This window comes from Lucilia sericata, unplaced genomic scaffold (genome assembly GCF_015586225.1).
Source record: "Lucilia sericata isolate MDLA Ls3-8-SP2 unplaced genomic scaffold, ASM1558622v1 Contig000153F_arrow, whole genome shotgun sequence".
Taxonomy (NCBI): Eukaryota; Metazoa; Arthropoda; class Insecta; order Diptera; family Calliphoridae; genus Lucilia; species Lucilia sericata.
The window spans coordinates 352,554-470,000 of NW_023994184.1; the positions used below are offsets into that span (position 1 = coordinate 352,554).

Below are 117,447 nucleotides of genomic sequence, written 5' to 3' on the forward strand. Positions count from 1 at the left end.
TTAATAAAAACTATAAGAAACTACATTATTATTTTTTCGCGGTTGGTTAAAACGTTCACGCACCAAATGTCTGTCCGTCTGTTTAAAATAAAATAAGTTTTTTGAAGTCTCCATATGTCTTCGGAATCCAAAGCTTAGATAATTAATTTAAACATGCTTTTAAGAATTTAGTTGTAACCAGTAAAATCGGTCCTTAAGGATCGGAGATATGGTCAAAACAAATATGATCAACAAATAATTTTTTATGTACTCGTGGTGGTATACCAAAAATTTCGCCAAATTAGTTATTCCCTAATGTACATATGTAATTGTTCTTTCATATCACATTTTCCAATATTTGTTCTAGTAAATTCTGCCGGGCGAAGGCGTTCTTATCGCGCATGTGTCACAAAACAGCTTCTTATCTTTCCTGCACCATTTAAGCAACAGCTGGGTTATAAAAATTCTTCTAGAAAATTATATGGGTCAAATGTAAACAAAATAGAAAAAATCTTTAAACTAATTTATAAAAAAATATAAAAAATTGTTCGACAAACGGCTGATAATAATAATTAATTAATAATTTTCAATAATATTTAAAAATATTGAATTTGAAAATTTTCCAAAAAGTTGGCAAAATAGCTTTTTAAAAAAATTCAAAAACTTAATTTTTGCCGGAAAATCTTTTTTTTTTATTTTTTGTAATAAAAGATAAATATTTTTCCTTGCGTAAACTATTATTTTTTATTTTAAGATGTATGTGGTAAAAAATTAAGGGGGTTATTTTGTAAATCCCTTCCCCTAACGTCACTTAATTTTTCATATAAATTGTTTTTGTATTTTCAAAAATTTGTATGAAAATATTTTCAACGCAAGGTGAACTGTTTTACAAAATAGGGGGGTAAGATTTCTTTGAAGAAAAATATTAATTTTTTGTAAAACTATTTAGTTTCATTCTAAATAAATTTCTTAGTCTGGCATCTCTTAACTATTTTAGGTGTTTCTGTATAACAATTTTAGTTGTTGTTTTTTATTTAAAAGAACTTGTTTTTTAAGGGTTGCAAATAAATAATTAAAAAAAGACAAATTTTACATAATAGAGGAAAAAGGGATGGAAAAACTATTGTTTTTGTATACGTTTCCAGAATCTTCTTTTATATAGCAGATTTTTTTAATTAACTGTAGGTTAAAAAAGTTTTAATTAAAATGCCATTTATGTAAATAAAATTAGGCTTTATAATTAATGTAGGAGGTTACTGTATCTTTTAAAGAAAGATTCCAAAAATAGAATACCTATATATATTTCGTTTATATCGTAGGTTCCCAATATTAATATTATTATTTAGTGCCGGTTTTCTCCAAATTAAAAGTTTCCTGTGAGAACTTTTGATTTTGGAGAAACTTTCGATTTTGTTTGTGAGAGAAAAGGATGGTTGATATTTCTTTCTCTTATTCTCTCTCATATACAAAATCAAAAGTTTCACAAAAAAATTTGCCTGTGTGAACCGGCACTTTGTTCGTTCTAGTAACATCTGCCGGCCCAAAACATTATTCACCCCTATTCTGATCGAATTTGGATTCCAACAAAAAACGAAGTCGTAAGAAAAAGAAGAAGCAATTCTATTTTATTTCAATGCTTTACGATGTGTGTATTCTTTATTGCGACGTAAATGTTTTTGTAAGTTGTTATTTTAGTGACGGAGCTTCGAATCGAAATGCAGAATACCAAAGTTGCCAAACAAAGAAAATTTCAATTCGAATCGAAATACAGAGAGAAAAAGAAACAAACATACTCTCCTGGTACCAAATTGACACCAAATTTTCAATAACATCCGTTGTCAAAGTGTACGTATGTGTGTACGTACGACAACACTATGCAATGTTGACAACGCAACGTTGTAGAAATCTAAATCAACGGATGTTTTTGTAAATTTGGTGTCAATTTGTATACATATTTCTTTTTGCCTCTGTGTTAAGACACACACACAAACCAAGTAAAAAAAAAACACTCGGAAATAGAGTAATATCGTCACCCTATCCCACATTTTTAAAATTTTACAGTAGAAGCAGGAACTATTCGAATTGAAAAGTATATGTATATGATGTGTCTCAAATATGACATAAAACGTTTTTTTAATTTAATGTTCGATTCAGATTCAACGCAGCTTAAAATATTAAAATTATCTTTCTCTTTTTCTCTACTAATGTTTAAAAATACATAATTCTAATTATTAATTAATTATGTACATATATTAATTATTTCTCACACATCATCTCACACATAGGCGCAATTTTTTACATGACAATTTTTTCAGACGACTGTCTGGTCATGAATGATTTTTTCGACTTTTTTTTACAAAGTCGACTTTCGACATTTTCATACACGACTTTTTTGGACAAAAAGTGAAGCCTCTTTCAAGCGACATGGCCACACATGCACATCAAATTTGTTCACTCAAACGGTAAGTTTTTTGATTGTGTTAGTAAAAAAACTTATACCGCATATATACATGTGAGTTTTTTCACTAACACAATTAAAAAACTTACCGTTTGAGTCAACAAATTTGATGCGTGGCCATGTCGCTTTAACTGAAAAATTTTAGTCTGGCATCTCTTAAAAAAATATTTTAGTTGTTCAGTATAACAGTTTTAGTTTTTTGTTCCTCTGTCTGTCTCTTTCTTTTTAAATTTTATGTCGTTTACATTTTAAATAAATAGGTAAAACGAGTTTTTTTTCTTAAAAAAGATTTTTTGTGGTGAAAATAAAAATAAATGGTGGTGAGTAAAAATGGCGGTGAATAAAAATCGTGGTGAATAAAATCCATGGTGAATTATATTTTTCACCACGAATTCCATTATGTCAAATTTTTCAAGGTTCATCATTGATTTTTTTGCAATCCTAAAAGTATGCTGTATGGTTTCTTTTCATCCTAAAAGCTTGCTGCTGTTTTTGTTAGTTCCATAATAAAAAAGCATTGCCAACATAAAAGTTCATGAACTGAATCTTTTCTGGCAAGTCCTATATGTGTATATAGTCATTTGTATAACAGTCTTCTTTAGTAAAGTCACAAACACAAAAACACTTTTGATTCGATTTGTCTGTCTGTCAGCCTGTTGTTTGTGTAACCCATCAACATTTTCTGGAATTTCGGTAATGAGTAGTAGTTATTTTCTGACTGACTGAAATTTTGAATGAGGATGGAATTTTGACAGTGGATGTAATGTTCTTGGTTATGTAGATCCTCTAAGGAGGGATTTTTAGAAATTTATACATTTGGGTGTTAAAGAGAGAAAACTGTATTTTTGGTGCTTTTTTTTAACACATAAGAAAACTTTTTCGATTTATTGACGTATTCTTATTATATATATCTACTAGCATACCCTGGATGCTTCGCTACCCTAACCAAAATTAATTACATACAAAATTTTGTTTACTTTTATAGAAAATTAATATTGTTAAATTTTTTTTTAATAATATACAATTAAAAAATATAATTTGATGAATAAAAAAGTACCAAAAGTCCTTTTCAGTAGATTCTCATTCACTAAGGTCCCTACATTTTAAATTTTATATTTCTATGTTCAATATCGTAAAAATATCAAATAGTGCCATCGGAAAAACGAAAAAGTACAAAAATCTCTCTCAATAAATTCTCATATAATTTTGTGTTCCACTTAACCATTATAGAGAATCCAAAAGGTACCATTTGTAGAATGGAAAAGTACCAAAGAGTTCCCACTTACAGAATATTACTCAGTCAAGACCATGTATGTTAAAATTTATGTTCCTAGGTTGAATATTTTAGAAAATTCAAATAGTACCATTTATGAGATAAAAAGTACTAAAAAGTTCTCTCTTAAAGAATCTTATTCAATGAGGACCGTTTATGTTTAATAATAATGTGTTTTGAATTCATATTATAGAACATACAGAATATCATTTGAAGAAAGAAAGAAAAAGTACCAAAAGTGGAATAAATTCTACCTTAGTGGAAAGTACTAATTAAAATATTACAATTTTTCCCCTTTTCGCTTAGAAATATACTTTTTTGAGTATTAAGTTTACAAAATGTTCCGTATTTAAATCTCTATATCACAGATAAAACTCAAACGATTCAAACCTGCATTCATTTGTTCCAGAAAAATTATGCTTTCAAAAAGTACCAAACAATTTACTCGAATTTACTCCTATATAGGCCTTAGTACTCGAATTCCAAAATATTATACCAATAGCTTATTTTGTATGAGTAAATAAACTACTTTTTCAAATTTTATAAAAATTCTCTCAATGAGTTTGAATAAGTACCAAAAATACCGTTTTCTCCCTTTTACACCCATAAAGAACTGAATTTTAAAAAAGTACGAAACAAGTGTCTCCTAATTTTGGGAGATATATTCAAAATATTTACAAACATTTTATTTTGTTTATTAGTTAAAAAGTTATAAAGGGCCAAAAAAGGTACCAAAATCACCTTTGTTACATATTTTCACCCCTTAAAAGTACGAATTTCATAAAAGTACCAGACACCCATCTGCTTATTTTAAGAGTAGATATAGGTGCATTTAAAATTTTTCTTGTATCAACAATATTAGGTAAGATAATTAAGAAAACCAGTTTTACACGTTTTTTTCCCCTTTTTTACCTCTAAATGTACAAATTTCCTAAAATCCCTCCTTAGTGGATCTACATAACCAAAAACACATCTACTGTTAAAATTTCATGATTCTAGGTTCAGCCGTTAATATGTTTCTAAAAATTTCAAAATTTAGAGCTGATTACACGAAAACATACATAAATTTTTCAACTAAGAGAACCTAAAACAATTAAATAATAGAACATTTTAACAACAATTAAATGTAGAGTATTTTCCTCAGTGTACAATTGCATGTATAATACAATGAGGTATTTGAACTTTTGGCCGCATTTTAACTTTTACATACATACACACTCAACACACATTTCAACTAAGAGAATCCAAAACAATTAAATAATAAAAAAATACATCAAACTCGCTCTCTTAAATAACAAGGATATAAATAAAATGAAGGAAAAGAGAAAGTGTTTCGTTGTGATTTAAATACCAAAAAAAATCTCTGATTACACAGACAAAACCCAACAAAAAATGAAAAAAGGAAACAATAAAGTGTTACGAGCCAAAATGTTTTAACAGCAGCAACAACTACAAGAACAACAACAACAATAACAGCTAACAAATGTTTATGAATATTTCTACAAAATAATAACAATATACTGGCGCTTTGGGTATTTTGGTGTGTCTGCGAAAGTGTTCTTGTGTGAGTAAATGTGTGTAGGTCTTATTACAGGAAACATACATTAGGCTTTTATTTCGCAAAAGGATGTAAGACAATCTTGTCACAAGATTTAAGGGAAATGACTGGAAATTAAAAGCACAATTACAATTTGCCAAAGCTAAATCCTCACTCAAACAAGACTTGAAAACAAACTATTGTTAATGAGCAAACCACGAGCACGAGCAATGCCAATGAATGAAATTAAAAAAAGACACAATGATAAAATGGGTGGAAAAAAATTGGGCAATAATGATGATGGGTTTAGATTTAATTGCAATGCCTTTATGATGGATTTCTGGGAGATAATTGAAATATATGTAAATGAAATGTTTTAAACAAAAGCAGGATTAAGACATTAGGATTTTGGCGAGAATATAAAAAAGTAATATTATTTTAGTTAGAATAAAACAAACATAGATATTAAGAGAAGATAGTGACGAAAAAGAAACTTATATAAAATAAAGTTCTTAACGGTTTTAAAAAATCCTAGAAAATATTTTTTCAAAATGACTATATACGAGCATATAGTCTGGACTATAGCTAAGCCCATAGTCTGAGCTATAGGCCAGTCTATAGTCCAAACTAAAGACTTGTATATAATCTAAACTATAGACCAGTCCATAGTCCGACCTATAGAGCAGTCTAAACTCTGAACTCTAGACCAGTCTATATTCTGAACTATTGATCAGTCCATAGTCTGAACTGTAGATCAGTCTATAGTCTGAACTGTAGACCAGTCTATAGTCTGAACTACAGATCAGTATATATTCTGAACTATAGATCAGTCTATATTCTGAACTATAGATCAGTCTATAGTCTGAATTGTAGACCTGTCTACAGACTATTGACCAATAAACCAGTCTATAATCTGGACTACAGACCAGTCTGGAGTATAAACCCGTCTATAGTCTGGACAGTAGACCAGTCTAGAGTCTGGAGTATATAGTCTGAACTATAAAATAATCAATAGTCTGAACTGTAGATCAGTCTTTAGTCTATATTATAGACAGTCTATAGTCTAATCTGTAGAGCAGTCTATAGTCTGGACTATAGAGCAGTCTATAGTCTGGACTATAGTTTAGACAATAGAGCAGTCTATAGTCACCAGTCTCTAGTCTGGGCTATTGACCAATCTATAGTCTGGACTATAGACCAATCTATAGTCTGTCTATAGATCAATCTGTAGTCTGGACTATAGACCTGTCTATAGTCTATCTATCGACCTGTCTATAGTCTGTCTATAGACCTGTCTATAGTCTGTCTATAGACCAATCAATTGTCTCGACTGTAGACCAGTCTATAGTCTAAATTATAGAGCAGTCTATAGTCTGGACTATAGGCCAGTCAATAGTCTGGACTATAGACCAGTCAATAGTCTCGACTGTAGACTAGTCTATAGTCTAGAATATAGACTATAGACCAGTCTGTAGTCTGTCTATAGATCAATCTATAGTCTGGACTATAAACCAGTCTATAGTCTATCTATAGACTTGTCTATAGTCTGTTTATAGACCAATCTATAGTCTGTCTATAGACCAATCAATAGTCTCGACTGTAGACCAGTCTATAGTCTAAATTATAGAGCAGTCTATAGTCTGGACTATAAACCAGTCTATAGTCTGGACTATAAACCAGTCTATAGCCTGGGCAATAGACCAGTCTATATTTTGAACAGGTTTGTTCACCACTTTCAGGCCAGCATATAGTTTGGTCTATGGACCTACGTATATAGGATTTTTAGTTTAACTCAAATTAGTTTTAATAATCCTATGTTTAAAACCCAGTTAAATTCACCAGTGTTTGATTTCTAATCCGTTTATCTTTGATAGAATTCGCCCCTTTACTTATTTGTTTATAATAATTTTCCAAAACATTAATCTGTCTATATACCCTCTCAAATCTGCAAAAAAATAAATTTTGTTTATGCTGAAGAGTCAATTGTCATTATATAATTCAGTTTTATTATATAATGCATAATTTGAGTAGATATTGTTGTTTATTTTCCAACAAAGTTTTTATAGTAAAGAGAAGACGAGGGACGTCTAGGACAACGACGATGATGATGTTGTTGATAAGGAAATGTTCATTGTTTCAGTTACTTTGAAGGCCTCCAGTAAAATGTTGTTTTTGTTGTTTTACTATCTTGTGCTTGTTCTTCTTCTACACCAACTACAAAACCAAAGTTTATTTAATACACCAGCCGACTTTGTTTGTTTTTTTTTGTTTGTTTCTTGCTCAATGTTTGTATGAATGAATGAATGAGCTGTGTGTGTGTGATTTTGCGAGTTTTTTTTCATAAATATAAGGAGCAAGGACAACAGTCGTGGTCGTGTTAATTCGTACAATTCCTATTTTCATAACAAACACACACTTGTACACTCGTTTACTTGTGCAGTTGGAACACCTTGCGGCCCCCTGAGAAAAACATACTCACACACACAAATCTAGAGAGCGAATTTTTGTTTACAGTATTGAATGCAAAAATACTTAAAAGAGAGTGTATAATTGAATGTTGTATAGAACTATAAAAGAGAGTAAAAACGAAGGACCTACATTTTCAATTATAGAATAGATATGGTGAGTACTAAATATTTGAACGAATGTACAAAATGAGGATATATTAAGGGATTTTTTTTGGTAATAGTGCCAATTATAACGTTTTTGGTTTGTTCTTAGTTGGTCAAACACATTATTTTCATTATTAATGCACGAATTTAAACTCAAACCCCTTTTCAACAATAGAGAATAATACGAATTGTAAAAAGTATATTTTCTGAACTTATTTCCAAACCTGATTCTGAAATATGAATCTTAACGAAAATGTTTTATATAATGAAGTTTGATCTCAGTTTTAAGGTAAAATTTTTCACACTGAGTTTAAAATTAAATGTTTATATAAAACACATTCCGCTTACCTGGTTCCAGAAAACCATCGTTAAATACCGGAAACTTGTTTCAGAAAATTAACGTTTAATACCTTCATCCCTTAGAAGAAATTTGGTTGGTGAATCTAGTATTAATACAATATATTCTAGACAATCGAACGCACAAAGGGCTCTGCGGGTCTCTGTTCTTCATTTAGAACCTTATAGTTATAGATAATATCATCGATAAGAAAGGTTAGCTTCTATTGCATGAGATTGGGGGGACTAAGGACCATGAAATTGTTAAATGAAAGTCATCGGATATTGGTAGCAGAGAATTGATAATCGACATTACATAGTCGAAGTCCTCAAAGTTTTAATTAAAAATTTGAATTCCTTATTGAAAGTTGAAGAGGGAATTAAGATATATAAATGGTAATTTCGATGCGGCATTCAAACTGAACTTTGAAACATTGATCGAAAGATTTTGAATTACGAAATTCAATATCGAACAAATGTTCAAAGTTTTGGCTTTACTTTAAGAAATTAATATTTTTTTAAATCGGTGATACTGGAAACTTCTATCAGAAAATCAACGTTTAATACCTTCAACTTCTCTTGCATGAAGGTCTTATAGCCTTTTGAAGAAATTTGGTTGGTGAAATCGACTATTAATACAATATGTTCTAGAGAATCGAAAGCACAAAGTCGCTGTGATTAGGGCTCTGAGGGTCTCTGTTCTTTATTTAGAATCTTCTAGTTATCGGGTACATATTTGATAATATCACCGATAAGAAAGATTAGCTTCTATTACATAAGGTTGAGGGGCTTTAAATTGGATTAAGAACCATCAATTGTTAAACGAAAGTCTTCGGATATTGGTAACAGAGAATTGATAATCGACATTACGACATATAGATCGAAATTTCGATGCGGCGGTCATTGTGATGTTGATACACGAATACGAGGATCCTCAGCATATGCTCAAATCATCACCGATAAACATCCTCGAAATCTATGCGAATTTTATGAAGGGATAGGACTAGGACTCTCTTGTCTTTTAGTAAGAACTTGATTAGGCTTCTCACGGGTATAACTACTGCGCACTGTATGATTGAACATATGTCGGAACGTATGGGCTACCCACGTTATAGCGACTGTAGATCTTGTTTGGATGAGGAAGAAGAGGAATCGGTACAATACCTTCTATGTGACTACCCAGCCTTACAAATGCACAGACCACTCTGTCCCAGAGATGCGTCACTTGTAAATATGATCGGCTAGTTCTCACGGAGAGGCAGGAACCACATAGTCAACCAAATTAAGGGAATTAAGGGAAACTATTCTCCTTTATCTATAAACTCTCAACATAAGGGAATGGTTATTCTACGGGTATCACAATGGGCCACAAGGCTTCCGATTGAAGTCGCTAACTAGCGAGCAACCCACATAACCTAACGTTATGAAAATGTCAAATCTTATATTAAGTTTAGAAGTCGAACAACAATATATCCAGCGAAATTTCGATCAAGGCCGATATTCGGTCATGTTGCAGAGTATAGCCTCTGGTACACGATATCAAAATGTACTAAACTTGATTCGAAAACATCAACTCCTACTTAAATGAAAGTTTAAGGTTGTTATAGAATGCCGGAACTTGTCTCATTTATTAAAAATTAGATGGTATATAGAAGATGTTTGACTTGGAAGGTAGATTGATGATCTCTAATGGCCATGTTGGTCTCTATTCAAATGATGCAAGGACAAATTTACAGTTTGATGCGGTACAATCGATTTGTACTTCTTACAAAAATTAAGTTTTAACCGCTTATGATTTTAGTATCCTCCACAGAAATGGCATAAACTGATCACTAAAACTTTTTGGTGAGGTTCCTTAAGTTGCAGACCATTGCTTAAACACAACTTGATCTTCATAAATGTGAGGAATTGGATCTCTTAAATCCAAAACAATGGAAATTGGATCTCTTTGAAGTTCCAAAATTTTTTCAAATTTTAATGCAATTTTTTAAGTATTTTGTTCAACTTACCAAAAGTACCTTTCAAAAAAAGTACCAAATCCTTCATCCCTGCTGCAAACCCACACACATTTGACACACATACATACATTTTATTAAGTAGAGTAGAGTAACGTGCATTAGCCTTAAACAAAAGCAATTTAACATTTGCTCCAGTATTGCTTGGCACGCGGAACTGTTCAGTACGTTTTTATTAACAAAAACTGGTCAATGGTATTGAATAAAATAAAAAAAATATATAAAAGTGAAGGCAATATAATGTAACGGTTATTTTTGATTTGAATTTTCTTAAAAAAAAAAAAAATTAAAAAACTAATAAAGTAATAAAATATTAAAAACTTAAAATAAAACTGTTATAAAAATTAAAACTTAAAAAATTAAGCATAAAAGCGTTTTTTGAGATATAAAAATTTAAAATTCTTTTAAAATTTAAACCTCAATAAAAAACTAAATAAAAATACCCATAATAAAAACCAAGGGGTTAAACATTTTAAATTGACTCTTAAAATGAGCACACAAGTTTTTTTTTATATAAAATTCTTAATTTTTTATAGCAATTTTCTAGCAGCAAAAACTACAACAACAACTACTTACTATTGCAAAAAAAAAAGTTATAAAAAGAAATCATAATAATTGTTGTCGTACATGTCACGAGATGTCATAAAAGTTTAAGATTTTTTCACTTCATCAACACACACTCACTCACAAAGCCAAAGGCAGACGTGCAAATTATATCGTGTTACACCATTTTCAATTTTGGGTTCAATTTCGATATGATTTTCTATATTTTTTTTTGCATTTTGTGGAAAATGATTTTTTTTCTTACGGTTAATTTAAATTCTGTAAACGTAAAAGGATGTTGATGTTTTTTTCCTATTTTGCTTTTAATTGATTCAATTGTGTTGCATTTGTTGCTGTGGTTGTGGGTCACACATTCACTTGATTGTGGTTTCACTAAGGATACATTCATATAAATATGAATACTAAATATGTATTTTGAAATTTTGTTAATTAAAATGTTGCATTAAGAATTATTTATATTTGTTAATAATAAATACAATTTATAGGTACATACGTGCTGTTAATTAATTTAGTTTATTTTTGAAATGTTTCGTTTAAATAAGAGAGTGCAACAAATTTATTGGTAGCAAAGGAGCAGAAGTTTTTAAGTGGGTTAAGCTAAATCTATGCCACCTCTCTAAGTGCTTTTAATAATAAGCTGTTGAGGAAATTATTATGGATTATATCGTGTTTTTTTGTGATTTTAAATGAATTCCTAAGAAAATTATTACGTGAAGTTTTAAATTGACATTGGTAAGTCACAAAAGGGAAATTAACCTTTTATATGGTATATCAAAATTCTTTGAAAAGGTTGTTCATTAGTTCATGAACTATTACTAAACTATAGCCTCATGTTTTAAAATTACAAAATTGTTTTTAAAAATATAAAAATAGGTTAATTCTAACAAATTCTTAACCGATGGACCAAAATATACTTTTCTCAGAACTTATCCATCAAATCAGTTTTTCGAGATATCGTGTCATAAAAAAACTCTTTTTTGACCATATTTGAGACGTTATATCAATGCGAAGTCTGCTTTATATATATCTGTTGGTTTTAAAATAATCCGTTATATCTTCTTCTTTTTCGTGATATCTTAACCTAAATTTTATAAAAAGGTTTCTATAATAGTGCCTCAAAAATGGTTAAAAAATTGGGGCTTTGAAACTTTATGACACAATATCTTGAAAACCTGATGTGATGGATAAATTCACAATCCGAATTCGGAATCAGAAAGAAGTTACCAGTAAGTTCTTTTATACACATACACACATTTGTATTAATAAAAAATATACTCTATTCGGTTCACAAATGTATTTTTGGGGATTTAAAAGAAAGACCGCAGACCGGCCAAAGCCAAAGAAATGTAAATCTACTCGAAAAAACTTTAGCTTCGAAAGAGCTTAATTTTCTTAAAATATCTCCAATAGTTCATGAGATATCGAATTATGCATAAATACATATTTCTAAAACACTGTGCAATAGTACAGACAGTTTTCAAGCCTCTTTTACGATCTGTACTTTCTCTCATAGATTACAAGAAGTTGTTTAGTTCTCTCCGATATCAATGATTTAAAAAAAAAAAAATAGTCCAAATGAGAGAGATAAATTTTGAAGGGATTGAGTGGCTTCTTACAATCTTTAAGAGATGAAATATCTCAGCACAAGTTGCCTCTTTGATCTGAATTATCCAGAAGTTGTGCTATGGATTAACTGATCTAATCAAATTTGTTAGTTTGACTCCATAACCATGTGATTAATAAAATCAATCGATTTGGGTGGAAAACTTTTAAAAGTTAAAGTTACAAGGATCCATTTAGGAAACTCCCTAAATTTCGAGAATCCCATGCAAATACGCTCTATTAGATGTTACAGAAAATCTACGGATTAATTCGATAAAATAAGTTTTGTTAAGGCATCGTTGGTTTTATCCCTGGCCGAACTTGAGAGACCTCCAACGCTCCTAAATATCTTACAAAGGTCACACAGTGGGCAATTATTATACATGGTCCTTCGTATTACGTACAAACTGCTTTGCTAAAGACTTACAACTATGTATGTATATTTACTTAGCTGATCAGCAATAGTAACAAGACAATTTACTTATTGTACTTTTCTCCGATCTTAGGAAATATCTAAGCTATTTACTGCCTGAATTCTTTGTACTTACCAATCTCGCTTACAAGTAGGGAGTAAGGTAAGTACATACAACGATCACCTACAAATAAGGAGTATATATGTGTATATCCACTGCGTCAAATATTTAAAAGAAAAAAGTATTAGTCATTATAAGACTCCTTTAAAGTAATGCATGCTGTATGTAGTAGTCATTGAATAGTAAGTTTTTAAGTAAGTACAAGTCATAAACATGTTTTTGCTGAGCGAATATCAAGTGATATATTGGAAACCTGGTTTTCTCAAGAGCTTTTTAACATAAGAAATTAATTTATCTTTCCCTGAAAAGATTTCTTTTGTTTTGGAAAATAAATAATTACTTTTTAAACTTTACATATATTTTCCACCTCAATCTCAGCAGCAACTCTTTAACTCCAAAAAAACCCTTTAAACGACTTTTTTAAACTTTTTCTAGATATGGTTTAAAAAGATAAAAACTTTTTCCTCATTAAACATCTTAAGACCCTAAAAATAATAACATAATTTTCCGGAAAAAGATTTGTATACATTAATTACACTTAAAATGGTGTAATCGTCAGTTGGAGATAAAGTTTTTGCAAAGAGTTTTTCTTGCCACATATGAAGTAACAACAGTTAAATTGTTGAAGTATTGTTGCTAATTCCGTTTATTTGTATATGTATTTATTTATAAATATATGCGTTTATAGTATAAGGGTTGTGTTGTCATTTGTATTAAGGAAAATTTTTTTATTCCAGCTTGTGTCTGATTTATACTGGTTAATGTGCCACTTGGTGCCTAAAAGTCTGATTGTTCATATGACTGACACGCACTATTTTACTGAAGGAATACTTAAGCACACTCACTGGTACACACACACACACACACACACACACATAAGTAGAACACTTATGAATGTGTAGTTTTAAACATTCATATTTTGTATCCTGGTGCCCCTATTTAAAAAGAAGTGTCATAGCAACCAAATAGATAGAAGACAGCCAGGCATCCAGTCAAACTGTCAACCAGACTCTTATCTTGTCAGTTTCTCTTTTTTCTGGCTGGTTGAATCACAGTGTTTGTTTTAACTTTTTTTTGCACACTTTTTTATTGTAACAAAAGGATGAGGAAACAACACACATACACACTCAGAGGCAGACAGTTGTAAGGATGTTTGAAAGTATTTCTTTTTATGAATTGTGTTAAAAGTCATATTTCCTTTTTTGCACTTGATTCATTCTATTATTATGTTTATTAACACTACTAGTAGTAAGTAGTTGTACAAATATGTTTACATATGCTTTTTTTGTTTTATTATATATTTTTTTGTATTAATGTTTGAATTTATGATCGAATGTGTGTGTGTGTGTAGGAGCAAAGTTGAAAAAAATAGAAACAATTTCATAAAGTTTTTTTATTGTACATTTTTTAATACCATTTGAATGATGATGCTTTTTCTTCGTTGAGTTGACTTCTGACAGAAATTGTTTTGAAATTTCAAAGATTTAAAATCCCCAAAAAGAAACAAATACGAATGTACGGTCGGTCAGATTTATTCATATAATACGCTACACTATTTGTCTATATTGTGAAAACATAAGTCCCAACTAGTCTATAGTCTAGTCTATAGTCTAGTCTATAGTCTAGTCTATAGTCTAGTCTATAGTCTAGTCTATAGTCTAGTCTATAGTCTAGTCTATAGTCTAGTCTATAGTCTAGTCTATAGTCTAGTCTATAGTCTAGTCTATAGTCTAGTCTATAGTCTAGTCTATAGTCTAGTCTATAGTCTAGTCTATAGTCTAGTCTATAGTCTAGTCTATAGTCTAGTCTATAGTCTAGTCTATAGTCTAGTCTATAGTCTAGTCTATAGTCTAGTCTATAGTCTAGTCTATAGTCTAGTCTATAGTCTAGTCTATAGTCTAGTCTATAGTCTAGTCTATAGTCTAGTCTATAGTCTAGTCTATAGTCTAGTCTATAGTCTAGTCTATAGTCTAGTCTATAGTCTAGTCTATAGTCTAGTCTATAGTCTAGTCTATAGTCTAGTCTATAGTCTAGTCTATAGTCTAGTCTATAGTCTAGTCTATAGTCTAGTCTATAGTCTTGTCTATAGTCTAGTCTATAGTCTAGTCTATAGTCTAGTCTATAGTCTAGTCTATAGTCTATTCTATAGTCTAGTCTATAGTCTAGTCTATAGTCTAGTCTATAGTCTAGTCTATAGTCTAGTCTATAGTCTATTCTATAGTCTAGTCTATAGTCTAGTCTATAGTCTAGTCTATAGTCTAGTCTATAGTCTAGTCTATAGTCTAGTCTATAGTCTAGTCTATAGTCTAGTCTATAGTCTAGTCTATAGTCTAGTCTATAGTCTAGTCTATAGTTTAGTCTATAGTCTAGTCTATAGTCTAGTCTATAGTCTAGTCTATAGTCTAGTCTATAGTCTAGTCTATAGTCTAGTCTATAGTCTAGTCTATAGTCTAGTCTATAGTCTAGTCTATAGTCTAGTCTATAGTCTAGTCTATAGTCTAGTCTATAGTCTAGTCTATAGTCTAGTCTATAGTCTAGTCTATAGTCTAGTCTATAGTCTAGTCTATAGTCTAGTCTATAGTCTAGTCTATAGTCTAGTCTATAGTCTAGTCTATAGTCTAGTCTATAGTCTAGTCTATAGTCTAGTCTATAGTCTAGTCTATAGTCTAGTCTATAGTCTAGTCTATAGTCTAGTCTAGTCTAGTAGTCTAGTCTCTATAGTCTAGTCTATAGTCTAGTCTATAGTCTAGTCTATAGTCTAGTCTATAGTCTAGTCTATAGTCTAGTCTATAGTCTAGTCTATAGTCTAGTCTATAGTCTAGTCTATAGTCTAGTCTATAGTCTAGTCTATAGTCTAGTCTATAGTCTAGTCTATAGTCTAGTCTATAGTCTAGTCTATAGTCTAGTCTATAGTCTAGTCTATAGTCTAGTCTATAGTCTAGTCTATAGTCTAGTCTATAGTCTAGTCTATAGTCTAGTCTATAGTCTAGTCTATAGTCTAGTCTATAGTCTAGTCTATAGTCTAGTCTATAGTCTAGTCTATAGTCTAGTCTATAGTCTAGTCTATAGTCTAGTCTATAGTCTAGTCTATAGTCTAGTCTATAGTCTAGTCTAGTCTAATCTATAGTCTAGTCTATAGTCTAGTCTATAGTCTAGTCTATAGACCAGTCTAGCCTATAGTCTATAGTTTAGTCAAAAGACTATAGATAATAGTTCAAGACTATAGACAATAGTTCAATTCTGGTCAATATCTAGTCAGTAATCTGGTTAATAGTTTACTTTAGTAGTCTAGTAATAGTTTAGGTTTAGTCAATAATTTAGGCCATATTCTAGATAATAGTCTAGTTAATAGTCTGGTCAATATTCTAGTCAATAGTATTGGCATTATTCTAGTCAATAGTCTGGTCAGTAGTCGAGTGAATAGTCTAGTCGATAGCATAGTAAGTAGTCTAGTCAGTAGTCTAGTGAATAGTACAGATAAAACTCTAATTAATAGTCTAGTCAATAGTGGAGTAATTAGTCTAGACTCTTCTATATATAGAATAGGCAATAGTCTGGTTCAATGTTTAGTAAAATCTGTCATCAATAATCTCTTGTACTTAAAATTTCAATGACGAACATTATCTCAGAAGGCGAGCTTTTTTTAAGCCGATTACTTTAAGGTGGTAGAATGGCCAAAGACCATAGACGTCTAATACCTTCTCCATTAAAGTGGTTTATGAGGGGTTAATATAAAAATAAACAAAGAATATATAAAAAATAGTTAATTTGACAAATAATACTATTAAAACTTGTTTTATAGTTTTCTTTTTTAGAAAATTCCTGTACACGTACATAAATGCATAAGCTAGTAGTGTTAATAGATGGATGATGGGTCAAAGGTTACAAACTTGAAAAATCCTTTGAATTAAGTTGTTATGGAAAAGAACCGAAAAATGGAAAAAAATAGTGATAAAAAATATCAATGTCATTATACACTACAGTATATGTATAATAGTGTTTTTTGTTGTTTTTGTTTAAATTCTGCACATGTGTTGTTTTTAGTCTATCTGTAGCTGTAAAATTGTAGTAGTATGCAATGAATGTACTAACTATGTTTATATGTATGTATATGTAAAGATATGTATGCAATGACCTTAGCTATAATATGCTATCAAGGTCTTAACGATTCCCTTGTCAACGGACAGACAAGTTAGAGACACCGACACACATACACACACACACACACTATCAGCATATATTATTTGAAAATTATGCTGACATTTCATTAAAAAAAATAGTTGAAAAAGGAAAACTGAAATCGAACAAAAACAAACAACAAAACATATTTTAGTGAAAGGAAATAAAAAGGGAATTTCCACAGTTTTTTTTTCTACTTTAGCAACTCGTTTTCAAAAAAAATTAAACCTTACAAATTTCAAAAGTTTAAAATTCTCTTCAAGCACTCTCGTGTGCGCAAGGTGTGCACTTAGTTAAACAAATATTGACATTAAGTTTGACAAAGCACAACTTGGAACTGCTGGTTTTTGTTTAAAAAAAACGAAATTTAATTGAAAATGAATTTACACCAAAATTCATTGACCATTGTTGACAAAAGTGGCTCCCAGAGGTTGTGGCAATATCAACTTGATGCGAATTATGTTTTTTATTACTTTTATTAGATAAAAAATATCTTTATTGTGATGAATGTTGTGGAGAGATGAGTACAAAAACAAATACGCGTGTTTTTAAGTGCCCTGAGTGAATTTGTCTTAATGTAAAAAATGTAAATTAGAGTTTAGATAAATATTACTCATACTACCCGTGGTTCATTTTTTTAAGTTCATAGCGAATGGGTTGTTTACATTTTAGCTTTAAAAAAAGAAAACATATAATAAAGAAAGAAATATAGAACGGTTTTAAAATTAATCGAAAATCTCAAACATTTACAATTTTAACAAGTCAGAAATTATAGTCGGGCGAGGCCGACCATATAATACCCTACAACTGTTACAAAATTAAAATGTGATTTAGTTTTCATAATAAAGCATTTAAGTTGAATTGTACCTTGCCTCAGATATACTTAAGATATTTATTGTTGAATAAAATTGTGGACATTTAAGTCAAATTCTGAAGGGGGCTTTGTATAGGGGCTATGGTCAATTGAGACCCTATAACTATAAAATTTTTGAGGGTCATCAAGGCTACTATAGAACTTGGTTTTGCAGCTTTTTGTCGAGATACGAGTATATTAAACATAATTATGAACTTAAGAGCCTTATTCGGCGGGTTCAGTTGTATGGGGCCTAGGTGAAATAATGGACCGATGTTAACTATTTTCAAAAGGCTTCGTCTCCGATACCATAGAAGATTGTGTGCCAAATTTCATTGAATTATCTTCAAAATTTCGACCTGCTGTTTGATTACAAGGTTTACAAGCCCTATTCGGAGGTTCAGTTGTATGGGGGCTAGGTGAAATAATGGACCGATCTTAACCATTTTCAATAGGCTTCATCCCTGTGACAATAGAAGATCATATACCAAATTTCATTGAATTATCTTCAAAATTGCTAAATCGACTCAGAAAATGATTCTAAGCCGATTGGTGTACTTTAAGGTGGGTATAGACCCAATATTATTGTGCGTTACAAACATCAGCACAAACCCAATATACCCTCCCCACTAAAGTGGTGTAGGGTATAATTATGAGTTTAGTTTTGGAAGTTTTAAAGGAATTTCGAAATTCCATTTAAAATTGGTTGTAGTTTCATTTAAATGAGTTTAATCGAGTTATTAATATCTAAGGAATATCAGTGATTACTTCAACTTTTCATTCAACCTCAAAATCATTTATAGCTCCTTATAACACCGTCCTATCTTTACAACAATGAAAATCCCGGTCACTGAAAATTTTCCATTAAAAATTGATTTTCATATTAAAAACCTTTTAGTATGTAATTACAATTTACTTAAAATATTAATATTCATGACTTTGAATTTTCTAAAATATTTCTAATTGCCTTCTGCCTTAACCCTTCAAAACTTTAACCAAATTTCTTGAGTGTTAAAAAGTGTTTAAATTTTGTCCACCCTTTTTTCATGAACGTAATAGAAATTCTTTACATTTTTTTGGAATTTTGTAATTGAACTAAAATAAAACAAACATTAATCACATTTTCTTAATACCCATAAGCTTAATGGTTTTTTCTACCTCAAAAATAGTATATGTGTGTGTGTCAAAAACAAATTGTTTTCGTCAATAAATCTTTATTTTTTTTAAAAAAGCTACAAAAGCTGAATTCCTTAAAACATAATAGAATTACATACATCGTACATATAAAAGACGTAATTGATTTTTATAACTTAATGGATGTAAGTAACATTTGATGAAAGTGATAAAAAACCTTAATACATAAGGCGTTGGCGTTTGTTCGCTTGTTACTAACATGTGTAGACAGTTAGAACATAAATAAATAAATAAATGTTAAAACATGTGTTTTATTTTTGGTCACTAAATTTAACTTCAATAACTAAAAAAGCTTTATTTTTTTGTTAATTCCTTAAACAAAAACATTTATTTTTAAGCATTTTTCCTTGTTGCTCAGTCGACTGTACTCAATTATTATGATTTCTTTGTAAATAACAAAAATTGCTTATAAATCAGGAAATTATGTTAATGTATTATTTCCTTTTAAAAGATATTAACTTTAAATTTATGTGTAAAAAAATGTGCGAAAATAACAAAAAAACTGAAATAAATTAAAACATACAATAAATATGACAAAACCATAAAAGACACTCACTTTTAATATATATTTTTTTTATCTCCTACACCACTTATAATAATTCAAAAATAATGGTCCTTCCCATTTCCCACTTCCCACATTTAATCTTGTCCGTTCTAGTTTATTGACTAGACTACTGATAAGACAAGACTGAGTCTTGGCAAGACTAATGGACAATATTACACAGATCGACAAATTTTTAACTCAGAGATCAAAGTATAATTTTCTAAAGGATTATTGGGATTCGAGATATCAAGTCCAATCTTTTAGAAATGTATAACTTGGTCTCAGGCTGTTGACCAGACTATTGACTAGACTACTGACCGGACTATTACTAAGACTGTTGACTAGACTATTGACTAGACTACTGACTAAACTATTAATTAGACTATAGGCTGGACTATTAAATAGACTGTTGACTAAATTATTAACTAGGCTATTGACCAGAATATTGACTGGACCATTGGCAAGACTATTTACCATACTATTGGCTGGACTATTGATAAGGCTAATGACTATACTAGTGACAAGACTATTTACAAGACCATTTATTTACTATATTATTAACTAGGCTATAGACTAGACTATTGGCTGAACTATTGACAAGACTATTGACTAAACTGTTGACATGGCTATTGACCAGACTATTGACTATACTATTGACTATACTATTGACAAGAATATTGACTAGACCATTGGCTATACTAGTTACTATACAATTGTCTAGACTATTTACTAGGCTATTGACTAGTATATTGGTTGGACTATTGACTAGACTGTTGGCAAAGCTATGGACCAGACTAATTGCTAGACTATTTACAAAACTATTGACTGGACTATTGACCAGACTATTGACTAGACTGTTGACAAGACTGTTGACTAGACTGTTGACTACACTGTTGGCAAGGCTATTGACCAGACTATTTACAAAACTATTGACTAGAAAATTGACCAGAATTTTCACTAGACTATTGACTGGACTATTGACAAGGCTATTGTTAGGCTATAAGCCAGAATATTAACTATAATATTGACAAGACTTTTGACTAGGCTATTGAGTATATGGTTATTCATCCATGACTTAAAAAATTACACACAGTGTTATTGACTAGACTATCGAAATGACTATAGACTAAACTATTAACTATACTATGAACTAGACTATTGTCTGGACTATTGACAAGAATATTGACTAGACCATTGGTAAGAATATTGTCCAGATTATCGACAAGACTATTTACAGAACTATTGCCTAGACAATTGACCAGAATTTTGCCTAGACTTGATAGACTTGACTATTGTCTAGACTGTTGACAAGGCTATTGACTAGGCTATTGACGAAACTATTGACTAGCTTGTTGACAATGCTATTGACTATACTATTGAAAAGACTATTAACTAGACTGTTGGCAAGGTTATTGACCAGACTATTTACAAAACTATTGACTAGACAATTGACCAGAATTTTCGCTAAGACTATTGACTAGACTATTGACAAGAATATTGACAAAAATATTGACTAAACTGTTGACAAGGCTATTGACTAGGCTATTGACCATTAAATATAATATTGACAAGACTTTTGGTAGGCTATTGAGTATTGAGACTATGGACTAAACTATTAAATATACTATGAACTAGACTATTGTCTGGACTATTGACAATAATTTTGACTACACCATTGGCAAGACTACTGACCAGACTATTGACAAGAGGACTTACAAAACTATTGACTAGACAATTGACCAGAATTTTGACTAGACTATTGACTAGACTATTTGCTAGACTATAGACTATAATATTGACAAGACTATTGACCAGACTATTGACTATGCTATTGAAAATACTACTGACTAGTCTATTGGTAAGACTATTGACCAGACTATTGACAAGACTATTTACTAAACTATTGACTGGAAAATTTACCAGAATTTTGACTAGACTATTGACTAGATTATTGGCTAGACTATGGACCGGACTATTGACTAGACTGTTGACAAGGCTATTGACTAGGCTATTGACCAGACTATTGACTATAATATTGACCAGACTATTGCCTAGACTATTGACTAAACCATGGATTTAACTACTGATTAGGCTATTAATTGGACAAGGTTATTGACCTGACTATTAACTAGACTATTATCTAGACTACTGACTGTACTATTGTCTAGGGCATTGATGTATATCAAGCTGGTGTAGGGCATTACGTGTTCCTGACTTTATTTTAAAATATTATTTTTTCATATTTTTTAAGCAAAACAGCTTTTTCGCAGAAGTACTTGAAAATACTTAAAAATAGATAAATAAATCAATAACTTTTTAATAAATACTTAAAATAATTTTAAGATAAAATAATTTTATACCAAAAGAAATAAGAAATATTATTAATAGTAATAAAACACAAAGAATCTTGACAAAAAAGAAAATGTTCTAAATAAATTTCAAGTTAAGAAACACTTTTGAAAACTAATAAAATAAAAACCAAAAAAGAAAAACCTAAGAGATGGTAGCTTCTCATATAAAAAGAAAACATCTGCATAAAAGTGAAAAACCCCTAAAAGACTATTATGATGCAGTGCCAGTGTCACAGCCAGCAGTGTCAGCAGAAGCAGTTAAACAATTGAAAACAATGGATTATGCTGAAGCAATTTTGGATTATAATTTTACTAAAGTAAGCGATAACGTAGAAGACAGTGGAAGTGGTATTAATAACAAAAGCAGCAACAACAACAACAGCAACATTAACATAATGGATAATTTTAGTCATAATCTATTCGAGTTGCAACCTTTTTTAGCCAACAGCAATGGCAATCTCATTAATGCGGTCAATGATTATGGCAATTCTACTGTATCAGTGGATATATATGATACAGTTTTTAGTCCCACTGCTTACTTAACGGATGCTACCACAGCTGCCGCTGCAGCAGCTGTTACAGCAGCCAATAATAATCGAGGTCTTTTAATGGATACACTTTTGGGTTCCGTTATGACCACAGCCACTGCCACCGTTACATTGTCTCCAACAACAACATCATCATTATCGGCTTCAGCGTTAACAACTTCAGTGTCAGCATCTTTTGCAACTGCATCGTCGCCCTCATCATCCTCCGCCACTGTTTTGAGTGGTTTACAGGAGAATTTCTATGAAACCACCGTTGTTGCTGTGAACAGCATGAAGACATCATCATCGACTGCGAACAATGAATCGGCCTATTGGGAATTGGAAACGGCTGATTTTGATTTTCTCTACAGACACTCGTTGGTAATGACCATTGTCTATTGTATTGCTTACGTGATTGTATTCCTGGTCGGTCTGGTGGGCAATAGTTTTGTTATTGCTGTTGTTCTGCGCATGAGAAACATGCGAACTGTTACCAATTACTTCATTGTCAATTTAGCCATTGCTGATATCTTGGTAATAGTTTTCTGTTTGCCAGCAACATTGATGAGCAATATTTTTGTGCGTAAGTATTAAATGTTGTTGGTAGTTTTTCTATTACAATTATTGTTTTTGTTTTTGTTTTCGTTTTTTGTTTTTATTAATCAATTATTATATTTATTGCATAATTAAAGTGGACAGCAAAGAAATAACTAAAAAGACAAAAATACTTTTGTAGACATGAAACTATTTTTGGTTAAAGTGCTGGCGATAAGAACTTTAGTTGTAATTTCAGTAGATGGTAGATTAAAGAAAATTAATTGAATTGGAAATAATGTAGAAATATTTTATTAGACAAAATGTGTAAATGTCTATAGCAGTGAAGGGCATAAAGAGAAAGTGTTACACTTATAAAAAAGAAAACCGACTTTACCCCTATTCCTTTAATCGCATAATAAAGTCGAATCTGTTTATTAATTTTGTTTAAATTAGTTTGTAACTATTTGCTCTCGGCTCCTGCTTGTTATGTTGGCCGACCATTGATCTGTTTTCATACTTTGGATATGTGTTTATGCCTATTTGTCTCACCACATTTATAAAATTGTGTAATTTTTTTTTTACTATTTGAAATATTTTTGTTTAGTTTCTAAGCCGAAAAAACCAAAAAAACTTTTTGTGGTTTCGTTTTTAATTAAGCAATAGACATAAAAATGTTCGAAAGTCCATTTTATTTAAATAATTAGTTTATTAAATAATGTTTGATTGTAAATATAAAACATTTGGTTTTCTTTTTTATCTAATAGGACTATAAAAGTTCCACATTTGTCTAAGGGGAATATTTTTTATTTTTAGCCAAAGTTTTACATAAAGACTTATTAAATTTAAATGTGTATAAAATTTTAATTAAATGTAAATTTAATTCCCTCCAATAAATGTCATTTGTAATAAAAATGAACCAATTTTTAATTAAAAATATCCCAACTTTCAAAGAAGGAAAGAAAATGAATAAAATTTACTATATTAAAAGGGTTTAAATTTTTTATAGGTTTGATTGAAATTTGAATCCACCCTCATAAGCCTAATAATATGCAATTAAATCTTAGTACAAGTGGATGTCAAGGTAGACTGTAGAATGCTCATTAGAGGAGTCCAAAAATAATGATTTTGATTACTGGTGTAAAATTTTAGTCAAATCGGATAACGGGAATCCTTGTCGGAAATCGACCTCTATTGCTGATATTCTTTACAGTTTCCCTTTCCTTAATATATTCTTATAAATATTATTCAACTCTCCATCTTAACGTATCTGAGATATTTCTTTATGTTATGTTTCTTTATGCAAAATTTAAGTACACAAGGGATGTTAGATCGTCTCTAATACAGGTTCGAAATTTCACTAAAATTTTAAATATTACAAGAAATTCGAAATTAAACTAAAAATCAAAATTTTTTAGTTACATTTTACTAGAAAAAAAAGAAATTTCGAATTTTCACTAGAAATTCGAAATTAAATAGAAAATCGAAATTTCATTAGAAATTCGAAATTTCACTAGAAATTCCAAAATTTCAGTAGTAATTCGAATTTTCCCTAGAAATTCGAAATTTCACTAGAATTTCGAAATTTCACTAGAAATTTGAAATTTCACTAGAAATTCGAAATTTCACTAGAAATTCGAAATTTCACTAGAAATTCGAAATATCACTATAATTCAAAATATTCCTAGAAATTCGAAATTTTACTAAAAATTCGAAATTCCAAAATTTCACTAGTAATTCGAATTTTTCATACAAATTCGAAATTTCACTATAAATTCGAATTTTCACTAGATATTCGAAATTTCACTAGAAATTCGAAACTTCACTAGAAATTCAAAATATTCACTAGAAATACCAAGATTTTACTAGTAATTCGAATTTTCCCTACAAATTCGAAATTTTATTAGAATTTAGAAATTTCACTAAAAATTCGAAATTTCACTAGAAACTCCGAAATTTCACTAGTAATTCGAATTTTCCTTACAAATTTTACTAGAATTTCGAAATTTCACTAGAAATTCCCAATTTTACTAGAAATTCTCAATTTCACTAGAAATTCCCAATTTCACTAGAAATTCCCAATTTCACTAGAAATTCGGAATTTCACTAGTAATTCGAATTTTCACTAGAAATTCGAAAATTTACTATAAATTCGAAATTTCACTATAAATTCTAAATTTCACTAGAAATTCTAAATTTCACTAGAAATTCGAAATTTCACAAAAAAACTCGAAATTTCACTAGAAATTCAAAATATTCACTAGAAAATCCAAAATTTCACTAGTAATTCAAATTTTCCCTACAAATTCGAAATTTTCCCTACAAATTCGAAATTTTCCCTACAAATTCGAAATTTCACTAGATTTTAGAAATTTCGCTAGAAATTCAAAATTTTCACTAGAATTTCCAAAATTTCACTAGTAATTCAAATTTTCCCTACAAATTCAAAATTTCACTAGATTTTCGAAATTTCACTAGATTTTCGAAATTTCACTAGAAATTCGAAATTTTACTAGAAATTCGAAATTTTACTAGAGATTCGAAATTTCACTAGAAATTCAAAATTTTACTATAAATTCAAAATTTCACTAGAAATTCGAAATTTTATTAGAAATTCAAAATATTCACAAGAAATTCCAAAATTTCACTAATAATTCGAATTTTTCCTACAAATTCGAAATTTCACTCGAATTTTGAAAATCCACTAGAACTTTGTAATTTAAATAAAAATTCGAAGTTTCAGTAATTCAACATTTTACAAGAAATTCTATATTTAATTAATTATAAATTTCACTATAAATTCGAAATTTTACTAGAAGTTTAAATTTTACTAGAAATTCGAAATTTCACTAGAAATTCGAAAATCAAAATTTGAAAGAAAAATTCATAAATTCATGCATTCTGTCGAAACTTTAAAATTTCACTATAAATTCGACTTTCACATTCCATTAGACATTTATATCTTCAGTAAGTGAGATGGTTCGCATTTAAAAAAATGTAGGTCAAGCGTATATACATTAAAAACTTCTATGAAAAACTGTATACCCACTGAAATCACATTGATATCAGTGATTATAAATCAAAACTGTCTAGAACATTATTTTTAAAGAAAATTTGCTTAATAAACCTTTGCAGTAAGGTCTTCTGAGGTCTGCTTTTTTGTCTACTTTTTACAACATATTTTTAAACTCATTATAAATATTTAATATCTTAAGAAGGACCATGTAAATATAGACACAGACTGATAGAAAGACAGTAAGCAAATTAAATAAAACTTTTAAGAATTGTTAAAAGTGTAAATGACAGATGTCAATTGCGAGTGCTTGGCATTAGGCCTACAAAGCATAAAGGCTATTTATCAAATAATTGGCAGATTTTGTGACAAACAAATTTCATTTTCTTTTCATGATTATTATGAAAATGCACAAAATACTCAAAATCAGCAAATAAAATTTGGTCGAAAATAATCAATTGGCAGGCATTTGTATTTTGTTTAGAATAACATTTGCAAATGGCAGCATTAACTTTTAAACTCACATTATGTTTTCTTTATTTGTTAAAAAAAATATTCGAACCCAACATAAATACAAATACATACATACATATTTATTTAACTTTTACTGAAGAGTCGTTCAACTTAAACCAAAAACTAGCAAACAAAAAGTGTAATAAAAATAAAAGCAAAAGGATAAAAGGGGAAATAGTACGAATAGCCATACGAAAACAAATATTCAAATCTAATGGTTTTCATTTAAATAAATATTATTATGAATCAGAAAAGGATCTTAAGAGCGTTACACACCATAAAAATTCAATTTTGTTAACATAATCCCTTTAAATTAAGCTGGATAACAAGAGCTGTTAGAAGAAGAAAAAAAAAACACAACAACATTTGCTCCATTATAATAAAGGCCTAAAAAAAGGACATTTCACATCATACCCCAACAGAAAACTGATAATAATGTCATTTTGTTGTTGTTAATGAAATTCCTCAATGGTTTTCCTTTTTACTATAAACGAAAAATAATAGTCAAATAAAACAGGGAGGAAGTAGCGTAGGAAAAGGGAAAGGAAGACACACTAAGAAGCTAAAACTTACACAAAAATAAACGTTTTGTGGCAGGACCAACAACAACAACAATAACAACAAAAAAGTAACATGTCTACACAAATTATTTAAAAGTATTTGTTTGTATACAATGACACTTTTTTCTTTCTTTTAATTTCATTCATTCAAACAAAACAAACAAAAACACTCTCACTAACAAGCCCACACTCACACTCTCTTACACATTAACATCCCACAGTGGTATAGGAAAAAAAAAAGAGGGAAATAATTCGGTAACTTCTAAACGGTTAATCCGATTTTAATGAAATTTGGTGTGCACAAAGAGGAGGTGTTGTCGAGTTTAGGTTTTGAATTTGGACCTTATAGGCCAACCAGGGGCCCGGCGGGGGGTCATCAAATTAGGACACCTCGGCTATGTTAAATTTTTAAAACGATCCTATTTCTTCATTTGAGTTCCGATTTAAAAAAAATTTCGTATATAGAATCTCCTCATCGAGCACTATAAAAAATGTCGTCGTAGCAGTAAATTATCTCTTATAGTTTAGGAGATATTCGCATTTGAATATTAAAATTTTAAAATTTTTACCGTCCTTACTTTAGTTTTTTTGATAATAGCAGGTCCAAATATTTCCGATTTTCGCCATTTTTTTTTATTTGCTTAACAACAAGTTTATATACCAAGCAGTGAAAGAATTATGTAAAAATCATGACTGAGTCCAAAGTTATAGGCATTTAAATTTAAAAAATTAAAAAAAGGCGATTTTTTGTCATTTTTTTGGGAAAAAAGTATCTTTTTCTTTTTAAGTTATCTAAAAAGTTTCTAAGAAGATGTATATAGAATTTATACTTTTTGGAAAGCTGACTTTACATAAAATACGATAAATGAAACAAAACCTAAAAATTTTTGATACCGAGGGGACCAGGTCCATCCAAAAAAACCCTATTTTTTATGGAAAATTAAATTTTGAGCAAAAATTCTCAAATCGCATAGTCGATATCAAATTATAGTGACCTGTTTTATATGACCCAATAAGTTCTTAATCATTTTGTAACGGGTTTCGATAACCCCGCCCCTGGTATGGATATAATAGGCAAAAAACCAAAAAATCCCATTTTTGGGATTTTTTAAAACTTTTTTGGGAATTCCGGGATTTCTAATAAGAAAATTCAAAATTTTTATTTAATTTTGGATTTTGAGTAAAAAAATCTACCTAACTGTAAAATTTCATCAAAAAATATTCATAAATAAAATTTTTATTGCAATTTGAAAAATTTGTATCTTCGCAAAAACTGAATAAAAAACATTTTTTAATTTTTTTTAAAAAAAGTATTCCGCGAATTTTTTAATTTTCAAAAATTATATACAGTTTTGAAAAATAGACAAAATTACCTTTCCATTGATATATAACATGCCTACCTAATGTTTTTTAAGTGACAAATTAATTAGGGAAAACTCAACATCTTTTAGAAAATTTACCTAGCACTATTATTTTCATCCATATATGTAACAAATTTAAGAGTTAACCTTATGGATGAAAATAATAGTGCTAGGCAAATTTTCTAAAAGATGTTGAGTTTTCCCTAATTAATTTGTCACTTAAAAAACATTAGGTAGGCATGTTATATATCAATGGAAAGGTAATTTTGTCTATTTTTCAAAACTGTATATAATTTTTGAAAATTAAAAAATTCGCGGAATACTTTTTTTAAAAAAAATTAAAAAATGTTTTTTATTCAGTTTTTGCGAAGATACAAATTTTTCAAATTGCAATAAAAATTTTATTTATGAATATTTTTTGATGAAATTTTACAGTTAGGTAGATTTTTTTACTCAAAATCCAAAATTAAATAAAAATTTCGAATTTTCTTATTAAAAATCCCGGAATTCCCAAAAAAGTTTTAAAAAATCCCAAAAATGGGATTTTTTGGTTTTTTGCCTATTATATCCATACCAGGGGCGGGGACTTATTGAACTTATTGGGTCATATAAAACAGGTCACTATAATTTGATATCGACTATGCGATTTGAGAATTTTTGCTCAAAATTTAATTTTCCATAAAAAATAGGGTTTTTTTGGATGGACCTGGTCCCCTCGGTATCAAAAATTTTTAGGTTTTGTTTCATTTATCGTATTTTATGTAAAGTCAGCTTTCCAAAAAGTATAAATTCTATATACATCTTCTTAGAAACTTTTTAGATAACTTAAAAAGAAAAAGATACTTTTTTCCCAAAAAAATGACAAAAAATCGCCTTTTTTTAATTTTTTAAATTTAAATGCCTATAACTTTGGACTCAGTCATGATTTTTACATAATTCTTTCACTGCTTGGTATATAAACTTGTTGTTAAGCAAATAAAAAAAAATGGCGAAAATCGGAAATATTTGGACCTGCTATTATCAAAAAAACTAAAGTAAGGACGGTAAAAATTTTAAAATTTTAATATTCAAATGCGAATATCTCCTAAACTATAAGAGATAATTTACTGCTACGACGACATTTTTTATAGTGCTCGATGAGGAGATTCTATATACGAAATTTTTTTTAAATCGGAACTCAAATGAAGAAATAGGATCGTTTTAAAAATTTAACATAGCCGAGGTGTCCTAATTTGAGGACCCCCCGCCGGGCCCCTGGTTGGCCTATAAGGTCCAAATTCAAAACCTAAACTCGACAACACCTCCTCTTTGTGCATACCAAATTTCATTAAAATCGGATTAACCGTTTAGAAGTTACCGAATTATTTCCCTCTTTTTTTTTTTCCTATACCACTGTGCATCCTGTTTCCTTTTATTATTACATAGTTTCTCATTACTGCTACAGCTGTTGTTGTTGTTGTCATTATTTTGTTACATTAAATCCTGAGTCATTGACAATTAAATTGTTTTGCCTACAAAAAATATAAAAATAAACGAAACAAAAAAAGAAAGTAATTTTATTTTGTTATTTTTAACATTGCACTCACTCGCATTCTGTGTAGGGGGCTTTAAGTTATCGCAAATAGTGCTTTAAAAAAAGAGAAAATTCAAGAGGAGGTTGAGTAGGCGTGAAGTTTGTGGTATTATAGTTAGTACTTACTAAGTCAGTATAAAAGGGTGGTTTTCTTGCTCTCCCCTCCATTCTTTTCCTTTTAGTATTTCATTAAATATATGGGTTGTAGTGCTGAAAGCTTTTGTATGCTATTCTTTAGTAAATTTTTCTTTTATTTGTTTATCTTGTATTTTATATGTATGCAGTATGCTCATACTCTCATTTTAATAAATACTCACACACACACTCACATACATATTTTCTTCAGAAATCATAAGGCAAATACTAAAAACATACTGTTATCAGTGATGTCAATTTAGTGACTTTTTGACAGGTTGTAAATTTATTGTTTATTGGAAAGGGAAGTGCTAGAGTTATGAATTGTAACATTTTTTTTATTTAATACCATTTAATATAGTCACATAAATCATGTAGGTTGTATTTTTGGAGTCAAATACCATTGGCTACGTCGAACTTTATGTACCCAATACCATAACATTATATTATGGACTACAAACTGGCTATAAACTGGGCTAAAATCAATACTATAGATTAGTGTGAACTATAGTCCGGATCGTCATCTGGACTATAGTCTAAACGAAATATTACAGTCTGGAATTTAGACAAGACTATTGAAAAGACACAACTTGGATTACAGACAAGACAATAGTCTATCTATAGATTAGACTATAGACAAGACTATGGACAAGACTATAGACAAGACTTTAGACAAGTCAGGACTGTAGACTGGATTGTAGACAAGACTATAGGCTCGACCATAAACAGGACTATTGAATGGGCTGTAGACAAGACTATAGTCTGGACTATAGACAAGACTATAGTCTGGACTATAGACAAGACTATAGTCTGGACTATAGACAAGACTATAGTCTGGACTATAGACAAGACTATAGACAAGACTATAGTCTGGACTATAGACAAGACTATAGTCTGGACTATAGACAAGACTATAGTCTGGACTATAGACAAGACTATAGTCTGGACTATAGACAAGACTATAGTCTGGACTATAGACAAGACTATAGTCTGGACTATAGTCTGGACTATAGACAAAACTATAGTCTGCACTATAGACTATAGTCTTGTCTATAGTCTGGACTATAGTTTAGACTATAGTCTGGACTATAGTCTGGATTATAGTCCAGACTATAGTCTGGAATATAGACAAGACTATAGTCTGGACTATAGACAAGACTATAGTCTGGACTATAGACAAGACTATAGTCTGGACTATAGACAAGACTATAGTCTGGACTATAGACAAGACTATAGTCTGGACTATAGACAAGACTATAGTCTGGACTATAGAAAAGACTATAGTCTGGACTATAGACAAGACTATAGTCTGGACTATAGACAAGCCCATAGACTGCACTAGTTTGAACTATAAATTAAACTAATGACAAGATAAGGTGGAAGTCTGGTTCAGAAACAGGAGAAAGTAATAACATAGTAATAAAAAAGACGTATGATTATTTTTTTTGCATTTAAATAATTCCATGTTACGTATACGACCTGGATTTTATTAAAAAGGTTAGAGCTATTTTTTATATACTGGACTATAGTCCAGAATTATAGTCTTGTCTATAGTCTGGACTATAGACAAGACTATAGTCTGGACTATAGACAAGACTATAGTCTGGACTATAGACAAGACTATAGTCTGGACTATAGACAAGACTATAGTCTGGAATATAGACAAGACTATAGTCTGGACTATAGACAAGACTATAGTCTGGACTATAGACAAGACTATAGTCTGGACTATAGACAAGACTATATTCTGGACTAAAGACGATACTATAATCTGGACTATTGACAAGACTATAGTCTGCACTATAGACAAGACTATTGTCTGGACTATAGACAAGACTATAGTCTGGACTATAGACAAGACTACAGTCTGGACTATAGACAAGATTATAGTCTGGACTATAGACAAGACTATAGTCTGGACTATAGACAAGCCCATAGACTGCACTAGTTTGAACTATAAATTAGACTAATGACAAGATAAGGTGGAAGTCTGGTTCAGAAACAGGAGAAAGTAATAACATAGTAATAAAAAAGACGTATGATTATTTTTTTTTGCATATAAATAATTCCATGTTACGTATACGACCTGGATTTTATTAAAAAGGTTAGAGCTATTTTTTATATACTTATTTTTAAATTTTACTCATTCTTCTTACAAGCTTGTTAATCAAAGTTTTTTAATTCTTTAGCATAATAAACTTTACCTAATATAGTTTAAAATATAAATGACAGTGTTTAATAATTAATTAAAAACTTAATTTATATGTTTAACAAATTGTTTATATAAATAATTTTAACGTTTTTATTTTATTTAACTTGTCACAACTGCTTAAAGTTAATGCAATTTTCTATAAATGAGCAAAAACAAAAAAAACTACTTTAATTCTTACACTCATACATTTATACTCTCATTCACAACTTTTCATTTTTCAACTTTCTACTTCTTTTTCTGCTCCTCTACTTCAAAATTTGTATTTACTTCTTTTCATTTTGGGTTTCTGTAGTATACTCATACAAACGTACAGAAGCACAGACCCATAAATATACCAGAGTACAACAAGCATATGAATGTGTGTGTATGTATCCTTTTCCTTTTTTTTTTGTTAAAAGCAACAAAATAAAATTGCATGTATGGCTGGCTGACTGGCTGTTTATTTGTATGTATGTAAGTGTATTTATGTGGTTGTGTATATGTATCTATACTTAAGTGTAAAGGATCATCGACACAAAACTGACCTAATTTCAATTCTCAGTCAACTTAGGCGCAAGGCTGGCGCATAAGTTGATTGTTGTTGTTACTATACATACTTGTATATGTAGTACACTCTGCTGTTGCTGCTACTGCTATTTGTTGTTATCATTGTTGCTGTTGTTGTTGTTGTCGTTGTTATTTTCATTTTATAGTTGATGTTTGTTACCGTTAAATTGAATATGTATAAATGAATGTGTTTTGTATTTAAGAGTAATAGTATGAGAGAGAGCAAGTGTAAAGTGAATATGAGAGGTTTTTAAGAGGTGAGGTAGGTTGTTGGTTATAGAGCAGAGTTGATTTTTTAGTGGGTCAGTGGGTGAATTTAAAGGTGATTTTATATTAAACTGTAGTTGTATTAAAAAAGAAAAAAAAAACTGGCAAAATAAATACATACACCTATATAAGGCTTTAAAAACATATACATACATATGTAGTATATGAGTATAAGGCAGGGTTGGGAAATAAAATATCAAATGTACTAATCAAACAATAAAAATGTACTTTTTTGAGAACTTAATTGTTATGAGTTTACCACTCCTGTAATACAGTATTAAGTATAGACTAGATAATAGTCTGAACTATAGTCTCGACTTTAGACTGCACTGTAAACTGGACTATTGTTAGCACTATAGACTACTATCTTTGGACTTTACTATAATATGGACTATAAACTAGACAATATTCTAAACTATATTATATTATGAACCGTCAACTAGACTGTAGTCCGGTCTTTAAACTAAAGTGTTGTCAGAATTATAGACTAGATTATAGACTAGACGATTGTCCATAGACTATAATATAAACTAGATTTTTGTCTGGAGTGTAGACTGGACTATAGACTGGTATACTACATAGTCTGGACTATAGACTAGACTATAGACTAGGCTATAACCCGGACTATAGACTAGGCTATAACCTGGATTAAACCATAGACTAGACTATAGTTTGGAATATAGAATATACTATAGTCTGGCCTGTAGACTAGACTCTAGTCTGGACTATAGCCTAGACTCTAGTCTGGACTATAGCCTAGACTCTAGTCTGGACTATAGCCTACACTATAGTCTGGACTATAGATTAGACTATAGTCTGAACTATAGATTAGACTATAGCCTAACTGGACTAGACTAAACCATAGACTAGACTATAGTCTATACTATGGACTAGACTATAGTTTGGACTATAGACAAGAAAAATTCACACACAAATTACCATTTTTAAAATTTAATTTATTTAAAATGGTTTTTATATATTTCCATAAACAATATTGATTAAAAGTTAACAAATTTTATTCACAAAACTTTAGCATCTATTTCAAATCATTGGTTTTGAATCTTTTGTAATTTGAATAGATAAAAAATTCATCATTTCATCATATTTTCCTAAAAAAGTTAACAAGTTTTTTTTTTTTGCCAAAGTCAAGGTTAAATAAGAATATTTTCAAATTCCAACTTTTCTAAACTAATAATAATAAACATAAAAGTAATATGTGTAATTTTCAGTTATCAGCAAACATTTCATAAATAAAATTACCAACAAAAAAAGTACTAAAATGCCTTAAATGTACAATTTTTCATACTCAATTTGTCAGTTCTGACTGAATGGGACTAATGAAACTTGTTGTGTGTATTACAGTCGTACTCGTACCAGTAGATGACTACATTTTGTATGTAGGTTTTTTAAATATTTATTTATTTAAAAATGTATGTAGCACAATTTCTGTTTTGGTTTTGGGGTGGTGCTGCTTCTAGTGGTGTTCTAGTATTGCCTAGATTTTCTTATTTAATGTGTTTGCATTTTTATTCTGTTTGTATACGGTTTATTTGGGTTTTCTTGTTTTTCTGTATAGGTGTAGGTTAGTTATTTTTGCATATTATTTTATTATTCTTTTATTATGTTTCTAAGCAGGTGATTCTTTTATTATGTATGTAGGTATATTTTTAGAGTGTTGTTTATTTCTTTATATTTTTGGTATGCAAAATTAAACAAGAACAACTGAAATAAAATGCCTTTGTGTATTTTTCTTATTCAACGCACGCATTCATTATCGTTAATGTAATATTTAAGTATGAAAGAAATCTAAACCATTAAATTTTACCCCTGCCCCTTACAGACTCTCACACAAACAGACACACACACGAAATGATTTTATGCTTTTTATACAAAAATGTTATTTCTCTTCCTTCGACGCCTACAAACAAATACATAAATAAAAAGTATTCGTACAAGTATTTGCAATTTGTTTTATTTTTATTGTCATTTGTTCGTTCGTTCCTTTGCCAGCCTTCCAAACTGCTGCTGCCTGTTGTCGACGACCCTCTTCACATATTTATTTCCAATACATGCCATTAATATCTAAGTGTATTATTATTTAAATGTCTGTATATGTTTGTAATAGTGTTCGAGTATGAGCCTGTATATGTGTGTCATTTTTAAGGTTACATTAGGTAAGAACGAATGGCAGGAACCAAAGGTATTTTGATTTGATTTGTGTGCATTGATTGTTGACTGGGGAAGTATAACCAATTGAAAAACACTCAAAATGTTGTTGGAAAAAGACTATGACTAGACTATGACTAGACTATGACTAGACTATGACTAGACTATGACTAGACTATGACTAGACTATGACTAGACTATGACTAGACTATGACTAGACTATGACTAGACTATGACTAGACTATGACTAGACTATGACTAGACTATGACTAGACTATGACTAGACTATGACTAGACTATGACTAGACTATGACTAGACTATGACTAGACTATGACTAGACTATGACTAGACTATGACTAGACTATGACTAGACTATGACTAGACTATGACTAGACTATGACTAGACTATGACTAGACTATGACTAGACTATGACTAGACTATGACTAGACTATGACTAGACTATGACTAGACTATGAGTAGACTATGACTAAACTATGAGTAGACTATGACTAGACTATGACTAGACTATGACTAGACTATGACTAGACTATAGACTATGACTAGACTATGACTAGACTATGACTAGACTATGACTAGACTATGACTAGACTATGACTAGACTATGACTAGACTATGACTACACTATGACTACACTATGACTACGACTATGACTACACTATGACTAGACTATGACTAGACTATGACTAGACTATGACTAGACTATGACTAGACTATGACTAGACTATGACTAGACTATGACTAGACTATGACTAGACTATGACTAGACTATGACTAGACTATGACTAGACTATGACTAGACTATGACTAGACTATGACTAGACTATGACTAGACTATGACTAGACTATGACTAGACTATGACTAGACTATGACTAGACTATGACTAGACTATGACTAGACTATGACTAGACTATGACTAGACTATGACTAGACTATGACTAGACTATGACTAGACTATGACTAGACTATGACTAGACTATGACTAGACTATGACTAGACTATGACTATGACTAGACTATGACTAGACTATGACTAGACTATGACTACACTATGACTACACTATGACTACACTATGACTACACTATGACTACACTATGACTACACTATGACTACACTATGACTACACTATGACTACACTATGACTACACTATGACTACACTATGACTACACTATGACTACACTATGACTTCACTATGACTACACTATGACTACACTATGACTACACTATGACTACACTATGACTACACTATGACTAGACTATGACTAGACTATGACTAGACTATGACTAGACTATGACTACACTATGACTACACTATGACTACACTATGACTACACTATGACTACACTATGACTAGACTATGACTAGACTATGACTAGACTATGACTACACTATGACTAGACTATGACTAGACTATGACTAGACTATGACTAGACTATGACTACACTATGACTACACTATGACTACACTATGACTAGACTATGACTAGACTATACTAGACTATGACTACACTATGACTACACTATGACTACACTATGACTACACTATGACTACACTATGACTACACTATGACTAGACTATAGACTTGACTATGACTACACTATGACTACACTTTGACTACACTATGACTACACTATGACTACACTATGACTACACTATGACTACACTATGACTACACTATGACTACACTATGACTACACTATGACTACACTATGACTAGACTATTACTACACTATGCCAAGATTTGAGTTCTTTTTTCTTCTTCTTTTTCAAACTTAAACTACAATTTTAATTTAAATATAAGAACATTTTTTACTAATTATATTAAAATTTGACCAAAGCAATATTTTATGTAGTTATAACGAACAAAATTCATAAATTTCTAAAGTTGTAACAAAGTAAAACTATTTCTATTCATATTTAAATTTTTATGAAAATATCCTTTTTTTGTGTTCCTTATTAACTTTTTATTTTTACATTTTTTTACATTTACATTTTTTTCATTAAAATTTCCTTTTTTAAATCTCGCTGTAAAAATCATAAAATACTACAATTTCTGGTTATTACATGAAAACCTACTGGAGAAAAAAAAACGTAATTTGTTGTCATTTAAAGTATTGAACTTTCCCCGGTTTGTACTTACAAATCGTTAAAAATTGTATTCGTTTAACTTTTGGGTTGAGCTAAACATAAGTTTTGTTTCATTGTTGTTGATGTCGTTGCTTTGCTGCTGTTGTTGTTGCTGTTACAATTTGACTTTTGTTGTAGCAACTTGTATAAAGTGCAAACGTGATGGCAAACTTTTTAAACATCATAATGATGTTGTTACTCAATCATGACAACATTGATGATGATGATAATGATGATTGAAATAAAAGTGTATTTAAGTTTAGTTTTTTGTTTGTGTTGTTTTGTGTTATTAAATTTGGTTTTTGTTATATGTTGGCATTTTATAATACAACTCGTACGTTTAGAACAACAACTTGTTCATATGTAGAAAATATTATCTAAGAAATATACAGACACATCGATACATAGTTTAAATAGAAAGACAGACAGACAGGCTGATAGACATTTGTATACATACACATAGATACTTTTGTACTTATTTGCACATTGATAGACTTTTGCAAACATTTTTATATACATACAAGACTATGAATGTACATACATATGTAAATGTGTGAATATATACCTTTATGTAGATATGCATGTGTTTGTATATATAACAATAAAATATATAGACAAACACAAAAAAAGAAATATGCAAGCGAAGCACACCTTCAGCCTTAAAGTGCATCGGAAGGTTGTTTGTTGTACTCAAGGCTATTTGCGGCTGGATGGATAAAAGTTGACCTAAATATTTTGCTCAACGACCTAATCATCAGGGTTACCAACACACCGTACTTATAAATACTTGCACACACAAACAATCACACACCCATACGGATATGCACTACTCACAGATACACTTCAACATACCAACATACAACACTTTTACACGTATGAGAGTGCAATTCCATACATTCAGTGAAAAAATTCTCTATTAAATATTTGAAATAAAAAAAAGTTTGTTTTAAATTTTTGCGTACACCTTTTTTTTAACATAATTTAGTTTTGCAAATTTGTTTTGTTGTTTCGTTTAACGATTTTATCTATAGCACCTTGTTTTTTGTTTGTTTGAAATAAATATTAAAAAATTATTGATTTTCACTTTTCACTGAAACATTCAGCATATGAATCAATCAGCAGTTTTAAGGAAATAATAATTGTTTAATATATTTGGTGGTAGTTGTCATATTTAAAATCTGGGGTTTTATTAATGTTTTCTTTTAAGATTTCCCTACTGTTTTACTTCTTTACGCAAGGAAATTTAAAAATCTCTTTTTCCCACAAATTATCGGGAAATAATTTTTTTTTAAATATATTTGGGAAATTTTTCAAAATACACCTGGGCCTCCAACGAACATATTATGCGCCTCTTTACCAGTGTCTCTGGTGGGAATCGAACCCATGACCTCAGGTCTGTCATACTAGAATACTAAACTAAAATATAAAATTTTTAACATTTCTTTGAAAACCCCAAAGCAGAACAGAATTTTTTGAAAATTTTTTCTTCAAAAAGAAAAGTGAGACTTAATTCTGAAAATTACTTCAACTTAAGAAACTTCTTAAAAAATACCTTTAATTTCAAGTTTTAATTTTAATAATCTGCAATGAAGAGGAAAATTAAGTCTTACTATCATTATTTTAATTTATTAACTAAAATCAAGAAAAAAGCTATAATAATTCACTTTTGTATTTATATTTAAAAACCACTGAAACTGTCAAAAATTTAAAAATATGTACATAAATTTTGTCATGCTATAACTTCTAGTCATTCATCAAATTTATTTGACAAACATTAAGCTGCCCCCAGATAACCATTTGCTAGTGAAAGCTAAAACCCCAACTCTTCTAATAAACTGCCAAAGAATAAAAATGCATACGAATAAATAAATAAAAAAAATAATAAAACAAATTATTCAAAAGTTACTTTAACTTTTGACCTTTCCACTTGTGGTCAACGTGGCTTTATTGTGGTAATTTATTTTATTATTTTTGTATCTTAATACTTGTACAATCAGCTATCTATGTATGGCAATCCATTCATCCATTGTACCAGCCCCATCCATATTGATTGACATTTTGACAGATCTGTGGTTTCGTTTTTTACGACGAAATTATTCCAGTATTATTTATAGTGTTTTACTGTTAACAAATCATTAAAATTTTTATTAAAACAACAAATATTTCATGAAGTTAGCAACCAACAACGAAAGAATTGACAAAAATCTTTAATAAAAACGCGTGTGCCTTTTAAGCAAATGTCCTTAAGCCGTTTGCAAAAAAAAAAAAAAAAAAAAAATCTAAAGGAAACCACACACATGTCATGTTATTCTAATAGAAACAAATAATAAAAATAAAATCAAGTTAATAATATTTGTATTTTTTATTATTTTTTATCATTATTATCATTGTCATCCTCATTATGACAATTATGCGTCTTATATGCAGATCACGTAATTATGTTTATTTAATACGTTTCCCAAACATTCATCCATATATTATCACTCTGGGAAAAACTTTCATCGAACCTTATCAACAGTCAAACGGTTGAGCATATACATAGATACTATAATCTTATGCTAGACTTTGTAAACATATTTTGTGAATTTAGTGAACAGGAAAAGAAAAATCATAAAATCAAATAAAATACAAATATTTATACGACTATTTAGCTACAAATACAAGAAATAATAAATACGTGGCTCTTTTTTATGGCTCATAAATTAAACAAATTATATCGTTATAAATGTTTCTAATAAATTGAATTCTAGATAAACAGGCTCACACTCTTTCGCAGTTATTTATTATGAATCTTAACATAAAATCGTCTACATAAATATTTGTTATAAATGGTTATTTAAGGATCCTATTAAGTGTTTTGAAATGGAAGATTTTTAACAGGATATTGTTTGTTGAATGTGATAGAAAAGAGAATATTAAACCATCAATTAATTAGGGAATTTCTAGGGAAATATTGAACAATTATTATGCAGATATGTTCATTGAAATGATTAATGGCCTAATTAAAAAGTAGATACTATAAAGACTCTTATGTACGATTGACTGGAGAAGTTTTAGTCGACTCTATAGTGGACTCTATAGTTTAATATAGACTAAGCTAGTCATAGTCTAGTCATAGTCTAGTCATAGTCTAATCATAGTCTAGTCATAGTCTAGTCATAGTCTAGTCATAGTCTAGTCATAGTCTAGTCATAGTCTAGTCATAGTCTAGTCATAGTCTAGTCATAGTCTAGTCATAGTCTAGTCATAGTCTAGTCATAGTCTAGTCATAGTCTAGTCATAGTCTAGTCCTTAGTCTAGTCATAGTCTAGTCATAGTCTAGTCATAGTCTAGTCATAGTCTAGTCATAGTCTAGTCATAGTCTAGTCATAGTCTAGTCATAGTCTAGTCATAGTCTAGTCATAGTCTAGCCTAGTCATAGTCTAGTCATAGTCTAGTCATAGTCTAGTCATAGTCTAGTCATAGTCTAGTCATAGTCTAGTCATAGTCTAGTCATAGTCTAGTCATAGTCTAGTCTAGTCATAGTCTAGTCATAGTCTAGTCATAGTCTAGTCATAGTCTAGTCATAGTCTAGTCATAGTCTAGTCATAGTCTAGTCATAGTCTAGTCATAGTCTAGTCATAGTCTAGTCATAGTCTAGTCATAGTCTAGTCATAGTCTAGTCATAGTCTAGTCATAGTCTAGTCATAGTCTAGTCATAGTCTAGTCATAGTCTAGTCATAGTCTAGTCATAGTCTAGTCATAGTCTAGTCATAGTCTAGTCATAGTCTAGTCATAGTCTAGTCATAGTCTAGTCATAGTCTAGTCATAGTCTAGTCATAGTCTAGTCATAGTCTAGTCATAGTCTAGTCATAGTCTAGTCATAGTCTAGTCATAGTCTAGTCATAGTCTAGTCATAGTCTAGTCATAGTCTAGTCATAGTCTAGTCATAGTCTAGTCATAGTCTAGTCATAGTCTAGTCATAGTCTAGTCATAGTCTAGGCATAGTCTAGTCATAGTATAGTCAAAGTCTAGTCGACTTTAGAAGTACTCTACAGATTATCTTTTCTTTATGGAGTCAATTATAAGGCCAATATTGCCTACTGTTGAACCGACTATATAGTCGACTTTAGAGTCAATTTTAAAATTTAGTGTACATACTATATATTTGGCTATAGAGTCGACTATTTATTCATCTTTAATCTGAGGACCTACCCTACTCAAAAATCAATAGAATCAGAGTTCAGTGATTCTTATTTTGAATTTAGAAACTATTGAGCTAAAGACAATATGTTAAACACAGATCAGACTAGTTTTTCATTTCACCTACCCTCTGTGCACCCACCACATACATACATAAATATACATACATTGATAATCTATAGCGGCCATTTTTCAACAGACAAAGTTTCTCAATCAATATAAAAGCAGCACCCATAAATCAAAATAAGTAACAAATTAATGTTGGCTTAATGGTTAAACTAATTTTTAACCGCATGTGGTCTAAAGAAAAACGAAAATCTAATGAAACATTTCATTACACTTACATAATTAATACCTACTAATTACTAACGTGTAAATTTACTAATTAAAGTTGATTAGCACGAAAGTTGAAATAATAACAGTTTAGTTAAAAAAATCAACTACATAATCTTAATTTAAGTTAATTAAATAGTATTTAAATATCTAATTTAAACATACAACACTTGACCTTAATTTATTTTTACAAAACGGAAATGTCAATTTAATAGTTAAAATTGATTTTCAGTAAATATATTCTAGTATTTACTTTCCTTTTTTTAAGTTTTTAATAAATTTGTTTAAATTTTATTTCTAGTTGGTTTGTTGAAAATTTATTGTACATAGTATTTAAATTCGTCATTAATTAATTTCACGGTTTATCTTTTAAAATTTGTTACCATCGAAAAAACAAACAGTTGAAAGTAAAGTTTTTGCAAAATTTTAAATTAAAATAAATAAACATCCACATCAAAACTCTTGTTCTTCTTCAAAGTTTGAAGTATTCAAATAAATACTCTCTCATCATTTAAAAATGTCATGAGACATGAGAGTAATAACTTTTGAAAAGGATTACAAGCAAAATGCTCGTATAAAACATAAATGAAAAATGTATTAAAAACAGCACTATATCCCTACAAACATTTTCTATTGCGGAAGTTACCCGTGTGAAACTTCCAAACGTGCTAAAAGCTCGCCAGCGATGTTGCGGAAGTATAAGAATTCTTGTCACCAGTCGGGAAGAACTGATGCCGAGCTGGGGAACGTCTAATAGTAACTTGGAAGATACTTCTGGAAGACCCGCAGAAGAAACTTCTAGATGACTCTTGGAAGTAAGGTATTGCCAAAGACTCTTCTAGATGTGACTAGGAAGTCACTTCTTGAAGTGACTACCTAGTATCCTCTAGAAGATGAGTTTTCTCTTCTTCTAGAAGAAGAGTATTCTCTTCTTCTTGAAGAAGAGTATTCTCTTCTTCTTGAAGATGAGTATTCTCTTCTTCTAGAAGATGAGTATTCTCGTCTTCTAGAAGATGAGTTTTCTCTTCTTCTATTTGTATACTCACCAAAATAAAATCTATAAAAATAAATCTAAATAAAATGAAATTTTATAGTTTTTATTGAATTAATTGAAATTAAAATAGTAGAAAAAATAACAGATTTAACAACTAATCTAAAAAAAGTAATATATGTACATTAGACCGACTCACAAAAAATGGTGCTTGAGTTACCCCCCTCATAATATTCGCTGTTATGTAATATGATGTTACCCAAAATATTTTCGGTTAAGTGTTGTCCATTCGTGAGCTGGACAGTTTTAAAGAAAATATCGTATGGGAACACGATTCTTCATGTTAAATTCAATATTTTATCCAGCTTCAAAAAATCTTTGTTATGTTTTATAATGGTTCCCAAAATATTTCTAGTCTATCGGTGGCCGTTCGTGAGCTGAACCGGTTACAAAAAAGTCCCTTTTTAGTTATTTTGTTTTAAATTATACAGCATTTCTTAAACAATATATACAGTATGTGGTATCATTTGAAAGGTTTTTTGAAGCCAAGTCTAGTGGTGCGCAAAATTTGCAAAATTGTGCATATATTTAATTTTTCTTAGTAAAAACCTAACAATTTTAAATATTTTGGAATATGACAATTATAAGCAAACGGTTATTTATGATTAATACATCATTGGACGCGACTTTAAAATACCTTTTAAACGATACCCCGTATTGGATATTTTGTTTCAAAACAAACAAAAATTTAAAAAAAATAATTCCAAAATACCTTTTTTTAATTTGGTTCAGTGGTCACTTAAAATATTTTGGGAATCATCATAAAACAAAGCAAGGTAAATTTTGGGAGGGGTAACAAAAACACGTTTTTGCTTTCCATACAGAGGGAGTCGGTCTAATGTACATATGTATCAAAAATTTAGAATTATTACCTTATAATAAGATAATTTTCAGGGAGTCTGTATTAATATTCCAACTGCTGACTGGTATACTCCCAAAAATTGTAAAACGTTGGACTCTAAAATATTTTTGTAGTTCTTCATCAATTTTATGATTAATCCATCAAATTGTAAGAGTTATATTATTGAACGCATTAATCCTTCAACGAAATAAACCAAAATAATGTTATAATTAATATTGAATATACATACTTTTGTATTTATTGAAATTACCAGTTATACTTTAGGAAGCAATAAAAATAGGATTCTCTCATGTCCAATACATTTACCACCAAAGTTTAAACGGTCAGATCCATTTTTTACATTTTCTGCAAATAATCGACATTTTTAGTAGAACCACGTGATGAAATAAGACATTTATAACTTACCAGATCCCTTTTTTATATTTTAATTCAGTTAGAAGTATTTTAATATTAGCTACTGCTTTCTAAAAAATAAAATAATTAAAAATTAATTAATTTATTTATTTATTGTTTTGAATCAATAAAAACATTACCTTTCATGAACATTTTTTCAATAACTTGGAATTAAACCGTCTATAAAGATCTGAAGTCATGGATTATTTTTTAAATTATTTACAGTCACTAACGATAGAAACACCTTAACGACCCTAAACGGGATATTGCTTTTGACATTTTTTGTTTGCTCTCTTCTAATACTTAGGTTCAATATCTTGGGAACAGCATGCTAAATATTAAGAATATTAGTATCTTATGATAGGTCATAGAAAGACCTGGTGTTAATAACTAAAAAAGTACCTATAATTAGAATAATTAAATCCAAAGCTATATGGAAATTAATAAAATTGTATTTATTTAAAAAAGGTGGGTTTAAAACTATCTGATTTCAATATTAAATATCTTATATGGGCAATTTCGTGTCGAGTGACCCAAGTCAAAAAATAATTTATGTATAAAACAGTAGTATTAATTTCAATATAGTGATTCCAGACCTAAACGCGCAAATAGTTTTAAAAATATTGAAAGTTAAGATTTAACTCAAATAAATCTAAATATGTTAAAAATGCAATGTTCATCAAATGAAAGCCGAAATGTACAACTTGAAAAAGTCTTTAAATGCTTATACCTCCTAAACGAATTAAGAGAGAGTCGAAATTTAATATAAAAACATTTTTAATGAAACATATTAGACTTTTTTAAAAATAATGGAAATGGAAGCCGTTTAGAGTTGTTAACATATTCCTAAAATAGTATTTTAATATGACAACTTACTTTTTAATTTTATTTATATAATCCTTCCTTATACTTTTTGGTATATATTTAATACACTTCGCCAATTAAGAAAACCTTCTTAAATGTTTATTAACAGTTGATTTTTAACACAACACTGTCATATTGTTTTTTATTACTTAAGATTCACAATATTTTAATTACACTATTTTTCTATGAACATTAAATTCAAGAACTCATTTAAGTTTTACGATGAATAATTAAAACTGAACATGACTGAACAAAACACAAAACATCACTGAACTTAACAAAATTTCTGCATTATTTATTTTTATTTTTTTTTTTTTCACGCTAAAAAATGGAGTATTTATATTTTTTGTTTTTGTACTCTTCTTACTATCATCCGGAAGTAACCTAAAAGTATACTTCCAGACGGCGAAAACTAGAAATCAATGTATTTCGTTTTTGTAAAATGTGTGCTCTCGTCTGACAATTGTACAGAAGTGACTACAATCCACACTTCCAGATGAATAAAATACAACATTAATGTGAACACTCTTCAAACTGTCTTCCAGAAGTGACATAAACATACAAATCAAGAAGATACAAATTAGGAAACAATGTATTTTGTTATTGTAAAATGTGTGTTCTCACCCAACTCTCATACAGAAGTCACTAAAACGTATACTTCCAGATGAAAAAAATTCAACAGGCATGGTTTTTTGTTTAAGCAAAATGGATGCACTCTTCTAACTATCATCCGGAAGTAACTTAAAAGTATATTTCTAGAAGACGAAAATTCGAAATCAATGTATTTTGTTTTTGTAAAATGTGTGTTCTCGTCTGACAATCGTCCAGAAGTGTTTCTGACGTGGCGTCTGGGGTGATGCGCAATAGTTTTCTCTTTTAAATGTTTGAAGGGATGCATGTAGATCAGTGGTGCTCAAACACATACTACCATAGACTACCATAGTTTTATTTGTATTGGTAAAGCAGCAGAGAACAGAATTCAATTCAAAATAAAAGTATACTAATAAAATGACTACAAACTATAAAGTATATGCTAACTGTCAAATATTTATTATGGATTTTGACAGCCAGCGTATAGCAACGTCTATATATAAAAAACTATCAACTGTTCTCCCATGTTCTTCTACATTAATTCGGCTATCTCAAAATTTTGTTGTTGTATTTCTGTGTGTATTTTAAAAACGTCGCGGACAGACCTTGCTTTGACAAGTGCTGATCAGCAACTGATTTGATTTTGTTTTTCAAGTTGAGAGCAAACCAACTGATATTGCTCATTATAAAAAGAAGAAGAATTAAACCTATAGTGTATGTGTATCAACTTAGCGTCAGCAGAATTTTCTTACCCTATCACGCGTGCTATGACACGGCCATATTGAGCTTCTCTGATGTAGATTAAAAGTTTAAATTTGTCAAGTTAAAGTTTAGGAAGAAGCGTAGAAAAAAAACCCTGAGTTAGTATATCGATAAATTCAATGATGTCAATATGTCGGTTAAGGAATGCAATGAAAAAGGTATCTTTTATTTTTTCAAAAGGAACCTTTTTCAGTTCATTAGTTGACGTTCATAACCTTGGAAAAGGTAAAAGTACCTTAAAGTCTCCAATATATAGGTTAAATATATCATGAAAAGTACTAGTTGAAGAAAAAAAAAGTACCGAAAATCCTTTTATACGGATTTTCATTCACAGAGCATTCAAAAATGTTCTGTGAAATTAACAGCCTAAATACTAATCCTTATAAATGTAAACAAACCACTAAATAAAAAACGCCAAATTAGCCACACTTTAACTACTTAATACAAATTCATTATTCACATTTTTGTCTTGACGATGATGACGATGACTTTTCGCAAACAATGTTGTAGTTATTTTCCCTACTAAAAATTTACACACCGAAAAAAAATAGCAAAACGACAACAAAAAAAAAATTAAGCGCCAACAATTACGTTACATTTTTCACAAACAATGTTGCAATTTTTCTTTTGTATTTCTTCCCATTTTATAGCATGGATGCTGGGCTGGCTAATGTGCAAGACGGTTCCCTATATACAGGGTGTATCGGTGGCAGCATCTGTTTACAGTTTAATAGCGGTATCATTAGACAGGTAAGTACCTTAAGAAAATAACACTTAAATGAACAAACACTTTTTTGGCAATGTTCATTTTATTTAAAAAAAAGATTTTTATTTTATGTTTATATAGTATAAGTATACATTTTTTTTGTTGCAAAAAGAAGTTTTTTTTTGGGAGGGAGGGATTTTACAGGATTAGGTTAGATAAGGTTTAACAACATGGAAAAATTCCATCAACAACTCAATGATGAGCTATAACTGCAGGATGAGCATGATGCACGGGTACTAAAGGTACCACTGGCTTAACTACTGGTACAACAGGTACTACAGGTTTAACAACATGCACCGCTTTAACAGGGGCAGGATGTTGAATAACATGGCTGCAGACAAAAGAGAAGCAATTAATTTAATACAGAGTAATTAAGCAGAGAACAGCTTATACTTACGAGTGCACAGCATGGGCAGCATGATGATGTATGGCAGGACCACCATGGGCTGCAACAGGATGGGTTACCACTGGAGCTACCACTACGCCTGGCTCAGCAACAGCAATAGCAAAGATAGACAAAACCAACAACTGGAACAAAAAAAATACAAAACAAATATTTAATATTTCTCATACAAAATGACTAAAACTTAAGTAGATAAATTGAAATTGCTCCATAGCCAAAGGCGCCAATTATTCATTCCCCAATTGTCTACTTTCTTTAATACACTCGACTGAATAAAATACACTTTAACTTACTAGTTTGAACATGATGATAATGAGGTTTGTGAATTGTTGTTGTTAAAAAAGGATGAAGTTTTTTAAATGTTGAATTTGGTTTGGCAAATGATTTGCAACTGATGTTAAACCTAAAACTTGACGATGCTTTTATACTCTTTAAACAAAGTGTGTGCTTAAGTATAATATCGAAAATTCTATTCTAAATTGTGTGTGATTTTAGTTTTTTTTTTGTATTCCACATGCCTGCTAAAACACACCAGACACATGACGCCTGTTTCAACTTAAACTTAAGTTAGAAAATATTAAAAAAAAAAACACTTGAAATTGTTGAAATTGAAACTAGATGACCGCCGTTTTATTGTCAGTATTATTATTGTTGTTGTTGTATGTGTTGTGTTTAGTACGCTGCGTACTATTTAGTATTCAATTTACTACTTACTAACTACCGGCGTGATTGTAGCCAGCCTCTCTTTCTCATAGTGAAGTTAGATAGTTTTATTATTATACTACGTCCTCCTTTCCATTCATACTACTTCATGTGTACACCATTTCCAAGGTTTTTTTTGAACTTTTTTATCATTTACAATGCTAACTGCTTATAAATGATTTATTTAACAAAAATGTTTTGTCTATACAAGCGGCTTGACAAACAAGTCAATATTTTAAGTTTTTGCAAACCTATTGTGTAGTGTGCGGGAGCATTTCGAGTTTATTATGGAAACAGTGTATTGAGTAGTAGTAAAAGTTACAGTTAAATAAGTAAACACTTCCAAACGGGAATGCAAGGAGACATCAAGTCTATCATAGAAAAATTGTTTCACATACTAAGTACGAAAAAATCTACCACACCACCCCATTCTCTCTTAATATTTAAAGTTACTATAAACATGTAGTAAGCAAGTTCCATATTAGGCTGTGTCGAATCTTATTTACCCTTCTCCATAGTGTCCTCTTTTTAGATTTTCATTCAATCAAGACGTTGCGTCTTTTATTCTATGCTTCTAGGTTTAATTTAAAAAAGATGTGAAAAGTACAAATTGAAGAACGAAAAAGTACCAAAAATACCCTTTTTATCGGTTCTCATTTACTCCGGGCTCTGAATGCTTGATTGATTGATTAAGGGGGCACCAAGCACTACGACCCAAGTTAGGAACCACCCAAAGATTTTGGGGGTCACCTTTGACAGCCTGTTTACTTCCTCAGCTCATGCCACTGCAATTACGCACAAATTGCGAAGTAGAAACAAGGTCCTCAAAGCGCTAGCCGGCAGCACTTGGGGAATGGACAAAGAAACCTTGTTGGCTACCTATAAAACAATTGGCCGGTCAGTGGTCAATTATGCTGCCCCAGTGTGGTCTCCATCGCTGAGTGATACCCAGTGGAGAAATATTCAAAGCTGCCAAAATGCTGCCCTAAGGACTGTAACGGGCTGCATGCAAATAACCTCAGAACACCATCTACATGAGGAAACGAAGGTGCTCCCAGTCAAGGAACATAATGACATGCTGACTAAACAGTTCCTCCTGGGATGTCACCGGAGGAGTCATCCCAACTTTAACATCACACAGTTGGATGCTCCCCCGAGGCATGTCAGGAAGGACCTTCGTATACGAGTTATGTTCAAGATCCCTTAGATCGGACTTCGTATACAGCAGCTTTGAACGACATTCATAGAGACGCCATCAATACCGCGGTTTCAGGTTACCGCATGAATGTCGTTCTTGAAGGTCGCCCACCGCCCATAGCAGAAATAGAGAAGAACCTGCCGCGGAAAACAAGAGTTGCTCTGGCACAACTGAGATCGGGATGGAGCAACAGGCTCAACGCCTACTGGTCCCGCATAGACCGTGCCGTCCCCAATATATGCCCATCTTGTGGACAGGGTCCCCATGATACCCACCACATATTCAACTGTCCAGCCCACCCTACTTCACTTAGCCCAATGGATTTATGGACTAACCCTGTTGAAGTAGCCCAATTTCTTGGCTTGGACCTAAATACAGAACCCCCGGATTAAAATTGTATAGTTTAAGCTGTTACAACAACAACAGCTCAAGTTAGGATCTTTTGTGCAGCACTTTTGGTTGTCCATTGGACATTAAGTTCACGTATGAATCTTAAACTTTATGTTCTAGACGGTGAGAAATTGAATAATTCATTTCTGAGAGTCCATAATGGCTGACAGTCACAAAGTAGATGTTCAGAGGTTTCATCATGCATTTCGCAGAATCTGCATAGCCTCTTCACATTGTTACCAAGAATGTGCTGGGGGTATCTAAGTCCACAGTGTCCGGTATAAAGTTCTGTTAGTAATTTTAGATCACTCTTGTTAAGTGACTGTAACTTTTGGCATTTACCTTTCGTTAGCATTATGAAGCCTTTTGCCTGTCTGAGTCCTGATATTGACTCCCAGTGGTGGAGAAATTCAGTTTCAATATATGAATCGACTTTTTCCCTAATGTATCCTTTGGGGATACCAAAGAATAGTTCTGGTTCAATAAATGGGCGCCGTGCGCCCCTGTTTGCCAGACAATCTGATCTTTCATTGCCAGAGTGTCCTTCATGGCGAGGTATCCAACATAGTTTGAGTTTATTATGTTTACCCAGTTCATTTAGAGATGTCAAACAGTCAAGTACGACACCCGACCTGATTTCATATGATAGTAAAGCATTAAGGGCGGCCTGACTATACGACATCACAAATATCTTTAATCCTCTCAGTTTTCTTCTCTGACATTCTCTAATGCAAATGATAATTGCATACACCTCTGCCACTCTGATTGCGTAATTTCTAGGTTCAATATTATAGAAAACTCACAGAGTACCTTTTGAAGTACAAAAAACTACCAAAAAGTCCCCTTTTATTGGTTCTTATTTACTCCTGGCTTTACATGCTTAACATTATGTTTCAAGGTCATAGATAGATAGAAAATTCAAAAAGTACATTTTTAAGAACGAAAAAGTACCAAAAAATACCCTTTTTATTGGTTCTCATTTACTCCGGGCTCTACATGCTTAACTTTATGTTTCAATATAATAGAAAATTCAAAAAGTACTAACTAAAGAACGAAAAAATACCCCAAAAAATAGTCCTTGGTACATGGATTACAAACAATTCTGAAAATTAAAAATAAAAATTTTTAAAATTTATTTTAAATTTTTTATATTTTTCCCAATCCTGCTAAATTTCTCACACACAATTTTCCATCCTTGATTTTGGCATTAAGAAATCAATAACAACACACAGTTTTATAAGTAAGATTGCCTCAGATTTTTGATCAGTTATTTAAGGACCGATTTTGCTGATGTTAAACAGGAAACTTCTCAAAAGCACGTCTGAATTATAGATATATATTGGATCCAGAAGATATCTGAGATCTTGAAAAAATAGATTTCAATAAACATGCATATGGACAGACAAAAATATCGACGGACATATGATACGGACGGACATATACATATACCTTATAGGCTCGGAAAATTTATATGATATTATAGCAATTACAAACGGAATGACAAACTTTACATATGTATACCCTTCTCATGATGGTGAAGGGTATAAAAATACTACAACTTTAATGTTAAATTATACAAACGTAATTGTCACATTTTACACACTTGACAACAAAATAATGAAAATGCTGCAATAGCAAGAAAATTAAACATGCTGTCAGTTTTTATTAAAAGTATTATGCATTATTTCTTGTAATAAAAAAAAAAACATACACACACACAATTATTTGGAATTACAAACCGATCGGTAGACAAATAGCAAACATGAAAGTGCTCATATGTTGAAATCAATTGATTTTTTATTAAAAACAAAATGTATCTAAAAACACACGTACATACATATGTATATTTAGCGGTTTTTGTAACATTTAAGGTAAACAACGTTATGTTTTAATATTGTATTAATAATGTTTATGCCACACAAATAGCATTAGATCATTTGATTTGAAATTAAGTTGATTTTTTTTTTTTGCAAAAAAAAACTTCCATTATAACTCGTGCTGTTGGTTAACAATTTATGTTTTCATGTGTAACTGTGACTGTAACTACGCATATGTATGTTTGTATGTAAGTAATGAAATTTATTGAGTGAATAAATCCAATAGATTAGTTTATTTTTTTTATTGCAAAATAAGATCAAGTTCACATGTTAAACTCCTTGACCACTTCTTAAACTGATAAATAACACACTGAGCTGTGAACTGAATAAAATGTGTGTAATAGCTTACGCGTTTAATTTTTATTCTAATGCTAATAAATTTTCTATGCTAATTTTAAATTAATTTAAATATTTAATTAAAACTGATGAAATATTTCAAACAAATTTCTCTTACAGATTCATTGCCATCTGGTGGCCCCTGCGTCAACTCTCAAAAAGTCGCGCCCGTTTTATGATACTCTGCATATGGATTATAGCCTTTGGTACCACCATACCCTGGGCCCTTTATTTTGATTTAGTCCCTGCGGCCGAAGCCTTTCCCTCTGCTCCCGATATGTATTTGTGTCAAGAGGTTTGGCCACCTGGTACCAGTGGTAATTTGTATTTTCTATTGGCACATCTGTTGGCCTGTTATGTTCTGCCCATGGTGTTGATAACCTTGTGTTATGTTTTAATATGGATTAAAGTGTCAACGCGCTCTATACCTGGCGATACCAAGGATGCCCAAATGGACCGTATGCAACAAAAGTCCAAAGTGAAGGTTATAAAAATGTTAGTGGCTGTGGTCATATTGTTTGTATTATCCTGGCTGCCGTTGTATGTAATATTTGCACGAATTAAATTTGGTAAGTAGAACAAATATTACATTATATATTATACAACTAGATATAGACGGATAAAACCTATAGTATGTATGTAGTTCATAAAAAAAGCCATTCGATTTTTAAAATAACTATTCGTTCAATTTGTTCGTTTTGCTTATTATTTGGTCTTTTTTAGTTTTGTTTAAATTTGGTTGTTTTTCCGGTTGAAGGTTGTTTGAAATTGTGTGTTGTTTTTGTTTTTTTAGAGGAAAAATATACTGAAAACTTACAGCCAAACATTAGTAAATAGTTTACCTTGCATATCTCTTCAACATAGTTTCATTATAAAATGCAATATTAAGCCGCCTCCCAAACTATAACTCCCACTCGTTCTACCTCTCTCTTTCTATTACCTTCAAATAGTTTTACACTCGCAAAAAGTTTTAAAGGAAATATGTGTTATTAACAATATTAGTTAACTAATTTCCGAAACTATTCTCTCTTCTTAAGTGATTTTCCATAAAATGCTCTCTTTAAGAAAATTTACTAAAAGTTACCTTGCTGTGTAAAAAAATCTTTAGACTAGACTATAGACTAGACTATAGACTAGACTATAGACTAGACTATAGACTAGACTATAGACTAGACTATAGGACTAGACTATATGACTAGACTATAGACTAGACTATAGACTAGACTATAGACTAGACTATAGACTAGACTATAGACTAGACTATAGACTAGACTATAGACTAGACTATAGACTAGACTATAGACTAGACTATAGACTAGACTATAGACTCGACTATAGACTAGACTATAGACTAGACTATAGACTAGACTATAGACTAGACTATAGACTAGACTATAGACTAGACTATAGACTAGACTATAGACTAGACTATAGACTAGACTATAGACTAGACTATAGACTAGACTATAGACTAGACTATAGACTAGACTATAGACTAGACTATAGACTAGACTATAGACTAGACTATAGACTAGACTATAGACTAGACTATAGACTAGACTATAGACTAGACTATAGACTAGACTATAGACTAGACTATAGACTAGACTATAGACTAGACTATAGACTAGACTATAGACTAGACTATAGACTAGACTATAGACTAGACTATAGACTAGACTATAGACTAGACTATAGACTAGACTATATACTAGACTATAGACTAGACTATAGACTAGACTATAGACTAGACTATAGACTAGACTATATACTAGACTATAGACTAGACTATAGATTAGACTATAGACTAGACTATAGACTATATACTAGACTATAGACTAGACTATAGACTATACTATAGACTATACTATAGACTATAGACTATACTATAGACTATACTATAGACTAGACTATAGACTAGATTATAGACTAGACTATAGACTAGACTATAGACTAGACTATAGATTAGACAAACATTTTCCTTAACGTTTCCTTTTATATAGAATTTAGATTAAATATAATATGAGAAATTTTAAGTAACAGCAATTTCAAATATCTTTTTAGTGTGACAGGTGCAAATTCATTAGGTATTTCCTTTAGTTGCTACTAAAGCTATTGATACAAGCATCCTTAAATACGTAAACTCTTTGTCACATATCGTCCTTGAATAAACTATTCCACTTTAAAAACATACATATTCGTATAAGTTTTTCACAGATTTTTTTTATTAATAATAATTTTTGAGTGTAATAACAACAAACTAATATGCACTATATGTATATACATACTACTTCCATATAAATTTGTAAGAGTATAATATTTATATTTGTTGTTTTTTTGCAAAAATATTTTTTTTTCTATTTTCAATGTCAATCGCACAATTTCTTCATAAACATTTTCACACACACCAACACACATTTCTTCATCATACGTTTAGGTGGTGAGATATCCATTGAGGAGAGTGAAATCTTAAACAAGGTCACACCATTTGCTCAGTGGCTGGGCTCGTCCAATTCATGCATCAATCCCATATTGTATGCATTCTTTAATAAGAAATATAGACGAGGTTTTGCCGCCATAATCAAATCACGCTCCTGTTGCGGCCGTTTGAGGTGAGTTTTTTTGTTCACTACTATCACTCTCTGTATGTGATAATGTGAAAAGAACTAACAACAACAACTTTGACATACATTATCACATATACTTGCTGTATGTGTGTGTGTGTGTTTAAGTGCCAGAGTGCAAGTTGTGTTCAAGTTCATTTCAAAAACAATTACAAGGTTATTTTTGGAGTGCAGTTTCTGTTTTTTTAAATTAAATCTTTTTGTTTTCGATTTTTACACAGGTATTATGACAATGTTGCCATTGCCTCTTCCACCACCAGTACCAGCCGTCGCAAATCCTCTCATTATCAACATGGCTCCCGAAAAAGCCCCAGCAGCCCCGGCTTACGTAAAACCAATGCCGTCTCTTATATTTACGAGCACAACTCTTTACGCCGCCACAATTTAATGTGCAAACAGGACAGCAATTTATCACAACAGATGCTATTGAAACAGGATTCTCATGGTTCACGTCAATATCTGATCAAACAGGAGAGTGCCTCTAGTGATGGCTCACGTCGTCTATTGTGTCAGCAGGATAGTAATGGTTCAAAGGTGTCATTGTCGAAACAGGATTCTGTTGTATCCTATTATTTGGAGAACAAACGTGCTGGTCACAATCTTCAAGATTCGTTTTCCACACAGGATTCTATATCGGTAGATTCGCGACGTAATACCATGACCCGTAGCAATGAAAATGGTTCACCAGTAGTGGGTGCTGCTGCAGGGCCATCTTTGCTGGAGCATAAACGCCAGAAGTTTGTGAAACAAGATTCGGTTATATCGTTTGTTGATCAAAGGCCAGGTGAGTGCAATTGTTTATATAGAAAAGTATTTCAATATATAGAAACCTAATCTCACGCTATACTGTAGACTAGACTGAAGACTTGACTGAAGACTTGACTATAGACTAGACTATAGACTAGACTATAGACTAGACTATAGACTAGACTATAGACTAGACTATAGACTAGACTATAGACTAGACTATAGACTAGACTATAGACTAGACTATAGACTAGACTATAGACTAGACTATAGACTAGACTATAGACTAGACTATAGACTAGACTATAGACTAGACTATAGACTAGACTATAGACTAGACTATAGACTAGACTATAGACTAGACTATAGACTAGACTATAGACTAGACTATAGACTAGACTATAGACTAGACTATAGACTAGACTATAGACTAGACTATAGACTAGACTATAGACTAGACTATAGACTAGACTATAGACTAGACTATAGACTAGACTATAGACTAGACTATAGACTAGACTATAGACTAGACTATAGACTAGACTATAGACTAGACTATAGACTAGACTAGACTAGACTATAGACTAGACTATAGACTAGACTATAGACTAGACTATAGACTAGACTATAGACTAGACTATAGACTAGACTATAGACTAGACTATAGACTAGACTATAGACTAGACTATAGACTAGACTATAGACTAGACTATAGACTAGACTATAGACTAGACTATAGACTAGACTATAGACTAGACTATAGACTAGACTATAGACTAGACTAACTAGACTATAGACTAGACTATAGACTAGACTATAGACTAGACTATAGACTAGACTATAGACTAGACTATAGACTAGACTATAGACTAGACTATAGACTAGACTATAGACTAGACTATAGACTAGACTATAGACTAGACTATAGACTAGACTATAGACTAGACTATAGACTAGACTATAGACTAGACTATAGACTAGACTATAGACTAGACTATAGACTAGACTATAGACTAGACTATAGACTAGACTATAGACTAGACTATAGACTAGACTATAGACTAGACTATAGACTAGACTATAGACTAGACTATAGACTAGACTATAGACTAGACTATAGACTAGACTATAGACTAGACTATAGACTAGACTAGACTAGACTATAGACTAGACTATAGACTAGACTATAGACTAGACTATAGACTAGACTATAGACTAGACTATAGACTAGACTATAGACTAGACTATAGACTAGACTATAGACTAGACTATAGACTAGACTATAGACTAGACTATAGACTAGACTATAGACTAGACTATAGACTAGACTATAGACTAGACTATAGACTAGACTATAGACTAGACTATAGACTAGACTATAGACTAGACTATAGACTAGACTATAGACTAGACTATAGACTAGACTATAGACTAGACTATAGACTAGACTATAGACTAGACTATAGACTAGACTATAGACTAGACTATAGACTAGACTATAGACTAGACTATAGACTAGACTATAGACTAGACTATAGACTAGACTATAGACTAGACTATAGACTAGACTATAGACTAGACTATAGACTAGACTATAGACTAGACTATAGACTAGACTATAGACTAGACTATAGACTAGACTATAGACTAGACTATAGACTAGACTATAGACTAGACTATAGACTAGACTATAGACTAGACTATAGACTAGACTATAGACTAGACTATAGACTAGACTATAGACTAGACTATAGACTAGACTATAGACTAGATAGACTAGACTATAGACTAGACTATAGACTAGACTATAGACTAGACTATAGACTAGACTATAGACACTAGACTATAGACTAGACTATAGACTAGACTATAGACTAGACTATAGACTAGACTATAGACTAGACTATAGACTAGACTATAGACTAGACTATAGACTAGGACTATAGACTAGACTATAGACTAGACTATAGACTAGACTAGACTATAGACTAGACTAGACTATAGACTAGACTATATATAGACTAGACTATAGACTAGACTATAGACTAGACTATAGACTAGACTATAGACTAGACTATAGACTAGACTATAGACTAGACTATAGACTAGACTATAGACTAGACTATAGACTAGACTATAGACTAGACTATAGACTAGACTATAGACTAGACTATAGACTAGACTATAGACTAGACTATAGACTAGACTATAGACTAGACTATAGACTAGACTATAGCTAGACTATAGACTAGACTATAGACTAGACTATAGACTAGACTATAGACTAGACTATAGACTAGCTGACTATAGACTAGACTATAGACTAGACTATAGACTAGACTAGACTAGACTAGACTAGACTAGACTATGACTAGACTATGACTAGACTATAGGACTAGACTATAGACTAGACTATAGACTAGACTATAGACTAGACTATAGACTAGACTATAGACTAGACATAGACTAGACTATAGACTAGACTATAGACTAGACTATAGACTAGACTATAGACTAGACTATAGACTAGACTATAGACTAGACTATAGACTAGACTATAGACTAGACTATAGACTAGACTATAGACTAGACTATAGACTAGACTATAGACTAGACTATAGACTAGACATAGACTAGACTATAGACTAGACTATAGACTAGACTATAGACTAGACTATAGACTAGACTATAGACTAGACTATAGACTAGACTATAGACTAGACTATAGACTAGACTATAGACTAGACTAGACTCTGATAGGACCTAGACTAGACTATAGACTAGACTATAGACTAGACTATAGACTAGACTATAGACTAGACTATAGACTAGACTATAGACTAGACTATAGACTAGACTATAGACTAGGACTATAGACTAGACTATAGACTAGACTATAGACTAGACTATAGACTACTAGACTACTATAGACTAGACTATAGATAGACTATTATGACTATAGACTTAGACTATAGACTAGACTATAGACTAGACTATAGACTAGGACTATAGACTAGACTATAGACTAGGACTATAGCTAGACTATAGACTAGACTATAGACAGATATAGACTAGACTATAGACTAGACTATAGACTAGACTATAGACTAGACTATAGACTAGACTATTAGACTGACTATAGACTAGACTATAGACTAGACTATAGCACTAGACTATAGACTAGACTATAGACTAGACTATAGACTAGACTATAGACTAGACTATAGACTAGACTATAGACTAGACTATGACTAGACCTATAGACTAGACTATAGACTAGACTATAGATAGACTATAGACTAGACTTAACTATAGACTATGGACTAGTCTATTGAAATTTTTCTTTAAAAAAGGTTTGAAACTGGGAATGAAATGGTTATTATTTTATATTTTTTTCGTTTTACTTTTAGAACCGCGTCGCCATCAATTAGTCAAACAGGATTCGGTCATATCGTTTGCCGATCAACGACGTAGTTTATTAAATAAACAAGACTCTATTGTGGGATGCTCCAGCCGGTCTGGAGATGGCGCTGCTGGTCATCATGTATCGATCTTAAAGAAAACCGATTCACAATTAAGTAGCGGTAGTTTCACATCACCACGTCGTAATATTGAAATTTACGAATAAATTTAACGAGTGTTATTTGGGGATTTTTCGTAATTTCAAAACATTTGACATAAATTGAAAAGAAAAATACTTAAAAACAAAAAAAGCACACAGTTATGAGCACACATATCCTTAAAAACAGTCAGGCAATGAAAAAAAAAACAAAAATTAAATTAAATATAAAATAAACTAAGAAAAAAGTTATTAAAGAATAAATTAAAGGAGGGCAGCGAAAGGATACAACAAACAAAATAAAGGAAAGTAACAAAACAATCAAATTGTAAGTTCTTTTTAAAAAATTTTGTTTAAAAATTAAGTAATATTATTAATAATTAATAACAAAAAAAAAAAAACAAAATAAATCGTTACAACGTCTACTCCTTTCAAATACAGTGATATATTGATTGATTTTTTTTTTTTAATTTTGTTTCAGTTTTTTTTTTAATTTTTACGTTTTTAATTTATTTTATATATTTTTCCACAATGAAAAAGGAAACTTAGAAAACAATTATTACAAAAAAATATAAAAATTAAATAATAATATTAATAAAACATACTCGTACATATAAATAAAAAAATACATATTAATGTTAACTGTTTGCTAGAATTTTATTATTTATTTTATACCGAAAATAATACAATTAAGTAAAACATAACTAAAACAAAAAAATATTTATAAAAAACAGAAAAACTGAAAAGCTTTTTATATATTTAAAAGAAAGTGTTTAGATTAACTAGAACAACTACTAGAAAAAAGGTTTTAAAACAGGCGCCAGAGACCAAAACAAATACAAAATGGTAGAAAATTATTTAAAAAATTTACTTCAAACCGAAAGTAAATTTCCAAAGGGTTTTATAACTAACGAACAGAAAAGGGGTCCAGGAAGGCGCTAACAGTCCAGCTAAGACGGTAGAATACTAAAGTTTTTATTAGGGAAATGGGCAAGAGTTTTGTAAGGAAATGAAATTGTTTATTTAACACCGTTTCTAAACAACAAATTAAATAGAATTAAACATTAATAAAAAAAGTACCTTTACTAAAATGACAAAAACAACAAACAAACCAAGAAAATTTAACAAAAATATATAATAAATTAATTACATATTAAATATAACCAAACACATTTTTGTATTGTAATATTTCTAACAATTTATATACCATACAATTTGTATTGATTTTTTTAATAACAAAGCAATAATTCTACTTATATATACTTGATATAAATGAAAATTATTATTATTATTATTATATATATAAACAACAAATTATTTATAATACAAAATAGAAGAAGAAAAAAGATATATATTAAAAAAGAAGAAAACAAAAACAAAAAACTAAATTTTATAAACAAAAACATACAACAGCCTAAACTAAAATAAAACTAAAACAAAAAAATATAAACAAACTTTCTTCTAGTTTTTACCCCAGTTGACAATTATCATCTTAAAGTTTTATTTTCAATTCCCAAAATGTTCTCATCATTTCCGTTTCTTTATATTTCCGCTGAGTTTGACAAAGCATGAACAGACAGTGTTGCCACAACTTTTTCCATAATATAAACAAACAATAAAACGTAAATAATAGAACAAGGTTGTGACAGAAATGTGTAGGTTTTCTGCAATAACATTTAAATTTCCGAAAAAATTCAGTTTTTCGAAAGTAAAAATAAAAATATTGATTGAAATTTTTATATAGAAATATTTCATAATTTTTTCTTTAGAAAATCAGTTTAGAATGAAGCAACTTTTTCTTTAGAAAATATTTTAGAGTTGCAGCTACTTTTTATTCAGAAAAGTTGTTGGAACTGCTGCCACTTTTTCAGTAAAACAATTGTTGACATTGCAGCAACTCTTTCTATAGAAAAGTTGTTGAAATTGAAACAACTTTTTTCATAGAAAAATTGTGACAGTTGCAGTAACTTTTTTATTAAAAAAATTGTGGAAATTGCAACAACTTTTACTATAGAATAATTGTGCCAATGGCAGCAACTATCTATAGAAAAATTGTAGTAATTGCAGCAACTATTTCTATACAACAGCAACTTATTCTTTAGGCAAATTAAAGCAATTGTAGTTACCTTTTCTATAGAAAAATTTTGATAATTGCAGAAACATTTTCTATAGAATAATTTTTATAATTGCAGCAACTTTTCCTATAGAAAAACTGTAACAATTACAACAAAATTTTCTATAGAAAATTTGTAACAGTTGCAGCAACTTTTTCTATAGAAAACTTGTGTAAATTGCAGCAAATTTTCTATAGAGAAATTTAAAACATTCTTAGTGAACAAATTAGGAAAATTTTATGAAATTTTTAAACTTTTTGCAGTAAATTTTGTATGAATTTCTGGAATTATAGTAAGTTCTTCTTAGAGTTTTTATTAAATTTATAAAATATGTATGTCAACTCTGGTAAATTTTTTGAAATAGATTTAAAACAGCCATCAACATTTTATAAGAAAATAAGAATTTAAAGAAAATATCTAAATATTGGTTTTGGAATGATTTTTGTTAAAAATGAAAAATAATAATAGGAATAGTCTGGTAAAGAAAATAATAGAAAAAGACATTTTTATACGGTAAATTTAAACAGCTGTTAAACAATAAACTTTTACTTAAACTTAGATTAAGTACTGTATAACATTTAAAAATGTCATAATATAACAAAAACAGTACTTAATTTAGGTATTAAAACTAAAGTTTGAACAGATAAAAATAAAAACAAAACTTTTCAAAATTATTTTTTATACTAAATTAAATTTAATTAAAAAAATATATATTAAACAAAAAATATATATAGAAAACATAACATACATAAAATTATACTAATTTAATTAATTAAAAGTAAAAAGAAAGAAAAATTAGACAACTACAGGCAAACATTGCCTTCAAAAATTAAGCTAAACACCAAGTTTAAAAAAGCATAATAAATTAACCCTGGTAGGCCTATTTTTTGAGCACAGTGTAGGCTTGTTGCAACAACAAAAAAAAAAAAAGAATTTGTATACCCTAACACTTTAAACAATAAATAACTAATCAAATAAAATAACAACAAAGTAAACATTACATACATATTATTAAAATTAAATTTAAATAAATGAAAAGCACAAAAAAACCATACGATTAAAGTAGTTTTGTAATTATTTTTTAATATGAAAATTTCTATATAAAAATATTATGAAATAAAGAAAATATACTATATTTTGTTTACCATTAAGAAAGGGCATAAATAATTATAAATTATTAGTTTATTATTATAAAAAAAAAAGAAAATAAAGTATTAAACTTAAAAGAAAAACTAAATAAAGTTCTAAATAAACTCCACGAGTTATAATTAAACGAGCTTAAAGCTCTTTTAAAATAAAAGCTTAAACTATAAACAAATAACACTACAATGAAATGAAGCCCTCTTTAAAACAAAAATATGTCAAACATAAAATTATAGTAAAAAAAAACATTAAAATTGTTTTTAATTTTCACTAAACATACATACATATATTTAAATGTAGAATTTATATAAATATATTAGAAATAAAAAAAACATATAAAATATAGATTGCCTCCTAACAAACTTTTAAAAATTTAATAAAAATGTAAGTAAAAAAAAACTGTCAAGAGGTCTCTACTTGACATAACATATCTGAAGAAAAATATCTTTGAAATTTTTTCAAAATCAAACAATTCGTTTGTGAATGATAAAAGTATTGAAATTCTTTTCAAGTATTTAAAAAAACTGATCGTTTTTCATAAAAGTTATTAAATTATTTCAAATCTTTTAAACTAAATTTTCGATACCCTTTCTTTCCCTAACAATTTATATTGTTTCAAAACTCCGTTTGCTATTTTTCTATCAAATCTGAGGCATTCTATCTAATCAACACGCATATAAAAAAATGAGTTAAATTAATATTAAACATAATTACAAATAAAAACCCCAAAAAATATATGAAAATTTTGAATAGTTATTTATATACATAAATATATATGAATATACGTACATATATGCAAATTCCCGTTAAGCCACTAATTAATAAACAAACAAAAATAAATTTTTAAGAATTTATTTCAAAAATAAATATTAAAACCGAAAACTGCTTCAAACCATACAATTGCCACTAAATATAGAAAAAGCCACTTAAAAAAATACTACAAAATAAAACTATATTTAGCAAAAAATAAATATATAAACATATACATACATAACAACATATATTTATTGTTTTAATTAAAATAAATAAATTTATATAAAAATAAACTATAAATTAACAAAATTACCAGCAAACAAACAAAGCATAATCATAAATGTTTTTTTGAAAACGATACCAAAGAATAAAATAAAAAAAATACATTGCAACTACAACAACAAAAATACAATTTAAAATAATAATACTATATACCTAAAAAAACAATAAAAATAACAACAAATTAAATCAGTAACATAAAGAAATGAACAAACAAAACAAATAATTGATTAATTATTGTTGAAAATAAAGAATAAACAACAATAAAAAAAAAACAATTGACACATGTGTTTTTCTTGATTTATTTTGATAATGTTTATAAAGGCAATACAGGACGTATGATTGATAAAAACAAACATAAGTGACATTTATAATGGCGGATGTCAATTAATTTAGCAGTAAAAATAAAAGTGAGTACATATGTAAGTATGTTTGTCAGAAATTAATGAGAGTGCATATGTTGTTTTATGGCAAGTTGTTTTGTTTGGTTTATTCTTCTTTTTATACATTCCATCAAATCTAATTGTTTGGCACTTAATCGTTATGGCGGTGTTAATTAGCTTTAATAAAAATAAACAGAAATATAAAAAATTGTAACATCTTTCTGTTAAAGTCATTTATAAACCCATACTTTGGCTTGTAATATCTTTATCTGTTCAATTTTAAATTTGTCTTTACGAAAAATATTAGATTATCCCCCATTATCTGAGTGTTTCCATACAAAAATTATCTCCCGGTTAAACAATAACTGGAGATTTAAATAGCGGGCCTATGACTTTAAAAGCTTTTTTTTTTGTAAATTATATTTTATATACAAATAGCAAAGCTCCTAAAACAGGGAAAATGTGTTGCAAAAAAGGAACAGATCGGAACTTGGGTTTTAGTTTTGACGCTTTTAACAAAATATCACTCGCACACTGAATATAATAGACATTGTTGAAAATAGACAAAACTATATGAAAGACTTTGGTATAGTAAATGTATGTATTAAAGTGAATTTTTGAAATTTTAGAAATTTTGGATATTGCTATGAGGGGCTATTTATGTCCTTTTAATTTTTATAGACACAATTCTGCAAGTAGAGCTGATATTTTATAAAGTTTTTGCCGTACTAATTCTTTAAAAGTTGCAATTAATATTATAAATTATATATGTAAATATTACAACATTTGATTAGGCAAATTTTTATATTTCTTTTATTGTTGAAAAATTAAACATATGAAATTAACAAAAAAGTAAATTTATACATAATTTCGGGTAAATTACGTTTACGTAACGATCAGCAGACACGTTTTGTTACGGGTACGGTACATTACGGTTGGGTATTTCTATCTTTATTCGACGTACATTCATTTGTTAAGCCGGCGTGAAACCGATTAGTCGCCGACGCCGTTAACTTTTACAATTTCAGCCGCCGCCGAAAAAATTGATTGCAGCCAGTCAGTCAGTCGAGTGTGTGTGTGTTTTCTTAATTTCCCTACAATAATATTAAATTTTTTGGTTTAGAAATTGCAAGATATTTCAATAAAATTCGAGATAAAAATTAGTTTACACATAACAAAATACTTAAAAACAAAAATTTAATAAAACGTGCTTAAAGAGAAAAAATAAATACGTAGAACGAAGGTGCTTTTCCTTGTGACGACATTGACACATAATTATTATTAATCATACATCAAACGAGAAAGATTGTTGTTATTGCTATTGTTGTTCCTAATTCAATTACAAAAAAACACTAATGTGGAGCAGCTAAAATATTTTTTGAAAAACAAAATTAAAAAGAGGAAGATTATTTTAAAAGAAATAATAAAGAAAATATCAAAGAGTGACCATCCATATTAAAAATAACAAAATAATAATTATTTCGTCATTGCTATTTTCGTCAATTGAACATAAAAAAAATAACAAAAACACAACAGCAAAACAACAATAAAAACACATTGAGAGTTTAAAAGACTGAGAAAGAAGAGAACTGAGTAGGATTGTGATTACGTGCTCTGGCCTGAAGAAGAATAATTATTGTAACAACACAAGAAATTATTATTTAATAAAATCATATTAAAAGCAAAACAATTTACAATATTACATCAAAACAAAGTTTGCTAGTAACCGCATAACAATCCATTCAACCATGGCCCAGGCAACAGCAACAACTACAGCTGCCACCACCAACACTGCTGAGGAGGTGTCATCATCACCATTGGCTGGTTTCGATATGGATGATATAAAACATTGTTTTGAAAATCTAATTGTTATCGATGCAGGCGCAAATCTTACTAATAAGAAATATAGTCGTGACCTGGACTCGGTGATACAAAGAGCAAAAGATGCCGGTAAGTGAATTGTGAAAGAATAAAGTATGATAGTATAGGAATTTTCCATTTAGAATTTGATGCAAATGTATAGGAAATTAAAAAGATCAGTGATGACAAGTACTTTATTGGGATTTATGGTAATTTTATTTTAATTGGGGAGATCATTTTTAGAAAAGTTTGAAATTATCATTGATAGGTTTTTTAGAGAATTGAAATAACTGTTGTACCTATTATCTGGAGATAATCGAAACTTATTTCAGTCAGAAACAAAACTTAAAATTAGGTTTAATCGTTAAAATATTAATGAATTGCAATTGTCTCTAGGTTTTATCTCTACTCTTTCAAAACTTCTGGAATGTATTTCCTGTTTCAATTTAATAAGACATGGAAAGTAGAAATTTTGAAACAACTTTTTCAAAAAGGGTATTTTTTTTTACTAGAATTGAAAGTACTAAATTACTTTTCTGCTTTTATTATTTATTGGCTGATCAACAGATATTGACCAGTCTATATGTTAGTATTTGAACTATCCTATTGACTGATCTAATGACTAATCTATGGATTAGACTATTGTTCAGTCTATAGATTAGTCTACTAACATTCACATGTTTTAGTCTCTTGGCTAATATATTGACTAGCCTGTGATTTAGTCTATTTAGTAATTAGTTGACATGTCTATGACCTAAGATTATGGATAGTCTATTGATATATTGGCTAGTCTATAGACTTTCCTATGAGGAAGCCTATTAGCTAATCTTTTAACTAGTCTGTTGATTAGTCTATTAGCTAATTTATTGCCCATTCTAATATTTCGAAACGTCTATAGATCTATTTACAATTCTATAAGTCCACTGAATAGAATATGAAATAATATATTATCTGGTCTATGGGCTAGACTCTACAGCAAACCTTTGAGCATTATTTGGACTGATCTATTGATTAGTTTACAATCTTAAACTCAAAAGATAATAAACACTTTTTCTCCTTCCTAAATCAAAAATTATTTATAAATAAATTTCTATTATAGGTAAAAGTCGGAAAAATTTGTTTACAAATGTTCAGTAAATGTTATTAGTTTCTATTGCATTATTACAAAACATTTTTAAAGTATATACTTTTTAAGTGCCGTTATAATTAACAATATTACAAATTGTTTATAAAAATAGGTTCCAGTTGGTTGAGTTAAATGAGTCAAATCAAGTGTATCACAACTTAACTTTCAAATAACAATTCATTCTAATCAGAAATAAAACTATTAGAAGCCATATCTAGTCACTCTTTAAATATTATTAATAAACTATATAAACACTTTTAAGTATTTGTATTTAAACAAAGTAAATGTACAGTAAACTACAAAAGATCTATAGATATAAAATCCCTTTTTAATAAAGTACTTTAAAGAGAAAAAGTACTTTTATTTTCAATGTCATTGTAAACATCTCCAATAAACATACATAAAACTTAAAATATAGAAGAACAACATGAGCCGTGAAACATCTTTAATAAGCATTTTGTCTTTTAGGGCGTCGTCTTGAGTGAGTATGTGGGCGATGATGTGACCTCTTGTGTATGCGTCTGTTTATTTGTTGATCTAACTATCTGTTCATTTCTTTGTTCACATGTAGATTATTTAAATCATTTAACAGACAATTTTATAGACCGGGAATAAAAATGATAAAAATTTATGTTTTTATTTATTGTTTACATTTGTTATTGTTTATTTTTTAAATAGTTTCTTGTTACAAATTAGTTTTGTTTAATATATTTAAACTTTTCGTTTTTTTTACCACACACGGCAGGTGTCCAAAAACTTATGGTACCCGGTACTTCTGTAAAATCAAGCAAGGAAGCCCTTCGTCTCTCCCGCATTTATCCCGATTTTATTTACTCGACTGCTGGCATACATCCACACGATTCTAAATCAATCATCGAAGATCCTAGTAGTTGGTTTGAATTTCAAGAAATTGCCGCCTCCCAAGAGTGCGTAGCAATTGGTCCCTGTGGCTTGGATTATCAGAGAGATTTCTCTGATCCCGAAAGTCAAAAGGAAATATTTGAAAAACAACTACTATTGGCTTGTAATTTGGGCAAATCGATTTTGATACACGAACGTTCAGCCCAACAAGATGTACTCGATATATTAGACAAGTATGTATTTTCATTTTGTTGTATATACATACATATGTATAAAAAGAAATGTTTGTTATTAATGTGTTTGTTTTTAGATTCGAGAACTTGCCACCGGTGATTATTAGAAGTTTTATGGGCACTGCTGAGGAAGCCATTAAATATTTGGACAGAAGGTTCTATATTAGTTTAACTGGTTATTTATGTAAGGTAAGTTGCAAATAATTAATCATATTTTAGTAATTTTATAACAACCTTGAAACTTTTGTTATTTTGAAAAAATTTGAGTTTTTTAACAAACTTTTTCACTTTCATTTCACTCACATTTCTCTGAAATCTACTCATAAACTAAACTATAAAACTGAATTGAAAATCTTAACTTCTAGGACAAATCAGATACCGGCGTACGACGTCTACTCGACAATGGAACCTTACCTTTAGATCGTTTATTGGTTGAAACCGATTCACCTTTCATGTATCCCAATACCAGAGCTTCAAAGCTACCACAACACGTTAAGACTGGCATCACAGAACGTTCTCTATTGTACTTACACAGGTTAGTAAATAAATAAACGTTTTATGTATACAACAATTTGTAAAATTCCTCTTTTCCCCCCTTCCTTTAGATATTGTACATTTCAACGTAATGAACCCTGTAGTTTACCCGCCATTGTGGAAATGATAGCTGCCTTTATGAAAAAGACCCCAGATGAAGTAGCTCTGGCTACGGCTTTCAATGCTTTAAAACTTTTTGGTCTTTCTTAAATTACTTTATAAGGCAGCATTTGAAGTTCAAGAAAGTGGTGATGTAAAGAAGGTGATGCTAAGTTTTTTTTATACTTTATTTTCTTTTTAAATAAGTGCCAAAAACACACACACATTTATAACGACAACAACAACTTTTACACTAATTAACACTATTATGAAATGTTTTTTGTTTTTTGAAATTGCTTAGCAAAATTGTAAAAAAAAACAAAACGCAATACGATTTAAAATCTTTAAAAAAGAAAAAAAAACAGACAAAAAAATCGAGACTAAACAAGTGCCTTAAGAGAAACAGTGAAATCAAACATAAAAATTATAATATAATAATAAAACAACTACCACTTTTTACAAAAAACAAATGAAATTTTAAACTTTAAGTTTGAACTTCAAAAAAAAAAAAAAGAAAAAGAAAAATGAAACGACGTCTTATTAAATATATATAAAAATAATAATATAATACAGCAACTACTACCACTTTTTACAAAAAACAAATGAAATTTTAAACTTTAAGTTTGAACTTCAAAAAAAAAGAAAAATGAAACGACGTCTTATTAAAGTGTGAACAAAGAAAGTTTTTATCTTTTTAAGACGATAATTATTTAATTTTTAAGTGCTTTAACTGAAAAAACAAAACAAACAATAAATTTATCAATTAACAGCAATGAGTTTTTAAAAGTGAATAAATACCTAAAGAATTTTTGCTTTTAATTGATAAACAAAACTGAAATTTTGTTTGGGTACATTTTTCATGTCATTGAGGAATCGTATTTTGGGGAGGATTTTTATATAAAACAAAAAGATACACAAATTTCAAGAGCAGCTAATATAGAACAATAATTTAATTTACTTTTCTTAAAAGAAAGAAATGGAGGATAATGTTTACTTGAGAATGCAATGTAATTAAAGTGAAAGAAACTTGTTTGAAAATCATCAATGAATATTTTGAATAATCTGATTTTTTTTTAATACAAATTTTGAACTGTTGATATATTAATCAATAAATTAAGATTTGTTTATTCAAAGTTTAACATTAACAGCAAATATAACTGTCAAAAAGAAAACTCCAAACATGTTTCCCCCCCTAACAATGGGCTCTTCTCTCCTCTTCTCAATGCCTTGAAAATGTACCCAACATTAACAATTTCAATAAAAAATAATCGAATTTCTTTTTTATTTTAAAATATTTATACATTTAAGTTAGTTTAATTTAGTTTAGCAAAACATGTTTTAAAAGTTATACTATACCATGGTAAACAGGTCTTGTCTTTAAAACTCAACCATGGCATGGTATATTTTTAAAACACCAACTATCGCTAACGAAAGCGTTTGCTTTATTGTATGCTAATTAGCATAAAAAATCAAACAATATTTACTATTGTTTAACAAACAGTGCTGCAGCTTGTTTTAATATTTCTTTAGCCTCTTTTTTTACATTTTATAAATAACTTTTAAATATAAAAGATTTTATAAACTATTTTTTTATATATTTATGATGCCAATTTCATTTATACACTATTATTTTTTTATATAAACAATTATTTATGTAAATAGTTTAATACAGTTTTTAAGTTTCATTAAACATTTTTTAGTTTTTACTATTTTTTATATTCATTTATTGTTATTATTGTGTTCTATATTAGTCGGAGTTTAATAAAATAATTAAGAGCTTATACTAACCGTTATGTAATCATTATATTGAAAAAAAAAGTAAACAAAAAAATATGTCTAGTGCTATAAATGAAAACAAACATATATTTTTTTATATATTAAAGAAAAGTGAAACTAAACTTGAAGAGTTATTGCTTAAACTACATTATTTTAGTTTTATAAGTTACTCATTGATATCATGCCGCATGATTGATATGCAAATTGTGATCATTACCTAAAGAAAAAACTGAAATTAAAAAAAAAAAAAAAAAAACAAATAATGCTATTTATTTTTTTTTCTTTTAAGACTTTCTTCATTTTATACCTGCACATTATTTTAGTTCACTCATTTTTCATTTGCATACCCCTCCCTCTCCTACTCAACCACTAATAAATAAACCTTATTATAAAGTAGTTTGTAATAAATACAGAAATTATAATATTTTTTATATTTATATTTAATTTTTTTGTTTGTTATATATTTTATATTTATTAAGTCATATACCTAATCTTTCATATACATATATAAATTATTTTCAATCGGAAATTATCATTTCTGTTTTGAATTTAATTTAGAAAAAAGTCTTCTTGAATTGTGTTAACTATAAAGAACCATGTAATGTAAATTTAAGGACTTTGTTACTGTGAATGAAAAATTTTGAAATAAAACATTGTGTCCTTATGGAAAAATTTATTTAAATGTGTTTTTTTATAAAGTTTTTTTTTTATATTAATAAACAAAACGAAAAATGTTATTTCTATTCGATAAAGTGTTCTAATGGCGGCACATTCAAAATGGCCGTACATTTCAAACCTCTTAAACTTTTAGTGAAAATTCGAAATTTTTTTAAAACTTCGAATTTTTAGTAAAATTTTACTGAAAACACCAAATTTTACTGAAACTATTATAAAATAATTTTTTAGTGAATATTCCACATTTTATGCAAAGTTAAATTTTGAAAAAAAAAAATTTTGACAAAAATAACTTTTTATGTGGGAAATTTTCTTTTTAGTGAAAATTCAAAATTTTGTGAAAGTTTGAATTTTTGGCGAAATTTAGATTTTTAGTGAAATTTATAATTTTTAGAAAATTTTTGAACTTTTAGTGAAAATTAGTGTTTTTAGTAAAAATTACAAATTCTACTAAAAGTACAAATTTTGAAGACTCCAATTTTAGTGAAATTTTGAAAATTTTTTGAATTTATTAAACAGATAATGGGCAATAATTAATATGGAAATAAAATAAATTAAATTTTAAAAAGTTTAAATATTTACTGAAATTTGGATTATTATTGAAAATTTAAATTTCAATATTCATTTCAGTTATTTTGTTAATTTTAAATATTTATAAGTAATTAAAATTTTTGGAATTTTTAATTTCGATTTGTATATTTTCCACATTTTATTAAAATTTCGAATTTTCCCAAAAATATACTGTATTAGTAAAATTTTAAAATTTAAGTAAAATTTCGAATTTTTGGAAACATTTTGAACTACTAGTTAAATTTTGATTATTTGCTAAAAATAAGACTTTTTTTCAAAATTGAAATTTTTTCCAAAAATTCGAGATTTTTTTGAAAACTATTATAAAAATTTGAATTTTACTAAATGTTTTTGTGAAAAATTGAGAATTTAGTGAATATTTTATTTAAAAAAATAAGGCAAAAATTCAAGTTATTATAGAAAAAAAATTTTTATTGAAAATTCCATTTTTAGTTAAGATAGTTAAATATCAGTAAATATTTTGAATTCCATATCGAGGAGAAAAGTATGTATATACATACTTTAGAAAACAACAGAAAAGTAATTTTACCAAAAACGCATAACATTACATAAATCACTTTTTTAATAAAGTAGGATTGTAATTTAGGCAATAAGGAATTCCTTCGAACAGTTGCTATTCCAATCAAATATACCGTATTTTGTTTTTTCCAAAAGTTTACTAAAAAGAATGTTTGTTCGGTCATTATTCTATCTAAATTTATTTTAGATACTTAAGTAATGAAATCCTTCCGTTATATTATTTGAAGACAGTACCTCCGAGACACTAAAGTGCTGAATACTCTCCACACTATAAAATAACTCAGTCAAAATATACCGCTTTAAGTTAACCTTGTAAAAATAAAAAAAAAAAACACAAATATTTTCAAATATCTATACGAAATATGCAAATCGTTTATTGTTTATTTGTTCGTCTTGTTAAAATTTAATAAGTTCGCCACACAAAAAAAAGCTATACAAAATAAAACTAAAACTCTACGTACATACATATATACTTAACAATAAATATAACAAGAGATTTTCCCCATTTGTTTATAGAAAACGTTGTATTTCATTGTGCTGTTCGAATTTTTTCAATTGATGCAAATTATCCCACCAGAGTTTTAAACGATTCTTTAGAATCAACTCAAACCACGGAGTCAAAGGTGCATCAAATGTTTTTATCTCATCATCAATATGCTGACGTTTTATATAACGTACTTCGCTGACTTCATTCAAATTTGGTTTCAAATCAACATCTTTTTGTAAGAAAAGAATATAATCAATCTCATGTTCACCCCAAGTACCGTCTCCTGTATTGGCATAATGTATCCTAGTTAAATAATGAAAATATTCAGGTCTTATTTGATTTGTGGGTATGCCCAGTTCATAGTTAAGGCGTCGTTGGGCAGCTTTGCGTATACCAAATGCATTGAGTTCCTCACGCTCGACCTCAATTTCATGCAGAGGATGACTGCAGCAGGCATTTGTATAGGTGTCGGGGAATGTGATCTATACAAAAGTATTGCTGTGTAATTAATAGCTTTGGACAAAGAGTTAAAATGTTGCTTACCTTGTGTTCAGATCTTCTTTGGACTAACATTTCTCCTTTGGTATTGAATAGAAAGACAGAAAAAGCTCGGTGTAATTTCACCTCTTTGGTCTCAGCATGTACACGATGGCAATCTGCTTTTGTGGTAAAACCAATGGCTTTGTCATGTTCATCCACTAGTATACATTGTTCTTTCAGGGCTTGCTCCTGCAAGGCGTCATATTGTTTGTGAACATTTTCGGTTTTCTTGGCGGTTGCAGAGGCCACACATGTCCGTATGAGTGGTTTATTTATATGTTGGCAGAGGTTTTTGGTTAGTGCTGTTATCATTTTGTTCCGTTTGTGTTTATCTCTTGGAAGTCAAAAAGAAATCTGGCCAAGACAAAACACACTATTATTGTTTGATTATTTTGCTTTGCTCCAAAGTGATATTGACAAAGTGGCAGCATCTGAGAGAAATCAGCTTAATGTCAATTTTTTTTATATTGAGTTTGACAGTAAACTATTTCTAATATGTGTATAAAAAACCTATAAAAAATTATCAGCTGTGCATTCGCATTTTTCTTGTATAAAGTTATCTTTTTGACATTACTATTCGGTACCCAGTAACGATAAACACAAATACCTTAATAATCAATACCGACGTTTTTGAATCAGTGCTTTTTTGTATATAAAAAAGTAAACTCTTTTTGTCTCGATAATTATTATTTGTTAAAATGTTATAATTTTTAAATAAATATTAAAAAAATCCTTCCCACTCTAAATAAATACAAAGAGAAATTTTAAAACATTACCTCGATTTTTCTCCATGTATTTTTATACTCCCCACTTTAACAACTTTGCCTTAGTAAAAGTAATCATACTAACATTTTTAGCAACTCTGCGTGAGTATTAGAAAAAAGATTTTTTTTATCAATTTTGCAGTGAGAGACTTGCGCCGATTCGGCTTAAGCCGACTAAGCCTAGCCGCCGAACAAAATGTCAAAGCCGCCGCCGCCGAAAATTTTTCAGCTTAATACGGCTTGAAAATTTCGCCATATTTTGTACAATTTACAGAATACTTTCGCTAAATTTGTGGAATTTTACAATATAAAATTAATTTGTTTTCATTTAAGCAAGTTTTCTTTTATCTAATAATAAGCCGCTCATTGAAATTTGGCCGGTGTAGAACTTTGCTCAACGTTCGATGTACATGCTTCGCCTCAGATATTTTCGTGTTTTCGCGCCTAATTCGAGTCGCTGCTTTGACTTCAAACCAGCTTCGTTGACGTCAACGGAGCTACACCTTTTTACATTGCTGGTATGTCATACCGTAAAGGGCTAGGGTATCGAACATGTGTATTTCAAATGGGAAGTGCAGTTGATGTCAATTCTGCCGACTGCGAAAAGAAATTCTGCTAGAATTTTTCGCGCCAAGCTGTTTTCTGCATTTTTTATTTGCCACAAAAAATCTGTTGTTGTGTGTGTGCGAAAATCTAAAATGACAGAAATGATATTCTTTAAATAAAAAAATAATTTTTTACTAAAAATTAAAATTAATAAGATTGTATGCTATACTACTATACCGAGGGTCATTGTACAAAGAAACAGCAAGTGTTGGGTTGAATTTAGTTAAATTGTTAATAATTATATGGGTTTGTTTTCGTTTAATACCCAAAAGTGTTTATCGAAATCTATATTTGGCATATTTGTGAGATCTAGAAGATTAAAAAATGTATGTAATGGTGTTAATTAATTATTTATTTATCTATAAAGAACGTCTTTCTTTTCAAGAAAGAGGAGGCATCATGATGGTCTCCTGGAAGAATGCCCACAAGAGAGTGGCAATTGTATACCTCCCTAGTAGCCTAGGTGGGTGGTGGTCGGTCGGCTAGTGGTGGCATGGTATATTATCACCTAGAGGCAATGGAAGGAAGCTGATTGTCGTATTCAGGGGGTATCCTTGAGATACATACTTATTATTATACCATTGATCTTAGCAGAATCACTACCATACACACATAATAGAGCGCGATGTCTGTCAGGTGTGCCTTTCAGTGAAGCTCTTGTTGTCTCCAAACACTATGGTGGCCGAATATTTACAAGAAACAATTGTTAAGCCGTCTTTTATACAAATTTATAGCTTTGTAGAGAATGTCTTCACGGACCTAGAGGATAGAACCTGGCTAGGTATGTAGATGTTGTTTGGGCAAAATATTGGTACTAACCATTGTGGGCTTTAAGTCGACTTTAGATCCCTTATAGTTGTCACACTATACCAAATAAGCATTCTTGCTGGAATTAAAGTTTAAAACAAGTTTAATTCCAGTCAAACATTCAAATTTCAAGTGTTGAAATTCACTTTCATTACACTTTAATTCAATAGAATTCTCCAGTGAAAACGAAACTTGAATTCAAGTCGAACATTAGAATCTTTTTACAGTATAATTCAATGCACGAAATCTATATATGTACATACATACGTACATATATAAAATTCTAACGTTACTGACTGACTGATTCATCATCGCACAGCCTAAACGGTTTTAGCTAAAGAGCTGAAATTTGGACAGGAGGTTGGTCTCCCACCAAATAGATCCACTAAGACGGGATTTTTGGAAATGATTAGGGGGTTAAAAAAGGTAAAAACGGGTAAATTCGGTAACCTCGTATCTCCTAAACTATAAAAGATACAAAAACAGTTTAAAGCTTATCGTCATTCATTTAAAAAATAAGCGGACAGGTGTCTGGTACTTTTTTCAAATTCGGCTCCTTTGGGGAATAAACGGGTAGAAACTGTAATTTGGTACTTCTTTTGCACCCCATGTATCTTTTAAACCAGAGAACATTCAAAAAAATATTTTTGAATCCTTCATAACTTGACGAACAAATAAAAATATGAATTTAGTACTTTTTGGATATTCGGACGTTTAAGGGGTGAAAATTGTACCTATTTTTGGTACTTTTTTATAAAACATTGTTTTTGGTTTATTAACTTATATATGAATACAAAATAACGGGCTCCCAATACGATGTTGCAACTGGTACTTTTTTGACTTAGAACTTAGAAACATGTAATTAAGCACTTGAGAATCTATAAAAGTGGACTTTTTGGTACTTTTTCGTTCTTCAAAAGGTACTTTCTGAGTTTTCTATTAAATTGAACATAGAAACATGAAATTATGCACGTAGAGCCTGGAGTAAATGAGAATCTATAAAATGGCACTTTTTGGTATTTTTTCGTTCTTTGACTGGTACTTTTTGAGCTTGCTACAAAATTTGAACCTCGAAACATGAAATTAAGCACTTAGAGCCTGGAGTAAATGAGAATCTATAAAATGGGAACTTTATCGTACTTCGACTGGTACTTTTTGAGTTTTCCATAAAATTAAACCTAGAAACATGAAAATAAATATGTAGAGCCCGGAGTAAATTATAATTTATAAAAAGGGACTTTTTAGTACTTTTTCGTTCTTCGACTGGTACTTTTTTAATTTTTTATAATATTGAACCTAGAAAAATGAAATTAAGAATGTACAGCCCGGATTAAGTTATAACATTTAAAAGGGGACTTTTTGGTACTTTTTCGTTCTTCGACTGGTACTTTTTGAATTTTTTATAATATTGAACCTAGAAACATGAAATTAGGAATGTACAGCCCGGATTAAGTGATAACATATAAAAGTGGACTTTTTGGAACTTTTTCGTTTTTCAACTGGTTCTATTTGAATTTTCTATTATAATGAACCTAAAAACATAAAACTAAGCAATCAGGGACTTGAGTGAATGAAAATTTAAACTGGAGTATTTCTGGTAATTTTTCGTTCTTTAACTGGTACTTTTTGAATTTTCTAAAATATTGAATATATAAACATAAAATTAAACACGCAGTATCCTAATTGAACGAAAATTTATCTCGCTTACGTCCATTTTGCAAAAAGAGCTCGATATCAATCGATATTTCTATAGGCCATAATTGACCCTGTCCCCTTCATTAATTGATTTTAACGTTTTTTACGTACTTAATAATACCATAATAAAACAATTTTTGTTGGAACGAAAATATGTATATGAAATCTTCTTGAGAAAATGACTTAAACACACATAAATGGATTTCAAATGTCGATGTCGACGAAAAAAACATTTTTAGGAACCGAAACCTACATTTATGAAAAATAAAGTTATGAGGATCGGTCCGCCAATATAACCCTCTTACAGAAAATCAGTTTATAGCTAATACATCATTCCAAAAGTTATCATTATGATAGAATTATGGTAGAATTAAAAAAAATACTTTAAATTATATATATTATTGATCCAATTCCACATTTAAGTCCCTAATCCGAAAATCACGGTGACGTTCTTATTAATCTAATGATCGGACCACTTCCGAAATTTTCTTTTTTACGACATATGATTTGCCGAATATAACTCTTACTTCTTACTTAATTTAATCATAAATTACCGCTAAAATAGGAATAGTCTGCCTTTAGAGTTGCGAGTTTTCGTACATTCTAATAATGTTTTCAAAGTGAAACTTTTGGAATATTTTTCAATCTCTTTGTGATTCCTTTAAATGATGTTGTTCTGGAAGAACTTTAACATCCATGTAAACATTTTGGGTAATAAATTGGGGGACTACCAATGAGGGGAGCGGAACCTCCCATATGAATTAAATACAAAAATTCGTTTATCTGGGAAACTAATATAACTAAATTCTTCAAATTTTGCACGAGCAACTTTAATATTCATCTGAACATTTTGGAGAAAAAAGGGCGGACTTTCATCTGGGGGGCTTGGAGCTCCCATATGAATTAAATAGAAAAATTCGTGTATCTGAGAAACTATTAGAGCTAGAATTTCAATTTTTACTGAAGAACATTTAGAGAATAACGGGCGGACTTTCAATGGGAGGCTTGGCACTTCCCATATGAATTAAATACAAAATTTTGTATATCTGGGGAACTATTAGATTATTCGAAATTGCAATAATTTGCGTGGAATCTCCCATATGTAACAAATTGTATATCTGGAAAACCATTGTAGTTAGAATCATCAAAGTCGTTAAGTGGGTTATATTGCTTTTAGGGTAGCACAGCACACTGGGTATAGCTAGTAAATAAACAAATAAAATATCTTTGTTTTTACATTATTGATCATTTTCTTAATGCAAAATTTTTTAGAAACTGATTTTCTACAATATGTTTTATATGGAAGATAGGGTTAAATATCGGCAGATCCTAGTAAAACTTGGATAAAGGATTTGTTTTTAATTTTTAAGAATTTTTTATTCATCCCTGCATAATTTCTCATGCAACTTTTGAGTTTGCTCTGTTTTGTTGTTATAAACAATATATTTGCTTCCAAAATCCTACTTTCTGATCTCTCGGATTCCATTTTTATTTAAAATCGTTGAAAAATTAAAAACTAAACGTAGTTGAAAAGTTAGCCGGCTTACAGTCGATTTTAAGCCGCCGCCGACATATTTAGTGTCAGTCGCCGCCGGCGTTAATATTTGTCGGCGCAGGGCTCTGTTTTGCAGTGAGAGAGCAAGAAAGTGTAGTGTAATTTTTTCCACAGTTCGAAAACAAAACAAATTTCCTGCTGAAAAATGGTAAAAATACGCCCTTTAAATATTATTTAATAGAATTTTATTAATAATATATCAATTTCACAATAGATACGCTTCATTTTAATACAAAATCGTGCAGGCAAGACCCGTTTGGCCAAATGGTATATGAATTTTGATGACGATGAAAAACAGAAATTAATCGAAGAGGTGCATGCAGTGGTGACTGTGAGGGATGCCAAACATACCAACTTTGTAGAGGTATTTTCACATAATTTAATCAAAACATCTTGGACTTTATTAAAAGAATTACAAATTATTTACAGTTCCGTAACTTTAAGATTGTTTATCGTCGTTATGCGGGTCTCTACTTTTGCATATGTGTGGATGTTAATGATAATAATCTCTGTTACTTGGAGGCCATACACAATTTCGTAGAAGTACTTAATGAGTATTTCCACAATGTATGTGAATTGGATTTGGTATTCAACTTCTATAAAGTGTACACCGTGGTCGATGAAATGTTTCTCGCCGGCGAGATACGTGAGACCTCACAAACCAAAGTTCTAAAACAACTACTGACCCTAAATTCTCTGGAGTAAAATGGTTATTTAGTATATGTGACGTAGTGGTCCATCATTCCATTGTGTGTATATGAGCGTGTCATTATATACCCTCTTGTTTACACTATTTTTCTTAAATTATACTCTTTAAAATAGGCCTCTATATAACGAATCTTGATTTCATTTGCTCGTTTCCCTCTTAAGTAAATCTCCTAAAAGCAATTTTTTACCAAATCCGTATTACAACAACTCTGCCGTTTTGTGTGCAGGATGATGTTAACGAAAGAATATGAACTAATGAAGCGAACAAGAAGAATTCTCCAAAAACAAACATAAAATAAAAAAATATCGTTCAAATATTTAAATATTAATATTGTTAACTTAATCAAATATATGTATTATGTATAAAAATTATAATCCTGTAAAATGATTTAAATAAATTTTAGGAAATAATCCTTGTTTGTTGTGGGGAATATTACAAATTATTGAAAACCCCTGTTTAGGTTTGCCATACTTTTTTTCAGAAAAAATGTATAGCCTAACTTCAAAGTTATTGATTTATCTTTAGTTAGTCACAATAATACATACGTAGTAAGAATAATAGCAGTTTGTGGAAAACATAAAATCTATTCACTAATAACAGGAAATTAAAATATTACAAATGAAAAAATGACTCATACAATAATTTACTAAAATGGAATAAATGAATTCCATTTATAAAAAATTTACTATAATTTTTGAATCGGCTTGAAATTTTAGATTTAAAAAATCATTCTCTAGAAATTAATTCAAAACTTTTAATCTATGGCATTATATTCAATGTAGTGATGTAATGATTCTTTATATATTGAAATACGTTTAATTTGAAAACAAATTCAGAAAAATATTCAGTTTAAAATATACTGAATGTTTCTGAATCATAAAATAAACAAATTGAATTAAATAAAATTAATTGAAACAGCCTTTTTGTCATTTAGAAGGAATTTACAAATTAATAGCAACATTTGAACAATTTAATTAATTCAATGCGAATAAAATTAAATTATTCCGAAGTAATTTAGCATTACATAAGAAATGATTCAATAACAACGAAAACTTTTAGAATTAATTCTCAGAAATTAGGGAAAGTATTTGAAGAAACTAATTAATGAATTAATTCTTTCAAAGCTTTGTTCTCTAGTCACAGATTTTATTCTGATCGAATGTGTATTTCCGTTGCATGCTTTATTCGAAAACAATTTCAGTTTCTTAAGTTATAATAAATATTTTTACCAAAAACTCAATTTTTATGAACAAAAAGTTGTAAATTTAGAAATAAAAATAAGTTTTTATATTTTTTGTTAAATTTAATTACTCTACGGAATCAGAAGAAGCAAAAGTAAACTTATTTGACTTTCAATTAAAAAACAAAATTAGAAAAAATCTAAATCAAAATCAATCAGAATAATAACCAGAAGATTTGAATGTTTCAAATGAGTGGCAAACATTTTAGAGTCCGACCTAGGGCCAATTATTAAAATCATATTTTACAATTTAACATATCGATCATTAAAATTGGCGAGAAAAAACAAGTTAATGTAGAGTTTCTAGAAAAAATTAATTAGAAATAATTTATACAGACGAATTTTGGAAGATATTAAATTGTTCATACCGATACTATCCGAATTATTTGAATTCTGAAATAAATAAAATGTTTATTTAAAAATTTTTCATTTTTAACATGCGTTATTAATCCTGCTATTATTTTGCTCTTTTATTTATAAAAAAAGTTATCGATTTGTTCTCTCTGACTACCGATTACTCTTACTCAACTGACTACTTTTTACTTAAACACCACTATTGACGGTGATGTGTAAGTCGTCGCCATCTTTTGTTGGAAAAAATTTGCTTTCGACAAAAAGTTAAAACTTTTTTTGATAATTACGTTTTAAATAAACTAGTAAAAAACAATAAAAATAATATTTTAATATTCAAAACGATTGTTTAACGTAAAAGCCTTTACAAATTCCTATAAATTTCCAAACGCAATATTAAATCAAATATATTATTGTCCACGTCAAACGGGTGACAAAAAAAAAACGAAGAAAGAAAGGGAAAAAATAGTGATTTGCAAGACTTGCAAAGAGAAGAAAGAAAAAAACGTAGAAAAATATTTTGTGCGAGAACTTTCAGATAAAAAAAGTTAATAAATTATTTAGCAAAAAGTTAATATTTAATAAAAATAACAATTAATTAAGCCAACTCTAAGGAAAGGAAAAAAACCAACAAACACAACAACAAAATGTCAGCTATAAATCCAGAATAGTAAGTTAAACATAAAGAAAAAATGGAAACGAAAATTTTTCATTGTTTTAGTCGGGCTAAAAAAAAAGAAATGAAAAAATAGGTATTTTGCGACGTCATTTTTTGTGATATTCATAGTGTTATTGTTGTTGTTGTAATATGCTGATTAAGTGTATGAACAACGAACGGCGACGGCCCACTCCCTTTTTTAGTACAGTGGACGTCCACTAGTACGAATTATATAGTGTCAGGCCCTTTCGTAATACCGAAATATTCGTATTATTGAACAACACATTTTGTATGTTTAAATTCAATTAATACACATAAAATATTGGATTTTATTTATTTTTGTTTTATTTTTCATGAAAATTTCTTGTACATAAACAGGCATAAAAGGGACATATTTACGTATATGAATTGTTAATTTTGAATTTGTCCAATGGTTGAAATGAGATATATGTAGAAGGTTTTAAATTTTAATGTTTTTAAAAAGATGTGTGCCAAAGACAATTTGCAATTTACATATGTGTTCTAAAATATATTAAAATGTTCAGATTACATAAAACTTTTATTAGAAACTTGAATGGAATATACCACAATTCTCTAATTTATAATTTTCTCTTAAAAATTAGAATAGTTATCCTTAAACCCATTGTTTGGAATGTGGAGTCACACTACTTTTAAAATTAACAGTTCATACATACATATGTATATAAATATCATGTTAGTTATTAAAAAATCCATCATTTAACATCGATGTTTATTACATTGTAAAATGGTTCTTACGGCTTTTTCAATAACAGCGCTTTTGAGGCTTCAATATTGTTCTCAGCAGAGTTATTGTCGGGAACTAATAAAATACTTTCCTCATTGGCGTTATCATCCAATTTAATTTCTTCTCTTGGGTCATCAAAATTCCAATAAAATAAATTAATAACACTAAATAATTGTTGATTTGTAAAAATATACATGCAGTAAATTGTGTAGGATTTTGTATAGGATTTTTAAAAATACAAAACACTTGTAATAAATACAAAAAAACTTCAAAATTACTGAGCTTAAGGTGAATGATACCGAAATAATAAAATAAAAACATAATAAAAACTTCATTCATACGTAAATAAAACCAAAATTCCCATAAAAAATGCGTTATTCGTACTATCGAACAGAAAAATTGTGACTTTATTCGTACTATAGAGTAGACAATGCAACAATTTTGCCATTCGTATTATTGGATATTCGTAATAAAGAGTATACGTACTATTGGACGTCCACTGTATGTGTAAAGAAACAAAAACGACCCCTACAAATATTTAGATAACTACAACAACTACAATAGTAGCAGCAACAACATTAAAGGTTACCAATAATTTAACAAAGGGATGGATATATTGTAGTTTTAAATGCATTCAATAATAAACACCACTGCTTCCTTCCTTCTTTCCTACCTACACCTTCCTTTCCACCCTCTGCTTTGTGTTCTTTGAGTAATTTTTCGGTTAGTGGATGTGTAATACACATATTTTTTTATTTCGATTGTGATAAAATGTTAATCTTTTCTTCGTTTTTTATTAAATTTTATCTAACACAAAAAGTAAACCTTTGTTCTCAATTATTTTTTAACTTAATTTCAATTATATTACATTAAAAAAAACAGGTTAGATTGTTCCTATTTGCTAAATAATAAAGTATGTACGAAGAAAAAACTGTTTTAATAAGGGGCGGATGAGTCACGGGCTTACGTCTGTTATATGCTACATTACTATAGTGGGGAAGTTATAATAAATTTGTGCTGATGTTTGTAACGCATAAAAGTATTGGTCCAACAAAACTCTTGAATCACACCTAATCAACTCAGCATCAGTTCATAAATGGATTTAAATATGTTGGTCCAAGAGTTCCGTTTATGTACGTTGTGAAATCAATCTAAAGGTTGCAATATTGAAGATAATTCACAACCCTTCTGATACTGTAATCGGTCCATAATTTTAGCTAGCATACATTCAAATGTATAACAGTCCACCCCTACCAAAACTGTCGGAAATATGTACATACACACAAAAATTTTGCAGAACTAGGTTTTCTTAATATCTACTACATTTTTATTTTGCAAATTGAACAATATCTTATGCCTATTAGTGCTCTCTTTTAAAGCACATTCCTGAAAAAATTTGTTTATACGGTTGTAAGGTATCATATAGCCGGTCTTGTTGAACTTTTCTTCTTACCAGTTCTGACTTTTGTTTGTTTTTTCTGTTCGCCTGGTATAAGGTGTATAATTTTATTTATTCGTTGTAGTCTTTCCTCCTCTGCTGCTGCTGCTGCATAGCTAAACGAACAACAAAAACACTGCTGCTTGGCCTCTCGTTTTGACTTTGATACGTAATCACTTTGTGTTGCTGTTTTTTCTATGTTCAGTTTTTTTGTTTTTATTTCAGTTTCTTGTATTGCATTTTTCTATTTGTAAATTTAAGTTTTCATTACAAATTTCAGTTTTTTTAGTGTTGGATATGAATTTTTAATGATCATGTTAATGATCAGTGGTATTATTGTATTTTATCTCTTCTTTGTTAATATAAATGTTTGTTTTTTTTTAGCTGTAAGAATCGGCATACATAAAAAATTGCATGTACATTTTCAAGGACTATGTTATCAAGGACAAACAACAGTTTTTGTTGATTACAACTACACAAAAACGAAGGTTTATTATTTTTTTCTCTGCTGGTTTTTGTGGTTAAAATTGCAAATTTATACATATTTAGGTTTAATTTCACAATTTTCAAATCTTGTTCTCTTTTGTATAAAAATTCGTCGGATTAAGAGTTAAACCTTGTCGTAGTGATACTTTTAATATATTTTATTGTTTGTTCTGATTATGCCTCTATACTCCCTATAGATTTAGATTTAAGAAGTGAAAAAAAATCTCAAAGAAAATTAATTATTGTGAATTTGCTCGTAACTTCATTCTTTTGAATTTGGAAGATTTTTCTTTAGTTCTTTTTTCTTTTAAAAGTTATAAAATAAAACGATGTATTTTCATTTGACAGATATTTTACATACCACAGCAATTCTTTTACTTAAACGCTTTCTAAAATATAGAGTTTCAAAAAGAAATGAATTTCCGTTTTTTAAAGAATAATTTTTATAGTCTTTATTTATTTAGTCGCATATGGCGCTATTAAGAAATTGCAATAACCTTCACACAGTATTATACTTTATTTAACAAGTTCAATGACATCAACAAAAAATGTGAAAAACGAAATAATTTGTTACCAAAAGATTTTGCTAAAAATAAAATAGATTTTATAAAAACGATCAAATTTTCCATTTATTATATAAAATTCTGTGGAGTTTTTGATGCTTCAAATTGGCTCCAAGTACTTTTCGTTGGTCCACCGTTTAGAAATTTTTACATTCTACAAGATTAGTTGCAATAAAATTTGATTTCAAGTATCAAACATTTATGTGAAAGCCTTGGTGGTGACTTTAAATATTCCCAAAGCTTAAGCTAAATAATTATTTCCTAAACGAAATATATAGCGATATTTTCTCTGAAAGATTTCACACTTTTTTAATTTGCACAATATTTTAAATAATTTCTTGAACTACTCTTGTTTCTAAACAATATAAAATATAGTTTATAAGTTATTGGAACTCTGCTTCATTAATTTACTCTAGAATTTCAAACAAAACAAATTTGAAACAAAGAAATAAAACAACATTTAGCTGATAATTTTTGAACTGTTACTATTGCGATTCGAAAAAATATTTGCTGATTTATATTTTAAAAAGTATGCAAAAAATGTTTGTGATAAGATGACAAAGCAATTTGAACAATTGTTGCCTATTTGAAAAATAGAAACATTATAATATCATGTATCATGAGAAACATCAAATGTTAGGTAAATGCTAATGAAATAAACAGGAATTTTTTAAATATTATAATATGTGTAGTTAAGTGATTGGAGAGGGAACATTAAACTTTAAAAATTTAAACAGTTTGCAAATGTAATAATATTGCGAATGTATAGAGGATTATCATTCAAAACAGCATATCTTAACTTTATGGCAAATTAGTGCAATTTAACGGTACATATTCATACACAACATTTTATAACAAACTTTTAATTTAGAATGTGTCTCTTTTGACTCACCTGCTTCTATTGCTATTTAACAATTATTTTTAACTCTCGCCCACTATTGTATCAAAGTTTTAACCTATCAATATTACGTTAAGATTATTACGTAAATTTCTCCACTTTCTATTATCTAATACGTTCACATATTAGTTTTTTTATTCAATTATTAAACTTTAATCTTTATAACTATGCAAAGTTTAATTTTAGAACTTGATGTTGATTTTTTAGTACAAAGTCATTAGATTTTGTTTTTGCTTTTTAATGCATTCAATACTATGTTACAAATTGATTGCTATACATATTTTTTTTTTCTATAAAATAATTGTTAACTAACAAATTTGTTGTGTGGACGTGTTGGAATTTTTAATAAACTATTACGATGACATTTACTATTCATCAAATCATATGAGTTTCAATTTATTGTTTATATCATCAAATGCGAAAAGGGTATAAACAAAAATTTTATATTGCGCTTTAAAAAATTTTTAAATTTTCTCATAAACAATAAGAAAAATATAAAAATTCTTATTTAAAGTTATTGAAAAAGTATGGATAATAATATGTATAATTTGCAGTTTATGAAGTAATTTTTATTTCGATTATTATTTAGTTTTCTTTAAGAAAGTTTGCTCTCATTATATTCCATATGTTACTGTTGCTCCCTCCATCTGTCAGTCGTTTAATAGTAGGAAGTCTAGTATAATTTAATTATTTTTTAAGTTTTGCTATTATAATTCCTCACAATCAGTCTAGAAATTATAGATAAAGCGGGCCTGCAAATATTTATTTTTTATGTTAAAGCTATAAACATTTGCACATAATCCTTTGTGACAATTTAATTCTCTATTTTGAGATTATGTCATTCGATAACGAACAAAAAATCTAGTAAATTTTACTTTAATTTTGCTATAGAAAACGAATTTTCCATACGGATATGGTTCTTTATTAACCAAAAAACAAAATTACTTATTAAAATTTTTACAGGCGTTAACTAGTTTTTAGAAATTTTGTTTTATAGTTCCCGTTTTCTTTTTTATATAAAATTTAACTGAAAATTAAACTTTAATAAAACATTTATTTGTGCTTCAAGATCTTAATGATTTGCCAATGTTAAACAGTATGAATTTCCTGTTAATTGGCTGTTGTTAGTGTTTCCTTTTTAAATACATCTACTTTTTCTTTCTTATCGCTAATGTGGTTTAATGGTAGTTGACTCACTAAAAAACTTAACATGATAAAACCATTAATGACAAACAAATTTCTATTTAAAAATCTAATTAAATAGAGAAATTTTCTTGCGAAAGAAATTAAATAATTATTTTTTCTCTTTATAATTACAGTGATTATCTTTTCAAATTACTTTTGATTGGCGATTCTGGTGTAGGAAAATCCTGTCTTTTATTGAGATTTGCTGACGACACATATACAGAAAGTTATATCAGCACAATTGGTGTGGATTTTGTAAGTTTTTAACTACAAACTTTTTAATAAGAATTAAATCTTCTAATTCAATTCATTTTTTGATTACAGAAAATTAGAACCATAGAATTGGATGGCAAAACCATAAAATTGCAAATTGTAAGTTTATTTTGTTAAACATTTTGTAAGCATTTATTTATATTTTATTATAATTTCATTAATTTAGTGGGATACTGCTGGTCAAGAGCGTTTCCGTACCATTACATCTTCTTATTATAGAGGTGCTCATGGTATTATTGTTGTTTACGATTGTACGGATCAGGAATCCTTTAACAATGTTAAGCAATGGTTGGAAGAAATTGAACGATATGCCTGTGAAAATGTCAATAAGTTGTTGGTGGGCAACAAAAGTGATTTAACCACCAAGAAAGTGGTTGATCATACTACAGCTGCGGTGAGTTTTGTTTATATAAGAATCTTATTTTATTTCCTATGATTTCCTGATGATCTCCCCTAAGTAGCTGAAGAAATAAAATTTGGACTAGTCAACAGACTAGTTAACAAAATTATAATCTATAGGCTAGAAATTTGATTAGTCTACAGACTATTTAACATACTAGTCAATGCACTTCTTCATATATTGGTCAATAGAATAGTTAATGCACTAGTTAATAGAGAAATCAATACAGTACACTATATATTAGCCAACAGACTGGTCCATAGACTAGTAAAAACCCTAGTTAATAGAATAGTCAATACAATAGACAACAGAACAGTCACTAGTTAATATATTGGACCCTATAATAGTTCACAGTCCTGTCGATAGGATAGTCTAGAGGCTAGTACATAGACTAGTCTGTGGCCGAAAAGTAATTCAATACATTTAAACCTAAATAATGGAAAAAGTTTCATTAAAATCCTTTGGCATTACCAGAAAAAATAAACAATCGATCTTACTATTTAATCATTTATTTTTCAGGAATATGCAAATCAATTGGGCATTCCATTCCTTGAAACTTCAGCCAAAAGCGCCACCAATGTGGAGCAGGCCTTCATGACAATGGCGGCTGAAATTAAGAATCGTGTTGGGCCACCATCGAGCGCTACTGAAAATGCCAGCAAAGTTAAAATCGATCCAGGGCGTCCAGTCGAAAACACCAAATCTGGTTGCTGCTGAATAATTACTCCCCAACTTATTGTGAATCATTATTTTATTATAATATAAACAAAAACAAAAAAACAGAAACAACCCATAAAAAACAACAACAGTACATTTAATTAATAAATCTAAACTTAAAACAAACAACAACAAAAGAAAAACGTAACGAATGATGATACAAAAAAATAATAACATGATATATAAACGTAAAAAATCAACTTAAGTAAATTTTTAACAAAAAAATTAAAGTTTTTTTTTGAATGTTGGACTCTTCACATAGACGTTGAAGAAGAAGACATTCAGATATAGAACTTATGATGATAAAGATGCGATAATGACGATTGGTTAATACATTTGATTTCATTGATATAATGTTTAAACAATCGCTCCTATTTGTGGACACAACATATATAAGTATATATTTAAACAAAAAAGAAATAACATCAACAAATCGTAATAAAAGAAGAATATTTTTTTTTATTTTTAAAGTGTGTAGTAGCTAAATAAAAATGATTAACAAACAAAAACAAAAAAAGAGAAAAATATAAACAAAAAATAACTATAAAACACACCAATCAATAATAAGAACAACAGACAGGTTACAGTTTTAAAGAAAAGAAAATGTGAAAATTTAGTTATAAGATTCTGCTTTTTCTCTTAGCTTCATATACATACTTTCCATAATTTGTTCCAATTTTTGGCCTCTGATTTCAAAAACTGTATTTATTACTGGCAACAATAGCAGCATATCTTTATACTTTACCTTCTTCTATAACTTACACTCACTTTTAGTAGTTGGTTGATGAAATAAAGCAACAAAATAACATACAACGTATTAAACGTTTTCATTGTCATTTTATTTAGATTTCTATTCTATTTATTTTATCTAGAAGAAAAACCTGTTCTGTTAAATTTCATTTAATCTCTTGTGTTTTTTTAATTTATTTGTTCTATTTAATAGTTTGTGATGTGTAACGAGTATTTAAATTAAATTCATATTAGTTTTAATTAGATTTTGTTTATTTCTGTTCTTTCATTAATTCCAGTTGCTTTTTTCAGTTTTTAAGCACGTTTTTACTCGTAATTAAATTAAAATTACTACAGTTTACTAAATATAAAAAACAAAGAAGAATAAAGCAAATAAAACCAATAAAAACAACAAATTATATATATATATAATTAATACCAACAAAAATAAAGAAAATAAAACATAAAATATATTAGGAACATCAATATAGTTTGCAAAAAAAATAAATAAAAATTATACATAAATAATTAATCTAAATCTAAAAAATATAGTTCATAAAATTGATTACATTAATATATAAATTATAAAAAAAACCAAACTAGATTTCATTTGCAAGTTTTATTATTATTTCGTTTCTATATTCTTTTGTGTCTTTTAAACGAATATAATTTTTTATAATTTTATATATTTAATAAGGGTTTAAATAAAAATATATAAAATATTTAAATAAAATTAAATTTGTATTAAATAATTTTCTCTTTTCTAAAGATAATTTAAATTTCAAAAAAGTTTTGCCACGAAATTTACAACTATTGGCAGCTTTTATTTACATATTTGCGTTGCCAATAATTATTAAGCTAAAAATTGCAATATGGCAACTTTTGCCAAAAAATACAACTCTTCACAACTTGTTTATTGTCATTTATTTGCCGTTGTAAAAACTTGTGATAAACGTGTTTGTGAGGTGCTTTAGTGTTTTATTTATAATTTTAATGCTGGAAGATAAATTGCAATTTGTGTTCGTATAGAGACATAAACAACTGGTGAAATTTCTTAATAAACCAACAATTGTATGCCGATTACAAAATGTTAATTACTGTGGTTTTAGTAGAAGCTGTTCGTTTGTGTTTTTCTGTAAGACTTAAGAAAAATTTGTTCATCCAGTGTATTGTGCATGGTATAAAGAAAACAAGGTAACTCCGTTCTCTCTTAATGAAAAATTTTTTGACGTAAATAAGATTTTTTGATATTTAGTTTTTGAAACAAATAAATAAAAACGTTGCCACACAGTTTAAAAGGGAAATTATATTTAGGAAATCAGAATTAAAAAATGTGTAATTTTGTTTACTACAAAAGTGTAACTGTTGTGAATTGCAAATATAAACGATTATAAATACGTTTTAATAAATGTTTTATTATTGTTTTATATTTTTATATAAACTAACACTTTACAAAGAACGAATGAAGGTGATTAACCATAAATTCGCTGGAATTTCTTCTTTGATGGTATGTTGAAACTCCCATATAATGCTGGCCAGTGAGACTGGCCAACATCTCCCGACACACAAATTTGGAAGCAACAGACTTTGGTGGATAGTATTATTTGATTTATATTTTGTAATCTCACGGATTATTTGTTTTATTTATAATATTTTTTAATTTATGTTTGAAAAAATATTTTTTACAGACATTTGAAAAAGAAATATAAAAGTAAACAAAAAACATAGGTTTTTAAGGTAGATATGGTAGCACGATTTTAAGCAATAAAATAATAATTCGCCCAAACGTCAGAAGTTTAATATGGCTACAAAAAGAGAGAACGGCTATACCTTTATTTTTTCTACTATGGTATTGTGTAAACTATTTTGTCCTGAAGGTATAAGGGTTCGCAAAACTAGTAGAATTGTATTTTTTTGGTACAATTCGATCTTTAAAGTAGATCGGTACACGAATTGGTACAGTTTGCAATATATTTCTATTGTCTAGTCTGTCTGTTTGACTAGTCGATGACAATACTATTGTCTAGTCGATTTTCTATTCAATAGACTAGTCTATTGTGTAACATATAGGTATATAGACTCTATAGAGCAGTCTTTGTCTTGATTAGCTAATGGTTAGTCTATTGTCCAGTCTACAGACTAGTCTTTGATCTGCAAAAAGGCGTAACACGATATAATACTGTGAAAAAATGTTGTTTTTATAACAATAGCTTTCATTTTATTTAGTTTTTGGTCTCTCCTATATATTGTCAAATCTATTGTCTGGTCCTTTGTCTAGCCCATTGATTGGACAATGGTCTAGTCATTTGTGTAAAATTCATAAAATTAAAAAAAAACTTGTTACAATCGGGAAGAAAAAATTTCATGTGCAATCACTGATTCATAATATTTAATTTTGATCGTTTGAAAAAAATACCAAAAATATTTTAGTTATAATAGTTGTGTTTTGTTGCTAACGTTCAAAGGCAATTTCATATAAATTTAAAATTTATAAACGTTAGGAGTTAACGTGTAAAATTATACAAGTTAATTTTAACGTTGATAAAAGTGCTACCAATTCAAAAATAAAAATACAAATATTAATGTGTTTATGTCAAACAATAAAAAAATATTTTAAAATAAAATTTAAATCAAAGAAAATTACCAAATAAAAAAACCTTTTCAAGAAATTGTAAATAATTTCAAGATTTAGCAGATTTCTTCTGTGGAGTGATGCCAAGTCAGGTAATGTTCGTTTTGTTGCTAACTTTAAGCGTTAACACTCATTGATAGCAACAAAACACAACTAATATCGATATACATATTTCGAACGTATGTATCTCAAATGTGAAAATCAAAACTATTTTAGGTCGAATATAACAGCGACAACTGAATTTTGTAAATTTTATATGTGGTTGCAAAGATTTTAAAATTTTTTATAAATTCATAATTAATCCTATGATTCATAATTATTAATATAAGTAAATTGTATTTTTGCAGAAACGTTTAACAGATAAGAGCAATAGAAAAGTTATTCATATTAACTAAAGAGTTTCTATAACAGATGTCATTGTATGGATATAATTGTCCAAATGTAAGGAATTTAAAATTGGAGCAATAAAAAAACTTTATAAAAACGCGCTTTAAATGTATGTAAGTATTTACTTATATATACATGATTTCCATTTATTCTAATATATTTATACAAATTATAATGTTAATAAAATAAATAATTATTCATTAAATAAAAATATTGTTTATTTAAATTAGTTAATCACTGTTACAAGTCCTTATTTTGTAGTAAATTTCATTAAAACCTACAAAAACTTGGCAGCACTGTTTCATTGTAAAATTAGCGCCATCTATTGTTTTGTATGATTCATTTTGCAAAAGCAAAAAATCGAGTTTCTCAGTCTGGCAACATTTGACTGAAATTTGCATGCCGTTACCAGTGTTGCCATACTTTTAAAAATATAAGTATAGTATGGCAGCACTGGTAACGGCATGCGAATTTCAGCCAAATGTTGCCAGACTGAGAAACTCAATTGTTTGCTTTTGCAAAATGAATCATATACAACAATAGATGGCGCTAATTTCACATCAAAACAGTGCTGCCTAGTTTTTGTAGGTTTTAAAAGAATTTAACGGTTTTAACGGATCAAAATTAAATTGGAATTGATATTTGAGACCTCGGAAACAACATGAAAACAATTTATTTTTAATATTCATTATTCTTTTATTATTAACATTTATTTTATTTGCTTAAATACTTTTTTACAATTTATTTTTTGTTTTTAACAATATTATTATAAATTGAGCTTAATTAAATGAATAAATTTACTTTTTTTTGTAAAATTTACAAAAACTTAACACATTTTCAGTTCTTCTACTTGTTTTTATTTTTTACTGACATTTTTAAATGTCAGTTTTGAAGGAGTTGCCATATTAAAGTTTTAAGAATATAAATGTTATTCTATTGTTAAGGCAGTTAATAAACAAACCATTACGTTTAAGTAATATTACTAATAGAAAACTTTAGATAATAACTGTATTTATCAAAAAAGTGTTTATTAAAAATGTTTAATTTCTAACATAATTTTTTTATATTTTAAAACCTTTTTAGATAATTTTTTATTAAATTATTATTATTTTCAAAATTTTAATAAACAAATGAAAAAACTCACTTTTATTAAATTTATAGGAACCAAATGTTTAAATATTTATTATGTCTTAAAGAAAATAATTTTTTAAAGTGGGTTATTTTTTTCAAAATTAAGAATTCTATGTAAAAAGTTTGTTAGAAATTGTTATTGTTAAAAAATAATCATTAAAACATTGTTTCAGATGTATAATAAATTGTTTAAATATTTTCATAGCTTGATTGAAACAAAGTATTGCTCCAATTATAACGTTTTAATTGGAAATTAATTATTTTTATTTCATGCTACTTACAACATTAGTTTAATTAATTACACACGTAAATATGTATGTATGTATGTTCTACTTTACAATTAGTTTCTGTTAGTAGAATTATTAATTTGCAATTATCATTGGCGTTTTAATTATTAAACTATCATCGTTTAAAATAGTTTACACAATATTACAGTAATGTTTAATTACATAATGAAAATATTAATTAATGGAGTGCGACTAAAATACGATTAACAACACTGATCAACAAATGTTTAACCTAGGATTGAGCAGCGCTGAACCCGAATGTCAAAATTTGGTCTCTGGGCTTCGACTTTTTTAAAATTTTGTTGGCCTGTGTAATCAATAGGCTTAATATGAAACAAATCCAATTTTTTACTCAGATTAATATTGTAATTTTAAGGCATGACGGATTTTTCTTTTTCTGTATCTGTTCATCGGAAATTCTTTCAGCTAAATTAGTTTAGAACTTTGATTTTGAACTTCTTCAGCATAACTCAGTCCTCCAATTTAAGTTATAGTATTTCAAATTTCGAAATTCTTTTAACAATTTAATTTACTTTATAAATTTTCGGGTGTTCGAATAAACTCCGATGTTTTACCTAATATAATGTTCATTTAAACGCAATTAATTAATATTAACAATTTAAATTCACTACAATTAATACTAATTTATATTTACCTTAGAATAAGTATGTTCTTAATTAAAATACATGGTAGTCAAAGCCGCAGTACTCATATCGGTTATAGCCGCTGCCAATGAATGTGACTCGGGAGCTTTTGTGACGCCAGTAACTGAAGTTGAAACACTATTACTACGCCAGGTAGTCGATGTACGTTCCGTACCCGATGAAGTTGATATAGAATTCGCCAAGAAAGTAGCTTCTCTCCTAAAAGGTCTACGAGATCTTAAACTATTGCTATTTTTCATAACATTAGTTTCCCTTTTCGTATAGGTGGTGATCTGATGTCGAGAACAGAGATTTCTTTTACGCTTGTGATGACGACAACAGGAAACAATGAGACGCCAAAAACCGCTGCGAAATTTCGAGGACATTAGATTATAAAGTATAGGATTAAGCGCTGAATTGAGATACAACATAATGCGGCAGAAGTATAAAATATTGTAATAGCCCTCCAAACCCAATGAGCCCACTTCCTCCTGGGAACTGGCTATAATCCAAATGGTAAAAGCACGAAATGGTAAGAGACAAAGAAAAAAACTTGCTACCACTGCCACCAGCATAAATATCACTTGTTTGCGATGTTTGCGCAAACTATTATTTTGGGGATGTGAATTGACTCGATTGCGGCGGGCAGCCGATAATTTCACTATAATTTCTTTAGAGGGCATAATGCAGCTATTCGTTTCGGTTACCACTTCCATGGCAGCCGTTGTTACTGCCTCATTTATGTTGGGCGAGGTGGGACGCTGAAATTCCGAATGTCTTCTTAATAATTTATAAGCAATGGCGGTGTATAGAACCACCAATATGGCGAAGGGTATGAAAAAGAATACTATTATGCTGGCCACAAAGTAAAATGTACTCCAAAATGTTTCGGCTGAAGTAAAACAAACTGCCACTAAAGTACCATCGTAATAGGGCTCCAAACGATAGGTGGCTATTAAAATAATGGGGCTAAAGTGCATAAAAGAAGTGGAGGAGGAAAGAAATAGAAAGGTCGCAGCTGTTTTAATTAAGTTTTCAGTTTTAATTTATAATTATTTTATAGATTTTTGTTGTAATTTTAAACTATTAAGAAAAAGCAAAAGCTACTTAACAAATAAAATCATTTGCCACTGCTACTATTAATTAAAAAAAAACAACAATATTAACATTTATATTGTTGCCATTATCAACTATCATTTTAATTGATTAATTACATTTTATTCTATTAAATGACAAATTTTCTTTCAATTTTATTTAGAAACAAGTTGAACTTTTTTTTTGTCTTTCAAACTTAACTTTTAAATGTTAATTGTTTTAAACCAGTAGCAATTAATTATTTAATTAATTCATTTAAACGTTTTGTTGTAGGAACAAGTAATTTAAGTTATATACGTCTAGGCCGAAGGCATATTCTGAAACGTGTGCCAGTTGTTAATATACCGACAGTTTGTAAGGAGAATACTCGAAAAGAAGAAAATTGGGTGTTCTAAAAGCGACTTTCATAAAAGATTAGTTAAAATCGACTTAGTCAAATGTAAAGTATTCGCATTTGCTGGATTCGCCTCTGACTTCAACGAGGCGAACTGATAATAACGTGTTGACGACTGACTTCTCATTGTCACGAATGGAAAATTCAGTACCCCTACGAAATTTTCGATACTTTTTTAACTTATAAACTTTTGATAAGTCTTCAATTGTACAGTCTAGTCTACAATCTAATCTGTAGTCTGGTTTATAGTCTAGTCTATAGTCTAGTCTATTCTAAGTACTCTACAATTTATTTTATTTTATAGAGTAGTCTGTAGTCTAGTCCATAGACTCGACTATAGGACTAGTTTGGCATATAGTCAAGACTTTAGTCTAGTCTTCTAATTCTATAGATTCGCCTTGGACTCTACCTAGACATGGAAAATTCAGAAACCCTACGACATTTTTGTTACTTTTTTAACTTACAAATTTTTGATAAGTATTCAATTGACCAGTCTAGTATATACAGGTCTATTATGAACAAGTATTCCTCGGCAGTTTGTTCCCTTTTCCGTGCTTAAGGTATAGGAGAGGGAACAAACACCCAGGGAGTTTATTATTGAGAATAGGCCTGATAATCTAGTCTATAGTCCAGTTTATAATCTCGTCTACAGCCCTACTTTATAGTTCATTCTATAGTCTAGTATATAGTCTTGTCTGTAGACTAGTCTATAGTCAAATCTATAGTCTAGTCTATAGTTTAGTCTATAGGCTAGTCCATAGTCCAGTCTATAGTCTAGTCTACAGTCTAGTCAATATCTTGTTTATAGTCCAATCCGTAGTTAAGTCAATAGTCTAGTTTATAGTTTAGTCTATAGTCTCGCCGAATACAGTTTAGTCTATAGTCTAGTCCATCGACTATATAGCCTAGTTTGTAGTCTAGTCTGTAGTCTAGTCGGTAGTCTAGTCTAAAGTCTAGTTCTAGTCTAGTATAAGCCTACTATTTTTGTTATTAGTTAGTACTATTTTAAAATTTAAATTTTCCATGCCTGACTCTAATCAAATCCCTTTGGACTTCATAAAGACAAATCTATAAGGCGAATACTGCCGTTTGTTTAAGGTTCACGGAAATTTAGCGCAAGGCTGTAAAATTCTATGAATTCTTGAAGCGACATTGTCATACAGCTTACTATATTATAAAATAAAACGAATTCGCCTCGTTTCCGATAAATTTTCTTGTACAAAGTAAATTTTTTTTTACTTTTTTTGAAAATAGAAATTTCTAATAGTTCTTCACTAATCACTTTCTAAATGCTTTCTATAAAACTTGATTTGTAATTTAAAACATTTAAAATTCAAATATTAGAAATTAAATAATAACAATTTTACATTATTCATGATTTAAGAGGTGTCACCAATTACAAATCGAATCAAGTGTTAGTTACTTGAATTAGAAATTAAAGTAAAAAAAATGTCATTCTAAAATAACTATTGACAGTTTTTTTTACAATTGTTTCAAATCATAAATTTGCAACATAGGCTCTATAAACAGTATTGTACGAAATCTAAGTATTTTCCCTATTTAGATTTGATTACAATTTTGTTCAAAACTAATCCAACTAGTTAAAACTTAAGTAACTTAGTATTTCTTATGGCTTCGATATGTCATTATAAAAAAGGATGATTTATTATTGTGATCACTAATGTGGCTTAGGTTTCGTACAATACTGTTTATATTGCAAATTTATTATTAACTTTCTTTTTATAATACTAAATTGTTGTTCCTTTATATTTGTTATTACATTGTAAGCACTAATTACTTGAAATTTATAAAGAAATTACTATTTAATTTCTACATTTTATTTTAAACAACTATAGACAACATTGAAATAAACAAATAGAATAAGTAATGTTTTATTTGTTGTTAAATATTTATTTCAAAAACAATTTTCTACAATTTTTTTTTCTTTCAAGCTAATTAAATAAACTTGTAATATGTAATAAATATAATTATTATTATACGACGCATACAAATTAATTAAATAAATATATAAGGAAAAATATAAAAATAGTTTAAATATTTTTTCTAAATTTAGTTAATACCAGCTAACTACTATTTAGTATAAAAATAATATAATATAAACAATTACAAGCAAATAGAAAAAATGCAAAAATATTTAATTCAAAACTACTGGTTACTAAATACTTCTACTTATTAATTAAAGCAACTACAAGTTTAAGCATTACATACATTTATTTATTTACGGTTTCAAGGTTTAAACTATTTAATCATTATTTTTCATTTTACAGGAAATTCTTTTATTTATTTAAATATTTGCACAAAACTTAGTTAATTTAAATATATATTTTTAACAATTTCCCTATTTACAACATACCACAACATAAGAATACTAATTTATTTTATTTTCCTTTGTATTGCTTCGTCCTACCAACTGAATACAATTGTAGCGACAGCGCATAACGATAAAAGAATGTTGAAAGAATATTCTCTTGGCGCCAAAAATATAACACAAATAGGAGGATTTTTAGAGAGCGAGAATGAAAACAAAGGTGAATATAGATTCGGCGAAGTAATTTAAACAGCTGATTCGAAGGATAAATCATTTCTATAGTCTATTCACAGACTGTAGACCTGACTATAAATTATACTACAGACTAGATCATAGACGTGCCTTGATTCTCGTATATAGACACGACTATAGACTAATATATAGTCTAGTCTATCGTCTAGTCTATAGTCTAGTCTACAGTCTAGTCTATAGTCTAGTCTATCGTCTAGTCTATAGTCTAGTCTATAGTCTAGTCTATCGTCTAGTCTATAGTCTAGTCTATCGTCTAGTCTATAGTCTAGTCTATAGTCTAGTCTATAGTCTAGTCTATAGTCTAGTCTATAGTCTAGTCTATAGTCTAGTCTATAGTCTAGTCTATAGTCTAGTCTATATTCTAGTCTATAGTCTAGTCTATAGTCTAGTCTATATTCTAGTCTATAGTCTAGTCTATAGTCCAGTCTATAGTCTAGTCTATAGTCTAGTCTATAGTCTAGTCTATAGTCTAGTCTATAGTCTAGTCTATAGTCTAGTCTATAGTCTAGTCTATAGTTAGTCTATAGTCTAGTCTATAGTCTAGTCTATAGTCTAGTCTATAGTCTAGTCTATAGTCTAGTCTATAGTCTAGTCTATAGTCTAGTCTATAGTCTAGTCTATAGTCTAGTCTATAGTCTAGTCTATAGTCTAGTCTATAGTCTAGTCTATAGTCTAGTCTATAGTCTAGTCTATAGTCTAGTCTATAGTCTAGTCTATAGTCTAGTCTATAGTCTAGTCTATAGTCTAGTCTATAGTCTAGTCTAGTCTAGTCTATAGTCTAGTCTATAGTCTAGTCTATAGTCTAGTCTATAGTCTAGTCTATAGTCTAGTCTATAGTCTAGTCTATAGTCTAGTCTATAGTCTAGTCTATAGTCTAGTCTATAGTCTAGTCTATAGTCTAGTCTATAGTCTAGTCTATAGTCTAGTCTATAGTCTAGTCTATAGTCTAGTCTATAGTCTAGTCTATAGTCTAGTCTATAGTCTAGTCTAGTCTAGTATAGTCTAGTCTAGTCTAGTCTAGTCTAGTCTATAGTCTAGTCTATAGTCTAGTCTATAGTCTAGTCTATAGTCTAGTCTATAGTCTAGTCTATAGTCTAGTCTATAGTCTAGTCTATAGTCTAGTCTATAGTCTAGTCTATAGTCTAGTCTATAGTTTAATCTATAGCCTAGTCTATAGTCTAGTCTATATTCTAGCCTATAGTCTAGCCTATAGTCTAGTCTATAGTCTAGTCTATAATCTAGTCTATAGTCTAGTCTATAGTCTAGTCTATAGTCTAGTCTATAGCCTAGTCTATAGCCTAGTCTATAGTCTAGTCTATAATTTAGTATATAGTCTCGTTTATTGTTTAGTCTATAGTCTAGTATATAGCATAGTCTATAGTCTAGTTTTTAGTCTACACTTTGACGTTTTCTAGCGGTTTTTGGAATATATTTTGGCGGGAAATGTTGACAAAAAATTGACAACACTGTTTGTCGACTCCGAAGTCGATTGTTCGAATGTTCATTTATAGAAACATACTTACTCCACATCTATTTAAAATATTAAAAATTCGTCCTCTTTGTCGCTTGCAGCTGTGGTCTTAATTATAAACAAACCGCCACATGTGTTACCTTTAACAGTTAACGGTTAATACTTGAAAACTTTCTTCTAACACGTTTATTTAAATTGTAAAAATTATCTCAAGTATAAATAACTTATTCGCTGATAAATTTTGATGAAGGGTTTTGCAGGATATCTATTTTTATTACATACATAAATTTAATTCATTTCAGAGTGTGTTTGCTGCTTGTTTGGAAGAGTGTGTAGGCGTAGTAAAAGGAAAATGGGGATACTTAAGTTTGCATGTAATCGATTCATGACCTGCTCAACAAGAACATACTTTTCGTGATTAAGTTAAAAAGTGAGAGAATCCATTCGAAAAGGGATTATAGTAATAGGATTTTAATGAAATTTCAATAGAAAACCACGATTGTTAACAAATAGAGAGTTTTATAAGTTATTACAAATAGCGACTTGAGAAGTTGTTGAGCTTTACGTGATTCGAACATACCATCTCGTAATGACTAGTCCACTGTTGTACTTACAATACCACTGATTGCTATAGAATGTGTCAACTCTTTCAAATAATGAAAATGATAGTTTTCATTGAAAAATAAGTTGTTAAGTAAGTACAAGTCATTACTAAGCTTTTGAGGATAAGCTTTTCTTTAAAAATCAGAATAAGAACGAATTAATTTTATATAAAATTCAATATAAACAAGTTTTAGAACAATTTTCATAACGTGACAAAGAACTGTTAATGTCAGTCTTTAAGTTTCCATATAAGTTTTTTTTTCCAAAATCAAAGTACCAACCAAACTTTGTCTATTAACAGACTTTTTCGTTCAACAAATTAAACTTCAATTATACTAATTTTCCCTTCTCCTGAACTTTTAAAGTTAAGACACACTTTTGTTGGCACCTAAACAAGAGAAAGGGTTAATTATACCTATAATGAGCCCAAAATAATTTCGTTTAACTTTATGATTTTTATTACAATTTTACTACAGAAAAGTAAGCGCGTGAAAGCCAATATATGATTATGTGGTGTTTGTGTGTTTCCAAAATTGCGTGTGGATCATTGACCTCATTTTTAGCTAAAGGTGACAAATGATTTGGAAAATATATTCCTCTAATATTTACTTTTAATAAAAGTATTTTCATTTATGATTTATGCTGCTAAAGCTTTATATTAAAAGAAAAGAAAATTAATTGCTTTAAAGATTGACAAGAAATAAATAAACTTTAAGAAAATAGAAATAAAAAACATATTAATAGTTTATCTCTATTTGTAGGGGGTTCTAGGGAATGTTTTAAAAGATTAAGTTATTATTTAAGCATTAATTATGATAGATTAAGTATTACAATATTAGTTATATATAAAGAACTGATAATGACATCATATAGTTTATAATATTTAGCACAAGTTTTTCTTTTACTGCGTTTCTTTAGCTTAAACTTTTATTAATTGGCTGTGGTCAGCAACAGCAGCAGTCAGCAAGCACTTCCTTTCAAAGGATTTTTTATTATCCTTGAAATATGTTCATACATTTTGTTGTTTTATTTGAAAATGTATTGATAACTATTGAAGCGTGTGCCTGTTGTTTAATAATTTGTTTAGTAAAACACATTAAAACTCTTATACATTTTCAATATCCTTCCTGTAATATTATCCTTTTTAAGTGCTTTTTATACTTAAGACTACAAATATTTTTACTTACATATGTTTGTAAAAATATTTATTATATAGCTTTTGCTTAATATATCTATAATAATATATATAAAATATTTATAAATAAAATAAGATAGATTGACATAATAAATTCAAGTTGTTGTTTTAGGGATAAACCATAAATTCTATTATTTGACCTTTAAGTTTTTTAACGCAAACATCAAAATAGTTGTTTGCAAAAAAATTTAAAATTTTTCGTTAATGTGTTCCAAAAAAAAAAAGAAGGAAATTATTAAAGTAATAAATCTTTGTATATTTTTATTTAAGTGCTAACAAATATTTTTATCTATTTATTTCGTTCAATATCAATTTTTAAATATTTTTATTTAGACATATTAAATGTAATTTTTTTTTTTCATAAATAATTTTAATGAAAACCAATTTGTATGTTTCCATTAAAATTCAATTAGTTTGATTTGTTTCTTTTCTTTTTTTTTTGCAATTTTTTGCTAACAAAATAAAATCATATAAAACTATAAATATTCTTATAAGAATTAATTTATACACATTCATACATACGCACATTTTCCTAAAAGATACATTATCATAATAATTTACACTGCGCGCAACTTTAATAAGAAATTTTAGGCGGCCTAATAATATTCTACCGATCGGTTTGAAAATAGATGCTGTCAAAAGAAAATTATACATGGTAGAGCATTTGCAACATTCTTTTAACTTTACACTCAAAATATTATGTAGTTAAATTCAACTGAAAAATCATTTCACAGGCATTTCACATCAGACATGAAAAAGTCAGTACTTTGGTATATTTTTCAGAACCTTTTGATATCGAAAAATACCGCGGTACCCCCGAGACATTTTCGATACTTATAAACAGTTTTGTCTATACTACAGTCTAGTCTATTCTACAGTATAATATATATAGTCTAGTCTATAGTTTAGTCTATATTCTTGGCAATAGTTTATTTAGAGCCTAATCTATATTTTAGTCTAAAGTCTAGTATATAGTATAGACTTAAGTCTATTATATAGTGAAGTCCATAGTTTAGTCAATAATGTAGTATATAGTTTAAACTATAATATTGCCTATCTATAGTCTAGTCTATAGTCTAGTCTATAGTCTAGTCTATTCTCTGGTCCATTCTATAGTCTAGTCTATAGTCTAGTCTATAGTCTAGTCTATAGTCTAGTCTATAGCCTAGTCTATAGTCTAGTCTATAGTCTATAGTCTAGTCTATAGTCTAGTCTATAGTCTAGTCTATAGTCTAGTGTAGTCTATAGTCTAGCCTATAGTCGAGTGTAGTCTATAGTCTAGTGTAGTCTATAGTCTAGTCTATAGTCTAGTCTAGACTCTAGTCTATAGTCTAGTTTATAGTCTAGTCTATAGTCTAGTCTATAGCCTAGTCTATAGTCTAGTCTATAGTCTAGTCTATAGTCTAGTCCATAGTCTAGTCTATAGTCTAGTCTATATTCTAGCCTATAGTCTAGTCTATAGTCTAGTCTATAGCCTAGTCTATAGTCTAGTCTATAGTCTAGTCTATAGTCTTTAGTCTAGTCTATAGCCTAGTCTATAGTCTAACCTATAGTCTAGTCTATAGTCTAGTCTAGTCTAGTCTAGTCTAGTCTATAGTCTAGTCTAGTCTATAGTCTAGTCTATAGTCTAGTCTATAGTCTAGTCTATAGTCCTAGTCTATAGTCTAGTCTATAGTCTAGTCTATAGTCTAGTCTATAGTTAGTCTATAGTCTAGTCTAGTCTATAGTCTAGTCTATAGTCTAGTCTAGTCTATAGTCTAGTCTATAGTCTAGTCTATAGTCTAGTCTATAGTCTAGTCTATAGTCCTAGTCTATAGTCTAGTCTATAGTCTAGTCTATAGTCTAAGTCGGTATTAGTCTAGTCTATAGTCTAGTCTATAGTCTAGTCTATAGTCTAGTCTATAGTCTAGTCTATAGTCTAGTCTATAGTCTAGTCTATAGTCTAGTCTATAGTCTAGTCTATAGTCTAGTCTATAGTCTAGTCTATAGTCTATAGTCTAGTCTATAGTCTAGTCCTATAGTCTAGTCTCTATCTAGCTAGTCTAGTCTATAGTCTAGTCTATAGTCTAGTCTATAGTCTAGTCTATAGCCTAGTCTATAGTCTAGTCTATAGTCTAGTCTATAGTCTAAACCTAATAGTCTAGTCCTATAGTCTAGCTAGTCTATAGTCCTAGTCTAGTCTAGTCTAGTCTAGTCTAGTCTAGTCTAGTCTATAGTCTAGTCTATAGTCTAGTCTATAGTCTAGTCTATAGTCTAGTCTATAGTCTAGTCTATAGTCTAGTCTATAGTCTAGTCTATAGTCTAGTCTAGTCTATAGTCTAGTCTATAGTCTAGTCTATAGTCTAGTCTATAGTCTAGTCTAGTCTATAGTCTAGTCTATAGTCTAGTCTAGTCTATAGTCTAGTCTATAGTCTAGTCTATAGTCTAGTCTATAGTCTAGTCTATAGTCTAGTCTATAGTCTAGTCTATAGTCTAGTCTATAGTCTAGTCTATAGTCTAGTCTATAGTCTAGTCTATAGTCTAGTCTATAGTCTAGTCTATAGTCTAGTCTATAGTCTAGTCTATAGTCTAGTCTATAGTCTAGTCTATAGTCTAGTCTATAGTCTAGTCTATAGTCTATAGTCTAGTCTATAGTCTAGTGTATAGTCTAGTCTATAGTCTAGTCTATAGTCTAGTCTAGTCTATTCTCTGGTCCATTCTATAGTCTAGTCTAGTCTATAGTCTAGTCTAGTCTATAGTCTAGTGTAGTCTATAGTCTAGTCTATAGTCTAGTCTATAGTCTAGTCTATAGTCTAGTCTATAGTCTAGGCTATAGTCTAGTCTATAGTCTAGGCTATAGTCTAGTCTATAGTCTAGGCTATAGTCTAGGCTATAGTCTAGTCTATAGTCTAGGCTATACTCTAACATTTATACATTATTTAGCCAATTCCAGCGACACCGTCTAAAAATAATTTTAAATAGTATGTAGAAAAATTAATTTTATATTTTCAGACTTTTAAAGTTGCGCACAGTGTCTTGCTAAATATAACTAACTCTACATACAAAAATCTGTTTAAAAAAATAAACAATTTTTAGTATTTTTTTATTAAACTAATGTAATATCTATTGTCTAGCGTACAGAATACAAGGGATTAATATTAAAAGATTGATAGAAAAATAAACAAATATTGTCTTAGAAGTTTAAATTACACATACGCTCCAACAAACACATACCCACAAAAAAACTACAACAAACTTAGTTTATAAAAAAATAAACAAAACCATACATACGTTATTATATAGATTATAATATCTAAATATATATATTTATATAAGTATATAATAAAATGGATTTTATTCCTCTAAATAATATACATACATTTACACATATAATTTTACTTTGTTTATAAAAAGTAAAAAAAAAATACAAAAAAATACCTAAAACATAACTTAACTCAACATAACTGAACATAAATGATGAGATTACACAGTGAGCGTGAAAGCAAAAGAGAAAGGGACTTAGGAGTCTGTAGCAACAATCTAAATTGACTGCTGTTTTTTTTCTGTTTTGTTTTTTAGTTTTTCTTTTGTATTTTATTATGTATTTATTTATTTTTTGGTTATTTTATAAGCTCTAGATTAGTTTGAAGAAAATTTTCTAGAAGAGTTCATTTACAAACAGCTTGTAGCTTTAAGTTTCTTTTTATTTTTGGACAAAAATAAAACCAAAATCCTAAACATTAAGTAGTACCGCTGTTTAAAAAATGGTGGAGCAAGAAAAAAACAATAACAAATATTGTCGTCATCATCATTCTCTTACGCATCAATCCAAATCAAATTGTTAAAGTAAAGCAACATGAAAATGAAAAAAAAAAAAATAACAAAAACACTTTAAGAACCAAAACAAATAGAAATAAGAGCATAATATTAAAGAGACAACAACGGTATTTACGATAGCATGTTGTATTTGTTGTTTACAATTCCCATGAAGAAACAATGACACAAACATTTATAAAAACATTTGCTCAAACACTTATTTACAAACATACGTAGAGTGTCAATTTATATTTGAACATCCTAAATCATGTTTTGTTCGTATTTGTTGTTATTGTTAGAATTGTTGTCTCTTTGGAATTTTCTCACATAATAGTACTTGTTGTTGCTTGTTTTTGCTATTTTCTTTTATTTATATTGATGTTTTGGTTAAAGTTTCAAATAAAATCGTGTTTTTTTGCGCCAATTTTTTATTTGTATTAGATGTTTAACAGATTTTACTTAAATTTATACTAGTGTTTAAAATAATAGTTTAAATAAATATAAAATCATTTTTCAACACAAAATTTTGAAAAGTAGAAAAATAATTCGATTTTTATTTTATAAATTGAATGATTAGAATTTTTTTTCTTGAAAATTTCTTTTAATATTTTATTTGTAAAAACAGTTTTTTTAAAACAAAATTGTTACTATTTTAATATTTTTAACTGTTTAGTTTTCATAAAATCGATTGTTTTGTATACATATCAGTAAATATGATTGGGCACATACATTATTTCAGTTTAATAGTCCGAAAAATTGATTGTTTTTATATTGAATGTAATAAAAAATAAGAAAATATTACAGGACGACGGAAAAAAACCCAAGAAGAAGAAAATGTAACTCTAGCTTTCCAAATACATACTTTTGAATTAAACTGTTGTAGTAGGCAAAATAATATGAAAGAGTATTTTTTTTTATTTATTTATAACGGAAGTCTAGTTAATGTTATTTCTTTACCCTATGAAAAGCCATTAGTGAAAAGGGACATAGAAAGAAGAGTATCATTAGTTTGATACAAGACAATATTAAAAGAATATTATCTTGTTTATTTATAAATATTCAAAAATTTTCCTTGAGAATTGCTTGGTTTAGAAAAGAAAACTTTGTTGGAATTTAGTTTGATGTTAAATCATGTAAAAAAGTGTTAACGTTTTAATAAAATTTTTCTGTTGGAATTTTGCTTAATGAGCAAAAATTTGTTTTCTAAATTAAGTTTTCTTTGATTTACTTAAAGCAATATGTGTCATTTAATCAAGAAAAATGAATTAAAAGACATTTTGGAAATAGAAGGAGAAAAACGTGTGTTTTCCTAATTAAACCTGTAGTACTTAAGGCGTATGAGCATTAAATATGTAAATAAATATTTATCATACGCCACATACTGGGAGTAAGGAAGAGGTTCAAACATAAACGAGAAAAGTTGTTAATTTTATTTTCAATTATCTTTTCTATTTAAATTATTCTTAAAATTCAGCAAGAAAATTTATAGAAAAATGTTTTATAAAAAGAAAAATTTAAAAAAAATATTTTGTAAAAAAATTTTAAAAATCTCAAAAAAGAAAATTTAAAAAAAATCTACAAAAAGAGAAATGTTTAAAAAATTTCGTATACAAATATTTTTTTCAAAATTTTCTGTAAAAATAATTTTTTTTTAAATTTTCTATTGGAAGAAAATTTTCTATAAAAAGAACATCTTTTAAAAAAGTTTAAAAAATATTCTAATCATTTTACACATATTGCAACAATTTTTTTTCATAAAAATTCTATCAATTTTATTAATAATTCAACAAAATTTGCTCTTAATAGATAATAAAATATTTACGTATGAGCAACATAAATGTTTAACGTTTAATTTAATATCACTCATACGCATGAATGATTTAATTTGAATTGATGGTAGAAAATCATTGACAATATATAAATTGGAAGTATTTTTCCATTTTATAAAATAACTTATAACACAAAGTAAATATTTTAAAAATTTCTTTTTGTTTTTATAAGAAATGATGATGACAAGGCCAAGCAGACAAAGAGAAGGACGGACAAGAGAAGCAGACAAAACAAATACACATTAAGCAGACAAATAGTAAATAACAAAAGTTAAATAAATACATTATTTCTATGATTTTTCTCTTAATTAAGTCATGTTGGCCTCTTCTTCAAAACTTATTTGTCTAGTTTTAAAACGACTGCATACAACATGTTGAATCTGGGAATGCTGACGATTAGCTGGCTGATGAATTAATGGACGATTGCTCATTTTACCATTAACAACATGTTGGTGATGATGCTGGCTGGGCAAACTAATAGCTGCTGTCTTAACATCTGTATTTTGACTGTGTAGCATGGCCACCATTTCACATTCAGGACCATAGGGCATTTGTAATTGTATTTGTACGCGAGTACGTTGACAAACCTCATCACTAGAACGACGATTTGAGCTGCGTGACAATATACTGGAAGAGGTATTAGTTGTTGTATTCGTATGCGAACTAGTTGTGGTAGTGGTTGCCACTACATTGGTACCCAAACGTTTACGTCCTGTGCCAAAATGTCCGCATGTCAAAGAGTTTACCAAACCCGACCAGCTGGTTACTATCAGTTTATAGAAACCCTTGCGAAATTTCGTAGACATTAAATTGTACAATATAGGATTAACAGCCGAATTTAAATACAGCATTATGCGACAAAAATATAAAAGATTATAATAACGTTCCACTCCTATATCCAGTAGAGTTTGTTCCGAACTTAAAATAATGTACAGGGTTAATAAGCGAAAAGGCAGCAGACATAAAAAGAAAGATAACACAACAGCACCCAACATTAAGACCACCTGTTTGCGGGCCTTTAAACTAAATTCCGGTTTAATGGGACGTATACGCATCATGGTTCCTTTATTCGAAATTAAATTCTTAGCTATAATTCCATATAAAATTATTAAGATGAATAGCGGTAAGATGAAAAAGAGTGTTATAGTCATCATAAAGAAGCCAATGGTCCAGTTATTAATGGCTTGCGTCAGACAAACAGCCACCGAGGATCCATCTATATAATCGACAAATTTATATTCAGCCACCCATAAAATAGGGCTAGAGAGTTATGATTAAAATAAAGTGAGCATAAAAAGGAAGAAAGAAAGAAAGAAACAAAACAAAGAGAAAATGACCAAGTAAGCTATTGTCGTAATTATGTCAGCTTCAGGTTAATCTTTCCAAAATAATCACACAAAACATTAGTTGAAGTATTAGAATAGTAGAGGTTGAAAATAGTATGTTGATGACTCGTTATTAATAATGATTTAGATTTAGATTAACTTGTTATGTTGGAAAAGTGAAAAAAGTTGAGCAGAAAATGTCAGTGGTAGTAGTATTTTTATGGTATAGAGGAGAAATAAAGTAAACTTTTGCTGTGAGCAAGTTTAGAAAATGTTAAAGTAAGTTAATGTTTATTTACAGTATTGGAGAATGATATTGGAATATGTGTATGAAAAAACTCCTAGAAACTTTCAAAGCCAACATTCGTTTCTCTAGAATTACGAAAAAATATAAAAAAAAATTAAAAATTATTAAATCTAATATAATTTAAACACTACCTAACTTTTTTTTAAATTTCCATAATTTTTTTTAATTTTTTTATGTTATCGAAAATTCTATAAAGAACTTTTGCTTTAATTTTCTATAGAAAGAAGATTTTATTGAAAATTTTCTATAGAAAAAAAATTTTATCGAAAATTTTCTATAGAAAAAAAAAATTTATCGAAAATTTTCTATAGAAAAAAAATGTTATCGAAAATTTTCTATACAAAGAAAAATTTATCGAAAAATTTCTATAGAAAGAAATTTCATCGAAAATTTTCTATAGAAAGAAAATTTTCTGTAGAAACTAAATTTATCGAAAAATTTTATAGAAAGAAGATTTTATCGAAAATTTTCTATATAAAGAATAGAACGTGGACAAAATGGGCGGACTGGTTTAAGTAGGTGTGGTATCGCCCATATAAAAAATATTAAATTAGTATATCTGAGAAATCCTACAATTTTCTCGAAGCCTCTTTAGTATCAATATGTTTATTTTGGACAAAAATAGGCGGACTAGAAATAAGGGGCGTGGCACATTTCATATGAATTAAATATAAAAATTCGTAAATCTGGAAAACTATTGGAGCTAGAATCGTCAAACTAGGAAACAAGAACCTTCACACTGTCGTAAACATTTTGGGTAATAAATTGCCGGTTTACCAATTAGGGGCGTGGCACAAAAAAGCGTATATCTGGGAAGCACTTACAGCTAGAACCCTACAATTGTTCTTAAACAACTTTGTCATTAATGTAAACATTTTGGTAAAAATTGGCGGATTAGAAATAAGGGGCGTGGGACCTCTCATATAAAAATTAGGGGAAAGTAAGGGGAGTGGCACCTCCCATAAGAATGAAATACAAAAATGCGTTTATCTGGGAAACTATTGGATAATTGTTAAAAGTTTTCCACCTTTGCCCCCTTAAATTTAGCGAATACTGTTTGCTAGTGAAGACGGCAGAATATGATAAAACTGTGAGCAATGCGTATGAGAGCGTAAGCAGATGGTTAACGTTTTTCTTTTCTATTTTTTCATTCTTGTAATATGAAACTAAGAAGCTTTTAAGAATTACTAATAATATCATTTTCATGCTCATTTTTTGTTTTATTTTATTTCTTTCTTTTACATTTCTTCTGCAGACATATTTTAAAGCTTGCTGCGTTTAGGCCCTGGGGTATCCCTCTTTACCATTTTACAACTGAAGTAAGCTTATTTACATTTTTCTTACTTTTTTCCCTATTTGCAAAAATCAGACGTAAGTAAATCAAACAGAAATAATACAATTTGCAGTCCACTATATAGGCAGCAGTTTCAAAATCCTCTGCAAGCAAAGTAATCACTAAACTTTTCTTATGTTATAAACCTTTCACCTATTAAATCGCAAGTTAATGTCTAAATTAAGAGAATGGTAAATGTCTAAAAAAGACAAAAAGAAACGTGTAACTTTGAGTAGAAAGTTGTAAAATATAATATGAGATTCTTGCAGTTTTATAGTTTAATGATTCAAGGACTGCAGGGTAATCAAAGTGTATTTATGCCCCAAACCAAAACTAATAAAATATACACTTTTTGTTCAAAAATCTTTGATTTTTTACCTAAAAACATAATTTTATATTGTTTGTGACTTCTAATTTAAAAGATTTTATATTTTTTTTACAAGAATATTGTATTGTTTTTAAAATAAATTTAAAATATTTATTTAGGGAATAAATAAAAAACCACACAAAAGGAGCCAAAAAAGTGTCAATGTCTGATAAGGGTTTATGTGTTGTATTTTGAGCAAAAACAACGACACACGCACCAAACTTAACAGCAGGAGTAGAACACAAAAGTGGCAGCAGCACAGCTTGTTAATTTCATGTCGATATTATTACTTTGATAAGCAACAGAAAAAAAAAACAAAAACGGAATGAACACCAAACCAAATAAACAAAAAATATAATTTTGTCATTTTAATCATATTCAGGGCCAAAACAATATTTAAACAAAAACGAGGTTAAGCTAAAAAGTATGTTAAATATTTAAGCAAAAATTAAGTTTTATTTTAACCTATTTTTCGAAACACTTTTAAGCCTAACTTCGTAAAAACCATTTCCTTTAACCTAAGTGTAGTAGTAAAAGGTTTGCTTTTATTATGAATTTTATCTAACTACTATTACTTTTTTTTTAATAATAAATACTAGTAGCTACAAGTTTTTTTATATTTTTGTCTAAAATTTATTTTTACTATTTTACATTATTTTTATTACTATTACTTTTCTGTGTTATATTTTTAGCGTTTTCTACTTATTTTGCGGGCCTTTATAAAATTTGCATATAAACAGGACAATATTAATAAAAAAGTAGACAAAAAGTTCCCAACAAATATATAAACTAAACTAAATAAGAAAACAAAAACAGATATTCTACGATTTGCGATAATGACATTAATGAGCTCTAAAATATTTTTTATTATTCAATGACAAAGGCAAAGAATTAAATAAAAGTGGAAGGCTATATTTTGGACTGTTTTATGAAGAAAAATATTTTGCGATTTCTTTTTTAATTTCTTAATTAAATTAGTTTGTTGTTCGAATTCCGGCTTGAAATATGTTTTAGAAGAGTAAACGGAAGTTGTAGTTGAACATGATTGGAAATTTTCAAGTTTTTTTTTTATTATTTGATGAAGAATTTAAGCAGAAGTATTGTTGTTGTACAATTCACAATAAAAGTATGGGTTTGGATAACAGTTTAGTATAGACTATGTATAGACTATCGATAATTCTATAGTCCAGACTATAGAATAGACTATAGTCAAAACTACAGACTAAAATAAGGTTCACACTATTGACTCGACAATAGACTAGATTATAGTTCAGACTCTAGACTGGACTATAGTCTAGACTATAGCCCTGACTATAGTCTAGACTATAGCCCTGACTATAGTCCAGACTATAGCCCTGACTATAGTCCAGACTATAGCCCTGACTATAGTTCAGACTATAGCCCTGACTATAGTCCAGACTATAGCCCTGACTATAGTCCAGACTATAGCCCTGACTATAGTCCAGACTATAGCCCTGACTATAGTCCAGACTATAGAATAGACTATAGTCTAGACCATGGACTACACTGTAGTCTAGACTATGGACTAGACTATAGTCTAGTCTATAGTCTAGTCTATAGTCTAGTCTATAGTCTAGTCTATAGTCTAGTCTATAGTCTAGTCTATAGTCTAGTCAATAGTCTAGTCTATAGTCTAGTCTATAGTCTAGTCATAGTCTAGTCTATAGTCTAGTCTATAGTCTAGTCTATAGTCTAGTCTATAGTCTAGTCTATAGTCTAGTCTAGTCTAGTCTATAGTCTAGTCTATAGTCTAGTCTATAGTCTAGTCTATAGTCTAGTCTATAGTCTAGTCTATAGTCTAGTCTATAGTCTAGTCTATAGTCTAGTCTATAGTCTAGTCTATAGTCTAGTCTATAGTCTAGTCTATAGTCTAGTCTATAGTCTAGTCTATAGTCTAGTCTATAGTCTAGTCTATAGTCTAGTCTATAGTCTAGTCTATAGTCTAGTCTATAGTCTAGTCTATAGTCTAGTCTATAGTCTAGTCTATAGTCTAGTCTATAGTCTAGTCTATAGTCTAGTCTATAGTCTAGTCTAGTCTATAGTCTAGTCTATAGTCTAGTCTATAGTCTAGTCTATAGTCTAGTCTATAGTCTAGTCTATAGTCTAGTCTATAGTCTAGTCTATAGTCTAGTCTATAGTCTAGTCTATAGTCTAGTCTATAGTCTAGTCTATAGTCTAGTCTATAGTCTAGTCTATAGTCTAGTCTATAGTCTAGTCTATAGTCTAGTCTAGTCTAGTCTATAGTCTAGTCTATAGTCTAGTCTATAGTCTAGTCTATAGTCTAGTCTATAGTCTAGTCTATAGTCTAGTCTATAGTCTAGTCTATAGTCTAGTCTATAGTCTAGTCTATAGTCTAGTCTATAGTCTAGTCTATAGCCTAGTCTATAGCCTAGTCTATAGTCTAGTCTATAGTCTAGTCTATAGTCTAGTCTATAGTCTAGTCTATAGTCTAGTCTATAGTCTAGTCTATAGTCTAGTCTATAGTCTAGTCTATAGTCTAGTCTATAGTCTAGTCTATAGTCTAGTCTATAGTCTAGTCTATAGTCTAGTCTATAGTCTAGTCTATAGTCTAGTCTATAGTCTAGTTTATAGTCTAGTCTATAGTCTAGTCTATAGTCTAGTCTATAGTCTAGTCTATAGTCTAGTCTATAGTCTAGTCTATAGTCTAGTCTATAGTCTAGTCTATAGTATAGTCTATGGTCTAGAGTCTATAGTCTAGTCCATAGTCTAGTCTATAGTCTAGTCTATAGTCTAGTCTATAGTATAGAGTCTATAGTCTAGTCTATAGTCTAGTCTATAGTCTAGTCTATAGTCTAGTCTATAGTCTAGTCTATAGTCTAGTCTATAGTCTAGTCTATAGTCTAGTCTATAGTCTAGTCTATAGTCTAGTCTATAGTCTAGTCTATAGTCTAGTCTATAGTCTAGCCTATAGTCTAGTCTATAGTCTAGTCTATAGTCTAGTCTAGACTATAGTCTAGTCTATAGTCTACAGTCTATTCTATAGTCTAGTATATAGTCTAGTCTATAGTCTAGTCTACAGCTCTGCTCCTCTATTTTGAAATAAAAGTTGTCACAGATATTCATATTATTGAATGTGCTGTCTTTGGGTATAAAGGTCAAGTTACATAAAAATTAATCCAGTTTATTACATGTAGCACTTAGGCTTTCTTAAAAGTATCCGATTTATTTTAATTTTGGCCCTGGCCTCCTTCAATAGAGAAATCTATTAAAATCTCTGGCAATTTCTTAGAAAATCAACTATTTATAAACAATATTTATTAACTAGCTATAAACCATAAATAAAATAAATGTTCCATTATAATAAAAACCAACAACTACTATTAACTACAGCAGCTACTGTGCAACAATTCTAATATCAAAACATTTCTCTAGCTGAATTACAATAAATTAGTAACAAATACAAGAAAAAACTACATGCTTTGAAATGCAAGAATAAAAAAATAATAAAATAAAAAAAAAATAAATATTATGGTTTAATGCGGTAATAGTGAGAAATAGTTGTCGATTGAAAATTAATAGTTGAAATGTAATTGTATGTAGACAGATTTACAGAAAGTTATAAAAAAGAGGTGTTATTAAATTTTCAGGACAAACAGATTTATGGTTTGATTACAAAAACAAAATCTATTAAAATACAAATTATAATAACGCCTCTTTTAAAAACACATTTTTCTTTAAAGGTGAAGTAGTCACAGTGCATATAAAAAATTGTCTTTATGAATATTCATGTTATTTTAATTTTTAATCACCGATTATGCAATGAATTACAAGTATGAAATTTTAAATTATAATGACCATGATCAATCACACACAAGAGTGCAATGAGTCTGAGTTAACGTGAATAATGATGATCTATACAAATGAGACAGAATAACAACAACAACAATAATAATAAGAATTTAAAACACACCTGGTAAATAGTGCTGCAATACCCCAAGCCAAGGAACAGATTAATATTGCTCTAGTTTTGGTACAGACATAACCGGCTTTTAATGGTTCACATATGGCGTAATAACGTTCAAATGATATGGCCAAGATGGTTAAGACACTGGCATGAGCAACGGTTAGTTCAACAAAGGGGACGGCTTTGCCTAGAGAATTAAAGAAGATAAAGCTGATATTAGGAGGAACATAAATTTAATTGAGATTTTACGAGTTTTACATTTGTTGAGATTTTTTCGACTTTAAATGTCGGATATAGTTTGATTGTCTGATACTTACACATTTCATGTCCCAATACCCAAGTTTCAGGTTTTGTATTTAGTTCCACTAATACTGTGGGTGTACAAATTAATAGTACTAGTAGATCGGCAATACTGAGATTCGTTAAAAATATATTCGTGGAATTACGCATGTCTTTCGTGCGAACAATTACTATGGGAACCTAAAAATATTAAATTTGAAATATAATTTAAATAAACTCTGAAAATTATAGTTAATTAAAAGAATAAAAAAAACCTTTTTGTAATTAAAACTTGTTTGTAAAAAAGTTTTAATAAACAAAACTTTTGGGAAAAATTATTTTGATGGAAAAGCTTTAAAAAAAAAAAAACAAATTTTTTATGACAAAATCTCTCTTTAATTAAAAAGTCTTTTTTGCAGAAATGTTTTAAAATGGTTTTATTTCGACTGAGCTGAAAAAACTTATTATTTTAATAAAAAAAAGTTCAAAATGCTTTTTGATTCAAAAAAGATTTTTCACATTAAAAACTTTTTTTGTGATAAATGTGTTTAAAATTATTATTTGTCCAAAAGCTTCTTTTAATAATTAATCCCATTTATTTATTTTTTTTTTGTGAAAAAGCTCTTTTTCATAAAGAAATTTAAAACAAAATATTTTTGTAAAACTTTGTTTCCTTTTTAAAGGTATTTTTTAAAAAGCTTGTAAAAAATTATTTTAAAATTCTCCAAAAAGCTTTTGTTAATCAAAAAACCTTAATTTTTTTAAAAAACTGCTTTACTTAAAACCGTTTTTTTGAAGTTATTTTTTTATCAAAAAACTTTCAAAAAGTTGTCTTTTCCCTGTAACAAGATTATTTTTTGCCTTAAAGCTTTAAACATTTTTTTAAATTTAAAAGCTTTGAGGATGTGACGAAGCTCTTTTAGGTCAAAAAGCTGTGTGAAAAATTATTCACAAAGCTTAATTTTTTTAAATAAAGAACTTTTAATAAATACATTTTTATTTTGACAAAAGCTCTTAAGATCTTAATTTTTTGTTAAAACTCTTTTTATTTAAAAAATCTGTAAAAAGCTCTTTTTTCATAAAGAAATTTAAAATAAAATATTTTTTTCTCCTTTTTAAAGTTTTTTTTACAGATATTTTTTTTTAAAGCTTGTAAAAAATTATTTTAAAATTCTCAAAAAAAGCTTTTCTTAATAAAAAAAAAAAGTTTTAAAGGTTTATTTCAAAGCTTTTTTAAGTTATTTTTTTATCAAAAAACTTTCAAAAAGTTGTCTTTTTCCTGTAACAAGATTATTTTTTGCCTTAAAGCTTTAAACATTTTTTAAATTGAAAAGCTTTTAAGTAACTTTTTGAAGTTTGTTAGTTAAAAATATTCTATATTAAGTGACGAAGCTCTTTTAAGTCAAAAAGCTGTGTGAAAAAATATTCACAAAGCTTATTTTTTTTTAATAAAGAGCTTTTTATTAATACATTTTTATTGTGACAAAAGCTCTTTTCAGCCAAAGATCTTAATTTTTTGTTAAAACTCTTTTTATTTAAAAAATCTGTAAAAAGCTTTTTTCATAAAGAAATTTAAAATAAAATAAAAAAGCTTTTCTTAATTAAAAAACCTTTTTTAAAGGTTTATTTAAAAGCTTTTTTAAGTTATTTTTTATCAAAAAACTTTCAAAAAGTTGTCTTTTTCCTGTAACAAGATTACTTTTCCCTTTTTTAAATTTAAAAGCTTTGAAGTAACTTTTTGAAGTTCGTTAGTTAAAAATATTCATTATATATGTTGTGTGAAAAATTATTTACAAAGCTTAATTTTTTTAAATAAAGAGCTTTTAATTAATACATTTTTATTGTGACAAAAGCTTTTTTCAGCCAAAGATCTTATTTTTTTGTTAAAACTCTTTTTATTTAAAAAATCTGTAAAAAAAAGCTTTTTTAATGTGAACCAGACAAGTTTCGAACTGGCTTTCAAGAAAAAGCTCTTTCTTGTATTATTTCCTTTTATTAATTAAAAAATAAGCTTTTTGTTCTTCTTGTTGGAAAACTTCTTTACTGTCCCCTTCTCTGACTTTTTCGCAAAAGTATGTTATTAGGTAAATGAAAAACAATTGAAAGTAATTACCAAGTTTTTGCTTTGAAGTTTTGTATTGACCGTTATATATTTCGTAATCGCTGTTACTTTATTCTTTAATTTCAATTTCAGTTTTTTATATATACTTAAGCTAATTAATCACATTATAAAGGATTTAAAGGGGAAAACCCCCAGAAACAAAAGCAATTAGCAGTAATCAGTTGGTCAGTTTTAAAACAAGTATATAAAATACAAATTTGTAAAAATACAAAACATTTTCTTTTATAACATACGTAATTAATCATTAGAATCATTGAAAAAGATGGAAAGATTTAAACTAAAAAGTTTCCATTACAACACTCACCATTACGTTTCCAATGACACCCATTAACATTATGACAATGCAGAAAAACATGGCAGTAGTTCGTATATACGAAGGAATTTCTGGTACTTCATTATCATCGTAAAAAGTGTCATTGAAGGATGATGTTGCAGCCGCATTAGAAGTTCCAGAGGAGACATTAAATATTGAGCTTGTAGTAGAAGCTGTAAACGTAGAACTTGTTGAATAAATAACAGCAGGCGCGGAAGCTGTGGCAGCCGGAGTGGTGTGGCTAGTGATTTCTTTATGCGTGGGTATAATGACTTCATTTTTATTATTGTAAATATTATTAAGATTATTTTTATTATATACAGTGACAACTCCATTTTTATTGTGACGGTTTAAAGAATTAGCCAGTGTTGA

General features: G+C 29.1%; 7 protein-coding genes across 8 annotated transcripts in view; 4 read left to right on the top strand and 3 right to left on the bottom strand.

Annotated features, from left to right (window-relative positions):
• Positions 1-22,084: 22,084 nt before the first annotated feature.
• On the top strand, positions 22,085-59,500 carry LOC119601256 (neuropeptide SIFamide receptor). Its single transcript, XM_037952083.1, has 6 exons — positions 22,085-23,140; positions 47,275-47,374; positions 52,417-52,865; positions 54,734-54,908; positions 55,142-55,704; positions 59,078-59,500. The coding sequence occupies exons 1-6, from the start codon at positions 22,180-22,182 to the stop codon at positions 59,293-59,295; spliced, it is 2,466 nt and encodes an 821-aa protein (XP_037808011.1). The 5' UTR covers positions 22,085-22,179; the 3' UTR covers positions 59,296-59,500.
• On the bottom strand, positions 47,470-48,213 carry LOC119601258 (A-kinase anchor protein 14). Its single transcript, XM_037952084.1, has 3 exons — positions 48,087-48,213; positions 47,788-47,918; positions 47,470-47,721 (listed from the first exon to the last, which is right to left on the bottom strand). Exons 1-3 carry the CDS (start codon positions 48,096-48,098, stop codon positions 47,583-47,585), a joined length of 282 nt encoding a protein of 93 aa, XP_037808012.1. The 5' UTR covers positions 48,099-48,213; the 3' UTR covers positions 47,470-47,582.
• Positions 59,501-64,943: 5,443 nt separating the features above from the next.
• LOC119601259 (3'-5' ssDNA/RNA exonuclease TatD) lies at positions 64,944-71,063 on the top strand. The gene is made up of 5 exons (XM_037952085.1): positions 64,944-65,848; positions 67,630-67,978; positions 68,056-68,167; positions 68,344-68,513; positions 68,584-71,063. Exons 1-5 carry the CDS (start codon positions 65,647-65,649, stop codon positions 68,720-68,722), a joined length of 972 nt encoding a protein of 323 aa, XP_037808013.1. The 5' UTR covers positions 64,944-65,646; the 3' UTR covers positions 68,723-71,063.
• A 1,449-nt stretch (positions 71,064-72,512) lies between these two features.
• Positions 72,513-73,640, bottom strand: LOC119601246 (isopentenyl-diphosphate Delta-isomerase 1). Its single transcript, XM_037952045.1, has 2 exons — positions 73,203-73,640; positions 72,513-73,141 (listed from the first exon to the last, which is right to left on the bottom strand). The coding sequence occupies exons 1-2, from the start codon at positions 73,509-73,511 to the stop codon at positions 72,683-72,685; spliced, it is 768 nt and encodes a 255-aa protein (XP_037807973.1). The 5' UTR covers positions 73,512-73,640; the 3' UTR covers positions 72,513-72,682.
• A 5,010-nt stretch (positions 73,641-78,650) lies between these two features.
• LOC119601248 (AP-2 complex subunit sigma) lies at positions 78,651-79,745 on the top strand. 2 transcript variants are annotated; one of them, XM_037952048.1, is made up of 4 exons: positions 78,651-78,774; positions 78,841-78,990; positions 79,056-79,375; positions 79,449-79,745. In XM_037952048.1, exons 1-3 carry the CDS (start codon positions 78,772-78,774, stop codon positions 79,329-79,331), a joined length of 429 nt encoding a protein of 142 aa, XP_037807976.1. In that variant the 5' UTR covers positions 78,651-78,771; the 3' UTR covers positions 79,332-79,375; positions 79,449-79,745. The 2 variants fall into 2 exon arrangements, with proteins under 2 accessions (XP_037807976.1, XP_037807975.1); XM_037952047.1 differs by having other exon boundaries at positions 79,056-79,745.
• Positions 79,746-81,129: 1,384 nt separating this feature from the next.
• On the top strand, positions 81,130-88,827 carry LOC119601247 (ras-related protein Rab-1A). The gene is made up of 5 exons (XM_037952046.1): positions 81,130-81,596; positions 87,055-87,175; positions 87,245-87,292; positions 87,360-87,587; positions 88,113-88,827. The coding sequence occupies exons 1-5, from the start codon at positions 81,574-81,576 to the stop codon at positions 88,308-88,310; spliced, it is 618 nt and encodes a 205-aa protein (XP_037807974.1). The 5' UTR covers positions 81,130-81,573; the 3' UTR covers positions 88,311-88,827.
• Positions 88,828-93,280: 4,453 nt separating this feature from the next.
• Positions 93,281-117,447, bottom strand: part of LOC119601266 (thyrotropin-releasing hormone receptor) — a 27,981-nt gene continuing 3,814 nt past the window's right edge. Inside the window, exons 2-6 of the mRNA XM_037952094.1 lie at positions 117,067-117,447; positions 114,679-114,841; positions 114,368-114,548; positions 94,132-95,089; positions 93,281-94,051 (exon numbers count right to left, since the gene is read on the bottom strand). The exon at positions 117,067-117,447 is cut by the window's right edge and continues 456 nt beyond it. Of these exons, the coding sequence (XP_037808022.1) occupies positions 94,150-95,089; positions 114,368-114,548; positions 114,679-114,841; positions 117,067-117,447 (1,665 nt within the window). The 3' untranslated portion in view covers positions 93,281-94,051; positions 94,132-94,149. The remainder of the gene's footprint in view (positions 94,052-94,131; positions 95,090-114,367; positions 114,549-114,678; positions 114,842-117,066) is intronic.

Excerpts from the sequence above, each read along its gene's own strand:
- LOC119601256 (XM_037952083.1), top strand. The coding sequence starts at position 22,180 with ATGGTAGCTTCTCATATAAAAAGAAAACATCTGCATAAAAGTGAAAAA. Across the intron at positions 47,375-52,416 it reads ATAGCGGTATCATTAGACAG|ATTCATTGCCATCTGGTGGC; the intron begins GTAAGTACCTTA and ends TTTCTCTTACAG. Across the intron at positions 52,866-54,733 it reads ATTTGCACGAATTAAATTTG|GTGGTGAGATATCCATTGAG; the intron begins GTAAGTAGAACA and ends TCATACGTTTAG.
- LOC119601258 (XM_037952084.1), bottom strand. Across the intron at positions 47,722-47,787 it reads GCTGCCCATGCTGTGCACTC|CCATGTTATTCAACATCCTG; the intron begins GTAAGTATAAGC and ends TTTTGTCTGCAG.
- LOC119601259 (XM_037952085.1), top strand. The coding sequence starts at position 65,647 with ATGGCCCAGGCAACAGCAACAACTACAGCTGCCACCACCAACACTGCT. Across the intron at positions 65,849-67,629 it reads ACAAAGAGCAAAAGATGCCG|GTGTCCAAAAACTTATGGTA; the intron begins GTAAGTGAATTG and ends CACACACGGCAG. Across the intron at positions 68,514-68,583 it reads TCTCTATTGTACTTACACAG|ATATTGTACATTTCAACGTA; the intron begins GTTAGTAAATAA and ends CCCTTCCTTTAG.
- LOC119601246 (XM_037952045.1), bottom strand. The coding sequence starts at position 73,511 with ATGATAACAGCACTAACCAAAAACCTCTGCCAACATATAAATAAACCA. Across the intron at positions 73,142-73,202 it reads AAAGAAGATCTGAACACAAG|ATCACATTCCCCGACACCTA; the intron begins GTAAGCAACATT and ends ACTTTTGTATAG.
- LOC119601248 (XM_037952047.1), top strand. Across the intron at positions 78,991-79,055 it reads AACATACCAACTTTGTAGAG|TTCCGTAACTTTAAGATTGT; the intron begins GTATTTTCACAT and ends AATTATTTACAG.
- LOC119601247 (XM_037952046.1), top strand. The coding sequence starts at position 81,574 with ATGTCAGCTATAAATCCAGAATA. Across the intron at positions 87,176-87,244 it reads GCACAATTGGTGTGGATTTT|AAAATTAGAACCATAGAATT; the intron begins GTAAGTTTTTAA and ends TTTTGATTACAG. Across the intron at positions 87,588-88,112 it reads TTGATCATACTACAGCTGCG|GAATATGCAAATCAATTGGG; the intron begins GTGAGTTTTGTT and ends TTTATTTTTCAG.